The sequence below is a fragment of the Lagenorhynchus albirostris genome, chromosome 12, assembly GCF_949774975.1.
Source record: "Lagenorhynchus albirostris chromosome 12, mLagAlb1.1, whole genome shotgun sequence".
Taxonomy (NCBI): Eukaryota; Metazoa; Chordata; class Mammalia; order Artiodactyla; family Delphinidae; genus Lagenorhynchus; species Lagenorhynchus albirostris.
Window position 1 is genome coordinate 30,482,053 of NC_083106.1, and position 115,476 is coordinate 30,597,528.

General features: G+C 38.6%; 1 protein-coding gene across 2 annotated transcripts; it reads right to left on the reverse strand.

Moving 5' to 3' along the window:
• Window positions 1-2,358: 2,358 nt before the first annotated feature.
• ENPP1 (ectonucleotide pyrophosphatase/phosphodiesterase 1) lies at window positions 2,359-68,314 on the reverse strand. Of its 2 annotated transcripts, XM_060167336.1 has the most exons (25): window positions 68,075-68,314; window positions 35,088-35,160; window positions 32,759-32,875; window positions 31,902-32,027; window positions 30,937-30,997; window positions 28,686-28,783; window positions 26,732-26,811; window positions 25,713-25,832; window positions 24,057-24,166; window positions 22,622-22,687; window positions 22,242-22,314; window positions 20,982-21,090; window positions 19,871-20,002; window positions 17,695-17,726; window positions 16,810-16,937; window positions 15,485-15,554; window positions 14,530-14,617; window positions 12,890-13,059; window positions 11,833-11,884; window positions 10,313-10,467; window positions 8,641-8,770; window positions 7,487-7,567; window positions 6,518-6,650; window positions 4,752-4,914; window positions 2,359-3,161 (listed from the first exon to the last, which is right to left on the reverse strand). In XM_060167336.1, exons 1-25 carry the CDS (start codon window positions 68,312-68,314, stop codon window positions 2,991-2,993), a joined length of 2,778 nt encoding a protein of 925 aa, XP_060023319.1. In that variant the 3' UTR covers window positions 2,359-2,990. The 2 variants fall into 2 exon arrangements, 1 of the variants encoding a protein (XP_060023319.1); XR_009543753.1 differs by lacking the exons at window positions 2,359-3,161; window positions 4,752-4,914; window positions 8,641-8,770 and having other exon boundaries at window positions 6,595-6,650; window positions 68,075-68,284.
• Between the last annotated feature and the right edge of the window lie 47,162 nt (window positions 68,315-115,476).

Sequence of the window (115,476 nt, forward strand, 5' to 3'; positions counted from 1 at the left end):
ATCAGCCCAGAATTTATAGTCTGACATTTCCTTTAAGAACGGGAGATTAACAAAGTAAGAAAAATGAAATAGTTGTATATTGTAAGTTGGTCACAGTGACACTTCTAGAAAGTATCGGAAGTAGCAGTCAAGGGAAAAATGCCCCAAATGTATCCACCCAAGGGAGGCTAGAATGCCGTTTTTTCACCTATTCACCTGCAGAGCTCCAATGCGTCCTTCAAGTCCTAGCCCAATCATTACCACCTCTGGGAAGCCACTGCTGATACTGGCAAGCAGCACCCAGTGCCTGCTCTGCACTCCCTGGCACCCTGCCCATGGCTCCATTGTAACATTTACCATCTTTTAGGGATCCTTTACACTTCTGCTGCCTCCTCTCTCTCACCAAGACTGGAAGGATCGTAACTCGCTTTTCTCTGTATTCTTGCTGTCTGGCAACGGAGAAAGGCATCTATCCATTTGATTAAGATCTGCTAAGATGCTCTACGTAGAGGCAACTGTGTCTGCATGTGTTTTGAAAAATATATAAAAATCAATGAGACACTTCTATAAAGAAGTAGATATCCTTCTGCTAAGTGCAGATAAAAATCTTCGTTATTATATATAAAACAAACATAGGAAGATTCTGAAAGGTGGAGAGGAGAAGGCAGACAGGCTAGGGATCTCGGGACCCAAGGAACAACACTGTAATGAGTTCTGCTGGGTTTTCTTTTTGTTCATATATGCCAGACTTGTTGCTGAAGAAGTCAGCAACCTGGAAATGTCAACGAGTACAGACAAAAAGAAGTCCCAAGAAAGGCCTGCTATCTCACCAGCCAAAGGACCAGAAGAGGAGTGGCCTAGCAAGGGAGAAAACAATAACTGCTCCACTCCAACTACACACCACATAAAAGACCATGATCCCGCCCATGCCAGCAAAGACAGTGGTTTGCCAGGTTGTGAAAAGGTGCCCCAAGTCCTCTGCCAGGATAGCATCAGAGAAGACTGAGTAGGAAACTGGTAATTTCATTCCAACTTAGTGATAATAAAGTCTTCCCTGCCACCCCTGTCCACAACATCAGTGGAGACCACATGGGGGCAGTAACAAGGTGCCCTGCACATCTCAGCCAGGGAAGCATCAACGGAGACCCAGTGGGAAGCTGAATTCTCACCCTGCCTAGTAACAAGGGTCCCCTCTTACCCCATGTCAATAGAGGCTGCGTAAGGAACCTGGCAATAATGAAACAGTGCCCCCAATTCCCCTGCTAGGGTGATGACAGAGAAAGTCAGCTAAAACAGAAGGTTTAAATAAGATCCCTAGTTTCATACATAATCCCTAAAATACCCAGGTTTCAGCTGAAAATCATTCACTACAACAAGAACCAGAAAAATCTTTTTGAATGAAAAAAGACAATAGATGCGAACACAAAGATGACACACGTAGAAATTATCTGACAAGGATTTTACAACACCATCATAAAAATCTTCAGGAAGCAATTATGAACATGTTTGAAACAAATGCAAAAATGGAAAGTCTCAGCAAAGAGATAAAATTTCTCAGCAAAGAAATAAAAGCTACAAAGAAGAATCAAATGGAAATTTTAGAAATAAAAAAACACAATAGCTGAAATATAAAAATCAGTGGGTGGGCTCAACAGCAGAATGGATTAGACAGAGGAAAGAATCCGTGAACTTGTAGATAGAAAAATAGAAATTACCCAATATGAACAACAAAGAAAAAAACAGACTGGGGAAAAAAAATATACAGAACCTCAGGGATCTGTGGGACTAAAACAAAACCAATGAGACTTTCTAAATTAGTAAATAATTTTCAGATGCAAATTGTATTATCTAAATTAGGTCTTTGTGGCCCCTATGCTTTTGAAGAACAAGTAACATATGAAGGACAAATACAGATCTTTGTTGAATTAATATAGCACTTATATCAGACCCAAGTAGCCTAAAAGTGAATGTAGCTTTTGAAAGTCCACAGGTTGGTACTAAAGGGTATAGTCTATGAAGCAGAGAAATCAAGTTCATTTATCATGACTACCGAGAAGATATAAAATGATGGTAACACATTCTCTTCAAATCAATGGAACTTCAAAATGAACAGCTCAGAACAGTATAGCTCTGCTGCTGGTAGCATCGTTTTTTGTGCACAGAGGAAAACATTCCTACTATCTGGATGAAAAATGCCACCTTGCATGAGTTGACAAGCTCTATGAAGCTTCACTAAGACAAGACACACTTTTAACGTCTAAAACCACCATTTGGGGAGTTATTTTCAACCTATGTTAAATACCAGTGAGAAGGATGGGAATATTTTTCTTCTTTGGTACAAATGTTGAGTAAAATTTTATAAAAAAGATGTACTCAGTACAGGTCTTCCCTCAAAGTTTAACTTGAAAGAATCATTAAATCTGAAGAAGCCCAGTCACAGTTAAAAAACAACACAGGATTACATACTTTGGCTTTTGAGGGGCTGTACAGAAAAGATAGAAATAGGGCCTCAAATATTGTTGCTTCCATTAACTTTTATGATTAAAATTAAAATAAACTCCAAGTTAAAAAGAATCCAGAATCACTTTTCAATTCTTATGAAGAAACGAATGAAACATGGCCTATTCCAATCCTACTCATTAGTGTAGTGTTTGCCAGCAACATAGAAGTTTATCAATGATAGTAAGATTCAAACATCTGGTGTCCAGAGAATGTTCACAGCTACTTCTGCCCTTAAGAGAAGTAGAAGAGCAGTTTTAGGTATGGTCTGTCTTTATTCCCAAATCTGAACAATTCTTACACATTCAGACACGTGCGTGACTCAATAGGAACACTTTCCTACTGTTACGCGGAGGCCACAAGTTTCCCTGAGATGGTTGTGTATCACAAGAGGATTCCCAGTTCTAACTCTGGTCAACAGTCTCCAAACAATGCAATAGTGTAAATAGAGGATGTAAAAAATAGAAGGTTCTTTCAAAAAGATTTACGGCGTGGTTTTGGAATAAAAAACATCAGCCTTCTTGGTTAAAGGCTGGCAAATGTGTTTTCAACTTTAAAATGTCTGAAATTGGCTCTTTTCTTTCTTGATAGAAGCTGAGTCCAGTGATGAGTTCAACATCTGTGATTCGAGCTCTGTGTCGCCTCAACAAATCTTCAACCCATGAGGATTCATGCTTCCCATGCTATGAGCGTGGGAAAGGAAGAAAAGTCACTGGAGAGCAGTCAATTAACCTTCCCTATGAACCTTCCATCTCCCCCATTTTAATCAGCCGTGACACCTTGGCTTTTAAATGGCATATACCACGAGAGCTGTTAGGCATAATCCCTGCTCTTGAGTAGCTCGCTATCTAATACGTACCATGCATGCTTGTTTAATAGATGTATCAAATCTGGGAAAAGTATATGTGGAACAGATGTTCCTCTATTACTTTGGTGCAAGAAACGTCAACAGTATGGGGTTAAAAAATGTTAGAAAACAGAAGCAACATACCATGTAGAAAGAATATGGAAATTAGCATAAAGAAACTTGGATTCAAGTCCTGTTTCTACCATTATCCTACCAGGTAAACTGAGGCAAGTTATTTAACATCTGAATCCTAATTCTCTTACCTGCACCCTCCTTACTGGGTTACTCTGAAGATCAAATGTAATGATGTGTGCAAATGCACCGTACAAACGCTAGTTCTTATCCGAATCAGTTATCTATGTGGTTGCGATGAAGAAAGGATTAGGGGAAGTGGTAAAACGCACTTTCATTTCTGGTGAGGTGGTGAAGTTTTAGCTAATACGAGATCGAAAAAGAATTAAAGCCTTAGGCTCTGGCACGTGGAAGCAGAGATGGTAGCTAAGGCAGGTAATAGGGATGGAAATCATACATCCGTGTGTTGGTATACATTTTTCTGAAAATGGCTACTGGAGAAAGTCAGATGAAGAATATATCACTGGTTGGTGTGCTATGATTATACTTTAAAGGCATACTTCAATAAAGGTTCATGTACCCTTAAGATATTGTTAGTTGGAAATGGCAAATATAGACGTTTCACATAAAGAGGAACAGACCAATAATTTCCACTTTCCCATTAGCCTCCAATCATCCACTACCCAAAACTGCTGCTCCACTCGGTCTCCTCCTCTGCAGCAGTCCTCATTCTCTGACTCAATAGACTACGTGGCCAGTAGATATCTACCATCTGTTCCAATATTTACAGGAATAAATAAAAAGTACACACAAGGGATCTGTTCTCTCAGGCCAATATCCAGCTAATCCTTAGTCACCATTTCTGTGAGTATGTGTGATACACCTTCAAATAATCCTCTTTCTGGATCACGTTCAATATTTAGTGTCTTCTAATTACACTGCCATTATAGAATTTGTTAAACGCTTGTATTTAAGGTATCGGTACCATAGCTTTTGGAATGTACAGATGGAAAAGGAACTCAATGCCTAATTCATGGCACTTAACATCACTGTGGTCAGTGAAATGTAAGCATAAGTCTATTGCTGCCTTTTTTTGCAGGGAAGGGCCCAGAATTCATACATGGATTTAATGGCTAAGCCATACGAAGTCACTAAAGTTTTGACATTTTGATCTTACTGTTAGTGCTTTTAACAGACAAGAATGATCTTCTCTGAAGATATGTCATCTTAGAGGGTCAAATTTAAAACCACCCTATAATTTCGAAGTACATGTATGTACCAGTTATGTTAGATATGACACACACAAACATATTTATGTATCAATGTTTAAGGTAAATTTAAAAAGGTTACTTACAGCACAGCTCTCACTGTTATCAGTCCTGTGAGGCAAAATGAAAGCCAAGGTATCTAGATTTTCACACTGTGAGGGAGTCTGAGATGTATCTTTACAACTTGTTAGCACAATGAAGAAGTGAGTTGGAATCAGAATTTCTTGATTACGGATGATTCTGCTGTTTCTGTAAAATATGGTAATATTCACTTTAAGAAAGAAATAACTATCTTCCTCTTATTGAATATTTCACTCAAGTATATTGTTAATACAACACATCCCAAAATAAAATTCAGTCAAATAATTAAACATACTGTAAGAAGCTAGTTATCATAATACCTCAACATTTTCTGCCAGATGGAGAAAGAATAAGAATTAGAAGACAGCTAAACACAATCCAAATAATGTGATTTTCTATAGAAATTTATTAAACTTTGGATTTTTGGGGGGGTAATTCTACATTAACAAACTGAAATTGAGACACTAAAGAGAAAAATATCAATTTTGAATTTGTACAACCAAGACTCTAAAGCATTACTGATAGTCTCTTATATTCTAGGCAGTTATGAACAGAGAGTGAAAGAGAACTGGTCTGGGACTTTTTTATTCTAGATCCTTCAGAGAACCTATGAACTCTCCTATGTTTTACCTGGATCTTCTTTCCTATCCCATAACTTTTTTTTTTTTTAATTGAAGCATATTCTCAAAGATGTCCCAAGTGACACTTTCACCTCACCTTAATTCTGCCATTTCCTTTGGTCTCAAAACTAGATTTGTTTGAAATTTTAAAAGAAGACAACCTAGGTTTGTTTGGGTGGTATTTTAGCATCTTTCAAAATTTAAGGTAGTGGTATCATTGTTTTTAAACATAATCGTATGTGGAACCATGATACATAAAATAGATGGAAACAGCGCTCTGGTTGAAGCTGTGAATGGGAAAGGTATAAGTTCTCTTCTTTACCCGCTCTACTGCTGTCATCTCTGAGGCATTTACATGGGACCCTTATGCCTCAAGGGATATAGTAAAAACAACAAAAAGAAAAATGTAATTTTACAAACTAAAGTGGTCACAGGTGTATGTGTGTAAACAGTAATCCCTAAATCTGCCTGAGAGAGTGGTTCTCAGAAAGGGGCTGAACCTCAGGGGATGTTTCACTCTCTTTTTCTTACAGTCTGAATAGCAACAAAATTGCTCCCCAAAATATTGTTAATTATTGTTTTAATAAAGATTAATTAGTCTCTAAAATGTTCTTCCCCTCTCCTTTATAAAAACAGCACCACTGATGGTTTCTCAAGAAGGTCACTGTATCATTCCCCTCCCGGCAGAGTTGGGTAAAAGCTGTGACATTAGACCAGGGGCAACCCTGGGGCACTACCGCTTTATAAGCCTTCTGCTTCCTTGACTCGGGGTGCCTCCAGCCACACTATATCATTCTTCATCTTCTAATTGGCAGTATGCAAGTTGAGACAGTATCTTAACAACAGCCACACAGAGAGATTTTTCAACACTGATGTTATCTTCTTAACAAAGGCAGAGTTCAGTATTTAATAGGAACTACAGAATTATTCATCTGAGCTGAGTGGGCGATAAACACTACTTTCATCTAAAAAATATTTAACACTGAGCAAAACATCAAAATTAATCAGATATTTCAAGGGGCTTCCAGCGTAATCAGAAATGTCATGTACATAAATATGAACAGTATCAGATAGAAAAGGTTCTGCTGACTCAGCTGGATGGTAATCTCACTTGAGAGCTGTTTTCAAGAGGAAATGAAATACGTTCTTACTGTTTCAGAGTCTCCAGGGAATCATAATGTCCGTCATAATCAAAATCAAAGACGGGACCACTGACAACATTGAGACCATTTCTTTCTTCAGCATACCTTTGCAGTAGGGTGCCGTGAAAGTAGTGCCATGTAACTGAAACAAGGAGGAGGACAGTATAGTTTCAAATGAACGAGGCGCCATGTTGTCATGTGAAATAAATCAACACCATGATTCCAAATTAGCATCTGTCATAATTAGGGATAAAGTCAAGTTTGGCCAAAAATACACTGTTCAGCTTTGGCCCTTGGAAGGACTAACCGGCAAATGCTGAATTCAACTCTATTTCAGCCATCCTTAAACATGGGCATTATCATGAAGCTGTGATCACACATCATCATTAAGCATAAAAAAAAAATCATGAACACAAACAAGGCAGGTTATTCAAATTTATTGTTAATATCTGAATTTTTCTGAAATATTCAAAAGCATTCTAGATGTAAATTAGAGTAAAAATTTCCTTGTATGCTCTATATTTTGAAATTCTATGTCACAAAGTATAAATGTGTATTTATTCTTATAAGAGTCAAGTACTGCAATAATTAATAATGATGTAAAATCTATTTCTTTTAAAATAAAAAACAATTATCAAGAACTTCCAAATAGTTAAATAGTACAACAGACTGAAATGTAATATATGCTAGTAGACCGTATTAGCTATATAACTTAGGAAGAACATTACATACTTTTTCCACCAGAAATGCTTGTAAACACTTAAGTACAAAGCATAATAATAACTATAGGAATATACCATAATTCTAATACTTGTAGAATTTTTTATGTACTGGTATTCTCAAAGTTAAACAAACCTATAAGAACATATCTGATGTTTAGTCATTTAATTTAGAGCATCAGTCTTAGTACATATAAATCATACCTATAATTTAGGGAAATTCATTGAAATTATGAGATATAAGATTAAAATTTTTTACCTTGAAAACTCTGGTACATGGGCACTATATTAGTAGTAAGCAATGCTTCAGAATATACTTGACTTGAACCTTTATTTAATTCTACAAAGAAAATAACAAGGTCAACTATTTCATTCTTCACAAATAACACCAGGAATTATACTTTCTCATGGGAGGCATTTAAAAACATCAGCTGAGTATCATCTTAAACTTGTAAAACTTTCCCAGGTACTGGGTCAAGGGGAAATGCAATGTGTTTGGTCAAGTTCCTTAAAAAAAACAAAATATTTGGATCTTTTCTTCTTCAAGATGAATTTATCAATGAAACAGAATCTTTAATATGAAGCTCCCAAATTAAACATATTCAAATTTTACCTCATTTGCCTTATTTCAACTAAAGTATATAGTGTTAACAATCTTCTTTCCTTAAACTCTCTCGGAGTGAAAAGAAAAAAAGAGAATATCTGGCTTCAGAACAACACCTACTAACTAGAAAAAACATCACAGGATGTCTGCCCCAAAATGCTGTACAAGGCTTCTTTGTATGGACTTCTGGCTTAGACCTGTCTATTTTTATAATGCAATAGCCAAGTTCTGACTTCAGAAGCTCGCTCTGGGGACTCGATTGGATATTGAGTGTATTTGAGCACCTGGAGGCTTCTGAGTTTTGCCTTTTTAGGACAGATTCAAATTGTCTTCTCATTCACATACAAGTCTGCCACTTGAAAACACAGAACACTTAACTTCCAAAAAAGCCATTCCCTGGGGGCCTTGTATCAGTGAAAGAACAAGCACACTTAGGCTCTCCCTTTACCTAATTCTTTGACAAGTCACATTCTTCTTTTCAAACAACAAAATGATACCTCCTTCCTAAGAACCCTGATGCATCCTTCTGACCTGAGCTTTCCCAAATTCTGTTGAAAAGAAATGCAGAAAAGTGAAGAATGTTCTACCTACAGTGCCTGCACTAAATCCATCACCCTCCAAACAAAAGTAAAAAGGTTTCCAAAACTCAAGTTTTTAGACACTTGACAATTTTCCCTAATAGTTCTATCTCCCATTCACAGTTTTCACCAATAAATAAACAAGACGTACACTGCCCCATAAGAAAGAAAAGGAAATGCAAGAGAGAGAGAAGATAAGGGAAAGGGAAGGCCAAAGAGGAAGAGACTTACGTGGTGGGGAAAGGAACCCATAACTCAGTTTAGTGTTATTTTTATAAAACGAACATTTATGGACAGGTCTAAGAGGAATTCGGAGATCCTGGTAAAGACAATTGGAAAAGTCTTCTGTAGAGAAACTATCCTGAAGAACAAAATGAAAAGGACCATCAGGGATCAGGCATACGGAAGAAAAAGAGAGAGTTTTATAAATAGTTAAAGGTGAACCACAACATAAAATCATGGAGTTCTGGCTGTCAGTTCATGTCCTTCACCATTTTCCATTTTTCTGCGAGAGTATTCATCTTGCTTCTAACCAAAGTGTAAGAACTCTTTAAAATATTAGGGTATTAATCACATATGTGCAAATATTTTCCTACTATGTTGTGCTAATTTTGTTTATAATGTTTTTGTCTACTCAGTTTCAAACTTTTGTGTAGTGAATTGCTGATTTTTAGAGATCAGACTCTTTCATATCCAACACAGCCACAACAACAAAAGTAGTGGGGCTTAGGGGTGGAGAAAAGCCACTGAACAGCAATTCAATATGAAAATCTCAGGAGTAGTGATGACTCTGAATTTTTGCAGCTTTCATTATATAAGAAGACTGAAAATTCAGAGTCCAAGAACACCATAATTAAGGTATTAAACAATAATAAATAGGATGGGGACCTACAAAACACTGGGTAAACTGCTATATACTACAAAGTCAAGTAAAATGTGTTTAAAGTGTTTGAAGATGCTCTTTAAAAATTAAAAATCAAATTAAGGTAAAAACATGTTAATATGTGAAATGTCTGTGTGTATTCAATATACCGAAATTACATATATATACACGTCTCCCTATCTTTTTATTTAGCAGTCTTAGTGAGTAGTAACAAAAGCTCTGTTTTTAAAATCTAACTGCTACAGTCAACTAAGCTCTCTCAAATCCCCTTTCCATCCCTTAAGGGCATCCTATAGCTTGCCAGACATTTTCAGTTTTTGAAAATCTGGTCAGCCTAGTTTAAAACTTCACTTCCGGATAAGATCTAAATCTCATCTCCTCCCCCCATTCTCTTTCTCAAGGCCTATTTCCTTCATCATTTATCTTTCTACCACTGCACCCAAGGGATGAGAGTGAGGGGGAATGGTGGTCTTATTCTGGGATATTTTCCCCTACTTCTTTCAAAGTCAAACTCTTCTAGCCTGGGTGGTAGACAGGATCCCTGACCTTTCCCTGGTTTGGTGTGGATGTCTTCCTATAGGTGGTACACACAGTGAGGTAAGTGAACTTTAATGGCCTTCTCCATCACTGAGGACCCCCTACGATTTGGGCAGCCAAGGGAGATCCTTGTACTTACACAGCTATGTATTTTGAGATAAATTGATTGTAAAACTGAGTTCATTAAATTAGAAATTAGAATCATCAAATATTAAAACTGAGAAAAAACAAAAGCAAGGGAGAAATCTTCACTGCACACCCTCATTTCACAAAAGAAGTTTGCTCTGAGTGTCAAAGTCACATAGCTAGTTAGCAGCAGAGCTAGAACCAGAATCTAATTTTTCTGACTCTCAGTTCAGTGATCTTCTAATTTGGGAACTGATTACAGAGCCAAGATTGACAGTGAGAAACTATGCTTTCAATGTTTTGCTTAATGATAATATAAAATAACCATACAGAGATAAAGAGGTGACAAATACTTGCATTTCTGTCGACGGTGTAGGCTGTCCAAAGGGGCATCAGGATGTCATGGCTGTAACCACTCACAAACTGGTGCTGGTAAAGCAGACAGACAGTGCTGTTCTTCCAGAGAACTCTGGGTCTTCCATAAGGTAGAGTGCCACGCTTAATGGCCTTCTCTTGGGTCATAGGGGGAAAATGAAACCACCATTCAAATATACTTAGTGTGCATGATATGATAATACATAATGACACACTGATCTAATTCTTTCCTCTACTTAACCCTATTGAAAAATTATTTGTAACTATAAAATTAAACTAATTACAAAGAGCAGAACTATAAACAATTTACAATAAAAGGAGTTCACTGCAGTTTTTGCCTATGAAGATTCTGAAAGATCACTGTAATACTAAGATATCACAAGACACTACATGAAATTGCTAGGAATTTCAGCAATTAGGACTTAAATTATATTACTAAAATACTTTAACATTGTCTTTATTACTTATTTTCCAGGATACACTACAGAAGGAAAATTTTCTGGATGATGTGTGTACCTGGAAAGCAAAAGTTCAAAACTGAAATGATGAGACTACACTGAATGAAACAACAATAGTATGTATACCGTTTACTGCCCCTTTTCCAAGCATCAGATGCTTTTTTAGTTCTTTGTATACATCATTGAATTTAATTCTTATGGAGCCCTAAGAATTAAGGTTATATGCCCATTTTATAGATGAGAAAACAGCAATTTATAGGGAGTAAATGCTTTTTCAATGGACATACGGTTCCTAAGCTCATATTCAAACCCATATCTGCTCAGTTCCAAGGTGTCACTTTTCACCACAAAACTTTGCCACCATGGGGCCATCAGAGATTTCTCTAATCTGAACATTTACAGAGATTTTATATAGAGAAGTTCTATATGAACAGAACTTCATTCATATAAATGAATGCAAAACTTCATTCATTCTGCATATATGAATGCATAATTCACCTTTTTATTCCAGCAAGAAAAAGCTGTGAGCCAAGTAACTTAAGGGTCAGAGACTGTGTCAAAGTGATACTTAATATCCACATTTCATCAGCTGCCTGCATATTCTTAACTTTCATTCAAAAGTTATAAAGAAATAACTTTAGATAAATAAATCAATTTATACTCCCTTATAATTAACTAAGAATTAGGTAAGATAGAAAGCTAATGGGTATTTTAAATGGAAATCTGAGGCTCTATTATTATAATAGTGTATAAACCTATAAATATCTTCAAAATCTCAAAACACTCCACTAAGTTCATAAAGAGTGATTCAGCTTCCACTAATTATATTACATGCTGTTTCCACTGTAAACACGCCTTCTTTCCTTATGACTAATAGTCTAGACTATCAAGCAAAGAAATCTCTCCGGTTCATCAGGTGGTCCTCCATTACCACCTTATTTTGTTGGTTATTCCCAAACAATGACCCAAAACTAATTCTGTGGTTCACATTGTTGAGAAAAAGCTTGCTTCCACATCCCAGGCTCAAGACTAAGCATGCCTTACCTTCTGCCATTGTCAGATTCAACTGTGTCTGAAAATCCACAATTGGCAAAATCTAAAAAATTAATGATACAATTTTTAAGGACTGAGAAACATGCTTTCATTTTGTAATAAATGAATTTTACAGTATTCCATCATAGAACAAAGATAAATTTAAAATCATTTTGTGCAAGTGAAAGTTATTTTTTTTGAAGAAGAGATAAAAGAATAGGGATAACAGTTACAAAAAGACAAAATTGTTAGCATAGCATAACACAAGTCATCGAAAACAAGAATGTACTTGCTGCTTTATAATTCTTATCTCTACTCTAACAGTCTTTATAATTAAACCTACGTGGTGGGGAAAGGAACCCATAACTCAGTTTAGTGTTATTTTTATGAAACGAACATTTATGGACAGGTCTAAGAGGAATTCGGAGATCCTGGTAAAGACAATTGGAAAAGTCTTCTGTAGAGAAACTATCCTGAGAACAAAATGAAAAGGACCATCAGGGATCAGGCATTTAAACCTAAAACAAAATGGAAAGCATAAGATGAACTACTCAAATGTCTATTTTTATGGACACTATCAATTTTGTTCATAACTTGTCATATATTTTCATCTCCTTACAACAACTGTATATTATGATAGGAGTAAAAAAGGAAAAGTGTCATAAATCCATTTCATGCCAAAACTGATATTTTCCCTCTAAATTTAAAATAGGTTGGGATGTATTTTAGAAAAGGAATATTGTGATTGGTTCATAAAAGACCTCACTGCTAGGATATCAGCACGGATTCTGGGATTCAGGACATTTCAGGACTCAGCTAGACCTCTCCCAGCCTGCAGCCAATTCAAGTCTCGACACAGGGGGATAAAAATAGAGCAAGAGTGCAAACACCCGGAGCAGGAAAAATAAATAACAAGAAGGTCGGCACGTGTCACTGGAATTGAAAATAAATATATGTTTACTCCCACTCATAAATTTTAATTTAATCATTATGTATTTCTACAACATATGCTATGCAGAGGGTGTTAAAAAATCACACCCACTGGGCTAAACTTCTTGGGACTACTTACCGAGGGATCACACGAGCAATCAAGGCTCTCCCTGGGGGCTCCTGTGAAGGGGCACTGGACCAAGGAGCGGAATTCTTTGGGATGCTTTGGGGTATAAACAGGATTCTTTAGCAGGTGGTTGAGGCTTCCATGAGTTCCATTATTAGGAGCTGGTGTCAAATTCAGTAAATCTGCATAATTTCAAGAATGGTAAATAAAGATTTACTTAGAAATTTCAAAACGAAATAAATAGTAGACTTGCACTATGAATTTTATCTTTTAAAGCCAAATCTATTTAAGAGTCCTTAACTCTTTACCTAAAATAAAACTATAACTCTCTCTCTCTTAGGTTGTAGAGTATTTATGACCATGCTATTCTCAATGGAAATACAGATACGCATGCTGTACTTCGCTATAAAAATTTCTAAATTTTAATGTATACAATAAATATAGTTATCTCCTGTTGAATGCTTATTATATGCCGATCAGTATGCTAATATATTTTTCTTACTTAATCCTCAAAACAATTTAATAAGTTATTGTCAATACCTGGTAGATGAGTACAGGCAGCCCTCATTTCACTGTACTTCATTTTACTGCACTTCAGAGACACTGCATTTTTTACAAATTGGTTTGTGGCAACCCCACATTGTCAGATGATGGCCAGCGTGTTTTAATAATAAAGTACTTTTTAATTAAGGTATGTACATTGTTTCTTTAGGCAGAAGCTATTGCACACTTAATCGACTATAGTATAATATAAATGTAACTTTTATATGCACTGGGAAGCCAAAAAAATCACGTGACTTGCTTTATTACAGTATTCACTTTACTGCGGTGGTGTGGAACTGAACCTGCGATTTCTCTAAGGTGTGCCTGTAACCAGAGTGCTTAGCTCAAGATTTCAAGCTACTAATGTAGTAGACCTAGGATTCAAAACCAGCTCTGTCCAAGTCTAAGACTCACGCTCTTGAAAATAATGATGGCAAACACTTATACGCTAAAGCGCTTATTATATGCCAGGCACTGTTTAAGTGCTTTAGGATATACTAACTCATTTAAGTATACAGGCTCTCACTAAAATAATTATACTTAGAACATATTTAAGGTTTTACAAATGCCCAGTATTGTTATCAGAAAAAGGAAGTAATATTTAAAATGCAATATTCAACCATAAAAGTACTAATTTGGAAGGTACAGAGTCAACTAAGAACATATTCAATATGTCCTCCTCCATTTCTATAACCTTGACATTGCCATCCATTCAACTATTATTGCTACCAGAGGATCCACCTGTTTTGTCTACCTTTCACAACCCCAAACTCTTTTCTCTGGCTTCCACCCTGATCTGGTTCAACTGTCATTTAATGAAGTCCAGGGCCTGGCAAAGTACTGGGCGCTTGGGATGTACAGACCTCCCTACTCTGAGTGCTGTACTTTACCACTGTGCAGTCTAGTGGAAGGAACAGGTCAGTCATCAGATGATTATGTTCTGCACATTTTTTCAATGACTCTAGGTCAGGAAGAAGAAAGGTGGAAATATAAGGGTCTGTCTTGCCGTATCATCACTTCCAGAAAGGTGCCCAACATGTGACCTACTTTTGATAATCCTATCCCAGCTCTGTGTTCAGAAGGGAGAAAAGATGCCTGTTCACACTTACCACACATTAAGTTATAGACTTCAATATTTTCAAAGGAGTCAACTTCAATGCCATGCTTGAATCCAGGTCCGTAGCCAATAAAGAGGGCCTACATTGGCCAGAAAAGAAACAGTTTATCTACTCATTTCAGTTATGTATGGAGTTGGTCACCAAAGAGGTATTTTATATCTTCCCCATTGTACCTATATAAACTGGTTATATTAAGGTAAGTGGAAAAATACTGTGCCCAGTGGACTTTCTAGGATATTATTTTAACCCCTGTTGCACTTTTAATCCAAGGACATCTAGGTTATTTTTCTTAACTGCATTATAATTCCTAACGTGACAATCAGAACAGAATGATGATGAAATCTTTTTTCAACTGTGAAATGGGATCTAAATCTCATTCTTCCCACCACACACAGTGCCGTAGGGATCAAATCAGAAAATTATTATGAGTATATTTTGAAATTTTTAAAGTGCCAGGTAAATGGAGGGCATTATTATTTTGGGGGCGGCCGCGCTGCGTAGCTTGTGGGATTTTACTTCCCTGACCAGAGATTGAACCCAGGCCCTCAACAGTGAGAGCACGGAGTCCTAACCACTGGACCACCAGGGAATTCCCGGCATTATCTTTATTTGAAACATAACTATGATATCTTTTCACCTATTGAATTACTGGCTTTCATTTACTGTGGAGCAACATTCTTAATGAAGCACAAATACATACAAAATAATTACTAGAAATTTAGTATGAGGTATGAGTCACATTCATAAAACATGAATATAAATATTTAACAAAATTCTATTAAGTTATTCAATGTCCAAAGTAAAACAGCTACATGAAATTATAAGCTTCATTAATTCTCATTCAAGACATATAATGACAGTCTATGATTTTAAGTCTAAAACTTTATATATCAGTTTTTTCTTCAGATATAAACTACAATTTTTACTGTATAATAGGTTTACTCACTTGCATATTTGAAAATGCATTGTCAGAGCCGTGAAATCCACCTCCACAATATTTCCTTTCTGAAGGATTCCTAATTTTCACATAACATAAATTAACAATGTAAAGTCCATTCATAAAGCAAAACTGACAATCATGACATTATTTCCATTAATAGAGTAACTATTCTTTAATATTTAATATTTTTCTTTAATAATTTTGTACATTTTTTAATATTCTTTGATAAAAAATAAGTAACTATTGTTAAGCGAATCAAAAAAAAGTAAATAAAACACTTGTCTTTGAAAACATTAAGGGACAGCCACCTTTATCTTTCATTTTGTAGACAAATCAATTATAAGCAATATGGTATAAAGGAGAAAACCATTAGCATGGTTTTGAACCCTAACCATACTATTTACTCAGCTGTGACTCTGGCGATTTAATTATCTTCTCATGGTTTCAATTTGTCATGCTGGGTTTATAAAAATTAAATGGTTTGTACTAAAGAAGTGCTTAGAACACAGTAGATGCTCACTAATATTAGTTCTCCCATGAAGGTAAGGACCTCCTCTTCTTTCATATTCTTTTTCTAAACACTGAAAGCACAGCTCTCTAATAAAGCAGAGACAGTGCAATTCTGTTGACTGAATTCTGGTTCCCTGCTTAGGTGTTGCTGGACAGGGGTATTTATCATCCCTGGCTTCCTGGCAACCACACAGAGTTAATGATCAAGTTTTGAGATATTAACAATACGAACCATCCAAATAATTTGCTGAACACACCAATAAACTGAGGTTTATTAATGGACTAGTATAACAAGAATGAAAAAACAGCTTTTCTAATGAAGAAGGTAATGGCTCATTATTATAAAGAGTTTTGCCAATTATTTGTTAGGCTCTGAAGGTATTATTAGGCATAACTGTAACATGCAGAAGAGATACAATGGCAAGTGGTTACACAAATGTGGAGCATAAGAAATAATCAAGACGGATGTGAGGGGACAGAGCAGTGGTTCTCAGCTGGAGGTGACTCCCCTCCCCAGGGGACTTCAGGCAATGTCTGCAGATATTTTTGGTTGTCACAACTACAGAAAAGGTGTTTTTTCATCTAGTGAGTAGAAGCCAGGGATGTTTTCAAATATCCCACAACAGAGAGGACAACTCCCCAACCACAAAGAATTATCTGATCCAAAATGTCAATAGGCCAAGGTTGAGAGACCCTGGGATAGAGTGAAGAGAATCATATTTGTAGTTTTCCTATAACGACATCATTGGAAAGGGCCCCGTGGTTACCTTGAATTACTATAAGGTCAAGCTAAGTTTACCTGGGAGATTGTCAGAACTTACAGTGCAAGTTGCCACTGAGGGTCCAAATAGAATGTCAAGGGCTCAATCCTGTCACTTTTGGCAAAGTGCAAACGCTTGGGTAAGAAATGTTTCAGGTAAGGTTTGAAGTGCTGGTTTGGTTCCTGGCACTGAAATTGTAGAAGGCAAAGAAAAACCATTATTTCCATATTTTCTTAAGTGTAAACTTCCCTTGAAATTGCTTCCTAACTCCATATGAATTTTTTCTCACAAACATTTAATCAGTATGCCCAACAAGTCACAGATGCAAATAACCTGAGTTCTTGCTAGCGATATAAAGTACAAGTTGAATATTCCCAACTATTGAATATTCTTATTTTTCTAGAAAAATCATAATTATTACATAAGAGTCCCAGGATGCTTAGATTGAGTCACTCGTTTACCTTTGTGTTACTACTGATGATCATATTTTCAAACACACTTATAACAATTTTAAGAATTTTCTTTAAAATTGTAAGAATTTTCTATCAAGTAAAAACATGTAGTATAGATAAATCAGCACTAGGACAAAAGCTTATTTTAAAAAATAGGCATAAGAAAGACTGGTAGAAAATACATCATAATGCTAACAGTGTTTATGGTAGTACAGCTCTAGGGCTTTCCCTTCTATTGTTTTCAGTTATTTCTTGTACTGTCATATAAATTTAACAATGTCAATAAATAAATTCTTAAAATTTTAGAAACCTACATTATTGGGGTATGTCCTTAAAGATCTTTAAAAACTATAGAGCATTTAAATGTTGGCCCAGATACTCAAAAAATTAGATTAAATTCTACAATCCCAAGAACAAATACTGAAACTTTCTTCTAAATATATTTTATACAAAACTAGTAATAACAAAGTAATGGGGGAAAAAAGATACTCACAGAAAGGTTTTTGGCAATGCCTTCATAATTAACTGAAGGGGGGCAAAGATAAGAATTAATAGTTGAATGGTATGCTACCATTAGAAATAAAAATAATACAAAAAATATATAATGTCAGACTCAAACCCTATATTTAAATACCAAAGCTGGTTTCAAACAGATCATTTAAATCAGGGGTCCCCAACCCCCAGGCCACGTACCGGTACTGGTCTGCGGCCTGTTAGGAACTGGGCCACACAGCAAGAGGTGAGCAGCGGGCTAGTGAACAAAGCTTCATCTGCCGCTCCCCATCGCTCCCCACTGCTCGCATTACTGCCTGAACTATCCCCCCTCCCCATCCGTGGAAAAATTGTCTTCCACGAAACCAGTCCCTGGTGCCAAAAAGGTTGGGGACCACTGATTTCAATTATTATATATTAGCCATTGACAGGAATAAGCAGATCTTTAGGAACCACCCAACCTCCACTACCACCATGCCTGTGAAATTATGTCCTATTGTTAAGTGAAAAGGCAAGTTATAGAACATCAGTTCACCCATCTGTCATTCATATGTGTGTCCATTCATCCATCTGCCTGTCCATCTGCCTATCCATCCATCCATCTATCTATCTGTCCATGCATCCAAATATCTATCCATCGTTCCATCCACCCATCTAGATCCTGTATAATGTCACTTTGTAAAAATAAAAATGAATGTGTTTTACATATACATAGCAAATACCTGGGAAGACACATCCCAAATCTAAGTATTTATCTCTAGAGAGAGGAACTGAGCTGTGAATTAGGGGGATTTAGGGTGGAAAACTGTTACTTTTTACATACTTTGATATTCAAGGATAATTCCAGAATTTCCAAATAAGGACATAGGGGGGTTTAGAAGTGAGGGCAGGTAGAAGAGTTCTGAAACTGAATTTTCACAGCAAGCCCACAGTGTACTTACTTAGTGTACTCTGTGATGTAAACAGTAACTGCCCAGCTCCCTATGATTCTTTTAGCTATACTTTATATAAGTTTGAGAAAATTATCCAGATAAAAGAATATGTACTGTATATATATTTTAATGTGTGAATGTAGACACAGAGATATGTAATTTTTACTTGAAATTGGGAAACTTAGGGGCCTAATTGAGATAAAGGTGTGGCTAAGCTTAACCATTCTATCCGAAACATCTCTGGGGACAGCCATTGCCTGTATAGTTTTATAACAGGTTGTCTAACAATCATGTACTACTTTAATAATAATAAACACTAATTTTAATAATAAACACTAATTAAAACTTGTTATTGTACAAGTTAGTGTCTGTGCTTTGGGTTACTATGTTAATATATTTGCATAACTATTTTCCTGCAGGGAAATCTACTTCTTCTCATGAATATTCAACAGTATCTACTGAAACATATAGCACTGCATATACCCAAACCTAATCCAATGCTGACGACTGCCAGAAAAGCTCTTTTCTCTTTCCATTTCAAAGGTAATTGTAACAAAAAGATAAACAAAACTGCCCTTAGTATTTGCGAATTACCAAGGATGGTAATCAAAAAGAGGGGTATAATAGAGGTGCAATCAGTTCTGAAATAGGCTTGACTTTCAAAAGAATGAATATTTAAAATTTCTTGGTAGTTTAGTTTGAGTACAACATGGGGTCAAGAGAGAATGTGAAATTTCTTCTTCTCTATTCAAAAAACACATTCTCATTGTTTTTTGGAATACTTTAAGAAAGTCATTTCTGAGAATAGAAATTAGTTGCTTATAGAATTAATCATCTCTGCCAGCATTCCTCCTCATAATGGAATATTATCCTATAACATCTATAAATTATTTTAATGAAATGACATTAATTAAAGTTGAATAAATGTAGTCGAACTTTTCTCTTAAGTTTTTATTTTTCTAGTACAAGTAATCTTGAACCCAACACAAGCAAAAGACACAACGATAACATAAAATTGTACCAAGTTCATCAAATAATATTCTTAGCCATGAATAACAGATAAGCGGTTAGACTTGTGCCCTCACATCTAGTTCCATAAAATCCCTTTGGGTGCAGAAGATCAGCCCTGGAGATTTAATCATGAAAAGGAAATTAACTGATCCTCTTTAATTTAGAGACATAATGATTCTCAGGAATGTATTGTGAATATAATCATATTCAAAATTAGCATAGAGATATACTTACATGAATAGTATTTATCTGGTACATCAGAGGGTCTCAATCGAGCTGCAGGTCCATATATAACTTTAACATTTTTAATATCCCCCAGATATTTACTCAGATACACATATTTCTTACAACTGCCTTGTTCCATGCCTAGGAGAAAAAAAATCCCCAAACACGTTACAACTTTAATAAAAAACATTTAACATGTAGGACAGAATTTCTTTCCCTTCCAGAATTTAAATCAATAAACATGAGGTCAGCACTCATGACAGCTGAACATCTAATAGGTAAGACACAGAATTTCATGTATATCTACCACGTCACTTAAAAAAAAAATTTTCCCTTTCCTTCATCCAAAATTAGTGTTTCTTCTTATTTATATATTACAGTATCTTTATGTGAGTGATGAGGAATATCACAGTTTTAGACTGAATATGAAAGCGTATTTACTTTCTCAGAATCACCTAGCATATTAACTATGAGTATAAAACTCTCAACCTCATTCCAGGACTGGGGGCTTCTTTAGGATACAGCTTCTTAGGACTGTTTCTAGAAATAGTTTTCAGTAATTATTTCTGAAGCAAACAATAATAACAACAACAAAAAACAAACAAAAAGAACCTGTTTCCTATTTTCTTGTACATACATTGCTTTTACAGTCCCAAGGCTATACACATACATGTTCTAAAGGTCACAGTAAGTAAAAGTTAACTTAAAATATTGGCAAAATTAATACATACTGCTTTTAAAAGTCAGCTTTATCATGCTAGAGAAAACAGAAGCAGCACATAATAATCTATTCAAATTACACCTAAAATTTTTAGAGTAGATTTACCAAAATTTAATATTAAAAAAATTGTTTTAACTCTCCAAGTTCCTGGTGTAAGCCCACCCCAAATCAGGAGATGAGTGCATTGTGGTTAATAGGCTCTTAGGTTTCTGTGAATTCTACGTTTCACTTGTGATTTATATTTAATGTAGTATTTTCTAAAGGCTTTCTACAAGAAATCACATTTAAAAGAAAGAATTAACTACAAAAGTCAGAGGAAATAATAAAACAATAATCAATCAAGTAAACTTCTGGGGGCACCATTTAACCTGAAGGAAAAATGATGCAAATTCAGGTTACCGTGATCTGAGATAAGGATGAGGTTCAAACATCTATGCAAGTTCAACTCTTTTAGACCATCCATCAGCATGCCAACCATGTTGTCAACCCTCTGCAAAGCTCTGATGACCTAAGAAAGGGAAACAACCTCATGTCATGCAGTTAGAAGTATTCATGAAATGCTTCTTATAGTTCTATGTACTTAATTGTTTAAAATTAAAATTAAAATTCTAGGAATACAGCCCATTGTTTCCATACAAACTGTATTATTTTGCATATGAATATCACAAGGACACAGAATGGTGTATGATTTTGGCAAATTACCTCTGGCTCTTCTCTCCTCCTCTCTCCGGGCAAAACCACGGGAGGCAAATTCTTGTGCAGTTTTGCCTGTGTCTTCAGTACTGTATCAAAACAGTCTAACCTTTATCTATAGTCTGTGTATTTCACTGTATTATGAAACAACCTCTTTCAACATGGTCTTTCTTTCACTCAAAGATATCCAAGCAACATGGATTAGAATTTTTAAGTATGAAGATAAAGTGGGTTGCGATGAGCCAATAATACTAGCGTTTAACTGAGTTTATAAATTGATGAATATGATTTGAAAAGCGATGGGCTCGACCTTGAATGAAGATGAAACAGAAAAGCAGGTACTTTGGGAAATCTTTAGTGAACAGAAAAAATAGCACTGGTCTTAAAACTTATGTGATCTGATAATCAATTACAAAATGATCCTTAGACTTCTTGTAGCCAAACTGACCTAGACACGGGTCTTAATAGTGAAAGAATAAAAATTATACTAGCATCTGGCCAATTGTTCGAACCAAGATAAGAACTACAGGAAACTTCCATTTGTCTAATTATGACATGGCCGCATTGACGGCCACACATCTCCCACCCCTAAGAAGGAGCATTTCTACTTAGCTGAAGGACAGAATCAAAGCAAGGGCATGTGGGTTGTTAACTACAATGAAGTTACTGGAGATAGGTTTTGATGGAAAGAGTACAAAGGGTGGAGTGTGACAAGTCTCATTTGAAATTGAAAATATAGAATTTAACTCATCACTGGTTCAATTTAACACTGTAGATAGCGTAAAACAATGCTCCCAACTCTTTTTGATTAAAGTGCATCTTTTGGTTTAATAAAAATGTGCTTAATACTCACTCTTTCCAGAAATCATGGATTCTTATAGAATGGTCTAGAAACCTGCTTCAAAGCAAGGTTCAGTTAGATATTACCAGGTTTAATGAAGTAATCACTGATAAAAATGTACTTACTTCACTGCTGACTGGTCCATAAGAGTGACCTGAAGAATCTGGTTCTTCTAAATACAGAGTGTAAAAGTGTGGTCTAAATCAAACAGTATCAAAATGTAATATTTTACGAACACATTGTAAAACAGAATAGAAAGAATAATTCAACAACTGATAGTGAATAAAAGTTAATACAACACTGGGGTAACATTTCTAAAATTGCTGAGAAATGATTTACATGTTTAGAGTTCTTCAAAATGTGGCTGTAATAGGACACTAAAGAGTTCATTTGGATATAAAACATCATAGCCAATAGCAAAGTTTTCCTGTCATCTATTTAAAATATTCTGACGTTTTTATAAAACAAAGGAGTATTTTATGACAGAAATTAATCGTCTACATACCTTTCATCTTTAGGAAGCTGCAGCCACTTAAGAACAGCTAAAATTCTTTCTTCAAATGGTACTGAACTAATATGAAAGATAAACAAAATGAAAACAAATCTGTGACAACTGTTTGGGTTTAAGATATAAATGTGTGTCTCACTGAAAATTGCAGAGAGACTAAAACAATTCAAGGCATCAAATGTGTTCCAAGCAATTAAGAGTTTCATCTGAAAACTTAAAATTGTTTTCTCGACAAAGAAACGAACATTAAATTTTACACATATGGAAGTTGTAGCCAGGTTTAAAAGATTTGCTTCCTATACTCTACCTGAGGATCTTACTCCTGGACCTGAGAATAGCAATTGCTATGGCATGAATAACCCATGTGTCAATACACTCTTCAAAGAGGACCTCACGAAGAACTCACTCATTGATGACTCTTAGTAAAATTGGGAAGTGGACACCTAATGAGCAGACAGTTCTCCAGGCAACAAGTTCTGGGCAGAATTAACGACACCTTCCTGTGGGCACAGGATTTTGCTTACACGTCTCCATCAGAGTGCTTGCCCAACCTCAAGTACACTTAGTTGTACCTTGAGAAGGTCTCTATCAGACCTTGAGAAGCCAGAGAACATATATCACTACTCTTCAAATCCCCCAGGCCTAGGACAGTGCCTGTCACATAGAATCTCAATAACCATCTATGGAATGAAACTAACGGCAAATAACAAGGTGCCCGTGTGTACCCTAAGGAATAAACAACAGCATAAGGTCATCATAGAAAATCATTATGCATGTCTTGTTTGGAATTTATGAACTTTTCCTTTCGTCCCTCAAATACATTATCGTATTGATTTTATGACATAAATTTCCCAAGTGAGAGACGAAACTATTTTGCTAGTCTCCCTAAAATGATCCAAAGAGAGTTTTCCAGAAAAGAAGTTTCTGTTTTTTTCGTGGTACCTCATGGATTTTGAATATCACAGGGAGGTTACTTCACTTCTCACATTAAATGGAACGTTTAACAAAGTAATTTGAAAATGCAAATCCAGGGGTACCATTAATATCTTCTTTTAAATAATATTTCCAGATACCAGAGAGTCACTCCTACCTGTGTCCCTTTAATACTTTCACCTCCTTCTCCTCGTTCTTTCTCCCTAGAGTGAAAATGTGCAGGACCTCTACTTTCACCAGGACTTATCTTTTTCCTGCCCAAAGATCTGAATGCAAACTCTAACATGTTACCAGTGCTTTCTAGAAAACCTCCAGGAAAAAACTCGTCATAGTTTTACTGTCTATCTATCATCCATCTAAAACTCTTTGAGACAGAGTTCTTATTCTGACAGGTCTCATTTTTCAAACAACATATCATTCAAATGCGAGAACTCAGGCTATGATAAGAAAATAAAAAATTCTATGTTATAGGTCCTAGAAAAAGTACAGCTATACATACCCATTATACACCTTATAGATGTCTGGGAAAATTCCATTAATTTTCACATCTGATCCTGGCCAAAAAAATGTGCCCGTCTTCAGGCCTTGATATTTAGCTGTAAGCCAAATCTGGGGAAGCCAGTGAAGGAAAGTTAGGAAATTATGCAAGCATTCATTTCTTAGGAAAACATCTGTTCACGCAACCCCAATGCTTTCCTCCCAAATGCTAGAGTGTTTTTGACGTTAATAAGCTCCAGCAGTTAGACTACAAAATAACAATGTAATATGACTGTGAACAGCAGCAAAGAGAAATTAAATAATCAGAAATTAACCCAAAAAATATGAACAGTTGATAACTCCTGCAACTTTTATAGTCATACTTCTACTTAAAAGGTTCCTTCTTTTTTTTTTTTTTTTTTTTTGGTACACGGGCCGCTCACTGCTGTGGCCCCTCCCGTTGCAGAGCACAGGCTCCGGACGCGCAGGCTCAGCGGCCACGGCTCACGGGCCCAGCCGCTCCGCGGCACGCGGGATCTTCCCGGACCGGGGCACGAACCCGTGTCCCCTGCATCGGCAGGCGGACTCTCAACCACTGCGCCACCAGGGAAGCCCCCTTTTTTTTTTTAGCATCTTTATTGGGGTATAATTGCTTTACAATTGTGTGTTAGTTTCTGCTTTATAACAAAGTGAATCAGTTAAACATATACATATGTTCCCATATCTCTTCCCTCTTGCATCTCCCTCCCTCCCACCCTCCCTAGTCCACCCCTCCAGGTGGTCACAAAGCACCGAGCTGATATCCCTGTGCTATGCGGCTGCTTCCCACTAGAATAGGTTCCTTCTTAAAAGAAGAAAAATTCATGAAAGGAAAAAGAAAAGAAAAATTTACAAATATACATATCTTTAACTTATTGACATTTTCGCTTATGTAACTAACATTTATTAAGCACTTATTATTGCCAATTACAGTTCTAAATAGTATTCTAGATTATTAATTCAACTAATCAATGAATTAATTCAACTAATAGCATCCTAGATTATCAATTCAACTAATCATCACAATAACTCTATGAGGTAGTTAACGGTATTTACAGTATTATTTACAGTACAGATATGAGAAAATTGAGGCACAGGAAGAATAATTTACCCACAGTCACACAGCTTTAAATGTCAGAGCTAAAATCTGAATTTATAACTTGCAAATGCTCTTCTCCTTCCAAGAGGAATAGCAACACTATCCAAATAGACCTTATAGAATTGTCATGGCAATTTATAAAAACTCAAAAGGAGAGCACATCTAAATCACAATCAGAGAGAATCTTCTAAGTTAGCAAATGCAAACAAAGTCAAAGTTTACACCTGTAGAAACAGTTAGCTTTGTGTAGATCAAAATATTACCCCCAGACTACTGCTCTTCGCTACTAGGACAAAAAGGTAAGATCAAGCAGAAAAGAGAACTGGCTCAGCATAACCCAAACCCCACTCTGGAATAAACTACATAATGATACAAGCTATATTTAGAGTTACCTGAATTCATCTCTGTTTGCATAAGGATGGCAAAAAACATAGTAAATGAAATGAGTTATTAAAAGCTCCAGGGAATCTGGGATTTTACTCTGATAGAAACAGATGAGAATAATAAAAATCATTTTAATAGATAAAACAAACAACTCACTGGTTCTCCTTTGTACCACTCAGGATTAAATTTCTCTTTACTTTTAAGTGCAAAGTAAGCATTCCTTTGGGGATCATACATTTTATTGTCAATGAGGCCATGGGATTCTGGATAAAGTCCCTAAAAAATATAAAATAGAAGTTTTATGCAAGTTTTAAGATTTAAAGTTACAGAACAAAATCATCAAAGAGAAATAGACAACTTTAGCTACACAGAACTTAATCCAGCTTAAGGAGAGAAGAACAAAACAATGGGTATTGTTAAAACACAACCAACCACTCGAGATTTTATGGAGTATTTGTGTTTTAATTTATGTAATAGGAGAAAATAAATTAGGAATGATATGGATGAAGTTCTATATAAAGAAGCAGCCTAATTTTGAAAAAAGTACTGTGTTGTCCTTTTGCATTGCTCAGTGAAACATTTCTTCAGAACAAACTCCTTTTTGGTTGGGTCCAAGAATAGCTTGTATCAACACAAGCTAAAGTATTAATTCTCTGGCTTCAACCCTAAGGCCTAATGAATTCTACTTTTTTTTTCTGGATTCAAATTAAATCTCTAAACTTTGAGTGAAACAAAAATAGAGCTGTAATCCTACCTAAAGTCAGGCAAAGTGGCTTGCTTAGAACTCATACATCAAGATGACTGGAAAGACAGCTGAGAACATGTGAGTGCAGACAGTCTGGGGCTCAAATAAAGTAAGATAAAAACTAATCAGAAAAAACAGGACCCAAGAATCAGAGACTCTTAAATTGAAAGGGAACCAAGAAATCATTTCTTGGAGTCTTTAGTCACCTCTTTTCACAGATGGGAAATGGAGACCCAGAAAGTAAAGTGACCTGCCCAAGGCCACAACTAGTTAGTAGACAAGCTAAGACCAGATCCTAGGTTTCCTTGCTTAACTACACAATGAAAAAGAAGTTATTTTTTTCTGATCTGAAATCTACTTATTCTCTTGAAAAATATTACATTTACATCTCACTTCTGTGAACATATAACAGTTGAAATGCAGAGCTTACTGTGACAATGCTGTAGTGATTGGGGAAAGTTTTTGTTGGATATACTGGTCTCAGGTTTTTAGCATATGTTCCACAGGTTTCTACAAGGGAAAAAAATTAAATATTGTTATTAAATACAACTAACAATCTGTTTCCCTCATTTAGCTTTGGTACCACAGACTTCTAAATAGTACTAAAAAGTGAACCTAGAAGGGATTTACAACCATATAAAAATTCAGGGTGAATTACAGAGCAACATTTTGGATTCGAATTCAATGTTAAGAATTAGTTTTTCTCTTACTTAGAAAATCATTAAACAAAATAGTTAAGCCAATGAAATAATTATCCCATACTTATCAATAACATTAAGTTCCAGATGGACCATAATGATTCTTGCTAGATCTTTGTCTGCTACTACTTGGTGGTAACATACTAAATTATAGGAAGTAGTTATATTTTAACAACAAAAAACTGCACTAGTAGCTAAATCTGCAAAATTAAAACAAGAATGAAGCAGTAGCTGGGATGACAGTGTCCCACCCCAAAAATCCAATCTAGCTAACTCTAGACAAGTTCAACACTGCTCTAAAGATGAAAAGCATCTTCTGGCTTCAAGTACAAGAAAGGACAGAAGTCAAACTGTTGCTGATTTAGCCCTAGTGTCACATTCGTCTTCTGCCTCTACCACTGAAGAGGGAACACATGATTCTAGCATATCAATACCCCATTGCCTGAAAATATTCCTCAGATTGGCATGTGTCTATCTATCTCACTGCCTTCCAAATAGTTCAGAATTACAAGCTACATTCCCCAACTACCCAAAGAGAAGACTTAGTCTAACTGTGTATTGATTTCCTTTCAACTTCATGTATAGGTACCTACAGCTCCTTAATTCTGAACTCAGGTTCTGAACTCATATTTGGTGCTATGGAAACAAACTTTCCTCCTGATGATAACAAAGGGCCATATTCAAACCTCAAAGCTCATGAGCCTGGCTGGTAAGAACAGAGCCTTCCTTGCCCATGCAAGCTCTCTGCTAAAGACTTTTTTATGTCAAATGATTATTTATAAAAACTATTTTCTTCCCAGGAGAAATTGGAAACTGAAGTTTTTAAAAGTTCTCCAAATATTATTTTGGTTTGTCATAAAAGAAGTACAATAAATGTACCTATGTATTTACTGAGAGTGACTTTGATGTTTAAACCAACCTCATATACTCAAGTCTAGTAAATAATGTTTCAGAACTCCAGAAGAATACCAAAACAGTGTATTTACTTACTTCTAGTTCAGTCCAGCATTACACTGTGGCTACTTAAATACTGATCACTGATAAGCAATGTTCTACAGTTTTTATACCCATATTTAATTTTTTCTTTTTTCAGTAACCATGATGCTACAAGTGATGCCCATATTATTGGTGGTTAATGTGATTTAAAACTTTGGCATTAATACTAAGAAAAGACAATTTTACTATTGCATTAGTAACTTATACAATAATCATTCAATTAAGGCTTTATTGAGATAAAGAAGTTGGAAGGATGCTACATGATACTATAAGATAAATAACAAATATTCTATATCTACCCTACTAGAAACATAGCAGAAATATTTTCAGTTTTTGAAATGCTATTTTAAGATGTAATACATATTAGATAAATATATAAATAATTTGTCCATAAAAGGAATCCAAGTCTAAAAAAAAAAAAAAGTATATCTTATCTCATCCTTATATCTACATCTATCACCAAGGCATAAAAATCCTAAAATAACTACTATTATCTCAGAATTATTTAAAAGGCAGTTTCAGAACAATTACAATATTAAACACTAGTTCCTTATCATTAGGTTTAACTCTTTTTCAATAGAGGAGTTTAGTAAAACAGATTCTGCCAGTATTTTTCGAAAAAAAGACTCCTTCCTTAGTCTATCTCACTGAAACTGTGGCACTCCAATAGTAAACTCTGAAGTTACTCACTCAGCTTGCTAATAACAGGAAGAAGTCCACCCCAAGTGTGTAAATATTCTGCCCTGAAACCATCCAAAGAAAATAAGAGGGTAGGAGGCATTTCAAACCTGGATAATGAGAAAGAAAGAAAAAAAATTGTTTAAAGAAGAAGAAAGAAGACACAGATTCAGTGAAGATTTTCCACTGAGGTTGGTATGTAATCTTAGGTAAACTAACAAGCTCAGCAAACATCCTCATAAAGAATATTTTGTAAGCATCTATATTCACATATATGCTTTTATATTTTATCATATATATCATCAAATAGTACTGATTAAGCACTCATACCATTCTGAGCCACCACACAGAGACCATCATTTATGATTCCTGCTATTCCAAAAGCTAGACCAAAGGCAACTAAAATGTAATCATATTTTCCCAACTTGCAAGAGAATAAATGTTAACAAATAGCATGTTCTAAATTATGTTTCTTGTTTCCACTATTTTTTTTCTGTAAAAGCATTTTCTGATATTGTCTCTACTTGAAACTAGTAGATAGTATCTCATATCACATAAATTATATACAATATTTAGCTTTTAAGTTTACCATATTTAAAAGATATTAATATTTAATAGAGAAGTTGGTGAGGTATTTACTACATTTAAATATATAAACAACAAAGAAATGATCCAAAGCTAGAAATAAACAAACAATGAAGGTACACACACACACACACACACACACACACACACACACACACACACACACACACACAGATTTACATGTGTGGTATGGAAATCCAAAGAGGGAAGCAAAAAAAAAATGTATAATGATATTCCCAACAAAAGAGAATAACTATGGACAACCATTCCATGGCTACAGCAAAACAGGCATGGTTCAGAAATTTTGCAGCTTCTAATGACATCTGATAGACAGACAGTAGGAAAGTCGTATATCATTGGATAACCATGAAAAAACTTTCTACTGAAAGTTTACTCAGTAATTTAAAAATCTGAGCACAAAGATTTACCTTACCTTGCCTTTTCCAACCCTACTGCCTCCCCAGCTTACTCTCATACCCAAACACAAATGGAAAAAGGAGGAAATTTGTGTATAATTTCCACTAACTAGTATTTGTACCAGAGTTCTGTTGGGAGACTGCAGAATCAGCTGCATATAGTCTCAATGGTCCATGTCTGTATAAAATTATTTCTATTCAATCAACAGAAAACATAAAAACAGTTTGCTGGGCCTCCAGGTAAATATACGGGTATAATAATTTCCTGTATAATAAAATGTGTCCTAAATTATGGTCTTCTTGTAAAGAAAGAAGGACTTATATTTTCCACTAACAGAGTCAACATTACAATTGGAAAATAATAGTCAATGTTTAGAAGGAAAAGGAAGATTCAAAATTCATTAAGTGTAAAATTTCCAATATACCTTGGACTTAACAGACATCTTAGGATATATGAGAAGTCCCCTTTGAAAAAAGTCTCTTCTGTTGGAATTTTTTGGGTTTAGTTTTTGCTGCTATTACTGTTGTTTTAAACAGAAAAGAACTCTTCCATCCAACAGAAAACAAAACTACATATTTAAAAAACAAAAATAAATTATATACATAAGTAAGCTAAAATACAGCTTTAAAATGTTTAACAGTCTGGAAAAATCATTATTTTAAAGACACAAAAATATATTTCTGAAGATTAATAATTCAAATTATATGAATTTGAATTCATATATCTTTGTTCAAGTGAAGCAAAGATGATTATGTTTAATACTGTCACCAAATTTCTACCTTCTGAATTCCACACAAATTTTTTTTGATGACCTTGTAAACATAAGGTATTATAAAAATACTCTAAATACAAAAATAACAAGTATAAATTATAAAAATTATGTAACATCTTCTCACAGACATGTTATCCCAAAAATATATAAATGAACCAAAACACACCAAAAAAATAAGAAGAAGCTGTAATTTGCTGTAAGTTCAACTTGAAAAACTTCAAATGAATGTAAAGATCCTTCCTTCCTAAGAAAAAAAACACAAATACTTTCACCCAACACTCATGAATACGAAATATTTATGACCTCTCTTTTTTCCACTAGCTTCCACAGTGGGGAGTCATGCCATAATCATCTCTATACCACCAGTGCCAAAAGAAGGCTTAACTAAAAATAATATTTACTGAAGCAATGAATAATTATTATTTTTATTTGGAAAGAGAAAAAAATGGTACTCCTAAAAAAAATTAGTATCTCAGAATATAATCTTACCCTGCTGGACACTGTGGACCATTAATGCTCTCACATGTTTCTTCTGCCCAACTTTTCTCACCTAAAACATTTTCAAGAAGTACAATGAGTTAAACATACTCAATAGAAACAATGATTGTGATGCCTGTGAGACACATTAGGACAGATTCCAAAAACAAAATATGTTAACAGATACATAGATAATATGGGACGTGATTCTAGGGAAACAAAACAAATAAAGGGAGTTATTCTGTTTCAAAATAAAAGTTAGCTGATATCAGGAATTAAAAAATGAATGTATAATTGCAAGACGAAAACATACTACTGTATTTGGGAGAACTTGAAGGCACCTTTTCCATTTTCAAATTGTTAATATTTTCAGCCAAAATTTACAACCCTCCTTCTATCCACCCAACAAAATCTTATGGTATTAAATCCTTGATGTCTTAGTTCCTCTCATACAGAGCCAGGTTCTGTCAAAGAATTTCAAGGAACCCTGTAACACCTAGACGAGACATCATCATAACATCAGTTTACACAGAATCTTATGCCCTAACTTCACGTCCATTCTCTCAATGCACAGCAGACATCGCCCTCACTTACTATAAAGGAACCTGTTATATAGTCAGCCAGGACCGCAAAAGTGATCTTTCCACAAGTACAGCGTTAAATATGCAGCTAATATCAAAATAACATGAGGGGGTTGTAGCAGAAGAGTGAGTGACTACAGATAAAACAACACTGGCCATGTTAGATAATGGTAATTATTAAGCTGGGTGATGCAAGCTTCATCACATATTCTCTCTATTCAGGTATATATGTTTGAAATTTTCCTTAATACAATGTTTTTTAAATATTTTTTCAGCTAATATGGTGGGTCAATAACTATGACTTCTAATGTAAAAAATACATCTGTGCTAAACCCCGCTAGGACCTAGGAAGATGTAAGCCTGCCTCTGAACCCGGCGAGGGCATGACCTCCTGACCTCGGCACACGGAGCCATGGTTGATGCAGCAGTCGCCCTTGTCCTTGCAGTCATCCGAACAGGAGCAGAGGCTTCGGGACAACCTTTTCTCACCACACCTGAATTTGCTGCAAGTCCATATCCGTTCTAGAAACAAATATCAACATAATACATTTCATGGTCCAAATTCAACATGTCCAAAGTGAATACAGAAATGTCTCTGGAACATGATCCATGAAGAGACAATGGACCATTTTCTAACCCTTAGTCAGTCACAGAAACTGCCACCACAGTGGTCAATCTGAACTGAGAGAAAATATTCAGGCAGTAATTATTATTCACTAAAAAGCCAGAATCTCATCATTTTAAAATGTAAACAAACATAATTCTTATTATACAACTCCCATGTCCATCTTGGCTTCCTCCACCAGTCATTGTCAGAGTTCTCAAAATTTAATCTAAACCTGGCTCGCTCTCATTTAAATGTTATTCCATGTCATACGTAGAGAAGACCAAATCAGACAGAAAATTTCCATAGTCTGATGGTTTTACTTTGAAGTTTAAGTGGACATCTTAAGAACTCTTGCTTTAATAAGCCCATAGAAATATTCATATATTTTAAGCAGCCTTTCTGAACTTAGGTGAAATGCAAATTAGACTACATAGGCTGTCAGCATACATTAAAAACAGGCAGTTTTGCTATCCATAAAACTTTTAACAAGGCAAAATATGTAAATTTTTTCTCTCAGAAAATATAAAGGCCAAATTTTTAAAAATCTCAAATGGGTTAGGTAAATCACATACCTAAAAGATGCAGAACTTTTCTTTGCTCTTTTACCAAGGCCCATGACTCCATCTTTTCCTCTGCATATTTTTACCTGGTTCTATACACGTCTCCTGGTAATCTAGACAGCAGTTTCCAAGGTCAACGCAGGCAACGTCACAGCGACAGTTCCCAAATGTTCTCTCAAAACAGCGACCTTTGCAACTTTTAACTGCAAATATTGAAAGATGTTTCTAATCATTATATAATTACAAAGCAAACATCAATTAATACACCTAAGTTAGTTATAGTCAGGTTCAAATATTGTTTTAGAAAACACAGATGGGGTGGGCAATAAAGTTAACCAAGAATCTTTTCACAAATACATGTAGAAAGTGACACAAACAGAAGGCAGTAACCTTACAGAGTTTGCAATTTTATCTCTTGCCATAGGAAAAAAAGATGACTTTTTTCTTTTATATGTTATAAACCCTACTGGGGGTAATAAAACTTAAATACTTTTGAATAATAAAGAAAAGAAAAATAAGAAGAGCTTGTTCTGAAGATTTTATGCAGAGTTCTCTAAAAAGTGATAATCTATGAATATTTCAGAAAGACAGAGAATACCTGACTTACATCATTCTCAGTCTGGTGTAAAGGAGAAGTAATGTGTTTGTACAGAACATGTTCTGTGGGACCCATCTCCCACCATCACCTAAAACATCCATTGCACCTTCAGATCCAGCCTGCTCCCTTTGAGAAACTTTCCCAAACTCCCAGTCTAGGTCCTTTTTCCTTTTCTTAAGTTTGTATAAAACCTTACCCTTCATCTCAGTCACTTACTTCCATTTGTAACTAGATCATTTGGTTAATATCCCAGTCTCACCCTAGAGCACAAACTTCTTAAGAACAAAGACCACATCTGGAAGTTAGCCAGTACACTGTATCCCTGGTGCCTAGCAAGAGCCTTGACTATAGCTGGTACTAATAAGTTTTTGTTAAATGGATAAATGGCAGATATGGAAGGAAAATACTTTTCATTAGAAACAATTTTACATTGTAACTCTTTACTAGTTACCTAGAATAAGCTAGGTTTTTATTGGATTACTAAAAAATCAGGGTGGTAAGAAAAAAAATCCACTTATAAAATAATGGAAGTCCAAAAGAAAAAAATGAATAATCCTAGCTCTTGACTGCAATGGTCTCCTGAACCAAGAAGTCACTGCCACAGAGTTTAACTCTCATTTAACACCGGGAAACTAGGCAATTTTAAGGAGATGAAATGACAATAATAATTTCTAGGGTCAAAAATATTAACTTTCCTGACCCAAGGGGAAAAAGCTATTATAATAATAGCTATTAATTGGAGCTCACTAATATGTTCCTAGTCATTTAAAAAATAATATGCATTCCATGTTGAGTTTAGATTAAAATTACTGTTTTCAATCATTCGGTTTTATTTTTACATGCCAAACTGAACTCAAGGGGAATTACTTTGTGTCTAAAGGCTACACAGGTGAACACTAAAGTCTATAGCTTTTTAATTTTATTAAACATTGACAGTTTGCTCTGAATAGTTGCTGACTAAATATATAAAATTACATTTCATTCATTTCAACAATAAATGACAGCTTAACAATCACTAAAATTTTTTAAATGACTAATATTACAATTACAGAATAGTTGAACAGAAGGATTTGTTCAATTTTCAAAACCAAATTCCCTAGGAAGACCATCAGTGATTTTAACGGGGAAAAAATAAAAACTACCTCAGAGCCAAAATAATGACTGCTACAGTGTACTGTGATTCAGAGTTTTATTATTCATAGTAATCTTGTCAGTGTTGGCTAGATTTCTGCACTCAATAAAATATATACATATATATATATTAGCTTAAAAATATCACTGTTGCTTTGAAATGTCTGCAATTTTAAAAGACTTAAAAGCATGTAAGGATAAGTTTCTGGTTGCCCAGGGATGCTAACTGGTTACCTAGTAACCTCCAGGGCTAACTCCTTAGGGAGAAAAAGTGTTTGGGAGTCACTGGAGGAAGTCAGGGAGACAGGCTCCAGGAGCACAGCACCAGAACCTGTCAGCCAGCTGCTTGTTTGTGTCTTTGTTCTTTATTTTTTGCTGTTTTGAGGTTTTTCTGTTTGTTTGATTGGTTGGTTGGTTTTTTGGTCATAGCCCCTCTTCATCATTATGGGATGAAGTTCTGCAAGTAAATAAAATAGTATATGGCTAAAATAATAAAAGAGCTTCAAGAAAAAGGCTCAAACCAGCATCAAATTTGCACTATCTATGGAGTACTCAAGGGATTAGGACATAACGCTTATCTCAATCATATTCTGAAAAAGGCTCACTAGTACCCCTACACACACACACACACACACACACACACACACACACACACACACACACACAAAAATTACTGTACTAATTACCTTCTTTGGCACAGCTTGGTTTCAACCCAAATATACAACCAAGGATTGTCGTTAACACACAGACTGACAATACCTGTGGAGAGAGAAAAAAAAAGATGTAGTTTCCAAGCCCTTTTATTTCTTCAAATGTTTTATTTCTTTAAATACTTCTAAACTTGTTGGTGCTGCTCTGTTTCCTGATCTGGTGCTGGTCACATGATGTGTGCACCTTGGAAAAATTCAAACTGCACATTTTTGCTTCAGGTACTTTTCTGTATGTACGTCATACTTCAACAAAGTTTACTTAAATATTAGCAAACAAATCTATGCCTTCCAAGGTTAATGTTGCCAGAAATTTCCCAGTTGATGTAAATGAATCCAGTCCAAAAACTTATAATAATTAAGGTAGGGAGAAAAGAAAACCTAACAATTCTCTACTTGTTAATCCATAAAAGGCAATATGAGAATATCAGATGCCTCTTTTAACAGTTTAATTACACAAACCTAAACACTATTCTCATATTCACTGTGACAGCTTGTGGGAATGAGCAACAGACAGGGTTGGACGACTACATCCCGGACCCAAATGTTACCACAAACTGGGTGTGTAGAGATTTGGAGCAGGTCACTTTAACATTCCAGACATCAATTTACTCACTTATAAAATTAAAGGGCTGGACTCCTTGGATCCCTAAAAATCTTTCCAGCTCTAACATTTTGCAACTTCCTCATTCTCCACTATTCTGGACTTTGACATTTGACTTTAACTAGATCATTTGGTGAATATGGTGTAAGCGATTACACCATATAACTCCCAAGAACAATGACAGAAGTTTATTTATGAGTTAGAAAAAAAAAAAGCAGAATAATCTACAAAATAGTCCTCAATATTTTTCAATGGAATGGAGCGGCATTCTCTGGAATGTCACATTTCAGGACAATTCAATAAAATATTCATTGAGCACCAACTATGTGTAAAGACTATATTATGCATTGAAGGAAAGAATAAGAGACCCCCCAAGGAGCTTCTACTTTTTGGGAAAAGGCAAAAGCAACAGCACAAATGGTTCATATTTGGTAGACTCTAGTTGCAGAGTTCTATAGCTGTTTAAAGAAGAAAGGCTACGGTGGCCGGTGAGAAAGAGATCAGAAAAGACTTCATAGAGGAAGCCTCTGGGCTGGACTCTGAAGAGGGGAAATGATGGCATGATATTGCCAGGCAGAGCTGATGGAAGGGAAGAGAGGGCAGAGCAGAGAAAAGCCGGTATAAGGAAAGGCTTGCAGGAAGGAAGGCATATGGAAGGTGGCAGATGAATGATGAACAGCCTACTTTGGCTGGAACCCAGAATATGAAAAAGGGGAATGGACACAGTACGGAAAGGTGGCGTGGCATTTCCCCAAAGCCAAGATGAAGAGATACTAAAGACAGGAGGGATGGGTGAATGGGACAGGGTGGGTGGTGGGTAGAGGCGTTTTTATGTTTTCTGAACTCATTCCCTCCAATAAAACATACTGAGTATTGACTGTATGCTGATCTGTAGTTTAGGTACTGGGTACTCAGTAATAAAAGAGACATGACCTCTGTCCTCAGCATGCCTACTGTCAAGGGACTGCAGAACTAAAGAGGAAGTGAATGGCAAGTAAACTGAGGAAGCAGGTCTAACTCATTTCAAAAGAAAACGAAGGTAAAGGAAAAAAGAGTGAAAGTACAGTGGGTCTAAAATACAACAGGGTCTAGGTCAGGTTCTTTTTTTAGGAAATCAAAAACCCAAATGTATATATGTCCATTAAAATAAAGAGGCATCAGAAGAAGAGCTTGAACAAATAAGTAAAGAATGGCAAATAGAACAATGTCGTAAGAGTACTAATGGATTCTCCTAAGCCTTTAATGGTGGTGTAAACTAACACAAACTTATGGAAGAGTAATTCTAAAGAATCTATCAAAAACAATAAAAACTCTCTTACTGTCAATTATAAATATATAGGGAAATGAAAAAATAGTAATACTAATCTGTATTTAGTATCCTGTAATTTAAACCATGGAAAATTAAAGTTTTATTTCTTTGTAATAAACCTATCAAGAATAGTTTGAACAGTGTTTTATCCACTTCTCACAATACAGAGTGAGAATCTTTTATATGCCTTGGCAAATTGTCACATTCCTTTCTAAGTTTAGATAAGTTTCCAACGTTTTAACCTTTGTACTTTTAATATCATGAAATAGCTCCAAAAATTCCATTAATATGAACCTTTGTATCACTGTCGCTTCCTCTGGGACATCTTCATCCTTTCCATCACAACCATGCTTCTCATGTCAATAAATTCGCTGTCACTACGTTCCTTTGGCTGCATATGTAGAGTCTGTTGAACAGCGGCAGTGTTAGCCTACCCACAGTCAGCTATCTCTTCCGTAACCCCAACCACATTTGATCTGAATTTCATTTCCAGCATTATCACTTTTCTTTTCTTTTTTTTTTTTTTTTGTGGTGTGTGGGCCTCTCTGCTGTGGCCTCTCCCGTTGCGGAGCACAGGCTCCGGACGCGCAGGCTCAGCGGCCATGGCTCACGGGCCCAGCCACTCCGCGGCATGTGGGATCTTCCCGGACCGGGGCACGAACCTGTGTCCCCCGCATCGGCAGGCAGACTCTCAACCACTGCGCCACCAGGGAAGCCCATCACTTTTCTTTTTTTAACTGCACTTTATCAGCCAATTCCCTCTTTCAATTACTCATTTCTATAAAATGTGATGTAGGTCTACCACTGGCAGATAAAAAAGCCACACAAGTACTTGTTTTTCTGTCTGTGCTGAACTGACCAACAGATGCATAGTAACCAATCACTGACACACTTTAAAAGAAGTGACATTGGTCACTGACCATGATATGCATCTGCTATTTGCATAGTGTTTTGTGGACTGAAAAAGCTAGTAGCAAAGATTGTACTTTGCAATTACTCATGGTCAATAAATCTTAGTTACTGAAATTTGAACCATGTTGTTGGGAGACTGGTGTTATTTAATTAAACTGTGGGAACTGAAATTGTACATGTCAGAGAACCATGCAAAGCTAGCACTGCCTGTACTCTCATAAGTGGGCAGTAATATAGTATGTAACATAATAATATATATATCCAAGGATGTTTAATTCAGAACTGTTTGTATTTGAAAAAAAAAAAACCAGAAACAACCTAAGTTCATTATAAGAAACTGGTTTAAACAGTCAGGTTAATCATACAATAAAATACTCTCAGGGGATTAGCCTCAGAGATAGGTGGGTGAGAAGAAGGCTTAAAGATACAAAAACCAAAAAAAGCTGAGGGGTAGCCATAGGAAGTTGGAAGCAGCCCTTCAATCCTTCTCTGTAAGTAAGAAGCATCCGTGGAGAGTGAGGAAGCCAAGGTGGGGCTCTGAAGTGATGAAGGGGGCTTAGGAGACCTCACGTGAAGGATGGCAGCAAATCAGTAGGGACAACAGAGATGGAGTCAATAATGGAAGAGTGAACAGACCCTCCAGCTCTGGGGGCCCAGCTTAACTGAGATTATGAATTGTTTGTAATAAGACCCAGAGGCCTGGAATTCCAGGAGTGGGAGTGGGGGAGTGGGGTAAAAAGATAACATGGCATGGGGAGATAGGAAGGGAGGGGAAACAGAAAAGGGAACAAGAGAGTCAAGGTGTGACTGCAACAGCTGAACAGGGAGGGTTAGGACCATGTGAACATGGGTATTTGCCTGGAGAACCGTGAGAAGTGAAGGATCGAGCGAATGAAGGAGTGGGAATGAGGGAGGGAGTGAGGAAGGAAGAAGAACAGAAGTTATGGACTCTGAAGAGAATTTCAGAGTCTGAGTTCTCAGAAGTGGGACGATTTGGAGTGGAGGTGAACCCAAAAGTACAAACCTGAAATTGGCATAAGGTACTTGCTGGAAGTAAGAAGACGAAAAAGTTCTACTACTTTTACTAGTAATCGGAGTTAACCTTTTGACAATGAATGAAAATCATGATAAGAGAAGTTATTTATATTCTCAAATTTATTGACTTACAATACATATTCCCTCACTGCTGAAGAAATTCAGTCATGAAGATGTATTACCAATAACCTTACTGTTCTAACTAAATATAAAACAAAACTTGTGAACAGTTCTGCTACAAATAAGTCTCATCTTGAAAAAAACTATGAAAAGATTTAGTGGTAAGCAAGCATTTAAATTGCAACCATGAGTTTAAAGCATACATGATATATGAAAATCTTTGCCCTCTTGTTAAGCTACAGAAGAGGCATGCTGATTTTTTTAATCACCTTTGTTACTAAAATATATTATTTAGATTTACCTTTTAGATAATGCATAGCATGAAACTGAAACTGAAGTATGACCATAGAAACAATCATTTCACCTCTGTAAAAGATGAAATTTAGGGCTTCCCTGGTGGCACAGTGGTTGAGAGTCCGCCTGCCGATGCAGGGGACACGGGTTCGTGCCCCGGTCCGGGAGGATCCCACATGCCGCGGAGCGGCTGGGCCCGTGGGCCATGGCCGCTGAGCCTGCGCGTCCGGAGCCTGTGCTCCGCAGCGGGAGAGGCCACAGCGGTGAGAGGCCCACGTACCGCAAAAAAAAAAAAAAAAAAAAAAAAAAAGATGAAATTTAAATTACCTACTACTTTGTTACACAACACCCAATCAGAATAGTTTTTAGTAGGAAATTTCTCTCCAACGATTATCAGAGCTGTGAAATCTAATTCAATTTGAATTTTATTCTCAAAGTAGTTTAATCCAACAATGTCAAAATCCACCATCCTTTCATATCTCTATAACAATTTAGGTAGTTTTCAAGTTTTGATATTTTCTTAGAAGCTATAGACAAAATATTTTATCTTAGAAAACATGAAGCTTGGAGACATATAAGCAAAAGTAAAGTTGTTGGAATGTTTTGCCTCTATGTTAGAACAATATTTATTTGGAGTTTCCTGCTTGTGTAGTTAGAGTCCCTGAATCATTTCTTGGACATTTAGTGAACCAAAACAGATATAAAGAAATCACTCAATTTTTTTTCTCACAAATTCCCTCAAACACAGTGGCGTTAACATAATGAGTATCATTCTTTCTTTATCAAGTATTCATACAAATGTGTCTACTGGCCTTTGCTAAAGGCCAGAGATGCAAATGAAAGCAATTCCTCCCCTGACAGAGAAAGCATGTGGACATTAAAATGAATGATTACAATGGAACTGGAAAAGAGCTACAGTTGAAATATGTAAAAAATGTTAACATGCTACCAGCACAGTGGAGAGAAGAAAAGGAGAGAATGGTTACAAAACGCTTCACAAAGAGAAAGGGGGGAAAAAAGGAATTTCCCCTTCAATCAATAAACAAATGTTGGAGTGCCTGCAATATGCACTGGACTTCGATTCTGTGGAGAAGCACAAAATTAAAACAAAAAGAATTTGTGGTGAAATCCCTAATCTGAGTTGATAATCTACTCAGGGCAACAACTCTAGAATTTGTTGATGATAAAGACATGAGACAGTGAGAAGTAACCTAAGAATTAAACTACATAGTGACAATGTGTCACCCATGCACCCATGCATAGGTACAGAAACTATTTTTTAACTGTACAGGCTAGCTGTGTTTTATCAACAAGACGCCACAAAGGCCCGCGGCAAAACCAGACTGAACCAGCTAGATCCAAGATGGCAGACGAAGTAGGCTAATGGTCACCATTTTCCTTGAGTTGATTTATCTCTGTGTTTCCATGTCAACCCCTGAGAGCTGAAGGACACTTGCCCTGATTTATCTCTGTGTTTGTTTCAAAAGTACCTGGTGTTGGGCCGATGGTTTGCAGCTCTACTGGGAGAGATACATGCTTTGAGAGATACACAGTGGTCAACCGCTCAGAACCCGGCCCTGACTTGACCACAGGACCGCATCTGTGCAGATGAAACCTGGAGGAGTCCAAGAGTTACCTTTGCTTCATCACCATGCTAAGATCTTTGCCCAATGGGGGGATTGGTACTCTGCTCGCACAACTGGTGTTGTGTGCAAAGGAGTGTGGAAGACCGTGCATGCCCAGGCTGGAAATCTCCACCCCTTTCCTAGTGCCCTGATGACCTGTCTGCCTCCTGACCCTTAAGATTCCCTTACTTCCCTCCCTTAGAGGAGATGGTGCCTTTAGAGCATGAGCTCCCCTTCTCCATTCTCTGGCCATTGAATAAAAGCCTGTCTTGCTTGCACCAAACTCAGTTTCGTTATTGGCAGCGTGAACCTGAGCGCGGGAAAGAACTCCCTGATCCAGCCAGGGGGCCTCAGTTCAGCTAGCGCCCCAAGAGAGGGGCCTGGTGTCTAATTCAGTAACAAATCTATGCAATGGTGCTTTGTGCAAAGCCAGGGAAGTATAGAAAATAACACCAGTCTGGGAAAGAGAGAATAACAGTGATTACAGTAGTAGCCATCACTTCTACAGAACAACAGCAACTATCCCTTCTGTAGTACTTCCTATGTGCTGGGCACTTTCTAAGAGTTTTCTATCAAATCATTTAATCCTCACAATAACACTGTGACACAGATTATTGTATTTACCCAGTTTAAGGAAGTTTAGCCAGTTTAGCTGCAGAGAGGTTAGCAACTTGCCAAGGATCACAGAGTTGATAAGCGACATGGGCAAGATTAGGACTTAAGCAGTCAGATTGTAAAGGGAGTGGGGCAGGAGCGAGGGACACGGGAGTGGCTGAAAGGTGGCTGTGGCCTTTGGGGCAGTCAGTGTGGAGCTGCTGCGGATTTAAACATGAAAGTGACATGACTGGATTTATAAATTCTAGAAAGATCCTTTGGTGACACTGTGAAAGGCTGTGCCGTAAGCCACTCACCTGCCTGTCTTCTCTCAGGAGATGCTCTGTCCTCCTCTGGGTCTTTCCAATTACTGCAGCCCTGACCATGCTCTGGGAGATTTGTTTATCTGTCTGTCTTTGACTGGACTGTGAGCTCCAGGGAGGTGTGGATTTATTGACTCATCTCTGTATTTTCTAGGTCTAGCAGAGTGCCTAGCGCATAGACATTCAAAAATAACTGTTGGCCTGAAAAATCAGTAAACTGATTTAATTAAACAACTTGGGGGAAAACTATAAATCTCCCCCTTTTCTTCACCTGAGTTGACAAAGTCCATCAGTTTGTTAAGTGCCTTTATATAAAGGGTGCCTATAATAAATATAGGGGAAAAGCATTTTTTAGGAAATGGACAACTGCAGGATTTGGTATTCAAATGTGACAGATGCCTCTCCAATCTGAAGATGAATTAGCTGACCACATGGCCTATCAGTCAGTCCTCTGACCTTTTACTCAAGCAGCATGCTGTCTGGAAACGACTCTGTGGGAACTCAGACCTATGCATTGCTGGAGTCTTCGGGGGATTTCCTTTCCTAGAGGATAAGGATTAGATCCTAATGCAACGAGCCCAGTGCCAAGAAACTCCCACCGGCGGCTCAGAGGGATGTCACGCTCAAAGATAATGTCTTGTTTTTGAAGAACTTTGAAGTGTTACAAAGTTCAGTGTAGAAGTTAGAACAATTGCTTGAGTGTATTGAGAAGTTTTTTAAAGACAAGGTTCTAACTTTTGCTTGGCCTCTTATATACTTAGTATCGTTTTAGTTACATTTGACTTAACTGAAGATTCTCCCAAACGGCAGTGAAATTTTATGTGAAGCAATTTATATAACTGGTCAAATGCAAAGGGGGAAGGAGATACTACGCACTGGACGAGCACATCACTTAGAGGCAAACCTCACGCTCAACCTCTCCGTGAAACCTGAACACGCTGAAGAAGTTGACATCTACCTGACAGAAAGGGGTTCTGTTTCAAAATGGTGAGGGTTCAAATCCCACCTCTGTTCATTCCTTTTTTTCAGCATTCAACAAATATTTCCTGAGAGGCTACCACGTGTTAAGAAGAGTCTCGTGGGCTTCCCTGGTGGCGCAGTGGTTGGGAGTCCGCCTGCCGATGCAGGGGTCATGGGTTCGTGCCCCGGTCCGGGAGGATCCCGCATGCCGTGGAGCGGCTGGGCCCGTGAGCCATGGCCGCTGGGACTGCGCGTCCGGAGCCTGTGCTCCGCGACGGGAGAGGCCACAGCAGTGAGAGGCCCACGTACCAAAAAAAAAAAAAAAAGAAGAGTCTCGTGCTGGGTATACACCAGGAAATGGAAACATTTCAGTGTTTTCATGGAGCTTACCTTCTTGTGACTTATAGACAACCACCAACTATGTGACTTAGAAATGTTTCATATCCTTGCTAAACATTATTTTTTATCTATGAAGTGGTGATAATACACACCTCAAAAAATTGGCACAAGCCTTGGACATAATTTACAGAAAGTACCCAGATTGGTGACTGGGGCACTGAGGTACTCCATAAATGACAGTTCCTACTAAGAATATCCAACTCACTTAGAGCACTGAGACATTACAGATTCTTCCACAGGAACAATATAACCTTATCAATGTTTAATCAAACTTCAGGGCATTCTTTCTTATTTGCTGTTAAAAGAAATGCCATAAACTAGTATACTAATATTTCCCTTTTTCTTGGGGGGGTGGTTAATTCTGCAGTAATCTGTTTAACAGTGGTTGAAGACCATGCACTGGTAAAGAAAATATGTCAAAAAGGTGTAATAGAGAAGAAAAGCAAATTATTATTTTGCAGGGAATGGCTGTACTGGTAACTTCAGTTGTACCTATACAGCAGCTCTCCAACCCATGCCACTGAAAAAGGGATCCGTGTAAACACCAATTTGTGTATTAGAGATTACTACAGATTCATATCTGCACACTTAACAAAGATTAGCTGTGGATTGATCCAAGCACTGTGCATATAAAAATCTCTAGAAAAAGTCTGAAACAAACACCTTAAAGTATACATACTTCTCAAAAACTACACTTCCTACACTTCATCCTAAGGCAAAAAAATTATGTACAAATATTTAGATACAAATATATACATGCAGTACTATTTATAATAAAAATAGACATATGTACAATGTCTAATAATAGGAAAATGGCTAAAGAAAATATGGACTATGTATATGAGTATTATACAGCCATTAACAGTTATGATTTAGAAGAATATTTAATGACCTGGGGAAAGACACCGTTGAGTATGAACTGCAAACTATAAAACAGAATAGGCAATATGGTGCTAATTTTATGTTATACATAATACATAGCTTACAAATAGTCTTATCTCTGGCTGATGGGCTCACAGTGATTCTTGGTACTTACCCTTATTTTCCAGTTTCCACAATGAACCCATATACTTTTAGAATCAGTATACTGGAGAACCCAGGGGGCTAGCATGGATACTAGTGACCCAGAGTAAAGTTTACCTCATTCTGGCATTTTAGTGATCTTCAGCATAACAAGAAGTCCTCCCTGCCCACTTACTCTAAGCAAACTCTAATCAACAAATTCTGCCTCCATTTAACCTACCTAATCCCTCATTCTTAAATATCAATGAATCACCATGATTCACCAGTCATTTGAGGTAAGCCTACAATATGAGATCAACAAAAAGGAAAGGTCTAAGATCAACACAAAGGAAAAACAGGAAGGAGAAGAGAGAAAAACATTTAAAACAAACCCATCTAAATAGTATTCTCAATAGGATTCAAGAAGTTACATACAAATCTTGAAATCAAAAGGCTCATACTACTAATATCAAGTAACCAGAATAATAGATCAAAGGCTCATACTTATTCACATCACTATAAAATACCAGAACACTAACAATAAAAAGATCTTCAAGTGAAAGGCTATGCCAACTTCACTTCACAATAAGCAGTAAAGAAGTATAAGATCAGAGTTAGTTTTTCCTTGAAGGACAGAACTAACTGTGGAAGCTCTCTGGGCCTAGAAAGGTCTGTGCAAGAAGTTTATTGACTTCTGGTTCAATCTCTTCATTGATTATAGAATTACTTAGATTCTCTCATTTTTCTTGACTCAGTTTTTCTTGGAATTTTTCACTTCATCTGCATTTTCAACTACATTGGTACAAAGTGATTTACAATAATCACTTGTTATTTTTTCAGTGTCTGTAGCACTGAATTTGTGTTCCTTTTTTTCATTCCTGATGTAATTTGTGCCTTCTCTCTTTTTCGGGGTAATCAGGCTCACCATGGGGGATCATACCTTTTCAAAGAATCTGCTTTTTACTTTGTCAGTCTCTTTTTTATTTTACTGATTTCTGGTCTTATCTTTATTTTTTTTCTTTCCTTCCATATCCCAGGTCTAATCTTCTGGGTTTTCTTTTATTAAGTTGTTGATATGGACGCTTAGGTTTTAGCTTTTTCAGACTTTATTCTCTTTTAATATTACTTTTATTCTAACTTTTAAACCCCTAAGACATTGTTGTTTTATAAGTACATTTAGGTTTACCCAAATATTTACAAGTTTATGCATTTTAATGCATTTTTTCCTTTACACTTTTCATCTGGAAACATCTGGAATCAGTTTCCTTCTACATAAAGAAATCTTTATAAATTTTCCTCATGGCAGATTCTGTCAGTGTTTGTTAGTATATACATGTCTTTATTTTACTCTCGTTCTTGAACGGTATTTCTGCAGGGGATACAATTCCAGTCCGGCAATTGTTTTCTTTCGGCACAGTGAAGATCTCATTATACTATGAGAATTCAGCTGTCAGTCCGTCACACTTGAAGAAAATTTGCCATTTTTCTCCTATGCCTCCAATGATTTTATTTTTACCTTTGTATTCTGCAATGTTATTCTGTTGTTTTTTGACATATATTTCTTTTATTTATTCTGCTTACGATTCAATGAGCTACTTGAATCTAAGGACTGATGTCTTTCATCAGTTCTAGAAAATTGTCATCTCTTCAAATAGTGTCCAAAATAAAAGGTAAAAGGGATAATACTATCAGTAATCAGGAAACCTAGACAGTTTTTTAAAGAACCAAATAAAATTTTTAGAAATAAAATGAAAAATAAAATGAACAAAATTAATTAAGGGATTAGGCTTCACATCAGAAGAGAGATGTAGAGTAGTGGAAGACAGAATTTGTGAGCTGAAAAATAGATCGGAAGACATCATCTAGCATGTATCACAAAGAAAGGTCACAAGAAATTATCCTTCTAATTCAATTCACTATTATTTCTTCCATATTTTCTTTAAAAAGGACAAGAATTTTATAATCTGTGTCTGATAATGCTACCATCTGAAGCCACTGTTTGTTTGCTTCTGCTGTGTGATACTTCTGCTGGGTTTTGCTCATGTTGCCATTTTCCTTTGTGTGCTTAGTTGTTTTTAACTGTGTTCTGTTCATCGATGTTAAAAATTTTCAGGATTCTTTGACGCTGAGGATGATGGTGTTTTCCTCCAAAAAGGATTTATGTTTTGCTTCTGCCAAAAACATTGGGGAAATTTCAAGTTTGAGAGCACCTTCACAACTTGAGGTAGATAAAGTGAGATCAGCTTGCATATATCTTTATATATGGAGGATACGCCATAAATTACACAATACCTATGTCCTCCACAGGATGTTCCAACTTCATACAACATATTACATATATAAGATAATTCACTTATAATATAATACATAGCTTATAAGGTATATAAGCGTGCACAATTTCTTCATAAAATGAAATTATGACTTCAAAACCATATCTCAATTTCTGATTTCTGATAGTTTCCAAAAATACATATTTTATATCTCTGTCTCTCTGGCCCATGCTCAACCTCTTCAATTTCAATTTAAGAAATATTAGTCCCTGCCAGTACTATTCCAGGAAATATCTCATACGACAACTGTATTAAGCTGAACGTCCTTTACCCTCACAATTACATCAGCATTGGCAATTAAGAAAATAATGATAATATTTATTCTCTTATTGACAGGTCTCAATTAGGAGTCACAGAAATCATTATCACAATACCAGCTTATGACTAGCATAGGTTGAAGATTACAATGACAGAGGGAAGAAGAGGTGCTAAAATAAAAGTGTAATGGGGCAGTCATTTTATGAAGTTTCAAGCAATAACTAGCAATTTCTTAAACTATAATACACACACACACACACACACACACACACACACAAAGAATGACAACAAAACCCCAAAAACATCCAGGGTCTTGGTGATCAAGGCCATTTATCAAACCACTGCTTATAAGAGTAACTAGAAGGACCACTCACAAGGCTAATGACAACATAACGGAGAGGAACACCATGGTGGGTTCCTTTGACTCTGGACAGATCCATACATGTGGGGAAGAACGTGTCACTACCTGCGCAAGCCCAGCTGCTAAAGCACTTCTAGGACCTCTGTATGAGTTATAAGCAAGCTAAGATCACAAGCCGTAGCACTCCCCCTCAGAGAGACTCTTACTTCTACGGATAGAAGGAACCTCTGCTCTGAGGATACTATATTTTCCACAAACTTTATAAAAGGGAAAATATTACCTTTAAAATGAGAGATGCTAAGACAGGAGTCCACAAAAACAAGCTTCAAAGACGTATCACAGAAAATTTGGTTGACTTTCTAAGAATTCATCATTGACACAATTTTTTACAATAATGATTAACAGAATTGCTGGATGTATACCATCATTTCCAACAGTACTTCTTCCAATTTATGGCAGAAATATTGCCATGAAATCTGGCACATTTCTTAAGATACAAACTACTTCTCATATTTAGTGAATGGGGGAAATCAGTAGCAGGCTGAGTTTAATAGACTTTACCAAAGTGAATTCTAGTCATGAGTAAAAAGAAATATATTCACATTGAGAAACTACACACTCTTCCTTGGTATTCTTTTTTCTCATATCCTTTTAAAAAAGAACACAGGAGAAATAAACTTAGAAGGCAGTAGAGCAGTTTTATGAGGTACAAAATATCATTAAATTAATATTTAAATATTTAATGTAATATTTATATTATTATTATTTTTAACACTGGCTCTTAAAGGCTCCCCCCATCTGTCACTCAGCAGCTCTGAGCTTTTAACTCTTTCCTAAGTGAGAAAGAAAGATAATGGCAGACATATTTTTTACCATTCAGATATGACACTATGTACATGAAAGATAGAGAAGATAATGCCCTCAATCAAACATAAATCTGTTAGGAGTCGCTGATAATAGAAAGTGCAGTTCAAAACAATTATCTTGAATAAGCACAGTGCTGTACACACTTGGTTGAACCAGTCTCCCGGGCAAATAAAACTATGAGGGTCTTGTCTAAACTCTAATAGTCCAGAGAAGGGTTTTGGCACTTCTAATATTCAAGCAAATAGTCATGTCATCATTTCCCTAATTTTCAATGAATTATCCTGGTAAAATAAGCATTTGAAGAAAAGTCTCAAAGAAAGCTCAAATTAGTGGCCCATGGGAGCTAGTAATGATAATTGGAAAATATTTTTTTAGGAGAACAGGTTAAAATGGAATATCAAATTAAAACTCTAGCTTAAGAAAACAGAAACAATGTTAGAACTTTACCATAAACTGTAAGTAAATTATTTAAATTCTATCCATTTTTCATTAAAAATATAAGTCTGGCAAAATTGTAGCCCTAATCTCAAAGAGACCAATAACTCTCATGCCTTTATATCCAAATTAAGATGTGACTTACTTCTGGAGCTTTGTGATACTGAGAAAAGCACGTTATCTACAGCCCCTTTATTGGGTTGGACTGGGTATTTTCTCTTCTCCCTAATAAATCTAAAATATCTATGAATCTACTTTCCCCTGACATTTGATCTTACCTTTATTTGGATCACCCCTAGCCCCACATTCCTCTCTTAAGGAATATTACCCCAAATATATACATGTATTAAGATTTCTTGTTGAACACAGGCCATTGGAATAAACTATTAGGCCTGTCATGAGAAGTACCTGAAACACTAGCCTGCAAGCCTTACTTTCCCAGGTGAAGCAGAAAGGGGGTCAGAAACTCACCTGAGCCATATCCTCAGTATCAGAACTTTTCCTGGGGACCCTGCAAGGCCTCCAGAGAACTGCTTTATCTAGGCCAGTAATTCTCCTTTCCTATAGTGTTCATTTTTTCCCCCCAGTTTTATTAAGAAATAATTAACATATATCACTGTATAAGTTTCAGGCGCACAGTATGATGGTTTGATTTAAATATATAGTGAAATGATTACCACAACAGGCTCAGCTAACATTCATCATCTCATACAGGTACAATAAAAAGAAAAACATGATCATTTATTTTTGTTGCCAAAAGTACCAAACATTTTCAAAGAAAAAAACATCCAGTACTTATAACTTCTGCTTGAGTGAGCAAATCACTTCTCCCAGATCGCAGTGACTGCTTTCACAGACATTTCGCTCTGAAGACTTTCCTTCAGACTTTTCCCTCTGTTTCCCTCTGAAGTTAAAGGTCAAAGGATAAAAGTCCATTTGGTAGTTTAAAGTAATGGTCTCTGCAGAGATTCAGCTCTGATGGCAAGCTTCCTTCCATGACTCCCACACCCTCACTGAATCTTGAGATGCAAGCACCTAATCAACAAGATCAGTAACAGCAAACACCTCAACACAAAGCAGGATCCTCTTAAAAAGCTGGTGGGTAACTCCTCAGATATAGCCTCCTGCCCCTAGAATTTCTATTTACATCCACCAATGGGTAATGCCCACAAGGGATCACAGAATTATTAAATACCAACACTGTTCTTAGTCTGATGGCTTATTTAACCGTCTTCTGTCTTCAACAGGACTGTTAGTATTGAAAAATACATTTTTGTGGCCTCTCTTTATCTAATCTTCAGAATTACCTTAGCTTTTTAAGAAAAGCAATCTATTGAGAAAAGAGATCTTGAGGGACGTATATAGTAAACTGGATTTCTCTCTCTTGCCTTACAACAAAATAACATCTGAAATAAATATTTAAAGGTATAACATGAAATCACTAGAAGAAAATATAGGCAAATATTTTTATTTTTTTAGGGTGATAAACACCTTTACAAGCATGGCACAAAATCCAAAAATTATAATGGAAAAGCTGATATATTTGATTTCATAAAAATTAGGAATTTCTGTAAAAATTCCAAAAACAAAGAACCCCTAACACAAGAAAAATCAGGGTGGGAGAAACTAAGGTAAAACTTTCCAACATATGACAAAAAGTTAATTTCCATGATAGATTATGAGTGTATAAAAGTTAAGTAGAAAAAGATAACTCACAATTTTAAAATACCAAAAGTAATAAACCAGACATTTCAGGAAATAAAACAGCTAATAAAAATATGTCATATGCCTTCATTAAAAATCAAAGAAGTATAAATCAAAGAGTCCCTTTTTTACCCAATGAAATTGACAAATGTTAAAAAGATTGATAATTACAAGTGCTGGCAAGGATATAAGGAGAGACAGGCACCTTCACACTGTCTTCATAGAAGCATAAGTGTCTTTCTCAAAGGTCATTTAGATGAATCTATCTAAATTCAAAATGTACATATCCTCCACTCTTGCAATTCCAAATCTCTTATCTGATAGAAAGGTTCACATAAGCAGATGAGGATATGCATAGAGATAGTTATTTATTGCAGCATTATTTGTAATACCAAAGACACGCAAATAACCTAAATTTCTGTTAATAAACAACTGAGTTAATATAATGCATTATGGTAAACGCAAACAATATAAAATACTATCCAATTACTTTAAAATTATGTAAATCCATACTGAAATACTTACTCTTAAAGCCTTCAGCCCCCTTGCTGGCAGTCTACTCTGAGGCCATCATGTTGCGAGTAAGCCCAGACTATCCCAGGCACAGAGACCAGTGGGGAAGTCCTGAAACTACATGAAGTGGGAGAGAGATGCCTGGCCAGCATCTAGATGCTCCATTCCCTGTTGCAGCTCCAGCCACCATCTGACTGCAACTGCAGGACAGACCCTGAGCCCACCTGCCCGGCCAAGACTTTCCTGAATCCCTGACCCATCAAAAACCACTAGGGGCTTTTGAGTCTACAGAGCTGATGACCAGATGCTGAACAGAGATGAATTTATCAAGCTGGTAGTACTAACCAACATGGCTTCCTGACCACATGAGAGAACATGCTTGCTTTTCTTTCTCCCAGACTTTATGCCTAAACCATTTCCACAGCAAAATGGTAAATGAAGGAATCTAATAGCTGATTCTGCTGAAAGTGCACAGCTGGCCAGCTTCATTCAGAGGTAACCACCTGGTTCTTCATCACTTCACAGAGAACGGAAATGTCTGGAAACTATTCTACAGAGTGATAAAGGGATGTGAGTGGTGTGATGTGTACTTTTCTCCCTTTGGTAAATGCACAGAGAGTTTAGGCGTATATGTTTACATAAGTCCACTTCTAATTTTCAGGTGGAGAAGTGGACTTTTGGTTACACTCACTAGCTTTATAGCAGCAAGAATGTTAGTAAACATTTAGGGGAAAAAAAATAGGACAAGAGGAGCCTAAAAATCCTATCCCAGAAAATAAGGGGAGGCACACATACACTCACACACAGACACACACACAGGCCCACACAATGATGGGGTATGTCAAAAGGTATAAACTCCCAGTTATATAATAAATAAGTGATAAAGTGCTGGAGATGTAATATACAGTATCGTGACTATAATTACTAATACTATAGTGTATATTTGAAAGTTGCTAAGAGAGTAGAACTTAAAATTTTTCATCACAAGACAAAAAACTGTAACCATGTGTGATAACGTTTTAGACTTTCAGATTCATCTTCTAGCACCAGAAAGTAAGGGAGTACTAAACACATATACACAATGATGGGGGTATGTCAAAGGGACACAGGAGCCAACTCCCAATGGCCAAAGCTGGAATAATTTTGAGCAAAAATATGAACAACATATTATTAGGTTATAATCCAAAGTGTAAAATAAATATCAATGAGTTAATACTGATATAAATAAATGATTGAATAAATTAATAAGAGTAGACAACTCTCCAGTACAGAAGAATTCCAAACAATCTATGTAGATACCCCACTCTCAAGGTGAAACAGAACTCTCTCCTCTTTAAGTGTGGGCTGAACACAGTGACTTCCTGCCAAAGAGTACAGAATGGAAAGGCACAAAAGACAATATCTTTGAGGTGGAGAATCCTGATAAACACTACCTCAGCCAGGTAATTAAAGTTAACATCATCGATGATTAAGTCACATTAATAGCATAGACTCTTGATATGGTATGTTGAGAACGACACTTTACCTCTGTGGTCTGTCTCCCAAAAGCACATGATACCCGTCTCAGCATGAGGAAAACATCAGACATTCCACAAATATACATGACCAGGCCTCCTCAAAACTGTCCAGGTCACCAAAAACAAGGAAAGTCTGAGAATGTCTGAGAAAGTCAGCCAAGAGGAACCTAACGAGACGTGACATTGGAATGTAACATGGTATTCCTGGGTTGGATACCAGAACAACAAACAAAAAGGACCTCGGGAAAAAATTAAGGAAATATGAATGAAGTCTGGACGTTAGTTAATAAGGCTGTACCAGCATTGGTTCATTAGCTGTGACAAATGTACTATACTAATATAAGATGTTAGTGACAGGGAAACTGGGTGTGTGGTATATCGACACTCTCTGTACTAGCTTTGCAACTTTTCAGTAAATCTAAAACCATTCTATAAATAAAAAGTTTATTTAAAAAGGGAAGGAAAAAAAGAAATAGGCATGAATCCATATTATTCCACCACAAAATTTCCACTATTTAAAAACGTTGGCTACTTTTAATTTTTAAAAAAATGCATACACGTAAATGTATACAAGTTTTTCTAAATGCATTTTTTAATCAAGAAATTATTCTATACATAATTTTGTTTCTTTTTTGCATGTAATGCTATTTCATAGGCATTTCTTATTTTATCAATAAATTCTTTAAAATATATATATATTATTAAATTTAGGTAGAGCCATAGGTTGGGATATGGACCCATTTAAACAATACATGGTATTGTTAAGTGAAAAAGCTGAACCTCCGCTTTATATATTTCAGTGCTATATGATTTTTAAAACTAAACAATGTGCAGATGCTGCTTTCACATCTGCTGCCGTCAGTGATGGAGACTGTGATGAGCTGCCTGGATTTGCCTTCGGGAAGGAAGGAATTACTCCCCTGGCTGCTGGGGGTGCCAGCCGGCAGGGCCTGCCTCAACCTGAAGAGAGCACTTGCCCAATGCCACACCCCTTCCCAGGAAAGCCAGCTCCCTCCTGGACAGCTCTAAATGGTCATGCTAGGAGGAAGAGTTCACGGAGTCGGGGGGAGGCCTCCACTGAGAGACTGCCTCACAGCTCACCTCACCCTCCCCGCAGTCCTTTTCCTTCCATAGGAGCTGATCTCAAGGGCACACCTGATAAAACCCCTGGGATGCCAGTCTCCACCTCAGAGTCAGTTTCCTGAGAAACCCAAACTCTGACACTGTCTTTCTCCTGAGCTTCTATCTCAGAGAAAGGACCTCTTAGTAAATATCAGTATATTGCCCAGGCTCCCTGGCTCCAGCATCAGACCAGGATAAGCCAATGGGAAACACTGACAGAAGATCGGAGGGTGGGAGGACGGGAGAAGTCAGAACACATCTTCCCTGTTCTAGCCTCAGACAGGACCCCTGGCAGGGGCTGCATCTCTCCAGAGTCCCAGCTCCTACAGGGAAGTCCTGGCTGCCAGCTCTGGGTTTCATCAGCTTTTCCCTTTGCCCTTCCTGCCCTCAAGGTAGTACAAGCTTCTTTCTGGTACTATTCCCTGGGTTGCCACATTGCCATACCATCCCGTTTGGCTTTCGGCTCTTCCAATATTTGACTTTCAGCTCTTCCAACACCTTTGTAACTGGTTTCTTATATTAAATTCTCTTGATTAAATTACCAGGTATGGACTTTTCTTTTTCTAATTGGCCGTCCAGCAAATGATCAGACATCAGATATACACATACACATACCCCAAGGCATAAACGAAGCTAAATTAAATATAGGCAAAGAACTTTTCATTCTGAGAGTTTACTTGTTTTTAATTCTCAGTCTCCTAGATGCAAAACATATTTTAATTAGATCTTGCTAAAGTTGGATCTCAAGGGGAAACAACAAAAGCACTGCCAAAATAATCCTGAAAACAGTTTGTTTCATTAGAAGCTACAATCAAGAAAGACATGACTCACTAAATAAAAGGAGTATTAAGTCATTTTAGGAAAAAATGTTTTAAGTTTTGTTTTAGCTCATAAGACAGGAAAGAGAGGAAACCAGTTTATTAATGGTACAGGACAGCCCTTGCCACCCTCAGGCGGAGGATGAAACAGATGGACTAAGAGGTAAAGGGCTATGGGCTTTGTCTAAACGACATTGTTTTTCTTGCCTAGGCAGGTTTCCTGCCTATGCAGGTGGTACGTCAGAGACGAAGAAACACAAAAAGAGAAAGAACATCATATTCAGTTAAGTTTATGTGATTGATTTCTAGTTTTTTCTGAAACAATTTTTGGAACATAATGACTAGAGCACCTTGCATTTATTCTTGAAAAATGAGCTCAGTGGAAATAGACAACAAAAAGATAACTTCCAGGGGCTTCCCTGGTGGCGCAGTGGTTGAGAGTCCGCCTGCCAATGCAGGGGACACGGGTTCGAGCCCTGGTCTGGGAGGATCCCAAATGCCGCGGAGCAACTGGGTCCGTGAGCCACAACTACTGAGCCTGCGCGTCTGGAGCCTGTGCTCCACAACAAGAGAGGCCATGATGGTGAGAGGCCCAGGCACCGTGATGAAGAGTGGTCCCCATTTGCCACAACTAGAGAAAGCCCTCGCACAGAAACGAAGACCCAACACAGCAAAAATAAATAAATAAATAAACTCCTACCCCCAACATCTTCTTAAAAACAAACAAACAAACAAACAAAACCCTGCTGTGTCCATACAGCATGATTCACTTTAAAAAAAAAAAACAAACTTCCAGAGGATTTTTGGTATTCTCCCTGAGGACAGAATGGGATTAACAGGGAGATTAAAATGACCATTTACTTTCTTCAAAGATCCAGTGGTTAGGTACTCAATCACAATTACACTCAATCACAATTACAGTCACAACTTAAAGACAGAACTTAAAATCTGGTAATGGATACAGAGGTTTATAATTTAGGAGGGAACTATAATTTGAGAAAAGTGTCACCATTTAATGTGTATAGTTAGGCTTAAGTCAACAAAATTACATGCATTCATTTGGATAAGGAATCTTAAAATTATATTTGTGAAAGCATTCACAACTTAGCTCTCTTAAGCAACTCCTTTTCTTCTAACAAATGTTTCTTCAACGAACAACATTTGTTTTATGCACATTTTCATTATTACTTGCCGGAAAAAAACATAAAAGTAAAAAACCCTATGATATCACCATCTTTGGCATGATTCACTTCAAGTTTTTAAGATCATAAAATGTTCCCTCTGTCTGTGCTGTCCTACAGGGAGGTACCAGCACATCACTGCTGAGCACTTGAAAAGCGGCCAGCACGATGAGGAACTGAACTCCTTTTTACGCTTTTGAACTTTAATTCATGCAAATTTTAATTTGCATAGTCACATGTGAAACTTAAAAATCTAGTAGAAAAGAGAAAGTAGTTATGAAATAGCCGAGTAAAAGAATAAGACGGTGCTCTTTCTACACCCAACATGCTCTCTTTAATTTGTTCTTGCGGCTAAAGCTAAAATGACCTTTCCAAAATGTAAATGAGACTTTGTCACTATGAGCAAAAGTGGAAACAAAACCAAGCAAACAGAAAAATATGTCAGTGATTTTCAGTTGCTCTTAAAACAAAACCCAAAAGCCCTAAGATGGTCTGCAAGGCCCTGCCTGGACCTGGTCCCTGACTACCTTTCCTGCCTCATCACCCATCACACATCTCTCTGCCTACCAGCTACCTGGTCATCTCCCAATTCTGGGTCACACCATGCTAACTGCTACCCCAGGCCCTTTGTATGTGCTGCTGCCTCCCTTCAGAATCCTCTTCTGCTCGCCTGTCACTTCCTCCTGGACACCTTCTTAGACCTCTCTGACTAGGCCAACTCCCCGTCACTACCCTCTCTCACAGCCCTGCGTATAATTTCTAGGCAACACCAATCACAGCTGCAGTGAGAGACACTCTTGCAGGATTTTTTGGTAAACATCCAGTCCTGTGGGGATGGACCATGAGAACGTGGAGTAAGTCTTTCCTCTCCCCTCACCACCATTTAGCCCCCAGCCTCTTAACCATTACTGCCCACACAATAGGAACTCTAAATATTTGTTGAAAAAGTTACTAACCATAACCATAATAATAACAATAACCCCTAATCTAGCCTCTACTATCTTTCAGGCACTTTTCTAATTAGTTTACATAGATTAATTCATATAACCCTCAAAACAAACCTGTGAGGGCTTCCCTGGTGGCGCAGTGGTTGACAGTCTGCCTGCTGATGCAGGGGACACGGGTTCGTGCCCCGGTCCGGGAAGATCCCACATGCCGCGGAGCGGCTGGGCCCGTGAGCCATGGCCGCTGAGCCTGCGCGTCCGGAGCCTGTGCTCCGCAACGGGAGAGGCCACAACAGTGAGAGGCCCACGTACCGCAAAAAAAAAAACCCAAAAAACCACAAACCTGTGAGGTAGCTACTATTATTATCTCCATTTCATAGGTGAGGAGACAGAGGCATAGAGAAGTTAAGGGACTTGCCCAAGGACACACAACAGTTATGGGCAGAGACAGGATTCAACTCCAGCAGTCTGGCCCTTAACCTCTAAGCTCTACGGCCTTTATATGATTAAGTGGCAACTGCGGTTAAGTGATCCAGGGACAGGGGATACAAGCCAAAGAGCAGTAAAGGAGCGTTTCCTTTGGGAGGATAAATTCAGTTGGATTCCAGGGGGTACCTGGTGTTGGGTGAGAAAAAAGGAGGTGAAAGACCACTTCTGGGGTAGAGAAAAGAAATGGTCCCTGTAAAGTGTATCTGGGGAACAGTAAAAATCTGAGCTGTAATGGAAGGTGTGTTTCAACACAGCTGGAACTTTTGTGAGATAGGCATCTTGAGACCCTTTCTGACCCTCTAAATTGGAAAGTACCACCAGAGCAGAAGCTGAAAAATAACCTGAACCCTTTGAACTTCTAAATCCAAGTTACGCATATAACATGTGTGAGTCCCCTATAACATATGGGACATAGAGTCCCCTGAGGTGTGGGCTCCAAACCAGACTCACTCACCAGCCAACACGTTTGCTCCCTTCTGCCTCACACAACTGTGCCAATTAAGCAGATAAAGGGCTTAACATAGGGTCTGACATATAGTGAACTCAACAGAGGCCTATGGGAATTCAACAAACACACAGCACTTACTATGTGATGGGTCTGCTCTGAGTGCTTAACAAATATGGACTAATAAATGGCTACACATATATGTCCCAGGCCTGCAGGATTGCTATGAATGGATGAAGCTGTAAGTGTTAAGCCCTCAGTGGTAACACTGTTACCTGAGTGACGAGAAATAAGGCTGAAAAGAAGAGTGCATTTAGGAGTACACAATTTCCCACATGTGTTGTGGCAGTCTCTGAGAAATTCTGAGCGGAAACAAAGTGCAAGGAAGTAATTATTTTCAGAAAACTAATAATTGAACCATAAGAAGAAACATAGGCAATGGAGATGGAGTTGAGGGATGAATAAAACAAAAACTGTGTCCTAAAAAATATTTAAATTCTTGGGGAATGATTATGTCTGAGGTACGAGTAGAGATGCTTTCAAAGATTACCCCATGAACTAAAGTTGATAAAAGTCTCAAAATCCCATTCATGAAAGGTGCATTAAAAAGCTGTCTAGCAGGACTTCCCTGGTGGTCCAGTGGTAAAGAATCCGCCTTCCGATGCAGGGGATGCGGGTTCAATCCCTGATCGGGGAACTGAGATCCCCCATGCCGCAGGACAACTAAGCCCGAGTGCCACAAATACTGAACCCATGCGCCTCAACTAGAGAACCTGCGTGCCACAAACTACAGAGCTCAGGCACTCTGGAGCCACGTGCCACAAACAGAGAAGAGAAAACCTGCACGCCACAACTAGAGGAGCCTGCGCACCGCAAGGAAGAGCACGCACGCTGCAATGAAAGATTCCACGAGCATCAACGAAGATCCTGCGTGCCACAACTAAGATCCGACACAGCCAAAAATTGAAAGAAAAAAAAAAAAGCCATCTAGCAATGGGAAAATCTCATAATGGACATATAAGTTAAAAAAGAAAATAGAACAGTATATGCAGCATGATCCCATTCTTGTTAAAAAAAAAAAAGTGATACATGCACATAGAAAAGTCCTGAGAGAAAAAACCAAATTATTAATAACAAGTACACAATCTTTATTTTCTCCTTTATACTTTCTGAAATTTCTGCAATACATAGTATCTTTATAACAAGGGGGAAATATTATAAGCTCTCTATACAAAGATTTAAAACCCAGAAGAAATCCACCTAATCCAAAACTCTCATATTATGGTCACAGAAAGTGAAACAACTGCTCAAAGGTCACACAGCAAATAATTCTTGTGACTCCAGGTTTAGTACCCTTCACATGACCCGTGTCTCAAGATCTTTGAAGCTTCCCAGAAAAATCAATGTTCTCTTTTCCTTTGAAAGTTTCCAAGAAATGACAAAGGCATAAATACTTTCCTATGTCAACGTTCTTCACATTTACTTCCTGTGAGCTGATCAGTAAGGTATTTAATTAGTGTACAAGCAGAGCTGTTCTGTACTGTTTCTCTGGTTAATCCAAAAGGAGATAAGATCAACAGTCTATTCACAGTGCTCCTAACCGACACCCTTCCCACCTGATATACTGCATTCACCTATTTCTCCTGGTCTCGGAAGTTTCTAATCTAAATGGTGCGGGGTGGCACTTTACAGGAAGCCAGTGTGTTTGGACGATGAAGTATTATGGAGTAAACTCTGTGCCAAACACATCAAACCTGACTCAATATATCAACACCACTTGAAAAAGCCCTGGTCTAAGACTCCTTTGTTTTGGTATTATGTCAAGCATATTGTAGATTGTTGAGAATGTACTGAAGTGGAAACTTTGAATTGAAGAGTTCTATGGATGGAGCAATGTAAAGTGAAATCTACTTGATATTCTGATAGATGGATGGTTGAATTGGAAAGAACATTGGAGTGTTATCAGATAACAGCAAAGGCAGAAGACTGGTACAGTGGACAGCAATAAAGAGCAATTAAAGGACAAGCCGAGGCAGGGTAAGGAAAGGCAATTAAAGAAACAGACTGTGTATGAAATGTCCTGTAGACACAAAAGCGGTGGGGCTACTTTAATCAATGTGCCTCTTAAGTTCAAGGTAGGAAAGGGGCAAATGCAACCAGCCGCAGCACCACTTCCACACAACGCTAACACAGTTGAGGTCAATAAGGAACATTCAGTAATTTTTTTTTTTAAATCATAGCAACATGTATGAAGTCAATGGCAGGATAAGGGTTGATTGGACCCCCCAGCTAAAGAATTCCAGGTTGGGGCGCCTTCTGTGCCTCCTCATAGCCCTATGGAGTGTGCTGTTCCTCAAAATTCAATGTGCAGACACATCCCTGGGGATTGTGAAAATATAGATTCTGGTACAGTAGGTCTGGGGTGGGGCCCAAGAGTCTGCATTCTGTAAAAGTTCCAAGGAGATGATGCTGATATGCTAGTCTACAGACCACACTTTGGGTAGCAAAGATGTAAAGTGTCTTCTGAATAAGGAAAAATTTAAAAATTCAGTAACACTGAAGCTTATCAAAAATAACAAGAAAAATGACCACTTATTCGGGGCACACTATGGGCCACTTTATACTTTATCTCATTTAATTCTCCTAACAACACCTAACAGGGTTTTATCAAGCCTATCTTATGGTTGTGGAAGCTGATATTCAGGAAATTTAAGTTATTTGCCTACCTTCAAAAAGAACAGTACCAGGATTTAAATCCAATTCTGTCTGACTTCATTTCTCAATAAGCTACGGCAAAGAGATTAAGAGAATAACTATACTAGTCTTGTGATCTTGGAAAGCCCCCTTAATTTCTCTGAGCATGATTTTTTCATCTCTAACATGGAGATAATGGCAGAACTGTGGTTTGGACCAAACCAGGTGGTAGATGTAAAAGTATTTTGAAATCCATAAAGGACCTTACCTATATAAAGATACAACTGTTGTAAATAACTGATTCTTTTTATATGTCTTAATTTCCTTTCCCTCTCCCCCTAGTACTAAAAATAGTATTGAATGAACACACCTTTCCTTAAAGCAGATATTCTCAAAACTGTTGGTTTCAAAATCCCTTTATACTCTTAAAAATTACTGAGGACCCTAAGAAGCCTTTTCAGATAATTGTGTACATTCTTATTTAAAACTAGACTAAAATTCTTAGCTATAATTTCTTAAAGGTGAAATGCAACATGAAACTTGAAACAATATTAATGAACTTTTCATACCATTATATTAAAATTCATTAGTCTATCTTGCAGTTTGATTGGAACTTACACCCATGCATAATTTTGTAAATCATCCATTGGTCCTTTGGAAAATATTGGTTCACTGAGCTACGTATTTCTTTCAAATGTTGACACGTCATTGTACCAGATGAAAAAAAATCACATTCCTGACTATCTCCATCTATTTCGTCCGAAAAATCTTTAAGGATTGGGACGCTGTCAAGCTTACAGTGACAGAAACAAGTTCTCCAAAATTTCAATTTTTACCTAAAAGATCGAATTTTACCACAGGCAGCAGGTACCTCATTTTGTTTTCCTGGAAGTGACAAGCTAATGCTTTTCATTTTTGCGAAAGTATGTGCCGAATACCCAAGTCTGAATCACTGGTTTGTCAGTTGCTCTTTCCAATAAAAATGGTGTTCCATGAAAAAGGCAGCTAGTTCAGCTCACAACTCAAACAGCAGCTCGACTGCTTTCCCTCCAGAAAACGACAGTACAGGCAGACTTCCAATGTCGTCGCACAGAATATTAAAAAGGAAGGTAATTTAGGTTCAAATTTAATAAAATCTGCTTCATTGAGGACATTTTTAGTTCTTCATTAAGTGAAACTGGCTTTTTTGGTTTTAACTGCAGATGCATGAGGACCTGTACAATTGGTGCCACTGCCCTGATTCCTGCTGAGGGGCAAGCAGTTTTCCGGCAGTGTAAACAGCAGCACAGTGAGAAGGGTGAATAATGTCTATCAATGTTCAAATGGTTTAGACTTCACAGTCCCCTTGGAAGGCTCTTAGGGACCCCTCAGGGATTTACAGACCACACTTTGAGAACCGTTGCTTGAAATACTCTGGCTGAAGCTTTGTTCTACCTGTCTTGCCTTTTGCTTCTAAACATATTTATCCAAAATCACTTACAGGTACTCTGGAGTAATATGAAACTCTATTTGGAAAAAAAAAATCACATAATAATAGCTAAATTTATTTTATTGTATAATAGCATCATAAAAAAACTGTTGAGTTTTTCAGTTCTCTCTCTCCATGAGAGACCAAAGGCTCCAGATGCTTGCTAATGCCAAAAAACTTATCAAGGGAAAGAAGTCAGCTCTAGGAATAAACTATTGGGTTGGCCCAAAAGTTCCTTCGGTTTTAAGTAAACATAAAAGACATTTTTTATTTTCACCAAGAACTTTATTGAACAACATATTCATTAACCGAACAAACTTTTTGGCCAGCCCAATACTTTCTCAGGACTATTCCCTGAAAACCAAGATAGAGTGATCTTTAAGGGTCTCAAACCACATCAGTGACAGGATATTTGCCACCTAAATCTGTGTAAAGTCCTAAGGTATGGTGAGAAAATGACTGACCCACAAATGAGATATGCTTGCGAAAATTCACTCACTCCAAAACGACTATCATGACTCTATTTTCCTGTTGTAGTACATCTAAAGATATATTAAGAAGGAAACTCAGATTAAGAAGGAAGTCACTTTTCCCCAAATCTGTATACTTTGGAAGCTCACGATAACATGATTATTGACTTCACACTGATAAAAGGGAAATAAATGGGGGAGGGGGGGTTAGCCATTAGTCCAGAATAAAAGTCTGTAGTTAAAAGTCCTTTCAGTTATCACAGTTCACTACTTACAAATGATGTGACTTATGCCTATAATTTTAACCCACTGTTTCTAGAAGTGGAATAACTGAACCAACTACATCTGAACAACTTGAGGTACTTGTTTAAAAAATACAGATTCTTTAGATCCATTCCTACCTTAGTCTGCTCAAGTTGCTATAACAAAACGCCATAGACTGGGTGGCTTAAATAACAGAAATGTATTTCTCACAGTTCTAGAGGCTCAGAAGTCCAAGATGAAGGAATTGACCAATTTGCTTCCTGGTGAGGGCTCTTTCCCTGGCTGGCAGATGGCTGCCTTCTCACTATGTCTTCACATGGTCTTTCCTCTATGGGTGGGTGTGTGTGTTCAGATCTCCTCTCTCTCTTCCCCTTTTTACAAGGCCACAAATCCCATCATGAGAGTTCCATCCTCACGACCTCATCTAAATCTAATTACCTCTGAAAGGCCCCACTGCCATATATCATCACATTGGTGGGTTGGGACTTCAACATATGAATTTGGGAGGGACACAACCCTTCAGTCCATAAGAATTTCAGATCTTCTAAATCACAATCTCTGGGATTGGAGCCCTGGAATCTATGGTCTTTTAACAGTTCCCAGCTGGTTCCTATGCACCCTAATGTTTAAGAAACACCTCTGCGAGCCTCAGTTTCCTTATCTGTAAACTAGGATTGTCACCATACTTTCCTATTTCAGAGTTGCTGATATGCCAAGGATCAATTAAAAATATATGAGAAAATGCTTCTGAAAGTGCAAAGTGCTATGTAATAATCATCTGAACTTTTACCGCCTACTTTTCCACCAAACGTTATTCTAAAATCCAAAAGTGGGAGGATAAAATGAAAAATACTATCAATAATATATTTTTGTTTGTTTGTTTGTTTGTTAATGAAGACTCTCAGGGAGGTGGGAGGGGGCCCAGCACAAGATAGACTGACTTAGATGGAACTAGAAAGGATTTTCAGAACTGATTTCTACGTCACTGACCTTATACTTGCTTAAAGATGAGACGGTTACATCTTCCCATGCTCCCCTACCTACGGATGCGCAGCTTGATAATATTTTTCTCATCTCTGAATTTGCTCAAGATCAAGGTAAAATTAGTATCTCACCTTATGAGATGAAATTTAAAAAAAGAGAAATGTTAGATTTTAATAGTGGTATTCTTTCACTAACTATTAAGTTATTTCTTCTAGTATACTTCATAGTTTAGACAAATGTCACATTATTTGATTTCTATAATGATATCGATATCTTAATTCTTGTAATCAAACCTCATACAATTAAAACACTCAGGACACAGAATGTTCCAGTTAATATTTAGCTGAACATTCGGGTCATTCTTTTGAGAAGCCCTTTTAAATATATTATTATACTTTCTTTCCTTGGTAAATACATAACTTAGCTCTCGTTTGATGCCAAAGGGTTTTCATATTGGGTCAGCACTCTGAGTATCAGTTCTTGTTGCACAGAACTTAGAAGAGTAACCTATGTTCTGCCTTGGGCTCATCTGCTAAAAGGTTTCTTGTTTATTTTTGTTGTTTGGGGGATATTTCATGGTTGGTGGAGGCACGTTTATTTTAACCAGAGGCAGATCTCTAATTACAAGTTGTATTCCAAAAGGTTTTTGTTCCTGTGTTGTTTGAAACTTGAAGCGGCTTTCCCCCTACCTACCCTCCCCAAAAGTTATGAATCATGATTAAGTTCTTTGGCTTGTCTAAAATGTCCATAATATAGATGAAATACATTCGCTATGTCTTAAGAGTAACACAGATATTTTGCAATGGAAATGATCAAACTCAAAAACAAAACTGAATTTAAAACTACTTCCATTTGCCTTTAATACTGATACCTGAGAAAAAGAGTTGCCTGGAGGAAGATAAGAAGCTGATAAAAAAATTCCTATAAATATTCTAAAAAGGCTAATGGTCCCAAGATCTTTATTATACAAAATGCATAAGGTCTCTCAACATGGCTCTAGCGAGAGTCATGAGTCACAGTCATGATTAGGATATGATGGGGCAGGAGACGGCAAAACTGAGTGCCCAGAGGTAACTGAAGAAGTGGAATAGAATGGAAAAAAAAAAAAGGGTTGAAAGGGTGCCTGTGTATTCCTAAGAGGCTGCATGAAGTAGAAACCGCTGAAATATAAATGGTGAGAGAGAGAAACACCAGAATATGACTCAAAGCAGAAGAAAGGAAGTCACAGAAAGCAATGCTGAAGAAAACAGTTCCCTACAAGAGCCACAAGGACTGCATTTGGGGTGTGACAGCAAAGTCACCAAAACAGAAGATGCCTTGGTATAAGCAAGGGAGACCCATTTGTACCTGAAGGATGGCCTTGTTTGTACCTGCCAAACGGCTGCACCTGCCTTGTTTCTTTCTGAGGGCGCGCCCAGTAGCTAGATCTTGATTCTGAATCCAAGTTGTCATGGAGGCCCTGCTGGCCTCTTCAGTATGCTGGCCTTAGTTGGGAACTTTTGTTTATCATTCATTCACTGCCTCTTCCGTCTCCCTATGTGCTAAACAAATGATATTTCAGTTTGATCTTATCCCTGAATTGATACCCAATGTCATCTCTATTAATGCATCTGTATTTGGATTCCTGACTTTCACCTGGCCATATGGGTATGTGGTTGTGTATTTAATCTTCCCATCTTGTCCTTTTCCAAGTCAAAGTGTTACTCAGTCTAAGTAAAAGTGCACTTCATTCATTCGACCAAAAGCTGACACTGAGTGTGAGGTACCATCTTAGGCCCAGAAGTAAACACAACAGTCTTGCTGGGTTCCTAAAAATCTTGGGTACATTTTATTAGAACACGTGCAACAAACACCATAAGGGGAAAACAGGAGATGTCTCTGGCCCCTAAAATGTTCTGGTCATTTTTGAAATAAAATGCTCAACTATAGCTGGACAGATATAAAATTTTACAAACCAAAAAGCAATGTCAATTCTGAGTCAGATTAAGAGCAGAGGACTGTCTTGAATATTCTCCATGCTGTATTCTAGAAATAAGATGATATGATGCAAGAGGGAGAGAAAAGCTAACAGAATTAATAACTTTCACACTCAAATTTCTAATAAACAAGGCAACTTCTGCCACTTACAAAGAACTCTTTCATCAAAAGGTGAAAGTTGTCTTCACTCACAGCCACCCACACACAAGGCCCCTTATGAACACACACACAGGTATATGTATTCATAAGGACAGCAGAAGGTCACAAACACAAAATTATGCCGTGGAAGAGCTTACTGTACAGTGGAGAAGTGTACTGCAACGTGGTTGAAAATACCTGCCAGGGAACAGGAAAGTTATTTCAAATAAATGTCCGTGGCCAACCTCAGTGGAAGCTGACATTTCAGTTCAAAACTTAACTTGGAACCAGTAAAGGCATCCAGATCTAACGTATCTACTGAAGCATGTACTTATTTGCCCTTCTGGGGTTTTCCACAGTCTGGCTTAGTGCCTAGGCATGAGTACTTCCAGAGCCCAGGGCCAAAGCCTCCAGAGCAGAGCCTGTGGTCTTCCTAGGGATCAAATGGGGAGAAGCCAGCGTAGGGCGGGATCGTCCCTTCTGCATCTACTCTCACATACCTCCGGCATTTAAGTTTATCCGAAACATTTTCAGAAAAATGCAACAGTCGTGTCACCACTGCCTATCTCTCCAGAAGGCAACTCTTGTGTTTATCCTATTAGATAACAACCGTGTGGCTGAGGACCACCTCAGTGGTTGGGCTCTTGTAATCCCAATCCCAGATGCAACTAGTCAACCCATTCCTTCAGGTTTATGAAAAGTGTGCTGATGTTTCACCTGAAAAAGGAATCCCATAATTACAGCTTCTCTCTAGAAGACATGTCCCAGAGCTCTTTGATGACAACTGTCAGGCTCCTCTTGGAGACTTTTCCCTTTAGAAATGCATCATTTGGGAAAGTCTAGAGGGGAGAAGGGTATTGAAGTAGGGAAGGGAAAGAAGAATGGGTAAGAGGTTTCACTTTCACCTGAAACCATTAATTAAGAGTTTCAAAAACACAGCAATGAGTTTTGGTGTACATTAATGGCCCACTGTATTTCATCAAAAGTCATGAAGTAAGAATTCTGTCCAACTCAACGTGTGTTACAGCAAGAGACCCCCTCCTAATGGCATAAAAAATATTCATGATTGTCCTACTTGTAAAAGTACTAAAGACACTTCCATGTCAAAGCCCAGAGTTGCATCATCAGAGCATAAAGAAATGCTTTTTGACCAGCTGACTGCAGGTGTCAAAGACTGAAATGCATGTTCCAAAGGCACATCTCTGCTGATACCTATTGTGGATTTATGGGTAAATGAATAGGAAAGATTTTAAAATGGAATTTAGCAACTGGCAATTTACCAAACTTTCAAGACTGTAGATTGGCACGTTGAAGTGATTTCACATGGGAGTTACAGATTCGACGTACAATTATTGAATGCCTGCCAAACACTGAAAAGTACTGATACTAAGTTAAGTGATAGTGTTGCAAAAGCTAAGGTCTTCCATTGACAAAAACAAAAAAGGTGACTCAAAAGACTAAAACTAAGTTCTCATCAATATCAGGTGTTCTTAAACAGTGATATATGATGCAGAAATGTATCTTGAGATACAAACAGTATGTGTTTTGGGACACTTACCCTTTGAATCTTAGGCTTATTTTTAAGTACTAATTATATGACACCATCTCTTTAGTCTAGGAATGTTGGTTCCTCAGAGCACTGTATCATCTCCACGATACCCAAGACGTAGTGAAAATGGAAATGCTTATGAAAGGAAAGATTTCAAAAACCAGAAAAGATATCCTCTACACTGCATTGTTTAATCATAATATGTAAGTGATTATATGCTTTAAGGTACACTATACATAGAACTGTCACTTGCATATAATACAGTAAAATGATTGTATCTCCTTGTAGTTTTCGAATTTACTCCTCCACATGCAATGTTGCACAGTGACCCTCACAATAATCTTATCTGATGCACATAGAAGTGATGTTGTCCTCATTTTAACATAGAAGAAATTGAGGTTTGGGGAGAGTTATAGGAGGTCCCAGCAATTAATAGCGGCCATGAAAGCAAGAACCCAGGCTTCTGACTCTCAGCCCAGCACTTCCTACCATACATGTAGAATGAAAAGCCACCCCACACTTCATAAAATTGACTGTGGATCCTGCAACTGTCACGACAAAAAGTAGAGGGAGAGTGAGTACTTCTTTTAGCAACGAAAACCGTGTAACCTATGATTGAAAGAGTAGACGAAGAATCATTAACTTTTCTTCACATTCACATAACATGAATATTGACGGAATTTCTGAATAGCTGCATGGAAATTCCTACACAGAGCCAAGAGAAAAAGTATTTTCTAGAGTTCCTGATACAACTTAAAGAGCTCTGTTAAATCTTTTCAAGTGGAATCGGTTAATGCAAGGAAAGTCATCAATACTGCACCCAGATTCCCCCAAAAGAGGTAAAAAATTAAATTAAAAAATAAAATTAAAAAAACAAAACGAAACAAAAACACCTTGTCCGTCCTTCCTAAGACCAACAATTTTCGGGCTGGTCAGTTTTCCCTACGAAAAACCTTGTGCTCTCTTGGGGCGGGGGAGAGATGGGATTTCTAAAGATCTCGATTTTTAACAGCCTGGTTTCATAAACAGGCCCTTCTGAGCATCAGTAACACAAGTGAGAGTGAACTATTCCCCCGGGGGGAAGAGAAGGCTCGGCGGTGATGAGCACCGATAAAGCCGGTAGAGGAGAGCGAGAAGGCGAAGAGGAGCGGCACAAAAGCTGTCTCTCTCCGGGCCCCGGGTGCTGACCGCGCCCGCTCGGAGCGCAGGAGCGGGTGCCGCCCTCCCCGCCCTCCCGCGCGCCGGGCCGGCCGGGACCTACCAGCGAGAGCACTTTATAGGTGTTGGGGTCCTTGGCCGTGCGGGCGCGCGCCGCCTTCTCCAGCGGCTCCTCCCCCAGGTCCATGGGGGCCAGCAGGGACGAGGCCGCCGGCGGCTCCCCGGGCGCCTCGGCTGTAGAGCCACGGCCCAGGTGGCCGCCGTTCCCCGCAGGGCCCTCCCGGGAGCCGCGCCCGCCCTCGCCGCCGCGGTTCCCAACCCCAACGCAGCCGTCACGCTCCATCGTGGCGCTGGGCACTCGGCTCTCACTGCCCCGCCGCGCCTTTAATAGGCTCCGCACGAGCCCCGCCTCACCCCGCCCCGCCCCGACCGCCGCGCCCGCCCCTCGCCGCCAGACCCTTGGCTCGGCCCCAGCAGCCCGGCGCTGCGAATGAGGGGAAAGCAGCTCAACGCCCCGGATTATTTGGCTTCCTGTCTGATGGCGGTCGCTCTGCGTGTGGGTTATTTTGGGTCCTTTACGTGGGCGCGTCTTTAACTCCCCACCTCCCACCCCCCAGCCTTACCCGCCTCGCGCCCCGGCCACCAGCCGAACACTTGGAGGAATCGCCCTGCATGGTCTCGCGGCGCGGGCTGGACTGGAACTGCAGAGCGTGGTCTGCAGAGGGCATGAGATCATGGGGCCTCAAAATAGAGCGTAGGAGAGGAAGGATCCGGCCTCCGGGCCAGTGCAGCTTCTCAAAGGCGGGAGAGTGCAGTCAGGACAGACCTGTGTGTTTCTGGATGGACAAGCAGAGAGGCTATGGGGTCAAGCGTTGGGGGAAGCGACCTTTGTCTCCTACGTAGAAACAGACAAGAATTCGCTCAAAGCCCTGCTATCCACTACCTACCTACTCAGGATTATCCAACCTTAAAATACCTGAATTTACAAATGCACACATAAAAGAGATATAATTTTCTGTGGTTTCTGTGCTGGGGGCGAGGGCTGCTCTTGCTTTATTTGTTTATTAGTTCTTTTAGACCTTATACATCGAAAGCTTCAAAGTGTCCGCGCTGCACTCTCCTGAGATTGCCACCAGTACTTGTTAGCACCGTCAAAAATTTCAACAGTCTGGAATACTTTGATACTTTGTTTTTGAACTAGGACACGAACAGTAGGCTATAATTCTTGGTGGGTTTTGCTTCACCTTTGATTCTACAACTTTTACATTTCCTTGCTCATCAATTAGAAAAACCACAAGTGTGTAGTGACGTGAGTCTTGGTTGTCAAGCGGAAAACAATGACTTTCCATACCCGGAACTGACTTTAGTGACCAAGGAAAGTTATACCATCCAATATCAATTAATTTTCAATTCATTTTGATTTCAGGAATATATACAAATATTTTTTTTAATGAGAATGGATGCTTAACATATAAGGTGTGTGTTGTCCCCTTTAAAATAGTTAACTTGGGATGCTTTCCATTTATACTGCTTGATTGATTCATTCATTCTAATAATGAATCCTTCAGTTCAATCTCTTGGCTTCCAACAATGTCAGTGGTCTCCAACAATATCAAAGATGCACAGAAGTATATCTTTCCCAAGTGGCTCTCAGGCTGATCAAACAGGGTGAAGGCAGTAAACAAAAAACTAAAACCCAAATTATATATGCGTGATAGAATCACACATAGTATATTATGAGAGCTTAGTGGAAAGGGTAACTGACATCTGGAAGAAGTAAAGGCCATCCCTCAAAGCACTATTGAGCTCTTTTATTTTTTTAATTACCTTTGAGTCAGCTTTCAAACCAAACCACCCAAGAGAAACAGTTTTTCACTACCACATAGTCACACAATTTTTTACCCCAAACGTGGCTCTAAATTTTCCTTTGACTGTTTCCAAAAATCAGAGTCAAGGACAAAGATTTACGGAGACTGGTCAAATGAGTGTAAAAACTTCTAAAAGCAACTCAACAGAGTCATTCCAAAGTGGCTTTGAACTTGAGAAAACAAATGAAATAAGTGTATTGTCTGCATCCCAAGTCAAAAAATCATTTTTTTGCGGTACGCGGGCCTCTCACTGTTGTGGCCTCTCCCGTTGCGGAGCACAGGCTCCAGACGCGCAGGCTCAGCGGCCATGGCTCACGGGCCCAGCCGCTCCAAGGCATGTGGGATCTTCCCAGACGGAGGCACGAACCCGTGTCCCCTGCATTGGCAGGTGGACTCTCAACCACTGCACCACCAGGGAAGCACCCAACCGGGACTTTTATGGGTAACTATAAAAATCCAGTTGAAACCCTAAAATTAGAATAAAAGTGGATCAAGTGGGCCACTCATGTTGTTTAGCCACACGCTGAGCTATAGACAAGTCTTGTCTCCATCTTGTTTATATTCAAAATGATCTGAGGGACAGCTTCACACTCCAAAGCACAATAAGGTCAAGAGACAGAGACCGCAACAAAACTTCTCCGGCTAGTGTAAAGGTGAACAATGAATGTGTCATTCGATGATTGAGAACTGTAATCTAGTACAGCAGAAAAGATGAGGGTGGAAGATTTTGTGATTCCTTAAGTTGTACTGTACAAAAATATGTAAACACTTGCCCCTTGGTTCCTGAAACTTTGGGTATGAGTAAGGCCAAAACAGCAAACACAACCAACTTGTTATCTATGTTTGAACTATGACTTCTCAAAGTTGAGAAACAACTCTCTTCTCAGCTTTTAAAAAATGAAATATACTATAGAGTAATTATTTTAGCACCGGCTCCAGAGCTTCTCCAGCTGAAATCCCTCCAATTCTCCAGTGGAACATGGAAGACATCTAGCCCAGTCTAAAATGAAAAAACAAGTTTCTTTCATTTTTATGAGATCTAGAAAAAAAATTTTGTTTCCATGGCATTAATTTATTTTTAAGACTTTGCCTGACTTCCTGATTTCTCTTTCTTTTTTGTAAGTGCAAAAATATTTCCCCTGGAAGAAGCTTGGATTGCAATTTGACCATGTCCAGAGTTCGAGAACTCTCTGAGCCTTGTTTGCCTCATTTATAAACTGGTGTTACAAATAATAACATAAAATTACACTAGTATCTCTAAATGTCAACAAAATGTTTTACATTTTCCCAACTTTACATAAAAATTTAAATAGATCCGTTCCATATTTAAATCACTCAATCCCTATCCCTAAGAAAGAGAATAAAATGATTTAATTTTTACATAAATTATGCATGATTTAAATATTTAAATATAACTATAAATGATTTAAATATAACTTCTGGGAAGGTTTGAGAGCTCCCATTGGATATATGCATCTGCAAAGGGAGAGCCCATGGGATCAGGAAGGGATACTGACCCCTCTGTGATGGAGAAAACACACCTCGTTGTCAAGTAACAAAGTCAGTGAAGTGAGCGCAGAAAGTGAATGCAATTGAGTCATAGAAACTGTGGAAAAATGGCAAATGCAGACCCCATCTAAAGGGAACTGCTGTCCAGTCTTCACTTTTTGGTTGTCCACGGCCTCTGCCACCCCACATTGTCTCTTTTATACCTCATGTCAAGCAAAACCTGGGGTTACCAAGTAATCTGAATTCATGCCTGCCATTTTGCTATTTGTTTTCTCTATGCCTCATGGGGTTTTTTTTGTCCTTCTGTTTCTCCTTCACTTCTTTAAAATTGTATTTCAAATATGTTTTATTATACCATGTTAATTCCTCTGTTGAATTTTACCTTTTCTAAAGAGTTCCTTTCTTAGTAGTTGCTCTAGAGGTTATAATATGCATCTTTAATTTACCATCTACTTCAGATTAATACTGACTTCATTCTGGTAAAATATAACATTGTTTTCTGTAATAGATCTCCATGTTCTGATTCCTCATTTCTGCCATTATTATCATATGTATTAATCTATATGTTATAAAGCCAATGATGCAGTGTTATAATCATTGTTTTAAACCTTAGGTTTTTTTTAAAGAAATTAAGAAAACAGAGTATGCATACAGACACACACACATACACACACACACACACACACACACACACACACTGATTTTTTTTTCATGAATCTGAGTCAGACTTTCTTGGTTCCTTGCAAGTACTGTAATTTTTGGTTGAAAACTGGACTTGTAGGTAATATGTTATAGCTACTCTGGATTCTGATTATTTTTCTGAGAATTTTTTCTTTCAGTACTCTCCTGGACTTAAAACTTCAGATTCTTCCTGCTGTTTTCTATAGATTTTGCCATTTTCACACTCCACCATCACCTCACGAAATCAAGTCTGCCCCTCTGATGGCTAAAGGCTACAAACTCCCACTGTTCTTATCCAACCCTAGCAGTTTTTCAAGAATAAATGCCTTCTCAACTTGTCTGCCTTTGGTCAGTTTACAGAACCCTGAGATGATTGTTAGGGTCATCTTATCTTTGACTATAAGGCCCACTGGGTAACTCCACTGGCTCTCAACTCAGGTAACTTCCACATCCCCAAAAGCATGCGAGAAATTCAGTATTGCTCCCTTCCTACAGTAGAGCCAGCTTTCATCCGCTACATCAGATTCTGCCTAGCCACACGGTGTAAACATTTTTCATTTGGACGAAGGCCCTCCATATTGATGAGGGGAACGTTCTGCCCACAGAGGCCCAATCGGGAAGCAGGGTAGAAGCATCTCTGCTTCAGCCTTTCTATTCAACCTGCCTAACACTTACCTTCCCAACCAGGATTTCAGCTCACAAAAGGTAAAGCCATCAGAAAGGTGTCTAACTGAACCCTTCCCTCTCACCCTTCTCCTTTCCACACTCCACAGAAACCAAGAGTCAACTTTCTCTCATTGCAGTGTAGCAGGGATTTTTCATGCATCATCTCCTGAGTTCTGTATTCCCACGGTTTATAGTCCACTGAACATTCAAGTCTTTCAGGCTTCACACTTAATTTGTTTGTGAGAGCTTAAAAAATTTAGAAATTGTTTTGTCTCTTAACGACACCTGGCTTTGAAGTGGGTGTTACATATCCTTGAAGTAGGTATTACAATTATATTTTTGCAGTTGAAAACTGGTAGCAATTCCTTTATCTTTGTATATTGGGCATAATAAAGCCAAGGCTGCCCACCTTATCTTCCTCTCCCAGCTCTGAGGCAAGTGGATAATTCTAGTTGGCCAGTTATCAGATCCTTCACACAGAAAAAAAAATTTAACTCACCATTCTCTTCAAAATTATTATCCATATTTACCCCCACAAGTATATAATCACATGTAACACGTATATAGGAAAGATGCTGACATTTTTTTGACTCATCAATATGGGGAATCCCATTTTTTCTGTTGATGTGGTCATCAAAGCTGGTTAGGTATGATCATGGGACACACAGGACCAAGCCTGAGACAAGCACGTGGCTTTCCTTCTCACTCATCTGAGAGAACATTTGCTACAAAGATACCATAGTTGCAGGATAGTCTAAAATCTTGGGAGACAAGGAGGAATACTGCAGCTGTGAACCCCAAAGAGTAAGAATTTCCTCTTCCTCACTGTGCTGGTGACATCATCCAGAACGTCAGATGCTTAAGTCTGGCCCAGTGTAAGACAGATTTGTTCATTCTCGTAATATGGAGAATAGTGGGGGAAAAAGCTTTGTACCTCTTTATACCTTAAGCCCCCTAAAGCCAAAATATTGGAAAAACAGTATAAAAAAAGATATCTCATATTTTATTCCAGTATAAACTTCTAAAAGATAAAAATGTGAACATAAACACATGCACAAAAACCCCTCAAATGCATATGAAAAAAAATATAGGTGATTATCAAAAATTACCTCATAGCTCCTGGTTTTTCAAACAAACGTTTTTTAAAAGAATGAATAAATGAGAGAGATGAAGTATGATCTTTCTTAATATACAAGGGAGTTTATAATCATTTAAAGCTAATGATATTTTGAAAAACTTAAGTATTTAAAAAAATGACAAAAAACCCAACTCTTTTTATTAAAAAAGAAAGGCACTTACCAGAAATAGAAAAGCATATGGCCAAGAAAACATTCAAAGCAATGCTCTAACTAATAATAGGGAACTGCCAATCAAAGGGATACTATATTACCAATAAAATAAAATTAGACAAAACATATTAAAAATGTCTTTTCATCATATTAATAATGGGTAGCTAAGGACTGTTATATTTTATATAAAAGAAACAAACATAGTGAAGGATAGAAATTAATGAAATCAAAACCAGAAAGAAATGGAGAAACTCAATGACACCAAAAGATATTTATTTGCAAAGCTTAATAAAATTGATAAGCCTCTAATTAGACTTGTTGGGAAAGAAACAAATTCCTAATATTGTGAAACAGGTGGCACAAACACTACAGATTCTACAAACATTAGGAGGATAAGGGAATATTGTAAACAATTTTATGTGAAATTCTAGAAGGACAAAACTGTAGTGACAGAAAGCGGGCTTGTGTTTGCTAGGATCAGGGTGAGAGGAGGAAATTGACTATAAATGGGCACAAGGGGACTTTTTGGAGTAATAGAAATGCTCTACATTATGATATTGGTGGTTATACGACTGCATATATCTGTCAAAACTCATTGAATCGTAGACCTAAAATCAAAGAATTTTAGTATGTATCAAATGTACCTCAATAAAAGTGATTTTTAAAAATTAAAAAAAGGAAATCATGCAAACAGGGACGTCTGGAAAAAGATGATGGATCAAATGGGTACATTTGCTTTCACTTTCTCCCCAGACCATACTAAGACAAAAGAATGCCTTTTTTAAAGGCATAAATCCTCGGGGACAAAGAGAATTGGCAAGACATGACGAGAATAACACAATAGTGGATGGAAAAACAGGTGGACGCTTGATAAATGCTTTAACAGACCAAAGAAAGCCTAACCCTAAACCAAAAGTGAAGAAAACCAAGATGTAACCAGACATATGCAAAATGGGCTACACCAGGTACTTCTGTTAGAGTCTGTGAAGGTAGGACTAAAAAACGGGCAAATTGGTTCAAAGTCTGTTTAAGAAGCAGTTAGAGGGCCAGATCTTCTCCCCAGTTCCATGCAGCTGGTGACTATTCTTCCCCCTTGTCAGCAGAAAACTGGAGGTTTATTTTGTGGAGAAAATAAAACAGAACCTTTGGACTCTAGGGCTCTAGAACTGAAAGGCAAGAAATTACCATATCATCATATTTGGCTAATTACCATATATTTACCCAAAATATATATTTAGTGTGAAAAATAGGTTGCAAATATGCATACTGAATGCTAATCCGCCTGCGCTCTGGAACACACATTTATTGATTACTTACTGTATAACAAGGACTGTACCAGAAACATGGGATAAAGAAAGAAAAACAAGAATGGTCCAAACTCACGAGAAGCTCCTAGCCCAGTGTGGAAGCCAGAAATATTCACAGTTAATTGTAATACAGTATGTTGAGAACTATGAAAGGGCAGCACAATGTATTGGGAGCCCATAGAAAGGTACAAATCCCAAACTGGAGGGCTATAGTCCTTATGACTATCATTGCTTATACCTCCTGTAGTCTACTTTAGAAAACCTATTCTCCTGAGAGCCACTAGAAAGGACAGCCTTACATATCCTGGGACATGGCCCTGCTCTTGTGGTCACGAATGATTTGATCAGATGCCTCACAGAAATCCAGCCCATCCATTCACTCTGCTGTGACCGGGGTTTTCTCTGGCTTGAGCTCTAAGGTTTGCTGTGGCTTGAGAATTTTGCAATCAGACAGAGCCGAAAGTCACAATGTAGAAAGAGCAGCTGACAGAGACCACGCTGGACTCACCGTGCAAGCTGAGTCAGCAGAGGATTCTGGTAGATACAGAAAGGGAAGTATGGAGTGGGCACTTGGAGAGAAGCAGAGTCAGGAGAAAACGTGAAGTGACCTCCTGATTTTCAACACCCTAACCCACTACCGGTGTGGCTCAGCTCTACCTTACTTACTGTCTTTGGATCTTACCTGTTGTTGTATTCTCAAAAGAATGCCCCTCCTTTTGGCCATGATCTGATTTTAGTAGGTTTATTTTTCTTTTTGTTTTGGCAGTACGCGGGCCTCTCAGTGTTGTGGCCTCCCCCGTTGCAGAGCACAGGCTCCGGACGCGCAGGCTCAGCGGCCGTGGCTCACGGGCCCAGCCACTCCACAGCATGTGGGATCTTCCCGGACCGGGACACGAACCCGTGTCCCCTGCATCAGCAGGCGGACTCTCAACCACTGCGCCACCAGGGAAGCCCTGATTTATTCCTTATTAACACAGTCACGTGTACACATACACACACGTGTCTCTTTCTATCTCTATCTACATATTTGTCTATTGCATAACTACAGAAAAGAATTCAACTGGAGGGACTTCCGGGAAGATGGCGGAAGAGTAAGACGCGGAGATCACCTTCCTCTCCACAGATACACCAGAAGTATATCTACGCGTGGAACAACTCCTACGGAGCACCTACTGAACGCTGGCAGAAGACCTCAGACCTCCCAAAAGGCAAGGAACCCCCCACGTACCTGGTTAGGGCAAAAGAAAAAACTAAACAGGGACAGGAGGATAGGGACGGGTCCTGCACCAGCGGGAGAGAGCTGTGAAGGAGGAAAAGTGTCCACACACTAGGAAGCCCCTTCGCGGGTGGAGACTTCGGGAGGCGGAGTGGGGGAGCTTGGGAGCTGCGGAGGAGAACACAGCAACAGGGGTGCGGAGGGCAAAGCGGACAGATTCCAGCGCAGAGGATCGGGCCGACCGGCACTCACCAGCCGAGGGGCTTGTCTGCTCGCCCGCCGGGTCGGGCGGGACTGGGAGCTGAGGCTCCGGCTTTTGTCGGAGCGCCGGGAGAGGACTGAGGTTGGCGGCGTGAACACAGCCTGCAGAGCGTTGGTGCGCCGCGGCTGGCCGGGAGAGAGTCGGGGAGGGGTCTGGACCTGCCGAAGAGGCAAGAGACTTTTGCGTCCCTCTTTGTTTCCTGGTGCACGAGGAGAGAGGATTAAGAGCGCTGCTTGAGAGGGCTCCAGGGACGGGCGCGAGCCGCGGCTAAGATTGCGGAGCCCAGAGACGGACATGGGACGCTGAGGCCGCTGCTGCCGCCGCCGGGAGGCCTGTGTGCGAGCACAGGTCACTAGCCACACGCCCTTCCGGGGAGCCTGTGCAGCCCGCCACTGCCAGGGTCCCGGGATCCGGGACGGCTCCCCCGGGAGAGCGCACGTCGCCCTCAGGCTGCAGCGTCACGCCGGCCTCTGCCGCTGCAGGCCCGCCCCGCACTCCGTGACCCTCCCTACCCCCCCGGCCTGGGTGAGCCAGAGCCTCCGAATCAGCGGCTCCTTTAACCCCGTCCTGTCTGAGCAAAGAACAGACGCCCTCCGGCGACCTACACGCACAGGCGGGGCCAAATCCAAAGCTGAGCCCCTGGGAACTGTCAGAACAAAGAAGAGAAAGGGAAATCTCTCCCAGCAGCCTCAGAAGCAGCGGATTAAAGCTCCACAATCAACTTGATATACCCTGCATCTGTGGAATACCTGAATAGACAACGAATCATCCCAAATTAAGGAGCCCTGTGGATGAAAGGCTCTTGGTGCTGCAGCCAGGAGTCAGTGCTGTGCCTCTGAGGTGGGAGAGCCAACTTCAGGACACTGGTCCACAAGAGGCCTCCCAGCTGCACATAATATCAAAAGCAAAAATCTCGGAGAGATCTCCATCTCAACGCCAGCACCCAGCTTCACTCAACGACCAGCAAGCTACAGTGCTGGACATCCTATGCCAAACAACTAGCAAGACAGGAACACAACCCCACCCATTAGCAGAGAGGCTGCCCAAAATCATAGTAAGTCTACAGACACCCCAAAACACACCACCAGACGTGGACCTGCCCACCAGAAAGACAAGATCCAGCCTCATACACCAGAACACAGGCACTAGTCCCCTCCACCAGGAAGCCTACACAACCCACTGAACCAACCTTAGCCACTGGGGACAGACACAAAAAACAACAGGAACTACGAACCTTCAGCCTGCAAAAAAGGAGACCCCAAACACAGTAAGATAAGCAAAATGAAAAGACAGAAAAACACACAGCAGATGAAGGAGCAAGATAAAAACCCACCAGACCTAACAAATGAAGAGGAAATAGGCAGTCTACCTGAAAAAGAATTCAGAATAATGATAGTAAGGTTGATCCGAAATCTTGGAGATAGAATGGACAATAGAATGGACAAATTGCAAGAATCAGTTAACAAGGACCTAGAAGAACTAAAGATGAAACAAGCAACAATGAACAACACAATAAATGAAATTAAAAGTACTCTAGATGGGATCAATAGCAGAATAACTGAGGCAGAAGAACGGATAAGTGACCTGGAAGATAAAACAGTGGAAATAACTACTGCAGAGCAGAAAAAAGAAAAAAGAATGAAAAGAACTGAGGACAGTCTCAGAGACCTCTGGGACAACATTAAACGCACCAACATTCGAATTATAGGGGTTCCAGAAGAAGAAGAGAAAAAGAAAGGGACTGAGAAAATATTTGAAGAGATTATAGTTGAAAACTTCCCTAATATGGGAAAAGAAATAGTTAATCAAGTCCAGGAAGCACAGAGAGTCCCATACAGGATAAATCCAAGGAGAAATACGCCAAGACACATATTAATCAAACTGTCAAAAATTAAATACAAAGAAAACATATTAAAAGCAGCAAGGGAAAAACAACAAATAACACACAAGGGAATCCCCATAAGGTTAACAGCTGATCTTTCAGCAGAAACTCTGCAAGCCAGAAGAGAGTGGCAGGACATATTGAAAGTGTTGAAGGAGAAAAACCTGCAACCAAGATTACTTTACCCAGCAAGGATCTCATTCAGATTAGATGGAGAAATTAAAACCTTTACAGACAAGCAAAAGCTGAGAGAGTTCAGCACCACCAAACCAGCTCTACAACAACTGCTAAAGGAACTTCTCTAGGCAAGAAACACAAAAGAAGGAAAGGACCTACAATAATGAACCCAAAACAATTAAGAAAATGGGAATAGGAACACACATATCGATAATTACCTTAAATGTAAATGGACTAAATGCTCCCACCAAAAGACACAGATTGGCTGAATGGATACAAAAACAAGACCCATATATTTGCTGTCTACAAGAGACCCACTTCAGACCTAGAGACACACACAGACTGAAAGTAAGGGGATGGAAAAAGGTATTTCATGCAAATGGAAACCAAAAGAAAGCTGGAGTAGCAATTCTCATATCAGACAAAATAGACTTTAAAACAAAGACTATTAGAAGAGACAAAGAAGGACACTACATAATGATCAAGGGATCGATCCAAGAGGAAGATATAACAATTGTAAATATTTATGCACCCAACTTAGGTGCACCTCAATACATAAGGCAAATACTGACAACCATAAAAGGGGAAATCGACAGTAACACATTCATAGTAGGGGACTTTAACACCCCACTTTCACCAATAGACAGATCATCCAAAATGAAAATAAATAAGGAAAAACAAGCTTTAAATGATACATTAAACGAGATGGAGTTAATTGATACTTATAGGACATTCCATCCAAAAACAACAGAATACACATTTTTCTCAAGTGCTCATGGAACATTCTCCAGGATAGATCATATCTTGGGTCACAAATCAAGCCTTGGTAAATTTAAGAAAATTGAAATTGTATCAAGTATCTTTTCTGACCACAACGCCATGAGACTAGATATCAATTACAGGAAAAGATCTGTAAAAAATACAAACACATGGAGGCTAAACAATACACTACTTAATAATGAAGTGACCACTGAAGAAATCAAAGAGGAAATCAAAAAATACCTAGAAACAAACGACAATGGAGACACAACGACCCAAAACCTGTGGGATGCAGCAAAAGCAGTTCTAAGGGGGAAGTTTATAGCAATACAAGCCCACCTTAAGAAGCAGGAAACATCTCGAATAAACAACCTAACCTTGCACCTCAAGCAATTAGAGAAAGAAGAACAAAAAAACCCCAAAGCTAGCAGAAGGAAAGAAATCATAAAAATCAGATCAGAAATAAATGAAAAAGAAATGAAGGAAACAATAGCAAAGATCAATAAAACTAAAAGCTGGTTCTTTGAGAAGATAAACAAAATAGATAAACCACTAGCCAGACTCATCAAGAAAAAAAGGGAGAAGACTCAGATCAATAGAATTAGAAATGAAAAAGGAGAGGTAACAACTGACACTGCAGAGATAAAAGAGATCATGAGAGATTACTACAAGCAACTCTATGCCAATAAAATGGACAATCTGGAAGAAATGGACAAATTCTTAGAAATGCACAACCTGCCAAGACTGAATCAGGAAGAAATAGAAAATATGAACAGACCAATCACAAGCACTGAAATTGAAACTGTGATTAAAAATCTTCCAACAAAGAAAAGCCCAGGACCAGATGGCTTCACAGGCGAATTCTATCAAACATTTAGAGAAGAGCTAACACCTATCCTTCTCAAACTCTTCCAAAATATAGCAGAGGGAGGAACACTCCCAAACTCCTTCTACGAGGCCACCATCACCTTGATACCAAAACCAGACAAGGATGTCACAAAGAAAGAAAACTACAGGCCAATAACACTGATGAACATAGATGCAAAAATCCTCAACAAAATACTAGCAAACAGAATCCAATAGCACATTAAAAGGATCATACACCATGATCAAGTGGGGTTTATTCCAGGAATGCAAGGATTCTTCAATATACGCAAATCTATCAATGTGATAAACCATATTAACAAACTGAAGGAGAAAAACCATATGATCATCTCAATAGATGCAGAGAAAGCTTTTGACAAAATTCAACACCCATTTATGATAAAAACCCTGCAGAAAGTAGGCATAGAGGGAACTTTCCTCAACATAATAAAGGCCATATATGACAAGCCCACAGCAAACATCATCCTCAATGGTGAAAAACTGAAAGCATTTCCACTAAGATCAGGAACAAGACAAGGTTGCCCACTCTCACCACTCTTATTCAACAGAGTTTTGGAAGTTTTAGCCACAGCAATCAGAGAAGAAAAGAAAATAAAAGGAATCCAAATCGGAAAAGAAGAAGTAAAGCTGTCACTGTTTGCAGATGACATGATCCTATACATAGAGAACCCTAAAGATGCTACCAGAAAACTACTAGAGCTAATCAATGAATTTGGTAAAGTGGCAGGATACAAAATTAATGCACAGAAATCTCTGGCATTCCTATATACTAATGATGAAAAATCTGAAAGTGAAATCAAGAAAACACTCCCATTTACCATTGCAACAAAAAGAATAAAATATCTAGGAATAAACCTACCTAAGGAGACAAAAGATCTGTATGCAGAAAATATAAGACACTGATGAAAGAAATTAAAGACGATACAAATAGATGGAGAGATATACCATGTTCTTGGATTGGAAGAATCAACATTGTGAAAATGACTCTACTACCGAAAGCAATCTATAGATTCAATGCAATCCCTATCAAACTACCACTGGCATTTTTCACAGAACTAGAACAAAAAATTTTGCAATTTGTATGGAAACACAAAAGACCCCGAATAGCCAAAGCAATTTTGAGAACGAAAGAAGGAACTGGAGGAATCAGGCTCCCAGACTTCAGACTATACTACAAAGCTACAGTTATCAAGACGGTATGGTACTGGCACAAAAACAGAAAGATAGATCAATGGAACAGGATAGAAAGCCCAGAGATAAACCCACGCACATATGGTCACCTTATCTTTGACAAAGGAGGCAGAAATGTACAGTGGAGAAAGGACAGCCTATTCAATAAGTGGTGCTGGGAAAACTGGACAGCTACATGTAAAGGTATGAAATTAGATCACTCCCTAACACCATACACAAAAATAAGCTCAAAATGGATTAAAGACCTAAATGTAAGGCCAGAAACTATCAAACTCTTAGAGGAAAACATAGGCAGATCACTCTATGACATAAATCACAGCAAGGTCCTTTTTGACCCACCTCCTAGAGAAATGGAAATAAAAACAAGAGTAAACAAATGGGACCTAATGAAACTTAAAAGCTTTTGCACAGCAAAGGAAACCATAAAGAAGACCAAAAGACAACCCTCAGAATGGGAGAAAATATTTGCAAATGAAGCAACTGACAAAGGATTGATCTCCAAAATTTATAAGCAGCTCATGCAGCTTAATAACAAAAAAACAAACAACCCAATCCAAAAATGGGCAGAAGACCTAAATAGACATTTCTCCAAAGAAGATATACAGAGTGCCAACAAACACATGAAAGAATGCTCAACATCACTAATCATGAGAGAAATGCAAATCAAAACTACAATGAGATATCATCTCACACCAGTCAGAATGGCCATCATCAAAAAATCTAGAAACAATAAATGCTGGAGAGGGTGTGGAGAAAAGGGAACCCTCTTACACTGTTGGTGGGAATGTAAATTGATACAGCCACTGTGGAGAACAGTATGGAGGTTCCTTAAAAAGCTACAAATAGAACTACCATATGACCCAGCAATCCCACTACTGGGCATATACCCTGAGAAAACCATAATTCAAAAAGAGTCATGTACCAAAATGTTCATTGCAGCTCTATTTACAATAGCCCGGAGACGGAAACAACCTAAGTGTCCATCATCGGATGAATGGATAAAGAAGATGTGGCACATATATACAATGGAATATTACTCAGCCATAAAAAGAGACGAAATTGAGCTATTTGTAATGAGGTGGATAGACCTAGAGTCTGTCATACAGAGTGAAGTAAGTCAGAAAGAGAGAGACAAATACCGTATGCTAACACATATATATGGAATTAAAAAAAAAAAATGTCATGAAAAACCTAGGGGTGAAACAGGAATAAAGACACAGACTTACTAGAGAATGGACTTGAGGCTATGAGGAGGGGGAAGGGTAAACGGTGACAAAGCGATAAAGAGGCATGGACATATATACACTACCAAACGTAAGGTAGATAGCTAGTGGGAAGCAGCTGCATAGCACAGGGAGATCAGCTCGGTGCTTTGTGACCGCCTGGAGGGGTGGGATAGGGAGGGTGGGAGGGAGGGAGATGCAAGCGGGAAGAGATATGGGAATATATGTATGTATATAACTGATTCATTTTGTTGTGAAGCTGAAGCTAACATACCATTGTAAAGCAATTATACTCCAATAAAGATGTTAAAAAAAAAAAAAAAGAATTCAACTGTAAGAAAGTTATTTGAAAGAGCACATAACTTTGTTTCTGAAGCCACCATCAAGACTTCAACAAACTAAAATACTCAGCAAATTGATTTGATCTGGAATGGAGACCAGCAATAATCATATCAACTATCATTTTATTGAATGCCACCATATACTGGTCACAGTTCTGGGGACTTTAGTCATGCCTTCATTTTTTTCATCTCTATTTATTCATTTATTCACTAAATATTTGTTGAATCCCTACTATGAGCCAAGCGTTATTCTAGATAATAATCTAGATATTCAGGATACATGAGTAAGAGAATATCAGTCTCCTCAAGGAATTAAAGAGTCTAGTGAAGGGAGATCGATAATAATCAAATAAATGCTGAGAACTATAATAAAAAATGGTAATAAACACTATGGTGAAGTATAAGAGGGCAGAATATATAACTGGAATGTCTGAACTAATCTGTGGTAGGAGTAGGATGTGTGGTCAGTGAAGGGGTCCTTGAGGATGGAATGCTTTCACTGAGATTTGAAAAATAAGGAAGAAGTAGAAATAAGACCACAGACCTAGATAATTTTGAAATATGGCTTTTGCTAGTTGTGTAAGATCTGTGTATAGGAAGAAATGAGACATATGGACTATGAGTCATAAACTGGAAACTATTCGGACATCAGTTCTTAATCCACCAGTTTTATGGGTTCCCTTTTTTAAATGAGAATAAGTCAAGATCCCCCACCACCTCCCCGACAATGCCAGAAACAGTTTGGTAATTCAGAGAACAGGGAAGCACTGGAATTGACAAGTTAAAAAAAAAAAAAAAACTTGAAAGGGATGATAACAATAATATACATTTGAAATGTGATTCAGGTATGTACATTTTGAACATAGGAAACAGTAAATTAGAAAATCTATTCAAATATCTATTTGAAAATAAGGTTTTATCCCAGTAAATGAGGTGTTGTACCTCTGAAAGGAGATTTGAAAAGAAAGCAAATGACCGAATGATGTTGAGGAAGTAAATCAATAAAAATATTTCTTGTTTTAACTTGAGTTCTAAGACACTCTAAGTAACAGGTGATCTATAATAGGTTATAAGGAAATTGAAAGTTGTGCCTTTTCTCCTCAATCTTACACAGTTAAACTTGCAAAAACATTTCAGAGGAATGCGTGCTTGACAAAATGAAAAAATACAACATAAAGATTCATCCTGGTTATTTTTACACTTTCTTCAGACTAGAAGTATTTGAACCTCCTCACAGATTGTAAAATGTATCAAAATTTTATTTCCGTAAATTATTATGTGTCTTTCCAACCGGGGTTGGGGGATGCGGACTCTGTGGGTCACAATGTTAGGCCTTTGTCCTCAGGGAAGCGATTGGCCTCCCAGCTGGGAGCAGAGGTTACCGCGTGAGCAGAACGGGCAGCCCTGCTCTCTAGCAGTTGCTGTACTGTAAACAAGAGTGAAGCAATCCTAAGCAGAGATGAAAAGAACTTTAAGGGTTCACTCAAGCATGCTCTCCAGCTCCCTGGCTGTAAGCCATGACTGGGACTGGCTGGGAAACAGCTGCTTGGGACAGACCTGTCTGGCAAGCAGCTGAGAGATGATTTTTTTTTTTGAGCAAAGGCTTAAAGCCAATGATATCTCTAATAGACATTGATACAACTCCAGGTGGCCCGTGGCAATGTGGCTCTATTATATGGAGAAAATAAATGATGACAAATAATAAAACAATGCCAGTTACCACTTTGGGGGCCTTTACAATACGCTAGGCACTGAGCTGTGCAATTTGCAGACTGCTTTTGCTCCCTTCCCTTCACTATTTACAAGACAGTGACAGCTAGAGAGCTGTGCCCTCACCCTCCCTCCCTACTCATGAGGCAGTTCTCATTATCTGTTTACTCTGAGGAGACTGAAAGGTTTTCAGTAGTTTCACAAGATTTTATTGTACCAAGGAACCACATTTTTAAACCAATTCCCTGTGGATGGAGTGAGATATTAGGCTGTTTCCAGTCTCGCCACTACAATGTTACAATGAATATACCTCTGCATACACCTTATTTCCCAAATGTGGACCACATTTGTAGAATATACTTAAACACATGGAAATGCTGGATTGTCACTTCTTTTCGTTTCTAAAGATCCTGGCACATGGCCCTTACATGGAGTAAGTGAATTTACTCTCCCACAAGCAATGCATGTGTTCCAGTCCCCACCCCCAGCCTCTCAATTTAGCAGTAATAACTGCAGTCCCTTATTGATGCCTATTATAATGCTGGACGCTGTTTTAAATGGCTTACATACATTAAGTCACTTAATCCTCACAGAACCCTAAGAGATAAATACTATTGTTATCATCGCCATTTTACAGATGAGGAAACTGAGGCAGGCAAAGATTAACAAATTTGCCGAAGGTCAGCCAGGCAGCTTTGGATTCCAGGGCCCATACTTTTAATTCCCACATTCTATGGTTCAAGTTTTATTTTTGTCAGTCTGTTGGCTGAAAAGGGGTACCTCACTGTAGTGTTTGCATTTCTCAGATAATGAGTAAGATTGACATTCTTTATATAAGAATTTGCTGTTCTTTTTTCTGTGAGTTGGCTGTTTACTCCTTTTGTTAGTCCACTTTTCGGCTGGGTTGTCAGTTTTCTTCTTACTGACCCATAATATAGTCAAGATCTTTTGACTTTACTTATGACTCTTGCTTATGATTTTTTCCCAAGCAACATATGATTTTTGTATGTAGTCATATTTTTGGATCTTTTATAATTTCAGGGTTTTATATCACACTTAGAAAAATCTTCCTTCTAAGCTTTTTTTTAATTCTCCAATGTTATCCTAGTAACATTTTTGTTTACGTTTTTGCATTTCACTCTTTGACCCATCTGAAATTTATTTTGGTATGAGATATGGGTTTTATTTTTAAAATGGCCACCTATCTTTTTTCCAGAACCATTTAATGAATACTCTATTTTTCCCCTACCCGTTCTAGTCACCATCGCTGTTTAATAAACCACCCCAAAATTAGTGGTGTAAATTAAAAAACATTATATTGTGCTCACAGGTTCTCTAGGTCAGGAATTCAGAAATGTCACAGGAAGAAAGCTTATTTTGCTCCACAGTGTTTGGGGCCTCAGTTGTAAAGAAGTGAGGGCTGGGGTCACTGGACAGCTGGAGACTGGAATCATCTGAAGGTACTCTCACTCATCAGTTGATACTGGCTCTTAGTTGGGACCTCAGCTGGGGCTATTGGCCAAAATGCCTCTTTGTGCTCTCTCATGTGTCTACGTGGGCTTCCTCAGATTATGGTGGCTGAATTCTGAGAGCAAACTTCCCAGGAGAGCCAGGGGGCAGTTACTGAATTTTATGACCTAGCTGGTAAGTCATGTAGTGTCACTGCCACATTAGGCACGAAGCCACCCCATGTACTGCCTAAGAAGTCAGTACAAACTTACCCCTTTGACTAATACAAAAGGAATATACCTGGAGGAAATAACCCCCAAATGAGACAGGGAGTGGCAAAAACAGAACATAGTAAAAATGTGTTAGTGTTCAAAAGCAGAATGAAGAATAAAATCTAATGGACAATAAAAGAAAAATAAAACAGATTCCAGGAAAGGAAACACAGAATCCACCTCTAGAAGTGAGGTGTCAAAACCACATTATATATATATATCTGCCCCCAGTTCCTAGTGTAGAAACACTAGGAGTATCTCTTGTTCTAATGAGCTGACTCTGGCTGGGCTCCTGGATGGGGGCTGGTCACCAGAAGGACCAAGCCATGACTAGAAGCTTAGAATTTTCAGTCCTCACTTCTCTAGGAGGGGAGAGGGGCTGGAAATGAAGTTAATAATTGATCATGCCCACTTGAGGAAGCCTCCATAAAAATCCCAAGAGTGTAAGGTTTAGGGAGCTTCCAGATTAGTATATCAGATGTATCAGATGTATCCATGTATCATGTATCAGATGTATCAGATGTATCAGATGTATCCATGTATCATGAATCAGATGTATCCATGTATCCATGTATCATGTATCAGATGTATCCATGTATCATGTATCATGTATCATATGTATCCATGTATCATGTATCAGATGTATCCATGTATCATATGTATCCATGTATCCATGCATCCATGTATCAGATGGCACCCTACCTCCCCGAGGACAGAAGCTTCTATGCTCAAGACCCTCTCAGACCTCACTTTATGTATCTCTTCATCTGGCTGATCATCTGTATCCTTTATCCTATTTTTGATTAACTGGTAAACCTAAGTAAGTGTTTTCTTGAGTTCTGTGAGCCTATGTAGCAAATTAATCTAACCAGAGGAGGAGGTCACAGGAACCTCCAATTCATAGCTAAGTCGGACAGAGTTTTGGGGTAACCTGGGAACCTATTACTTGCAATTGCCATCTCAAGTGGGGTTGATTGAGTCTTCTGGGACTGAGCACGTAACCTGCAGGACCTGATACTGTCTCCAAAGAGACAGTGTCAGAAGTGAGTTTTACCGTAAGAGACCCAGCGGGTGTCACAGAATTGCTTAATGTGGGAAAACCCCACACACATCTGGTGTCAGAAGTGTTGTGAGGACAGTAGTAGTGTGAGTGTAGAGGAGAAACCTAGGAAGATGAGTGTAGGCTTTTCCTACATGAACACACAGAGAGAAGACAATATGAAGACACAGAGGGGAGACCATCATGTAAAGCTGGAGGTTGAGATTACACAACCGTAAGCCAAGGAACACCAGTGACTGCTGGGGGCCACCAGAAGCTCAGAAGAGGCAAGGAAGCATCCTCCTCTAGAGCTTTCAGAGAGAGCACGGACCTACTGGCACTTTGATTCCAGACTCCTAGCCTCCCAGAACTGTGAGAGAATAAATTCCTATTGCTTTAAGCCACCCAATTTATGGTACTTTGTTACAGCAGCCCTAGGAAACAAATACAGCAGCCTTATTTTATTGAACCTCTCCCTGACAGCATTCCCCCTTCACGATAACGTTCGTTATCTGGATAAAAGAAAGCAGAAACTAGTGAGCTAGATGAACCAGCATCCCGCATCTGATGAGGCAAGTGGAACAAAATGGAACATCCCTTGGTCATTAGGGATGAAAAAATCCAGGGTAAGTGGCCAGGCACACCTGGAGAAGGTGTTACAGAGGGCACGCTCGAAGAACACACACATCCTTTGCATGAAATGATGATCCATATTCCCAAAGTATTCAGGTTGCCCTAGTTTCTACTGCATCTCAGTGTTCTCTCTGCTCTCCTACCCTCCTAGGGCTGTCACATCTACACTCCGACAGCTTATAATGTCCTCCATCCCCATGACCCTGGGATTCCTGGGTTGTCCTCCTCAGGGTTCTGTTTTCAGAAAACTGTGCTCTTACTTAATATCAGTGACATGGTGGCCCAGGAATTGTCACCAGACGTCTAATCTACATCCATTGTAGAGCTAGGTCAGAAATATGTTTAATCTCAGCAGGCCCATCAGACCTTCTCAGTCCCTCAGTCTTCCCACCTCATGGTCAATCTGCCCACCTTGCTACCTATTTGAATCTCTACTATTACCATCACCACCACCATCAAGGCCCTTACACCCATTTTTTATTGGGCATCATCCATGTATCAGACAGAGAGATATTGGGAACCTGCTACATGGCTGGCACTGGGAATGTAGCAGCAACTGAAAGAGACACAGATCCCTGTCTTCCTGGCATTTACAGTTTAGTGGAGGGAATGCAGACAACAAGGAAAATAAATAAATATTATATCTGGTATATAAGCAAGGGGTCAATTCTGTGGATATAAATAAGTGGGGAGAGAGAGGTGGCTGCAGTTTTAACCATGGTGGCCAGGGAAGGCCTCACAGAGAAACTGACAATCCAGTAAAGACCTGAAGGAGAAGAGGGGGGACATCTGGGGACGAGTGTTGCAGAAAGCAGGAAGTGCACAGCCCTGAGGCTGGAGCCTGCCTGGCCAGTCCCAGGGATGCTGGGGAGGCCAGTGTGGCTGGAACAGAGTTAGTGAGGGAAGATCAGAGCACATGGGGTGGAAGAGGTAAAGATGATGGGTCCTGGAGGTGAGAAACAACTGACCATCCCCAGATCCCAGAAACGTGGAGCATTCCTCTAGGGAGCCCTCCACGGGGACTTTATATCCTTTATACCTGAGAGCAGCCAGAGGATTTGCTGTTCACTTCTAGACATTCTGCCCTCCATTTGGAACCTCTGCCAATTTAAGGCAAAACACTTATGCATTTCTTGGTTCCTTCAATGGCAGTTACATTGATAGGTTTTGTCAGGAATTGTTTTGCTCACAGTTGCCACAAAGATAGAAATTTATGGAGATTTGTTTGCTGTTGACTCTTCAGTCAATTAATTCAAGGTCAAAGGAAGTACACAGGAGGATTCACAGCCAGAGATATATGCATTTTTCAGGCATGTCACTGAGAATATTGAGGTAAGATAGTGACCCACAGAATATGGGAAATGTGGTGATGCGTTCTAAAAGGAACACAATGGGCTTACATCTGTTACTAGGGATCCCCGGTGCCTAGATCGCATCACAAAGATGTTTCATACAACTTCTCTGTATTAAAAGCAACTATTTAGAACATTAATCTGTACCAGATGTTTTGATAAGCATATATTTTTACATATATTAATCCATAAAAATGTCTGATGTATTCTATTATGCCATTTTAAAGATGAAAAACTCGATGCTTAGAAAGTTACAGAAATTTTCACTGTGTTGCTATGCGTAACTGCCAAAGGCACACATTTTCCTTCACTCTGCAGAGGGAGGCATGGAGAACTGGTAAAATATATTCAAATCGCAATAAGCAATACCATTATCATTAGATAATGATACCAATATCATTAGATCTGTCTGTGATGTTTAATCTATCAAGAGTTTATTCCCTGATGGATTTCTCTGGTGGATGAGGGAGACATTCCCTTAGGAGCTGGGTGTAGGTCAGGAAAGCTGTAGGAAATCTTGGCTTGTTCAGGCTTTACAGACCCATGAATTGGCCTGAAAACCTTGGAAAAATAGATACAGACACATTATCTCACTTTTTCCACACCAGGGTCCGGTTTCAACCACGGTCAGAATTGTGTGCTTCAGGAAAAATCACGGAAATAAGCTAAATGAACTGAGATACGTCGAGGTACACCGTTGTCCTGCTGGGCCTCACGCAACACTGCTCCTCTGGGATTTAGCTGCGCTTTCCTTATCTCAGGATGAGGAATTCAGAAATGTCTAAGAAGTGAAACAAGTAGGATGTACTTGTTTCACTTGGGTCTTGGCCATTCCTTTCTTCAACCTCAGCAGACAGAGAAGTGGTTCTGAGACTCCAGAAAACTCCCCTGTGGGGACACTGGTGAATCCAAGGACACATTGTTTTCTTTCCTTGTGGTCGAGTCCCTCAGAAGCACACAGAAGGCCAAGTATCTCAGAATCCAATCTCCCCATGGTTTCTGCATCAAGATCCTCCACCCACTTCACCCCACACCATTTCCTTGTTCACTTACTTCAGTACCATCTACTTAAATCCATAACGTTTACATAAAGTGAGTCTTTCTTTACAAGCTTGTAGCATTCTAGAAAAGTTCTGATTTGCTTATTTGCAATTTTTATAAATCTTATTAATGTTTTTCCCTGGGATGCACTGTCATTTCAGACATGCCATCTCACTTGAAGAGGACAATTTATACGTATACATATATCTGTTTGATTTATATATGCAAATATTTAATTTACAAGCTATATTAATAGTCACATGTCCTGATGCCTCAAACTTGTCAAAATCTCACATCTAGGACAAATATAATTTCTGATAAAATTGTGTTTTTAGTCTTGAATTAAAGTTGGTGGATACTTCTGGTAAAATAGCATGGCAATGAGATTTGAAAAATTCAAAAAATATTTTGTTCTTATCTCCAAATATTTACAGATCAACATCCCTCTTCCAAATTAAAAAAAAATCATTCTTTTAACAAATATCAATTCATTCAACAAATACTTATTGGGTGGTTGATATGTGCCTTGAAACCTACCACCTGCCAGGCACTACTGAGTGACCAAATGAGCACAAACAAAGGTGATCCCTGCCCTCCTGGAGTTTAGAGTCTAATGAAGGTGCTAATGAATGAATCATACCAACAATATAATTATAAGCAAATAAGGACTATGGGGGAAAGGTACTCAGGGCTTACCAACAATTCCAAGTATATATAAGGTAAATGACTTTTATTGATAAACTGTATTTGGATGCATAAAGTTGATTGAGATGTACCCAACTGCTTACTCAGCTACTGCATTTTGATGTCTGATCAATATCTGAACCTCAAGGTGTCAAAACTAAGCTCCTCGTCTTCTCCCTAGCCTTTTCTGTTTTAGTTAATGTCAACTTTATCCTTTGAGGTAGAACAAATACTTTGGTGTCATCTTGACTTTTCTTTCTACTTCAATCCTTTTATCTAATCCTTCAGCAGATCTGTGGCTCTATTTTCAAAATACATGCAGAATCTGACCACTTATTCCCTCCACTGATCCCACTGACATCTGGGTTATCAGAATACTAGTGATAGTAAATCTTGCCTGGGTTTTGCAATACCTCCTAAATGGCCTGCCTTCTACATTCTCCCTGTTAACAGTCTGATCTCAATGTGGATGATGTAGTGACCCTGCTCAAAGTTAAGGCGGAATGTATGACGCTTCCGCTCAAGACATTCCAGTGCCTCCTACCCACCCATTAAATTCACAGTCCAACATGGAGCCTCATTTCCCCTCTGACCTAACCTCTTGCTCCTCTGTCCTTCACTCCCTCTACTCAGCATCCTGACCTCCTTGCTGGTCCTCGGACTGGACAGGCACATCCCTCTCCAGAGCGTTTGCTCCCACAGTTCCCCCTGCCTGGAAATCCTTTCCTCAGAGATCTGCCTGGCACTATCACTCCGTCACCTTCCAGTCTTGGCTCAAATGCCACCTTTCCAATGAGGCTCACTCTCTAATATGGCAACGGGCCCTGGCTCGCACTGCCCAGCATTCCTGATTCCTCTGATCGTGCTCTTCTTTTTCTTTTTGCCCCAGCACTTAGCACCTGTTAACGTGTATATAATTTTATATGAAATTATATTGTTTCTTTTGTCTGTCCCTCCTACTGGAATCTAAAACTCATAAGGGCAGGAGACGTTGTCTTTATTCACTGATGTATCCTAAGCACTAAAAACAGTGCCTGGCACCTAGTGTGCATTCAATAAATATTTTTCAAATAGATAAATGGAAGTCAGTAGGCAGCGTCATGTAATGGATGAGTAGAAGCCTTGAGAAAGCAAACCTGAGTTCTTTTTTTTTTTTAGCCGTACGCGGGCCTCTCACTGTTGTGGCCTCTCCCGTTGCGGAGCACAGGCTCCGGGTGCGCAGCCTCAGCGGCCATGGCTCACGGGCCCAGCCGCTCCGCGGCATGTAGGATCTTCCCTGACCGGGGCACGAACCCGTGTCCCCTGCATCGGCAGGAGGACTCTCAACCGCTGCGCCACCAGGGAAGCCCCAATAAATGTCTTTTGAATGAGAAAAAATTCCCACCCTCATTGAAAATAACACCCTGTTCTTTTTTTGGAGACTGGTAAATAAAGGCAATGCCATAAGAGCAGAGCTGGATCTCCAAAAAGCATTTGATAACACCTTTTATGGGAAACTAATTACGTAGCTATCTTCTCAGCAGACTGAAGGACGAGTCCCTGCCCAATGAATGGTGAAATGTGTAGGTAGACTCTGCGACTTGATGTAGATCGGTAGCACACTGAGTGAACCAAGAGAGTGATTTCCATCTGCTTTGTTAGAGAAATCCTGTTCAGAAAGGATAGAAAGGCCACCTTCTGCGGAAGTCACCTCACCTTGGGTACTGAGTTCAGTTCCAGGTGCCAAAATTGAAATGGAAAGAAATATTGTTAATCTGAGGACAATACAAAGATGCCGAGGAAGTACAGAGACTCCTATCGGGAGTGACTGAAAAGGAGAAAGCCCCAGGTGTTTGCCCTGAGAGGAAAGAAGGATCAGGGGACACATAATAGCTGCCTCTATTATAGAAAGGCTGCTGCCAGGGTGGGCTGGAATTTGAGGAGCAGGCAGAACATTTGGGGCCCACCTCTGAGTCAGGCACTCCTCAGGTACATTATCTCATTTAATCTGCATATTTAGCATTAAAGTGCCTGATCCCTGATGCACACACGCACCTGCCATCTCTCGCCAAGTACATCGGGAACACCGCAAGGCACCACTTCTGTACATCCAGGCTCATCTTCCAAGGCTTTGAATTACCGCTTCTGTATTAACAGAATCTCATTGTTTGTAAAATTTCCGCACAGTTAAAGTCAGTGAGGATTCCAAAGAGGAAGAAAAAAAGTATTTTAGCCTGAGAGGCAAATATTTAACTGAGAAGCAGAGGTAGAGAAGCCACTCCAGCCATCAAAAGTGATTTCAGAATCTGAAAGGACACGGGCTGTGTGTGCCGCCTGAAACGTCACAGGTAGAAGCCCAATCTCACAGAAAACTGTAGACACGTAGCACTAACCTGTGTACAAGGAGCTATTGGCAGATTTCCTAAATGGGACTTTAAAACATGGGGTCTGCTTTGAAAATGAGAAAAATTGGTGTGTCTGGATGGGAAAGTCAGTTGGAGTTCTCCAGTTCGATAAACATTTCTGAATCAGGCCTCTGTTCCTTTAAGAACAATGCTTACCTTCAAATTCATTTTGGTTTATAGAAATCCTCCTAAATAACAATGTTCACAAAAAGAGGAATACTTTCAGGGAAACCTCAGAAAATATATGAAAAGTTCTTTGAAAGCTATAACATTTTGCAACTGACTTTCAAAGAGCTGCTGCCAGCCACAGTGATCAGTTTAAGTAGATTCAATGGCTTTTCTTTATTTTTAGTGTTTCATAGTTCACTTTTTCCTACTATTCTCAAATAACCTAAATATTCTGAGCTTTCTGGTATGCGCTTTACCAGGAAACTGACAGCATGAGAAGAAGCATTCTTTTTTCCCCTGGTAACGTTCCCAGCAGATTTCTGCACATCTGAAGCTCTGTGGTTAAAGAACATAGATTTACAGGCATAAATTTTATGAACTACTCAAGAAAACAGACATCCAAACATAACCTCCAAACAGTAGTGCTGTTTGACATACTATGGTTTGGGGTTTTGGAATAGAAAGAAGTGCATTTACTGAAGACATAAGTACCTAGATGACTCCACTGGAGGGGAGTAGGGTGGTCACATTCCCCAGTGAGATGGAGTCTGGTCATCAACTCAGTCCAGTCTGTCCTTCCACCACCCCTCAAAACAGAATCAGGCTAATCCTGAACTCCCTCACAGCTGTTCTTTGCTAATGTCGACTTTTATTAAATACTTATTATATGCCAGGCATTTAAGGACACAATTGAATTTAGTCCTCACAGTGACCTCTTGAAATGAGTACTGTTTGTATCCCCATTTCACAAAGACAGAGACTGAGACTTAGAAGCTCTGCTTAAAATATTGCTGGTAAGTAGTGACTCAGGCTCAGAGCCCTAGTCCTTCACTGTTACCCTAAAATGCGTCTCTCTGCCTTGTTCCTTCTGCATACACTGGGTCCACGGACGCCTGAATTTAATCAGAAGTGTTCTAATGAAAAGGAAAATCCCAGCTAGGCAATGAGTTAGTGGAACCTGAAATCTCTGGCCACTAGAAACAAAAGGAACCCCCTGGCAGGAGTATCAGAGAATACCACGTGTGACATCAGTTATTCTGGCAGGTTCACCCCCCAGCCTTGGCTTGAGAGAAGAGCGCAAGGCTGGCTGCCTAAGCCCTGAGAAAAGAATCTAGTCTTCGGAGCACAGGCTCCGGACGCGCAGGCCCAGCGGCCATGGCTTACGGGCCCAGCTGCACCGCGGCATGTGGGATCTTCCCGGACCGGGGCACGAACCCACGTCCCCTGCATCGGCAGGAGGACTCCCAACCACTGCGCCACCAGGGAAGCCCAAGAATCTAGTCTTTTTGTGTTCATTTTTATTTTTTTTAGGCTTCTGGGCTTTGGGAATCTGCCCGCAAAGCCTGCAAACAGCCTTAGGAGACCTGTTGGCAGCACCCCTAGGAGTTGTTAGCCAAAAGCTTCCAGATCCTCTCCTCGTCACCGAGACTTGTCCATTGGGAGTAGCTCAAAGATACTCTTTCAACCAAGATAATTAGTTTAGCAAAAGGGAGCCATTGTGGTTTGGAGAGCTCACCATTGATTACTAGGTCGAGATAAAGATTGTTCTCTCTTTTTTTCCCTCTTGAGACCTTAGATAGTAAAGCACTTTTGACCTTGTGCAATAGAGATCTTCTTTCCCATTGAGAATAATGTGGGGAGGAAGGGGAGGGAGGCGGGAAGAAGTACGTGTCCATTGTACTGCTTCTCGGCACTTGCGTTTACCCCATCAGCCTTCATTAAACCCGCAGGTATGTGGCCCTCACCAGTAGTGTCAGGGGAAAAACATGGCAATCCTAAGGCCAGTGATGGCCCTGAAGGGGTTCGGAACATGTCACCCCAAAATATGCTGCTTTGACATACTGATTATTTTGAGTTGAAAGCACTCAGGAAATAGCAGGTACAGGAAGGGCTCTGTGACCTCCTTTTTCTACCTAAAAGAACATGATAAAATTTCCCATGAGGGAGGTGCCCCCCCTACACCAGGAAGAGAAGAACATCCTCATCACCAGTAGGTTTGGTGTACAAACAAACCTACTAAATTAACCCTTATCTTCCATCAGTTCCTGCATACATTCTCTATCGCTATCTCACAATTTACTCCCCCTAGCCCAAACCCCTTTGTCTTATTGTATTCCTACAATTTATCATTCTTTGCTTAAAAAGACATATAAGCTTTGGGATCCAATGGCTTCTTCTGGTTGTCATTTTCCTTTAGAAGACACCCGTATACACATAAAAATATGTATGCTTTTCTCCTGCGACTCTGTCTTCTGTCAATTTCAGTCCACAGAACCTAGGCGGGTAAAAGCAAGTTTTTCGTCTCCTATAGCCCTTTTGGATGCATGGACATTTTTTTCCCAAATAATTTGATGACATAAACTAGCCAAAGTTATAAAATGCCTCTTTAAACTATTTTTCTCCTTTTTTTGCCCTTGTGTATTCTATTCATGATCATTGAAGAAAGTTTAGAAAATATAGATCAACAAAAAGAAAATAAGTAAATTAAAACCACTCAAAATACCACTACCCAGAGGTAATTATCATTAATAATTTTGTGCCAATTCTTCTAAGCCGTTTCTATTCAAATATAAACATATAAAAGTTAACTCTTTTAAGAAGTGTCAAATCCTACACATGGTTTTGTAACTTGCTTTTTACTTAGCAATAGATCTTTTCATATACAAATTAAAATTTCTCTTATTTTACTGCTATCTATACAGATGAGCATACCATCATTTATTAATTTGTTCAATATTGTTGAACATTTAGGTAGTTCCTCATTTTTCACTATTACTTTAAGCGACAACACAACAGCATCATTCATACATTTTCGAGCACTTGCCAATTATTCAAAATACATTGCCAGACTCAAACCGGCACATTTACTGAGGTTTCTGAGACATTGTCCTCCAGAAAGATGATCTCCAACAGTTCACGAGCAATGTTTGAAAAGTGCCATAAAGCCTTTTCAAAGAGCAGAGCAAACCAGTGATTCCAAAAACAATCCTAGGAGAGGGAAGAGGCAGATCCACTACTTTGCCAGGAAGCCCTTCCACTGGGGCTCTGACAGTTCACTGAGATAATATAAATGATTGTCGCTCTGTTGCCCCCATCCCAAGCTTGTAAAATGAGAAAGCAGCAGAGTTAGATTATTATCCAGAACAATGGCGAGTCCCGGGGGCCTTCTGAGAAGGCATTGCTTCAGTGCACAGCGTTGTTAAGAAAACAGAGGAAAAGCCAGCGTTTGGTGAAAAGCTCGGGGGCAGCAGTTGATAAAAGCTGACGGTTTGGAGGTGCGGAAAGTATTTATTAATCAAATACTTATACAGCACTTATTATGTGCCAGCCACTCTAAGTGCTTTATAAATCTCACATCATGTCATTCCCCTAACAATCCCATAATAAGGCAGATACCACTTTTAGCCTCATTTTTACAAGGAGGTTATGTAAATTGTTGGGGATAGTTTTCAAGTCCCTGAGTCTTAACTACAAAGTAATGTTGCCCGTCAGGGAATGTCCCCAGTCCCACTAAGAGCATCTCCAACTACTTCCACTTATACAGGGGTGGTAAGCATTCAATTTTCCAATCAAGCAGGAAGCACCGTTTAACTGGTATTGCCACAGTAAAAACAACAGCACAGTAAAAACAACAACACAGTAAAAACAACCGAACTTTGTACACAGAAAGCCACTTAATACCTAAAATAACTAAGATAATTTTAGATAGCAACACGTTCCCTGTACCTGATTTAGCCCTGGTTTCATTTGTCACTTATTAATTTTAACTATTTATTTGTCTGGAAAGATTCGTTTTTCTTTAATAAATCATAACTGGGCTACGTAAGGTCTTATACTTTGCAAAGCCCTGTGACATATTTCATCTCATTTAATCCCCAAAACAACCACTTTGGAAGTTATTGAGGCTTAGAAAGGCTAAGTGACTTGTTCGTGGTCACTCAGCTAGATAAATAACAGAGGCAGGACATAATGCATGGCTTCGAACTACTTCCCCACTCTGTCCTAGCTACTAGCATCCATAAGCCTGCAGCAGATGTTGAAACTAAGGAAAGATGTGAGGCAGCATGCTACTAGGTTAAAAGATATAGGTAGTTATATAGATCGATAAATATCTAGACACACACATCGTAATATTTCATGTATTTTGAATTCAACCATCTGGGGAACTCACCTTCCAGAACTCAAAACCACCTGGTTGGTCTATCTATCTATCTATCATCTATCTATCTATTTATCTATCGATCTATCAATCTGCTCACCAATAATCTTTCTTTTCCAAGCCCCACAGAACTATTCTTAAATTTCATACGTCGCAAGTCTTCTGGATTCTTTTCTCTCTGCAGTTGACAGAGGAAGTTAAGGCCACTTTTCATTCATTTATTCATATGTTCACTTCTATATACCTGCCCTGGTGTCTTCTACACAACTTAGCAAAACATTCTCAGTCTCTTTCAACATAAACACGCACACACACACGCACACACACGAGCACACACGCCCACAGGTGTACGCACGCACCTATTAGTTGCAGTTAATTTTTGCAAATTTACCTACACATTTAAAGCCTATTTGTCATATCTTATCCAACATACCTAGGTGTTACTTAGCAAAGATGTTTCTGGTTAGCTGGTCCTTCTTACTGCCTGAAAAGGGAAGTTATTCTTTTTCTCTCTAAACTTCCCTTTTCTTCGATGTGTCCACATTTTATTGCTTCTCTTCCTCTTTGTTTCTCTTCCCATTTCTTGCCCCTTAAATATCAGAATTATCATAAAATCTGTCCTGGCCCCTTTATCACTCTAATGTGCACTCCGTGTGTGATCATTTTCATAGATAAAACTGAAAACAGTGTGCTGATGGCTCACAAATCAGGAACACAGAATTCTCTTCTTGACCTCCAGACCTTTATATCCAATGACCTCCTGCATATGAATAGGCCACTGGAACTTTAAATTCAGCATTTCTAAAACCTAACTCACTCCTTCCCCCAAATCTCTTTTTCTTGTATCTCTAAGAGACAGGCAATGTCATCTACTCAAGTCAAAAAAACTTAAAGTCACTCTTGACTCCTCCCTTTCCCTCAGTTTCCACTTCTGTTTCCCACCAGAATAAACAACTACCATATCCAATTAGGTCTATTTCCCTTCTCTTTTTTGCAGTATGCGGGCCTCTCACTGCCGTGGCCTCTCCCGTTGCAGAGCACAGGCTCCAGACGCGCAGGCTCAGCGGCCATGGCTCACAGGCCCAGCCGCTCCGTGGCATGTGGGATCCTCCCGTACCGGGGCACGAACCCGTGTCCCATGCATCCGCAGGTGGACTCCCAACCACCGCGCCACCAGAGAAGCCCTTCCCTTCTTTTTTATTCAATCCTCCACTTGCCTACCTTTTCAGGCCTTTGTCATCTCTCTCTGGGAAAACACAATAGCAGCCTCACCTCTGCTCTATGCTTTCCAACCAGGACTGACAATTCTAGTAAATAAATATACAAGATGCCCAATTAAGTTTGAATTCCAGATAAACAATCAATATTTTTAGTGAAAATATTTTCCAAATATTGATGGGAAGACTATAATTTATCCAGCAATCCTACAAACACATCTTCGATATTGTCATCAAAGTGAGCAGAACATTTATTATGGTATTCCTGGCTTAATACCCTCAAACATTCCCCATTGTCCACAAGATTGTCTTTGGCATGGCACACAAAACTGTCCATAACCTCGCCACTCTATACCTCTCCAATTTTTCTCACCTATCTCTCCCTTTATTCACTGTGTTGCAGCCTCACTGGCCTCCTTCTGGGTCCTAGAATGCACGCACCTCTTTTCTGCCTTGGAATTTGCAGGTCCATCTACCTGGACCACTCGCCCTCAGATCTTTGAATGGCTGCCTGATCCTTATTTTTCAGAACTTAGCTAAATGTCACTCATTCATAGAAACTTCCTCTGGGCATTCTATCTATAGTAGCCCCTGGTTACTCTTCACCTCATTCTTGTTTCTTTTTTTGATAGCATTTCACAATCTCAAAGTATCTTGTTTATTTGCTTACTAGTTTATTATATATTCATTAGAATATAAATTTTGTAAGAGCAAAGACTTTGCTAGTTCACCACTGACCTCCCAAGGTTTAATACAGTTCCTGACACATCGAACAAATGAATAAATGCATGCATGAATGAACAAATTAATGAACAGTTAAGCCCTCTAGCCATGAGTTTCTTTTGACTCTTTGCTTATGCCCTGTGCTTCATGCCCTGTCTTAGTCAATTCAGGCTGCCAAAACAAAATACCTTAGACTGGGAGGTTTAAACAATAGAAATTCATTTTATCCCATTACAGAGGCTAGAAGTCCAACATCAGTGTACCAGCATGGTCAGGTTTTGGTAAGAGCTCTTTTCTTGGGTTATAGATGGTTACCCTTCTCACTGAATCCTCACATGGTGGAGAGAGAGAGAGTGAGCAAGCTCTCTGGTGTCTCTTCTTATAAGGGCACTAATCCCAACATAATGGCCCCACCTTCATGAACTCATCCAAATCTACTATCTCCCAAAGTCCCCACCTCTAAATATCATCACATTAGGGATGAGGGCTTCAACTTATGCATTTTGGGGAGACACAATTCAGTCCAAATCATGCCCCAAGTGTGATTGCCTCTTTTCTCTTCTGTGTGCTCAAGAATCACCATTTCCATAGACAGATTTCAAGTAAAATAAATCACTTCTTCCTTTGAATCTTGCCAACATCCTATGCACCTGTAGTGCTTTACTGTAACTAGTTTCATACATGACCGTCTTCCTTTCTGAGACTTATAAGCTCCCTGAAGGTTGTACAAACACTTCATTGTACCAGACATGTCTGGTACACAGAAAGAGTTCAATAAGCATTCACTGATTAAATACATAATTGGATGAATGAATATTAGCATCTAAGAAGGCAACATAATGTGACTAGGCCTCAGGGTAGCCAATATTCATATCATAAGAGCTACTCACAGAAGATATATTCTTTCATTCTCTCATAGTCTATTTATAGCTAGTTTTCATGGTATTAATGATTTCCAAGTCAACCTGTATTAGTTTGCTAGGGCTGCTGTAACAAAGTACCACAGACTCTGTAGCTTAAACAACAGAAATTTACTTTCCCACAGTTCTGGAGACCGGAAGTCCTAGATAGGATGTCAGCAGGGTTGGTTCCTTCTAAGGGCTCTGGAGGAAGGATCTGTTCCAGAACTCTCTCCTTGGCTTGTACATGGCCATCTTCTTTCTCTAACTTCACATCATCTTCCCTCTGTAAGTATCTGTGTCCAAATTTTCTTTGCTTATAAGGACACCAGTCGTATTGGAGTGGGGCCCATCGTAACGACCTCATCTTGACTTAATTATACCTGCCAAGATCCTATTTCCAAATGAAATGACATTCTGAAGTAACGGGGATTGGGGCTTCAACATATGGATTTGGGGGAAACACAATTCAGCCTATAAAACAATCTCTGTTATGCTAACGAGAAAAATGGCAGGCAAGTCTGGTCTAAGCAGTCACACAACAGCAGAAAGAGAAGTGATATCCAACCACCTGGAGCCAAGGGAGAGAACATGGTGGATGTGGGGACCATAAGGGGTGGAGGAAGAACGAACACAAGACATTAATAAAAGGATACCGACCAAAGGGCAGCATGCACTGCTGTTCGTGAAAACACCCAGGGTCTTTAGGAAAATATTTGGTTATGTGTAGAGTAGCTTATTTAATGGAGCAGGAAAGGCTGTAATACATTTTATAAAGCAATCCTTCAAGTATGGTTACATGGTTTTAAATATTGCTTTTTAAAGGTAAACCTCCAGGCACGTGAAAAATTTAGCTACTTAAAAAGACTCAGCCCCTCAGTGGTCCCATTGTTTCCTGATAACTTCCATCTTAAAGTAAATTACCACCGATCACAGAGTAGAAACGAGAAAAACCAAAAGATCAAGTAGTTCCGTAAAATGGGTGAAAATACCAGGAACATACATTCAGGTGAGAACCCATATGTGTGAAATAAGACACATTATACTCTTTAATTCTTGTTCTTGCTCTTAGCTTCACTTCTTTGCCACCCACCTTCTAGGACATCCACTTAAACATCCTGGAAGAGTGAATCACCATGTGTACATAAACCCAGTATTGGTTTCCTGGAAGTCTGGCAGGTGACTCATATTTCATAGATTTTGCCTTTAACAATTTCATTTGGAAAGAAGTTTTCATGTTTCCCAAATGTACAGTGTGTCTGTTAAGAAATTGAAACATGGTAAAAGAATGCATAGCTTGTTAAAACTAAAAAGTGTTATGTTATATACTTTTTGTAGCATAAGATATTTTCACATCACCATGTTGTCTCTATATTCGTTTCTTAACCACAACTATTATTGTAATTGCATTAATTATGGGACTGCTAACTGTTTTAACAAATATCCCAAAATATATAAGGTTCTAACACACTGTCTTGATTATTTGGGATGGCTAAGCTCTTCCTTTGGCAATCCTAACACTTTCATATTTGAAAGTGAGTCAAGTATAAGGATATTATACTCCAATTCCAGTTAACAAAGAAAGAACTCTTTGTATGTTGGATATTCCCAAATTCTTTCCTCAGTAGATTAGGAGATTTGGATTTGGTCTGAATTTCTTTATATTCCTGAAACCTTCTTGTGGAATTCTTCAACTTAGACCAGTGTCTGGACAGCTAGAATTATGGTGAGCACTGCAACATAAGTGACAACAAAGCTTACCTATTTCATGTATCATAGGCCATAAATAAATAAGAATGCTCTTTGGAAAACTTCCAAAGGGGTTAATTTCTACCCGTTGGAAGAACAAAGTGCTTCCATTTATGTAAGATTGCATTTATTTCATAGTATAGAAAGAGGTTTAATAAAATATTGTATGTAGAGCACTTAGCTCAGTACTTGGATATAGGAGACAAATAATAATACACAGGATATGGCCTTATACAAGCAGCACTTGAAGGATATGCATTCAGATATTATCAGTGATTTGCTCTGCTTGGTAGTATTTCGAGTATTATTTCTTTTGCCTCTCTATATTTCTCTGTTTACAGTAAACATTTACAGGTTTATAACAAGTAAAATGTAAAAGTTATTTTTAGCTTTTAAGGTAATATTTTAAATTCCATGCTACTGTTTATTAATTCATCTCTCTTTACACCTGAAGTTTCCCTGTTAAGTGGATAGTCCAAAATACCCATTTGCAAAAAGCGTCCTATTAGCATTACAAGTTTAACATGTGTTTAAATTTTTGTTAGTGACGCACAGAGAGAACCATAAAGCATACATGAAAGAAAATACTTTCTCATCAGAAAGAAGTCATTTTTTGCTTCAACATTCTAGGTTGGAAAACAAGTATTAATAGCGGATAACCTGATAATCATAACAACATTTTCAATTGAGAGATGGATCACTGCCTGAAAGTCTAAGTAACCCAGGTGTGCCTGAAATTCTGTGGTGGCTTCTGTTCTCACCCTGTGTCTACTCTGAAACTAAACTCAGCTCTTCGCCACATCCTCAAAAGAAATCCGACACTAAAATTCATTCATAAGTAATGCCAATTTTACTGAAGATTTCTAGGGGAGATGAAGAAAGGAAATTACATCACATATCACCCAGCAAAACTTAGTAAAGTTAATCTTCACTGTTTGCCCCCTGCTCCTGTGTCAATCAGAAAATCCTCGGTACTGTCCGAAATCCAGCCTTGGGCTGGTTGCCAGCAATACCCTCCACAAACAACAGCCCTCACCATTGCAATAAAACACAGACCAATAACTACTTAGCATGGGTTAAGTCTGGCCCGTGGGTGTTTTATGTTCCTTCTCAGGCAGTTTATCAAAATATTCACCCAATAAAACAGGTATGTGTGTGTGGTGGTGGTGATGGAAGTGAAATTTCGTAGCTAAGAGAATATTATTTCCACCAGATGGATAAATACACAAAGTCATTGTATACCCATAAACATATATGAATAAATATACAATATGAAAGTGACAAGGACTCTTTCAATTCTGCTCTCAGCCTGTCCTTGTCCCAAGCTTTGGCTCCCGAGAAGAAAGAGCTGGCCATTCCTGGAGCCCTTGGTGACAGAACTTAACTCCTTAACTTAAGTTCCCTCTACGTGGGAGCCTTCTGTATGCCCTCTCAGAAAGCACATTGTGGTGGCTTCCGAGAACACGTGGAGCTTCCCAATGCAAAGTATTTTTTTAAGAAAACTTTTCTAGAAATCTAAAAAAAAAATTTCCTCTATATTTTTGTATAACACTTGACAAATCAAGATGAATTTTAACTGGAAATACATAGCAAACTTTGACTTTGCTTCGATAATCATGTGTCCTATTAGTATATAAACTATAACGTGAGGGTAGGAAGACTTACCTTGATAGCTGTCATGAATCCAAATTCAAGCTTTTTTCCAACTATTTACGCCATCACTCAGCAACCATTTAGTAATTGCCCAGTTACTGTTTCCAAGTATGTGGGCTCTGGCTTGTAAAGTCAGAGTGGGAAAGAGGAAAACCCAGCCTACAAAGTTTCCATCAAATAAGTCTGAACTCCAGACGTGTCTTGAGTCACTCTGACTCTGCTTGGTTATTGAAATTCTATGGAAATTTTTTCTCCTCATTGGCACTGCTCAAACCTCCAGACCACTGGTTTCCAGCCTTATGGTGCACTGTGCTGTTTTTCCCTAATTGCCTTTTGAAACATGAGTGTAACTCTTCCACTTTCATCCTTGCTGTTTTGGGGGTTTCCAACTTTATGCTCATGTATTATCTACGTTATTCTTATTTTAAAATAAAGACAATCACAATTTTAGGTTTTAATAGCTGACTTCTTCATATGCCATTGCATCTGAAAACCCAAGTTACCCACTCTGTCTGAGGCGGCCACATTCCACAGTAGTCCCAGAAGTACCTAATGAATACAGCTTTCCCACAGCAAATCTGTGAAGGAGGAGAGCATGTTAGCCCTGGGTAGCCTCTGACTCCCCTTTGCTAGTCCTTCCCCATTATCATCAGCATCTTATCCTCCAAGCGTTACCTACATCTCGGGGATCTGTCATTTCTTGAGATCCCAGAAAAAAATAAAGAACTGAGTGAGTCAATCTCTTAGGAATATATGCAGTTCAAAAAAGGCGCAAAGATTTCAGGTGAATTTAGCAAATCTCTGATGGGCATAGTTAAGACTCCAGAAGGAAATTGTCTCAGGGCAGGGCCCTTAATACCAGTTGGTTTCACCCTGTTGGCCACCATATACTCTTCAGAGGGGGGTATCATATTGGACGAGGGACAACACTCTACATTCTCTGAACCTTACTTGCTGCATCTGTACCTACTCTCAGGGTTGTGTAGAAAAATGGTACTGTGTAAATATAAACAAGTAATATTTTATGAGTGCATGTGAAATCTGAATAAGGCCACTGGGCTAGTTAACAATATCGTACAATGACATTTCCTGGTTTTGGTATTTTACTATAGTCATGTAAGATGTTACTGCTGGGGAAAGCTGGGTGAAGAGTATACTGGACTCTTGTACTATTTTCTGAACTTCCTGTGAGTCTATAATTATTTCAAAAATAATTTTTGTGTGTGCATGGAAAAAAAGTGAGAAAGGATTTTAAAGTCTTCCTAGAAGGGTACAGTGCATTAAAGAAATACTAAAGTTTTACCTGCCTCATTTCCAGTATCTTTTATGTCCCTAAGTACTGTGGGCAACATTTTTAAGTAACTAATAATAACTACCTCCCATAAACTCATTAAGCAAGAAGCATCTTTAATTCTCCAAAAAAATTCATTTTGAAAAGCATTAAGGTGATTTTTCTCTTTTGCCTATTTTGAGCACAAGCCGTCATCCTGACTTGCCCAAACGTGGATACGAGTGAAGTGGAGAAATTAATGTTTTGCATTCTTTTATCAAATACCAAAAGAAAAGCTGATGTTCTAATATTCAAAAATAGGACTTTGCATAAAGACAACTAGACCTTTACGGCAGATTATTATTTGGGGAAACGATTGTCTAAATTCCTCCATCTCCCCTTTAACATATTCAGGGACTGACTTGATTGTCAAAACATAGAGTTTCCATTGAGGAAGCTCCAGAAGGAGAAAAGACTGCTCCTTTTGGGCCTCAGTGAACTGCAGAAAGGAGGAGAATAAAGAACGAGTAGAAGAAGCAATCAGATATTTGTAGCAGTTTTTATATCTCTGGCAACCCAAAACATGTTAGGTTCATGAGGCAATAACTTATGGGGGTACAGGGGAGGTGGTCTTACATTGTGAACTTGGGGAGGAAGCTATCCTGATCCAATGTAAGGCGCAGTCATAGACACAGAGCAGAGTGGTAGACAGATGGAGCCCCTGAAGTTAGCTTTCCTGAGCTACTCAGTTTCCCTGTGGCCTGGATCCTGAGCTCAGGGCCAGCAGTGTGAGAGAGGAAATCCCACAATAGGGGATAAGACTGGATTTCAGGGCCAGCCAGATAGACGGAGGATGTCGTGAGAGACTCAGAGACTGAGGTGGCCAGGCCAAATGGATGGACCTTGAGATCACCACTTGTAGATTTCAAGCCTGGAGATGAATAGGGCAATTCCATGAAAGGCAGAAAGGAACTTACTTCTGAGGCCAGAAGATGCCAGCCAGCGCATGCTCACGGACAACAGGAGGCCAGGGATCTCTCCCCCCAGCCCCACAAGGTCAGAAACTCCACTTCTTTTAAACCTGGACTCCAACCAAGAGAGAAGAAGAGGGGAGACACTATATGAGAACTAAATATTTTCATCCTAGAGTGTCTGAACACTACCCAAAAATATCACTTACATTATAAGGTCACACTAGGCTTTAAACAAGACTGGATTTTGTTAAATTTTTTCCCTGTCAACTAGCATATGGTGACTCCTCTGCATACCTGAATATAATGCAATTAATTATGAGATAAATTTTTTAGTCTGCTGTCCATGTGTCTTGTAAACTACAGGCAATCTACAGGGTACCTGGGTGGCTAGAGAAAAGAAGAAAGATCAGAATTGAGCAGAATTTGTTCTCACTCAGGTTTAAACATATGGCAGGACAAATCATGTTATTACATCCTTACATCTAAAGTCTCTCTAAGCGTACTTTAGTGTAGCCGAAACTCTTAGCGTTTTTCTAACATAAGCTTAAACGGGTCCAGATAAGTTTAACTTAGCGTTTATTGAGCCCTTCTCAATCAGACACATTGGTAGTTACTGGTACAAAGATGAGTAAGACAAGGTTCTTACTCTCAAATTGCTCACAAGCATCTAAGTAAATCATTGTGATACAATATATGCACTAAAATTACTTTAAGAGACAGTGATATCAGCGTAAGTTCTGAAGTTAAGGTCCATCAGAACAGAACAAAGATCTATCAGCCAGTCTTTCACTAAGACGCTAGTTGACAATGTAACTGAATCTCAATAATGTGTATAATAGTACCTCTACTGTGGTTTAAAAAATTATATTTTGAAATTCATGGGTTGTTTTACATGGTCATTAAAATACATTTTTTTCTGCAGTCTAATTTTTAAGACTAGTCTAAATTCTTTCACATTGGAACCTATAGGCTTGCTGTAAATTTTCAGAGCAAGTATCAACCTATAATTGAAGCACTTTTCACTTTTCTAAGCATATTGCACGTGTTATTTCACTTAATCCTTACAACGGGCATTAAATTATCCCATGTTATCAATGAAAATGAACCACACGGAGTTCACGCAACGTGATGCAAGAGTCCGCCTCTGACCACTGTGCACACTTCCTCTTCCCTGTGCTTTTCCTAAAGTACTTGGCAGGTCTTTCCATGTAGTACTAGTTTATACAAATTGGCTTTGTTGCTCCACATTTACCAAAGTGTATTCTTTAGAACACTAGAACTACATGCATAGGTTGCTGCTACTTTCTGTTTTGATTAAAGTTTTTTTTAAGTAAAACTAATCCTTGAAGCTTCTGATATATTAATGCGTACTGCGTATATTTCCAAAGGACATAATAGTGCTTAGTACTTTCTAAACATATAGACTGTTTTGTAATGGAGCTTTCCAGGTCTATTAGGTTTCTCTAGAGAAACAGAACTAATAAGATATAAATAACATATATAATATATTACATATATATTAAATATATATAATATTTATTGATCTATTGATTTTAAGGATTGGCTCACACAATTTGGAGGCTGGCGAGTCCAAAGTCTGCAGGGTGCGCCAACACTATAGGGACCCAGGGAGGAGACAATATACAGTTCAAGTCCGAAGAGCTGATGTTGTAAAGGAAGTCTTAAGGAAGTCTTCTGGAGAATTCCCTCTTGCTTGAGGACGGCAGACTTTTGCTCTATTCAGTCCGTCAACTGATTGGATGAGGCCCACCACATTATGAAAAACAATCTGCTTTTCTCAAAGTCCACAGATTTAAATGGGGCAAAAATACCTTCACAGAAATACCCAGAAGAGACCCAGACAAACTAATATGTAAAATTAACTGTCACACCAGTACGTTAGGATTCCACAGAAATCACCTTAGAAAACACTGCCCTGGCTGTATTATCAGCTCCTTAAAGGCAAGACCTGGGTTTTTAAGTTCTTGTATCCTTCAATATCTTGATTAATTGATAGTAAAAGACTGTAATTATGATAAAATGGAATGAGCACTGGACTTAGAATCAAAAAACGTGGAGTCCAATCCTGGCTCAACATTCTAGTAACTTTGTGGCCTCAAGGAAATAATTCAATCTCTATTCTTATCAGGTTTGTTACATGTGGACTGGGAGTAATCATAAGCATATCAAATTAAATGAGAAGATATGTGAAAGTGTTTGGTACACACACTTAGGAATTTTAAAATGTTTCATAAAGCAAACAATTAAAACTCCATGACAATGTCAAAGTATATCTCTGAAAATCAATACACTTCATGTTATTTTTTTCTGTTATCAATATTTATTCATTTTGTTTTTTAGCCAAAAGTGAAACACATGTCATTTTAATGTTACCAAAGTGGGGTATAGGTCAAACCATATGAAATTGTCAATATTTAGCAGGTTTTGAGTTACAAGAATAGCAATTTCATTTGGTTTATCCTAATACGAATAGGTGGTAAAATGCAGGGCTATACTTGAGGTTATTATAGCTAACAGACTTGTTATTGCTAATTAGGGCTTGGTAGGCCCCATTCATTATTGTCTCTGCCTCCAAGAAGATCTTATTCTGGGACAGAATGACTCAGAGTGTCAAAAAGAGCTGAAAGAAAAAAATTTGATCACTTTTTTGATTTGGTGGCAACTTTTAAAAAATCTCCTTTATCTAGTTTTTTTTGTTTGTTTTGTTTTGCTTTGTTTTGTTTTGTTTTGTTTTGTTTGGCGGTACACGGGCCTCTCACTGTTGTGGCCTCTCCCGTTGCGGAGCACAGGCTCCGGACGTGCAGGCTCAGCGGCCATGGCTCACAGGCCCAGCCGCTCCTCGCCATGTGGGATCTTCCCAGACCGGGGCACAAACCCATGTCCCCTGCATCGGCAGGCGGACTCTCAGCCACTGCGCCACCAGGGAAGCCCTAGTTTTTTATTCTTACTGTGTATCGCAGGAAATGGTTATGAGAGGTCTGAGGGGACAAGAAACTTTTCTTAATAGCCATTCTGGCTTCCTACTGCTCCTTGAACATACCAGGGACATTACTTCATAGCTTCCCCCATGCATCTGCCTGGCTAACACCTCGTGTCCCCCATTCTTTATCAGATCTCACCTTCTCAAGGAGACCTACCCTGACCACCTTATATATTATTTTTAGCAAACTATCCTCCACATTTCCACTACCCATTGTCCTGGTCCTTTTTTATTCTGCCTTATTTTTCCTTTTTATCCATGGCATTTATCTCTTTCTAACATAAATAATTTAATTTTCTTATTTGTTGTACCTATTATTTATTGTTTATCTTCCTCACTAGCATATAAGCTTCTCAAGGGCAGGGATCTTTGTTGATTTTGTTCACTGATTATCCAAAGCCCCTAGAACAGCATCTGGAACATAGTAGGAACTCAGTAAACATTAGTTGAATAAATAAATTTAATGAGAAGATCTTGAACAGGAAAGACATGTTGTTGAATGACTAGGAAAAGGTAGTTGGTTCCAGTCTCAAAGGGACAGCAAGAGAGGAAGATATTTTGTATCAAAGTAATTGATTACATATTTGATTCTAAATTTCTGTTTTTAATTTGTGGAAAACTCTGCTTAAATGCTGTAAGAGACTGAAGTTACAATCTGAGGTGATAACTAATGATAAAATCATCAGAATAAGTCCATTTTCTGAGATGACATCCAGACAGATCAGGAGGAAACATATGACTCTACTGCCAAAGCCAGTTGATCAGAGACACTGTGGACAATCTGTTTCCGGTTTTTTCAGTATCCCAGAGTAACAAGATTAAGTACGCCACGGTTGCTTTTTCTTCCCCCTTAAATTGCTAATGTGTGCATAACTGATAAAAATATTCTTGGACCTAACCAATGAATAAGGACTGTAATAGAGGCAGACCAAATTGAAAGATCAGGGCAACCACAAACCATAATGGAGGATGCTATTAATGTGACTAACTCATCCTGGCAGGAAATATAGGAGTCCAACCTCCAAATCACAGGGCAAAGATCAACCTGACACAATCCACAAATTTGAGTCACTGAAATTGTGCCCAAACCCAAGTGAAGCAGAAACAATTGCCTTGTTCATTCAAGAAGAGTGCTTTCTATGTGATTGAGAGAGGGCAATGCTACCACGGCAGAGCCTCTGTTGCACATATTCTAGATCTGGTAGCTTCTTGAATCCTCATAACAGCTCTATGAGGTAGGTACTAAATGATTCCCCTTTTACAGATGAGAAAACTAAGTTGTAGGTTTAAGAAACTTGCTCCAGATCACACAGCTAGGAAGCCAGGATTTAAACCCCGGTGTCTGTAACTTAGGGATTCATGGTCTTATCAATTCACTACCACCTCATAACACAACCGAGAAGAGATGATTCCTTGGGAGACTATTATAAACAAACTTTACAGCTAACACATTAAATAGAGAAGACACTATGCAAATCATTAGGCAAAATTCCTTAATTTCAAGAAATAGGAAAAATTGTTTAAGGTCTTTGTTTATCCCTTAGACATATAAAACATTATACTTTAGTAGAGTGAGCCATATGAGATGGACTAGCTAGCCGCTCCAGATTTCTTCTACACCTATACATCTTGAATTTACACACTGAGTAACGTAATATCATAGAATAACAGAACCGGCCTAGGTCTAAGTCTGGTGTCATGATTTACTAGTTGTTATTCAGCTACGTTTACAACATGGATTTGGGACAAGTCAGAATTGCATGAATCCTCTGTCGTTGGAAGGCTGAGGTTTGTTCCTTTCTTGAAGTTTGTTCAAACGTTGAGTCCACTGATTGAGGGAGTGATTGTGGTCTTCCAAGGGTGCTGTGTAAAAAGGAAGTTATTTCTTCCAACAGCCTTGTTTGTGTTTTTGAAAACTGTTTCAGTTTATGTCCTGTCTCCATTCCCAGGCCCAGCCCTCTCAAAGTAAACAGATGACAAGCAGTAGTGGTAGGGTAGTGGTGATGCAGGGGTGGGGATGGAGGTGGAGGAAGGAAAGAGATGTCCCTAGGGCAAGAAGATTTTCAAAGAACCCAAATGCAATTTGGAAATAAACTCAAGTGCCAAAACCAGATGGGATTTATAGCATCAAGATCAGTCAAATCTATAAGCATAAATAGACTGAGAGAAATTTCATGTACTTATTCTAAAATGATCAAACACTGATGGACATTCTTATACTAAATGCCAGCTAAATTAATGGCTAAAGATGAATTCTTGGCACATAAATAGGTACACCTCTTTATCTCCTTCATCTCCACCCATCTGCTTCTACTTGCCCAGAAAACTCATTTGTTTCTGATTATTTTATGGCAGAACAGAATCTGAGCTTCCTTAATTCAGACTATGGCACTAAAAACCATAAAAGGAAAGCAAAGAAGGAAGGAAGGAAGGAAGGAAAGGAGGAAGGGAGGGAGGGAAGGGATGGGAGGGAAGAGCAGGGGAAGGAAAGGGAAGGGAAGAAAGGAAGGAAGGAAGGAAGGAAGGAAAGAAAGAAAGAAAGAAAAAGAGACAGAGAGAAAGAAAGGAAAGAAGAAAGAAAGAGAGGAAGAGATGAAGGAAAGAAAGAAAAAAAAGAGAAGAATAAATGGAGAAAGGCATTGAAAAAATAAATTTCCATAATCTTAACTAAATCTGGAAAATAAGCCAACATTTAAAATTTCCCTTCTTTCCAAGTCTGCTCCCAAGACCTTAGTTGACCCCATTTGGGTTAGAATGTTCTCTTTCTACAAACAAGAATTAATTGTAGTCCTTGATTCAGTAACACTGGAACTCACAAAAATGTCCTTCTTATATGCCTGTCTACCAAAACACGTACAACTAAAAACAGAAGTAATACGAGTTTCCTCTATTTAAAAAGCAAGTAATTCTGTAGTATTAAATTATCATTTATATACAAAGCACTTGTCAAAACTTTAGTGGATCATATACTTTGATGTCAGCAGAGTAAAAAGGAAAGACAACTGCATCACCTGAGAGATGATATAGTTCTATTGGCCAAAAGACAAAAAATAACTCAAGAAGACTTGGGGTGATGACTGGTCATGGATGCTAACATGGATTCTTACTACACCCACCTAAGGCTCCATTAATTCTCAGCTACACATTTTGGGTACCAATTTGTAAAAAATCAAGGCATTTATTGAAATATCAAGTAGTCATTTCCGGACTTACTCCAATAAGTTAAATTTTCTGGGAAAAAAAAAAAAAATTTCTGATAGAAAGGATTCTTTAAATCCTTAAAACATAAGTATTTTCCTGAAAATTTTGAAATTCACCTGAGAAAAACATTTGACTCTGAACCAAAGTAATGTGGATTGACATTTCTCCAAATCCTATGTTCAAATATTATATTCAAAGGAGAGCTATGCCCAGGGGCCATGAATTAATAGAGTTTAACTGTTATAATCATTGGTTGCTGTGATTATGTGTGATTTTAATAATGTGTAATATATATTATATATTTTTGATATGTAAATGTAGTTTATATATAAAATGTTTATATATGTAGTTAAATAGTATAAATATATACATGTAGTTTAGATAGTGTTACAATGAGTATGTGTTTCCTTTATGATTTAGAAAAAATAAATTATTTCCATTGTTGGTGGGGAAAAACTACATCTCAGTAAATTCAGATTTTGAATATACCAATTTAGGAATTAAAGTTGTGCCAATATAGTACTTTTAGTTTTAAAAAATAAAAGTGCCATATATATGTTTACCAACTTCTAGGAATTTTCACAGAAGATACACTTTGGACAAAATTACATATGGATTAGGTTATTCATTGCTGTATATTTGTAACTACAAAATATTGGAAACCGTTAAAGGCCCTTACATAGGAGATTGACTTAATTAACTATGGTAGTCAACAGATCTTTGACAGAGGAGTGAAGGCAAAACAATGGAGCAAAGGTAGTCTTTTCAACAAATGGTGCTAGAACAAGTGGACATCCACGTGCAAAGAAAAAAAATTAATCTAGACAGAGACCTTACACCCTTCACAAAATTAACTCCAAATGGATCGTAGACGTAAATGTAAAACACAAAATTAAAAACTCCTGGAAGAGAGCATAGCAGAAAACCTAGACGGCCTTGGGTATGGGGATGACATTTTAGATACAACACCAAAGGCCTGATCCATGAAAGAATAACATAACTACACTGAAGGGGGAAAGATTAATACAAGTCATTTTGGAACACAGAATTGTGATTATAAATTCTTAGTCTTGAGACACAAAGAACTAAAAACATTTCTTGAATTCTACGTAGTAGATTTGTTTCTCTCAATGGTGTTGGTTAGTAATTCCTTCATTCTTCATATTATAGGATTGAGCAAATGAGTAAATATGTTGATAATGTTGGGAACCAAGTTTCTCACTGTTGGAGAAGGAAGATACCATTATGAAATGGGAAAGGGTTAGAAAGAACCATGTAGTACTGAATGGTAATTGAACTCATTGCATTTCACACATGTAATTATAAATATAAATAGAGATATAAATAGAGACACATAGACAAAGAGATGTATCTATAGATTGTACTCTTGTTGACTAAAGGAGCCTAGATACAATGATACGCCAGAAGTAATTAGGGTACCAGCACCCACTAAATGGAACCAGGGCTCCTTAGAGAAATGGCTGATTCCAGAGTTAGCACAGATAAGTACAAGATGAGCTTAAAACATTATTTTTGGTATCAGAAAGTAAGGAAGTTGCTCAGAAAATAATGAGGATATGTCAAAAGGACACAAGAACCCACCTGTAGGAGCTTGCACAGGCCAAATTTGGGGCAATTTGAATACTTAACTAAACAATGATTCCGTGCATTTTAATCAATTGGAATAAAAAAGAATCCATGAGTCTATATAAATAAGAAACAAATAATAGGGCTTCCCTGGTGGCACAGTTGTTAAGAATCCACCTGCCAATACAGGGTACACGGGTTTGAGCCCTGGTCCGGGAAGATCCCACATGCCGCAGAGTAGCTAAGCCCACGCACCACAGCTGCTGAGCCTGTGAGCCACAACTACTGAAGGCCGCTGGCCTAGAGCCCGTGCTCCACAATAAGAGAAGCCACTGCAATGAGAAGCCTGCACACCGCAACAAAGAGTATCCCCTACTCACCGCAACCAGAGAAAGCCCGCGCACAGCAACGAAGACCCAACGCAGCCAAAAATAAACTTAAAAATAAAATTTAAAAAAGAAACAAATAATAAACAAACAAACAAAAATAAGAAGGGAAAGCTTTTCCTTACAGTAGAAAGTTAATAAATGTAGAAGGAATAATGGCAGTTTTTAAAATCACCCTTTTGCAATTGTCATAGTAAAAATTGAATCAGGGAAGAATTATTAATGGATACTAAAGACAGGTGAAAATTTAATGAGAAACAGAATATTTATAGGGGCTCGAGTATCTCCCCACAAATAACCTCTAAATTATAAGGAGAAAGTACTATCTTTGAAGCAGAGAAAACTGGTGAACACCAACTTAACCAACTGACCAAATTTGGCATCAATAATAATGGCAAGATTGAACATCTTGTGCTTCCAGAAGTGAAGCACCAAGGACACACTGGCACTGATGTAGTGCTCCTGCCAAAGATGCAAAACATGGATCCAATCATAAGGACATATCAGACAAACCCAAACTGAGGGACAGCCTACAAAATACATAGCCTGGACTCTTCAAAACGTTGACATTATTTGGTAAAGGCTGAGGAACTGTTGTACCAAGGAGGAAAGAAAACTTAATGCAATGCATGATTCTGTTTTGCATCCCAGAAAATAAAATATTTTAAAGGACATTATTGAAAATGAGAAAAAATTAA

Coding starts and splice junctions, on each gene's coding strand:
- ENPP1 (XM_060167336.1), bottom strand. CDS start 68,314: ATGGAGCGTGACGGCTGCGTTGGGGTTGGGAACCGCGGCGGCGAGGGC. Junction 26,812..28,685: donor TCCTGTTATTAGCAAGCTGA/GTGAGTAACTTC, acceptor TTTCCCTTGTAG/AAACCTGTGGAACATATGCT. Junction 3,162..4,751: donor ATAACAGTGAGAGCTGTGCT/GTAAGTAACCTT, acceptor CCACGCTCATAG/CATGGGAAGCATGAATCCTC.